Here is a 116,864-nt window from a genome sequence, read left to right on the forward strand (position 1 = left end):
ACATTCCCCTGTGTGATGTCCCCACAGAGCCAGGGCAGGTCCCCACGGAGCCGTGCTCTTCCTGCTCCGTGATGCCAGGAGCTCCAGGACACATTCAGGACGTCGGGAGAGAAGGCAGCAGCTCCCAGGGCACAGGAGAGCCTGGGCCAGCGTGTGTTGGTCCTCCAAACCAGGAGCTGGCATTGTCCCCTCTCCTGGTTTCCTTGGGAAGCCCCGGCTGGCGGCTCCCCCTGAGGCTGCCGAGTCCATTAAGGCACAACTCGAGGATCTGTAAACACTGGTGCCCAGCCCGGGCACGGCCCGAGGCTCCGGCCGGCGATTCAAGTAAGGGTGGCAGCGAGACCATGGCTCCCCAGCGCTGCCACCCGCCAGCGGTGCCGCTCCTCGCAGCACCCTTGGTCACCTCCTGCCCGGGGGCGGCTTCAGGGCCACCTTGGGCGGGGGACACCGCTGAAAGGGGCTCGGTGGGAGGGTCGGTACCGGCGGCCCCTCGCCCTGGCTCGGCGCTTTGCCCTTCAGCGCTGGCAGAGGTTTGCTGGGCGGCTTCGGCTTCGCCTGGCGGGAGGAGAGACCCGACTGCCTCACCTGGGCAGGGACCCGGAGGGGCAGGGGGCGAGGAAGGGTCCCCAATCGCCTCCAAGCCGCCGCACAGAGGGACTGGGGCCATCGGGAGGGGAGGGGAGGTGAGTTTACCTGCGGGGGCCATTCCGGGAGGCACCGAGGCGGCCCCGGTGGCCGCGGGGCCAGCACGGGGCTGTGAGCCCGGGTGACCCGCGGGGCCGCCGTGCTGCTCAGCAGGCTGGGCTGGCCGATGTCCCCGCGGCTCAGCTGGCGGCGACCCGGCCGCGCCCGGCCGCCCTCCAGGAACAGCGGGTTGGCCAGGCCGGAGGGAGTCCCGCTGGAGCTCCTGCGGGGCACGGGCACCATGAGGGGCTGCTCGGGACACCCCTGGAGCTCAGCCCCGAGCACCGGGACGGGAATGAATTACCCTTTGTGCGAGCGCCGCGCCGCCCTGGCCCTCAGGAGCACCGCGCCGCCCGCCAGCCCGACCCCGGCCAGGGCCAGCACGGCCAGCCCGGCCGCCAGCACCGCTCCGCCGCTGCCTGCGGGGACCAAACCGGGCGCTGGTGAAGGAGCAGAACCCGGCAGCGGTACCAGCCCCCTCCCCAGGCCCCTCCTCGGCACCCACCTGCGGCTATGCCCGAAATCTCCTGCTCGCAGTAGGGCGCTGCCCAGCCCGGGTCGCAGTGACACTCGCGCCGGTGGTTGCACACCTGGGGAGGGGACAGAGCGGGTCAGCGCGGTGGCAGCACCACAGCGGCACCTCCGGGAGGGGCCATCCCAGCGCCTACCCCGTGGTTGTTGCACTTGGCCGAGCAGTTCTTGTCGCCGTAGACCAGCAGGTTCTGGCAGCGGCCGGCGTAGCAGACCTGGGGACAGGCAGGGGGGCTCTGAGGAGGCCGTCCCGGGGCCGGTGCTCACCCTGCCCGGCCCGGCACGGCCCCGCTCGGCTCTCACCATCTCCTCGCCGCACTTGGCGCCGGTGGGCACCAGCCGCAGCTCGGCCGCCTCGCCGGCGTCGCTGCCCGCGATCACCGCCTTGCACTTGAAGCGGCCGAAGTAGTAGCCGAAGGAGTAGTAGCCGGTGCCCAGGATGGGCTGGGTCTTGTCGCTCAGGCACAGCAGCGTGCCGCACTTGACATCCCTGCGGGGACACGGCCGTGAGCGCGGCCCGGCCGGGCTGGGGCTCCCCCGCACCCCCGTCTGGGGCATCCCCGCACCCCCGTCCTTACTTGGGGCTGCAGGGCTGCTTGCCGTACTCGGTCAGGCAGTGCAGGTGAACGTGCTGCTCGCTGTTGTGCTTGAAGCAGACGTCGGGAGCCACCTGCGCCTCTGCGGGACACACGGAAAATGTCATCCCGCTTTGGGATCCTGGGATGCAAGAAGGGACGGCAGCCGGGCGATGCGCTGGCCCGGGGGGATGCGGGCACAACCCGCAGCCGGTGGGGCAGGAGGATGGGCAGGGAAGGGAAGGGAGGGGGCCCTACCTGCGCCCCACAGAGCCCGGCACTGCTCGCCGTGCGAAGGACAGGCCCCGTTGTAGCAGTAGCCGCTGCCGTGCTGGCAGGAGATGCCGTTCTCCTGGAACACATCCTCGGGGCACTCGGCGCTCAGGCCGCTGCAGTGCTCGGCCAGGTCGCAGTCGTTCTTGCTGGCCCGGCAGAGCGTCCCTGCAGCCTTCACCTGCGCGGGGAGCAGCGGTGTCAGCGCTGCCTGGGTGCTCTCGCTTCTCCAGGCACCGCCCTGGGAAACGCTTCCCAGCACGTCCTGGATGCTGGCACTGCTACCGACTGATCCGCTCCTCCAGGGCTCGGACCGGCTCTGCCCCGCGTTAGGAGCCTGCGGAGCTGCTCCCTGTGCCCGCAGTACCTTGCAGTCCTGGCAGCATTCCCCGCGGGCACACTCGGCTCCCTCTCTCAGCTGGCACGTGGTGGCATTGCAGCAGCGGTCCGAGCACTCCTGCGGGACAGGGATGGGATGGAATTAAACCCTCCTGGAGGCCCCTGAAGGACCCTCTCCTTCCTTCCTTCCTTTGCCAGGGGACCAGGCTGCCGAGTCACCAGATGCCCATAGCAGGGTTAAACCATGGGCTAAAACCACAGCAACATCCCAGGTGGGGACGGACATTCCTGCTGCCTCTTTATCCCCTTTACCAACACCAAACCAAAGGGCCAGAAAGGACTTTTTCAAAAGATGGAGCCTGAGCTGGTTCCCTTTGCACAAGGAGAAAAAGTGAGGATTTCTGTGCTCCCTGGGGCAGGGAACATTCAGGGATTGATCCCAGAGGCATTGCCTGTCTGTCTGTCTTAATTCCAACGTGCTGGTAGGGGTGAGGAACAGCTGAGCACAACTCTTGAAAGTACGTCCCGATGTCCTCTCCTGGAGGGGGGACACCTTTGGAGGACATGGAGGGATGTCCATCTTTCCTAGGCTAAAATCACAGCCAGCCACACGAATCGGGGGCGCACACACGAACATCCTCTGCCGGTTATTTTTTGGCAGGAGCATCAGGAGCCGGACAGCTCTAAGGTCCCTGCTGGCCACCTCGGGAGGGCGTCCCCACCTGGGGCGTGCCGCAGTCGCACTGCTCTCCCCGCTCCACGAACTGGTTCCCGCACACCGGGCCCCCATAGAGCTCGTCGGCGCGGGGCGCGTTCAGCAGGCAGCTGGTGCGGGGGTCCCCCAGGAACTGCCACATGTCCTGCTCGCTGCAGCGGCTGAAGAGCTTGGGGTACACCAGCCTGCGGGGGCACAGAACGGGACACGGTCAGCAGAGAGCCCCGGGGGCAGCGGGAGGGACATCCATCCACTCAGAAGCACCTGTGGTTATGGGAATCGGAAAAATAGGAACTTCCACAGGCACTGAAGGGTTTGATCTGCAGCCTTGGGAGAGGCTTGGATTGATGTAAAAATAAAATATACAGATATTAAGCAGAAAAACCATAAACTTGTGTTTCTATAGTTGTAAGAAAGAATATGCCTTAAGTGAGTGAGAAACTGCACTGATAAGATGGTGAAGGGTTTATAATATAGAAAACTGCATTGATAAGATGGTGAAGGGTTTATAATATAGAAAACTGCATTGATGAGATGGTAAAGGATTTATAATCTACAAAACAGTATTGATAAGATGGTGTAGGGTTTATAATATAGAAAACTGCATTGGTAAGATGGTGAAAGGTTTATAATATAGAAAACTGCATTGATAAGATGGTGAAAGGTTTATAATGTAGGGGTGTGGTTGTATAGAGTGAGCTGAGAGTTTAGAAGTTATAATAGAAGCATATAAGTGTGGCAGAAGCCCATTGGGCAAAAGTACCCACAGTGAAGTAAAGGTGATGGGTTAGAAAAGCAAAATGAACCTTGTGGCATCTATTAATTGGGTTAGAAAGTTCTACATTGCCTTGTAACAAGGAACTTGTGACTACTCTGAGCCATGGCTGAGTGCTTGCTCCTCTAAAATCTCACAGCCTCTGAGACTGATGTTTATCTGAGCAATAAATGATTCTTAGCCTGAAAAGAGTCCCATCCCTTCATTACAAAGCAGTGACAAGGATATGCAGTGAGGTGAGGTGGGGTGGAGTGTCCACCCAGACCTGACCATCTCACTGGTTCCACCCCCTCAGGACACCCTGTCATTGGGTGTTTTTGCTGCCCAGAGATGTCCCCCTGTCCCCTTCACTCACCCCACGCTCCCTGCCATGACGCAGCCCCCATCAGCTTTGGGCACAGGGCAGCGGCAGCCGGCGACGTCCTCGTCGTGGGACATGCCCAGGTTGTGCCCCATCTCGTGGGCCATGGTGGAGGCAGCTCCGATGGGGTTCGTGCTGTGGTCCTGTGGGACAAGGAGCCCAGCCTGGGTTAGGGGCCCTTCTGGCTTCTCCATGTGTCTCCTCACACTGCCACGCTCAGGCAAAGGAAGACACAAGTTGGACATGGTCCCTCAAGAGGCCCAGGTTGGTCTCTCAGGGTTGTCAGTGAGCTTAGACAAAGTGGCTGCTCCAAAAATGATGCTTTGTGGTGGCTCTGGGAGGTCACAGGTCCCAGAGGAGGAGCACAGCCAGTGCCAGCCACCTGATAGCCTCCTAAAATCCCAGCTCCTGTGTCCGTGGAGCTTCTCTGGGAGGCTTCCCAAGTGCACCAAAGGTACCACAGGTACCCAGCTGGGTGTCCACAGCCCCAGCACCTCTCTGGGCCTCAGTCACTTAGGGGACAGAGATGCCAGGGACCAAATCCAGCCTTGAGGCTGCAGAGGGGGACAGCTGGGGACCAGCGGAGGAGGGGGTGGCCCTGGTGGCAGTGCAGGGAGGGCAGGGCACGGCACCCACCTGGTTGACGCCGCCGGAGTCCCTGGTGCACATCACCAGCTTCTTGGCCAGCCCCACGGTGTTGCCATGGAAGTCAACGCCCCTGTGGGATGGAGATGATGGAGATGCCACCGTGGCCACCTGCCCTGGGAGGGTGACAGGGGGGTGTCCCCGTGTCCTTACGTGATCAGCTGGGCGTTGTCGTGGGGCTTCTTCCTCAGCAGCTCCGACTCCCGCCAGTGCAGGAAGTTGTCCAGGGTCACCTCGGGGTTGGGGCTGACGGTGATTTTGTCCCTGTGGTTCCACACCTCCAGGCCAATGAGGGCCACCCTCAGGCGGAGGGGCTGGTACAGCTGGGGTGGGACACAGCCAGAGGGAGCCTGGGTTGGGGCTGCAGCAGAGCAGGGAGGTCCCACCTGCCCCAGGAGCTGCAGCCCAGCCCAGGACGCTCCTCACTGAGCAGTGTCACCTCTGTCACCTCAGTAAATGACACCAGCTGGGGTGACCATGGACACAGGATTGCCCCCCAAACCTCTGGGCTCTCTCTTGGCTGGTGGAGACTGGGATGTGGCTCCCACACTGCTAACCAACAACTGGGGCTGGAGCAAAGCCACCAGGAAAGTCAGCATGGCCCAGTGCATCCCTCCCTTTGTTAGCAGCCTGAGAGTGGCCACGGGACGGGCTCCCAGGGGTTACAGGACAAAACTTCCCTTGTGGACAGAGCTGAGCCCCTCATCCTGTCCGTGCTGCACATGTGGTTGGGATGGGTCACACATGGAGGGATGTGGTCACCCTGTGGGCCTGAGGTTGGCTCCAGCTCCACCACCCCACCCGTGCCAGGCTCTGTGCCACCTCCCCTGTGCCCACAGCGGAGCTGGGAGGGGATCCAGAGCCCTGGGCTCACCTTGTCCACGTGGTTCACGATCTCCTTCATGCGGTTCTGCACCGTGCGCAGGTCCTTGTGCTTCCTGAACTGTGGGGAGGACACAGAGAGGCTCCCAGGTGAGCTCCCCACTGCAGGTGTGACAGCAAACCCCCAGCACCAATCTGCCCACTTTACCTCCTGGTTGTCTGCCACCAGCACCAGCTCCACGAACCGGGGACCTTTTTGGACCGGACCTGATTTCTGAGAGGGAACAGGAAAGGGGGGCTCAGCTTGCAGCTGCCCCACATCCCATGGGGTGTGCCAGATCCTGGAGGTCAGCAGGTCTCCTAGCTCAGCTCTGGGATGGTGTTTTGCTGGGTTTCAGACCTCTTCCAGCCCACGGATGCTGGGATGCTGCAGCCCCACATTTCTCCTCACAGAGAAAAGCAAGGCACAATTCTTCCCAAGAATATTTCTTGGATTTGCGTTCTCTGAACCCCAGAGAAAGGAAGAACAATTCTTAGCATTTGCTGTGCCTGTGTTTGTGCAGAAGTAGAATGCAATATGGAGATTATTTATCCAAAGTGATGGGGTTTTGTTACTAGGCCTATTAGGGCCAAGAGTGTGTGTCAGGACTGTGGGTTGACAGTCATGAGGTTCTGTGCATTGTGTGCAGAATGGAGTGCTTGGCAGGTTCAGTTTTTAGATGTATAGAATAATATAGTATAATGAAGCAATTAATTAGCCTTCTGATAAGATGTTAATTCTGATAAGATGATAATTCTGATAGGAAGATAAGCATCACTGTCTCACACCTCATTGGGGTTGCCAGCAAATGCCATAGGATACCCCACCAGGCTCTGCAGGATCATAGATGCTCCTGCTCATGGCACAAGATCCAGGGGTCTCTTCCCACCACACCCCCTGTGCTGGGGCACTGACACCACCCCATGGGACAGGGGCATGGCCGAGATGCTCGGAACCCCCTCCTCCCTCCCAGGACCGGCTCAGGAAGGAGCAGCGGCGCCGTCCCATCCCTACCCATCGGTAGAGCTTCATGGCCGCGGGGATTTGCGGCTCTCGGTCGTACTGCAGGCTGGCGCCGGGCTCCCGGCAGGTGCCGCGCTTGCCGCGCAGGTGAGCGGCTCGGTACACGGCGTGCCGGCCGGCCACGGCCCCGTCCAGCGGCTCCAGCACGAACGTGGTCCCGTTCACCCGGAAAAACCCGCTGGGGACGGACAGACAGACAGACAGACAGACAGAGGGCAGGCGTCAGGCTGGGGGACAGGCAGCACACGGACAGACCTACAGGAGTGCCCGTGGTCGGTGCTCCATCCCTGGGATTGTTCAGGTCTAGTGAAGGTGTCCCTGCCCATGGCTTTAAGGTCCCTTCCATCCCCAACCATTCTGGGATTCCCAATAAACGCAACTGACAAAGCGGCTGCAGGGCTGGGAGGGGACAGGCAGCACAAGGGTCAGTCACTGGGAGCGCTCCAGGCAGCAGGAATGTCCTGGGCTTCGGCAGCTGATCCTTTAATGACGGATGGATCCAGCCGGGGCAGTGCTGCCCGGAGCTCCGGGGGGCTCAGGGCTCCACTCTCACCCCAAAGAGCCGGGAGCCTTTCCTGCCGGGGGCAGCAGCTCCAGCAGGAACAGGGATGTCACTGTCCCTTCCACAGGGAAAGCTGAGCTGGGGCTCTGTCACTCTGGGTCACCGGGGCTCTGTCACCGGGGCTCTGCCACACTGGGGCTCACCAGGGCTCTGTCAGTGGATCACCATGGCTCTGTCACCGGCTCACCATGGCTCTGTCACCCTTGGTCACCAGGGCTCTGTCACTCTGCTCACCGAAGCTCTGTCACCCTGTGTCACCAGGACTCTGAAACTCTGGGTCACCAGGGCTCTGTCACCGGGGCTCTGTCACACTGAGGCTCACCAGGGCTCTGTCACTCTGTCACACTGGGGCTCTGTCACTCTGGTCACCAGGGCTCTGTCACACCAGGGCTCTGTCAGTGGATCACCATGGCTCTGTCACCCTTGGTCACCGGGGTTCTGTCACTCTGCTCACCAGGGCTCTGTCACACCGGCTCACAGGGGCTCTGTCACACTGGGTCACCAGGGCTCTGAAACTCTGGCTCACCAGGGCTCTGTCACCGGGGCTCTGTCACTCTGGTCACTGGGGCTCTGTGACCAGGGCTCTGTCACTCTGGTCCTCGGGGCTCTGTCCCCCCGTGTCACCGTGCCCTGTGCCCAGGCTGGCAGCTGTCTCCAGCTGTCCCCAGCTGTCCCCAGCCCCGAGCAGGGCTCCACTCACCTGAGCCCGCTGCAGGTGCTGATGCTCGCTGCCGAGTCGGGCTGTCCCCGCACGTGGCCCTGGTAGAAGCAGTGATCCTGCAGGGACAGGGGGCACAGCTGTGGGGCTGCCCTGGCACCCCAGGGGTGGGAGAGCTGCTCCCCCCAGCCAGCTGTACCTGTGTGTCCCCAGCTGTACCTGTGTGTCCCCAGCCCATACCTGTGTGTCCCCCAGCTGTACCTGTGTGTCTCCCAGCCCATACCTGTGTGTCCCCAGGCCATACCTGTGTGTTCCCAGCTGTACCTGTGTGTCCCCAGCCCATACCTGTGTGTCCCCAGCTGTACCTGTGTGTCCCCCAGCTGTACCTGTGTGTCCCCCAGCCCATACCTGTGTGTCCCCCAGCTGTATCTGTGTGTCCCCAGCCCATACCTGTGTGTCCGGCTGCTCCGTGATCTCCGAGCCGTTTGCAGAGTAGTGAGTCTCGGTGTAGTGCTGCCCCATCAGGGCCCTGCGGGGTGGGGAGGGGACATCAGCAGTGACCCCGCTTTGAGAGCAGCATTTGGGGGCTGTGACACCCCCGGGTGGGCTTTGCAATGGGGGGATAAAGTGCTCTGGGCTGAGCTCAGTGACACCAGGAGAAGGGTGTCACACCCTGAGACCACCCCACCCTGCCCTCACCTGTTCCTCTCCAGCCACAGGAGGTGCTCCCTGCCCTCTGCGCGGATGCCGTAGAGGACATGGCTTGGGTAGGTGCTCTGCAGGAGAGAGAGGAGCCATCAGAGCCTCAGCAGCAGCCAGAGCTGCTCCAGAGGGGCCCCCTCCTGCCCAGAAAGGGGCCAGGGGCTGTGCGCGCCCTGCTGAGGGAGCTGCTCAGCCTGGGGGCACGTGGCAAAGACACAGGAAATCAGAAGAGAAGGAAGAGAGCCTGTGGGCAATCAGGCAAATCCCCACACATCCTGAGCAGAGGAACAGGTCACCCGCAAGGAGACGAGTCAGCAGAGCCCGGTTTCCCGTGTCTGACACACGGCTGCAGATGGCCCTGCCAGGGACTGAGCTTTCCTCCTCACCAGGCACAGAGCTCCTTTTTTGGGGTCTGAGTTCAGCTCTTACTCACCAGCTGAACCACAAAGATCCCCATGGCTCTTATCAGCAGAAACTTCTTCCTGCCTGCCCGATCTGACACGCCACAGCACGTTTGGGGAACTGCCTCCCCTCGGCCTCTCGGAGCACATTTTGGCACCACTGTGAGCCCAATCCCAGTGGGAGCGAGCCAGGGTGGCTCTGCCAGCTGAGCCCTGAACCCCCAGGATGGAGATGCTCCTACAGGAAAAGTGTTTCCCTCTGGGTTATCCTGAGATCTCCACCTGCAGAGGCTCCATCCTGCTGGAATCACTGGGAAAGAGCCACGGTCCTGTGCCAGGCTGTGCCCTTGCCAGAGGGACCCGAGACCTCTCCTGAGGGCACATCCTGATGGCACATCCACTCTCCTGAGGGCACATCCACTCTCCTGAGGGCACATCCACCTCTCCCAAGGGCACATCCAGCTCTCCTGATGGCACATCCACCTCTCCTGAGGGCACATCCTCATCCCTTGCCAATCCAGGTGTGGAGAGAGCCCAGCCAAAGGCAAAGCCAGCCTTTCCCATGGGGCCAGCATTCCTCAGGGATGAGGTGTGCTGCCTCTCCCCGGGGAGGGTGGCAGCGCTGGCTGTCATGCCATGGCTCAGCATTCCCGAGGGGATGATCTGCACCCTGGAGGCAGCCAGGCCGAGTGGAGAGCCCTGCTGACTCCGTGCCAGCAGCAGGGCCAGGTGAGAGGCTCTGCCTGGCACTCAGCTGCCCCCGCTCTCCCTGGTTTGCAGCTCCAGGTCCCTGGAAAATTCCTCTCTCATGAACAGCGTCTGTCCAGACCCCTGTCCGCCAACAAAGCCATCCTTTGTTATTGTTGGCAGCCCCAAGGCCTGAAGAGCTCTGAAGGAATGGCAGGAAAGCTCTTGGAAGGGGCCGCTGGGTCAGGGAGACGACCGCAGGGCAAGTTTCAAATAAAACGTCCTGAGAAGCTGCTCTGAATCAGCCTTGCCTCATCAGCACGGGCTGGGCAAGGGCTCCAGATGGGAAAGCTTCGGGAGCAGCCCTGAGAGCGCCCTGGCCGTGCTGAGCCAGAGCACAGGAACAGCAGGGAATTCTTCCAGCTGCTCCCAGTGAGAGATCCAGAGAGCTTGGGATGGGATGGGATGAGGATGGGATTGGGATAGGGATGGGGATGGGATGGGGATGGGATGGGGATGGGATGAGGATGGGATGGGGATGGGATGGGGATGGGATGGGGATGGGGATGGGGTGGGGATGGGATGGGGATGGGATGGGGATGGGATAGGGATGGGGTGGGGATGGGATAGGGATGGGATGGGGATGGGGTGGGGATGGGATGGGGATGGGGATGGGATGGGGATGGGATGGGGATGGGATGGGATGAGGATGGGATGGGGTTGGGATGGGATGGGAATGGGATGGGATGGGGATGGGATGGGGATGGGGTGGGGATGGGATTGGGATGGGATGGGGATGGGGATGGGGATGGGGATGGGGATGGGGATGGGGATGGGATGGGGATGGGATGGGATGGGATGGGATGGGATGGGGATGGGGATGGGGATGGGGATGGGGATGGGGATGGGGATGGGATGGGGATGGGATGGGATGGGGATGGGGATGGGGATGGGATGGGGATGGGATGGGGATGGGATGGGGATGGAGATGGGGATGGGGATGGGATGGGGATGGGATGGGAATGGGGTTGGGATGTCCCATCCCCCCAAACTCAGCTGGGAAGAGCCAAGAGGCCTTGCACACTTTTCCAGAGCCCTTTCCATGAAGATCCCGGCTGTGCCACTCTCCCTGCTGGGCTGGTGGGGAGGGTGGCACCAGGAGAGTCCAGGGCTCCACCCTGCCCTCAGAGATGAACTTTGGGGTTGCTGATCTGCTTCAACCTCTACCTGCTGGACCAATCCCATGTGTCCCAGCCACTCCAGCCCCAGCACCAGCTCCTGGTGGCCTGTGCCCATCCTGGCTACAGGAGGTGCCAGTGTGGAGCACACCCATCTCTGTCTCACAGGGGCTTGGTGGTGGCCAAACCTGACTGAGAGCTTCTTCCCCACCCAGATGCCCAGGAGAGCAAACTTAACCTCTTTCCAAGGTCTTGGAAAGCAGGAGAGTCCCTACCCATAACAAGGCAGGTTTGGGATGCCCAAGAACCACCCAAACCAAGACCAAACCCAGGTGCCAGCCATCAGACAGTCCCCGTGGCAGTGCCCAGGCATGGAGCTCATGGCAGATGTCCTCTCCAGAGGGATCCCTCGGGGTGGGTGAGCTCCCCTTGCCGAGGGTTCGGTGCCGGCGCACGCCCGGCACAGATGGCGTCTCTAAATAGCCCGGGGAATGTTTATCTCGTGGACAAGTTTAGGTTTCTGGAGCAGGGAAAACAGATGCTTTGGGGAGTGTTTTTGAAGCTAGCTTATCAGGAAGGGTTTGAATCACAGAGGAACGTGCTGTAAGGCACTGGGGGATGCGTGTGCCCTGTCCCTCCGTGCCTCCAGGCGCTAAAATCGGCGCTTTCTGGGGCTAGAAAAGGAATTTAAAACAAAAAAATTGGCTGAATTTCACTGTGAGGCAATGAGGAAAGTGACTTTGAGGTCAAGCACTCCAAACTCCTGACTCAAACCCCATTCCTTCCCCCAAATTGCCAGGTTTCCCAAGAAAAACAGTGCTGGTTTGCTTTCATGTGGATTTCTGCAACTTTCTGATTCTTATTTCTCCGTCCCAGAGGACCAAAAACAAAGCCCCAACTTCAGCAAACACAGCAAGAAAAGTGCTTACAGCTCCACGAGGCTCTGCAAACCCCTCCTTAAGGAAAGACCAGATGTCACAAGATCACGGCAGGGCTGCAAGAGGTGGCACCACTGGGTCACGTCTCCAAAAAAAGCACTGGAGAAAGCAGCCCCGCTCTGCAGGTCCTAATTAAACCCCAAACTGCCCAGGAAAGCTGGTCTGATCCACTGCTCCAGCATCTCCAAGGCAAGGAAAGGGGCAGCATGTCGGTCTTTGGGTGCAGGGCTGAGCGGGTCTGGCCAAAATGTTGGTCCAGGGTCCTGCACTGAGGCCGGTGGTGGGACAAGGTCCCTGCTGGTCGCATCCCCTCGGGCGCATCCCCTGGGACTCACCGGAGGCGCGGAGAGCTCTCTCTTGGCCCGGGGCACCGGCAGCTCCCGCGGCAGCACCGTCTCGTAGCGCTCCACGTGGGGCAGCTCCTCCGGCCCGGCCCTGGAGCCTGGAAAAGCCCAAGGGCTTTGAGACAGAGGCCCGGGAACCACCGAGGCACGGGATATCACCCCGAGTCACACACGGATCACTGACCCAGCTCCTGACCCCCAACAATCCCACCCTGGGCATCCCTAGAGTGGCGTCCAAACCCTCCTGGAGCTCTTGCAGCTTCAGGACCGGGACCATTCCCTGGGGGAAGAACCTTTCCCTAAAATCCACCCTAAAGCCCCCCTCCCTGTCCAACACGCCGCTCCCTCGGGTGTCAGTCTAGGGGAGAACAAGAGCAGCCAACGTGAAGGGGCAGGGATGAGCCCCAAGAGCAAATCCTGAAATATCAGCTGGGAATGCAACTCAGAGAGCTCAGCATCACCCGAGAGCGAGCGAGTCCCTCTGGGGCTGGAAACCCCAAAAAGGGATCTGGATTTCTCAGCATCACCTGAGAGCCAACAAGTCCCTTTGGGGCTGGAAACCCGAAGGGATTTAGGTTTCTCAGCATCACTTGAGAGCAAGCGAGTCCCTTTGGGGCTGGAAACCCCAAAAAGGGATTTTGGTTTCCAGATCGCCGGTGCGGCGATACAGGGAGAGGTTTTCCAGCTCCCCATGGTGATGGCACCGCGTGTGACTCGGCGTCTGGCGGCTGTGGGGGCTGCCGGGGAGCGCGGCTGGTGCCTGGCTGGCTCAGCCCCCTCCCAGCCTTGCCTGGATGCCGGAGCGGAGAATTCCTGCCACAAACGCTCTGCTTTTCCCGGGAGCCCCGAACGCCGCGGTCGGACGGAGCTGGATGATCGGTGAGGGGGTGCCCGGAGCCAGATGAGTCCCGGGACACCGCGTTTAAGTGGTGGCCGGGGGGACCTCCCTGTCACCCTCCTGCCGCCTTCCCGAGGCGCCCGCACGGCCCGGGAGGCACCGGGAGCATCCCGGTGGGAGCGAGCCCCGCTCGGGCGTCCCTTCCCCATCATCCTCCCCCTCGAGCGGAGCAACCCCGTGCCCGCATCCCGGTGCCTCTATGGGGGAAAGCATCCCCGTGCCCGCATCCCGGTGTCTCCATCGCCCCCCACAGTGCCCGCCCGCCCTCCCGGACCCCGGCTCACCGCGGGCCGGCAGCGGCAGCAGCAGCAGCGGCAGCAGCGGCAGCAGCAGCGGCCGGGCCATGGCTCGGAGGTCCCGCCGTGCCCCCGCTCGCCGCGCCGCCGGCAGCCCCCGCCCGCCGTGACTCACCCACGGCCCGGACGGGACGGGGCGGGGCGGGCGGGACGGGCCGCCCACGGCGGGGAACGGCGGGGACACCGGGGGATGGGGGCACCGGGAACCGGGAGATGGGGGCACCGGGGGATGGGGGCACCGGGAGATGGGGGGCATGGGGAGATGGGGGCACGGGGAGATGGGGGCACAGGGAGATGGGGGGCACAGGGAGATGGGGGCACCCGGGGATGGGGGGCACGGGGAACCGGGGAGGGCATTGGGGGCTGATCTGCTGCTCCCGCTGGGAATGGGGAGGGAGCCCCGGTACCGGGGACATCGCGGGAGGATCCGTGGGGAGCTGAGGAGAGCCCACGGGGCACCGGGGGCAGCCGGTGGGGATCGAGGACGATTCTCGGGCACCGGGGGTGTCCGTAGGGAAATGCGGGGTGCCCACGGGGAATTTGAGGGAGGGTGGTGTGGGCATCAGGGGCGCTGGGGACCATCCCCGGGCAGTCACGGGGGTCCGTGGGGAATCGAGAAGGGCACACAGAGGGTCCCTCGGGCATTGGGGACTATCCAAGGGGCACTGGGAGGGTCCATGGGGCAGTGGGAAGGGTCACAGGGCATCAGGACGGTCCCTGGGGTGCACAGGATGACAGGGAAGGTTTGCAGGACACCAGAGGGGACGCTGGGGACTGTCCATGAGCATCCAGGAGCGCTCTGTGGGGAATCATGGCTGGCTGTGAGGCTCTGGGGACAGTCCCTGGGGCACGGGGGGCTGGGTCAGCGGGGTGGAGGAGGATGCCCACAGGACATTGGGGTGGGAGGATGGCCCGGGTGGCACTGGGGACTGCGTGTATGGCCTTGGGGGCATGAAGGTGTCCCCCGGCCTGGTGGGACATGTCCTGTGGCTCTGCAGGGGCACTCAGGGCACTGGGGTGGCTGGACTGTCACAGGAAGCACTGGAGCTGGGAGATCAGGGCAGATAAGCTGGGCACGTTTGTATTTCTGGGTGTTTCTGGCCAGGGACAACCAGGAAATGGAAATGGACAGAGGCACGTGGGTGTGAGCGGATTTGGGATTAGTCATAAATTCACTGTTGATTCAATGAACTCTCCATGACTTCCAGTGGGACTCAGTGCTGGCTGCTGGTCCCCACCCTCTGCTGGGCTCTCTCTCCCTCAGGCAAGCAGGATGAGCAGCTGTAGGCCATGGAGCACACAGAACCCGGCTCTCCCTCCTGTGAGCTCTGGAGGTCCCTGCACAGGAGCAGTGAGGGAGAGGAAGGACAGGAGCACTCAGCCCTGTGCCCACAGCCCTCACACACTTCCCCAGGTCCCCACTCCTGCCCCCAAGGCCTCTGTGCCCCTGGCCCTGGTTACCCCTTGTTCCTGGGAGACATTTGAGTTTCATGTCCTTCCTTCCCTCTATGCACCTGCTCTCAAACTGCCTCAGGCAATATTCAGATTCCCTGGAATTCCTCTGCTGCAGGCTTGGGGTTGGAAAGGAACTTAATCATCCCATGGCATGGGCAGGGACACCTTCCACTATCCCAGCTTGCTCCAAGCCCTGTCCAGCCTGTCCTTGGGCACTCCCAGGGATGGAGTACCCACAATAATTTGTGTTCTGTTAACAGACAAAACAACCCTGATTTTTTGTTGTTATTGTTATTTAATTTATTTTACAACACACAAACACATCATTGTACAACATAGTAAAAAAAAAAAAAAAAAAAAGAGCAAAAAAAGCCTGAAACATTACAAACAGGTCAGGAGAGTGAGGGCTGGCAGGGTTTGTGGCAGGGTGGGCTGGGCTCACTGGGCAGGCACGGCCAGGCGGGGCAGCAGCGGCGGCGCCTTGCGGCTGCGCTCGGCCGACATGTGCTCCAGGCGCTCCGTGTAGAAGCCATTGAAGTCCAACCTGAGGGACACAACACACCTGGGCAGGGCTGGTGGCAGCAGGAACCCCCCCAGGACACCCACAGGGTGCTCTGGTCACCAACTGTTGTCACCAATTGCTGTGGTGTTGGAACAACTGCTGTCACCAATTGTTGCGGCGTTGTTGTGAGGGTCCCCAGGACAAGGTGAGAGACGAGAACTGACTCCCAAGTTCTCAACAACCTTCTCAAGTGGAAGGCTGATTTATTATTTTATGATATTCTATTATATTAAAATAAAATTATCTACTAAATCTACGCTAAAGAAAGAGAAAGGATGCATCAGAAGGTTAGAAAAGAATGAATAATAAAAACCCGTCACTGACCAGAGAGTCCGACACAGCTGGCTGTGATTGGTCATTAATTAAAAACAATTCCCATGGAACCAATCAAACATTCACCTGTTGGTGAACAACCTCCAAACCACATCCCAAGCAATCAGATAATTGTTGTTTAAATCTCTTTTCTGAGGCTTCTCAGGAGATTTTTCAGAAAATACCACGGTGACACCAGGGAGCCCTGTCCCTGCACGGGATGTGTGCTGTGCCATGGGTGTGGTGACACTGGCTCTGTGCCAAGCCTTTGACAGGGAAATGCATCAGGAATCTGTCCCAAACACATTGGGAAGGACCAAATGCTCACAGCTCCTCTGCAGGCCACACAGAGGTGTCCTGAGTGGACAAGGGTTGCTCAGGGTCTGCACCTTCCCAGCCCTCCCCAGCACTGCTGAAACCCCAGAACTCAGCCCTAACTCCCACAGGAAATCCACCCAGCACCAGGAAATGCTGAGATTCCCATCCCCACCATCCCCTGGCTAACATCAGGATGCTCCCCATGAATCCACAACTCACCAACACCAGCACATGGCCAGAAGATGCTCAGCCACAGGTGACACTTGGAAAAGCCTCTCCAAAGCACTCACCATCAGGGGTACCACCACAACCCCACCTCCCTGATAACCCAGAGTGATGCCACCCAGCCCCAAGCCTGCTGTGACCTTCCCTTGGCACATCCCAGAGCACCCCCAGCCTGTGCAGCTCGTGTGCCCTGGATCACTGAGCAGGCAGGCAGTGACAGCCCATGAATCACACCAAAGTTACTCTCTCCCTTTCTCAAATTAGGCTGCTCCAGTACCAACTGAATGGGCACAATATTTGAGTTTCATGTTGCTTAACAACCTCACACAAACGGCAACAAATTGTTCCTTGACATTTTTTGGTGCCTGCAGAAAACAGAGCCTCGACAGATGGAATTTATCTGTTGCTCTCTCCTGGCTGAAAAGCTTTACATTGCCTTCATCCCCGAGGAGTCGAACCAGGGAAACCTGACACCGAGGTGAGAGCTCTGGGCAAGTTTTGCTTCAAACACAAGGCCAGGACTTGCTGCTTTGAGCACCTGCTCCATTTCTAAAGCTGCTTCATGCCCAGCTCAGTGACTGGCAGATTTTGCTTGGCTTCCCTTTCAGCTGTTTTTAGTTTCAAGTGATCCCTGATAACCATTTCTTCAGCATCTCTGTGGTGCTCCCTCAGCATGTGCTTACATGCCAGTTTCTTGTTTTGTGGTGAGGTTTGCACCACTCCACGTCCTGGTGACCTACTCTGAGCTTCCTCCACACTGGGAAGGGAAGGAAGGATGCTGGTAACCACACTGATGTATGAGATTTCTAAGAATGAGGACTTAACTAATCCTGCTGATAGAGCCCTCTCCACTGTAGTTCTACTCCTTTTCACTCCTGGGATGTGTTGGAGTGGCTGGAGAGTTCCTGCACTCCCAAGGGAAAGGCAGGAGATGGGCCAGGGGAGGTTTAGGTTGGATTTTAGGGAAAAGTTCTTCCCTCAGAGGGTGCTGGGCACTGCCCAGGCTGCCCAGGGAATGGGCACAGCCCTGAGGCTGCCAGAGCTCCAGGAGAGCTTGGACACTGCTCCAGGGTGGGATTGTTGGGGTGTCTGCAAGATCCTTGTTGGGTCCCTTCCACCTCAGGAGATTTTCTGATTCTATTCTATGACACACTGAGCAGGGCTTGGGCACAGCAGAGATCTGTCACCTGTGAGCTCTGGAGGAAACCCTCTGCATCTCCATCTCCTGTTGTTTGATGCCACAAATAAAATGTCTCAGTTACTCAGTACCACAAAATGAATAAGTGTTAACCAGGATCAAGTAAATGATGAGCAAGTACCAGAACTGTGAATTTTGTTATTTATCTGACATGTTGATGATCCCTGTTGGAAAGCAGTCCCATAAAAAGGTTATAAATTAGAAGAAAAGTGTGGTGTGTCTTACAAACTCTTCCTTATAAACTCTCTCAAGTATGTTATTTCAGATGGCAACTGTCTCCACTCTGCTTCTCAGGTTCCTGTTGCCATAGAGCCCAGGCCTGGAGCCAGCAATCCCTCCAACCTGAATGGGAGCTAAATGTCACCTCTGGGTGACATTCACTGTGGGGCTCCCACCCTTTCACCAGACCTGAGCAGGGACTGGAAAGGTCCCTTGGGCTGTTCACACCCAGGATTTCTGCTGAGGAATTGGGGATATCTGACAGGAAAGGTTTCATGGGCTGTTCACACCAGGATTTCTGCTGAGGAATTGGGGACACCTGGGTTGACAAGAAAGTTTCCATTGGCTGCTCACATCCAGGATTTCTGGGTTGACAGGACAGGTCCAGCAGCTCCAATGTCTTGGTGAAGACTCAAGTAGTCCCAGAGAGCCCAGACTAGGGGGGGACTTGACAGTGGTGACAGTCCTGGTGGCATAAGGACAGGGACATGGGAACAAAGGGAGGGCAAAGCAGCCAGACCCTCCTCTGAGCCTCTGGGTGCAGCTGGGTCACTGTCCACAGCACAAACCACAGACAGCAGCACTGCATCATCTGCACCATCACTTCTCCTTTCCCCTGAAGCAGGAAGTGCTGCTTGCACAACCCAACCTCTCTGTGCTTGGCAGCAGCAGCTGCAGAGGTTTCACAGCTCAGGAGTCACCTGCTGCCCCCAGCTGCCCCCCAAGTGGGGCTGTGACACTGATGGAGCAGCTCCTGGTGTGGCACCCTGGGCAGGACACACAGCCAGGCTGTCCCACTGTCCTGGCACGTGTGTGACATTCCCACCATGGCAGAGTTGGTAATTTGGTCCTCAGCAGTGTGCTGGCCATGTCCCCTGTGCCCTGAGATCATGGGGTGAGCTGCCATCAAGATCTCCTGGATGGGGAAGTCATGAACATGAACACGAACATGAACATTCCCCTCTGTTAAAACTTGTACTGGAGATGGGAAAAATGCTTATAAAAAAAGGATAAAGGAGAAGAGCTGGAGCACTGAGGAGCACTGAATGCTCCTGCCTGGGTGACTCAGCTGCCTGTAGTCCCAATCCCTGAATCTAGCCCCAATCTGGATGCTCCTGTGACACCCAGCAGTGATGGAGCCAGGGAACAGGCAGAGCTGAATCCTGCCAGCCTCTCCTACAGATGGAACCTCAACAGCCTGATGATGATGATGATGAGCTGGGATCTCCAGGCACATGAAGGGTGACATGAAATGTTGAGAAGCCACAGCAGCCTCTCCCAAAAGGTCCTGCAGAGATTTGGGGGCCCTGGTTAGTCCTGAAAGGAATAACACCACAGCCACACAGTTTTTTGGAGGAATTCCAAGATGAGGAGAAGACTCTGGCCACTTCAGAGTTGGAGCCAACCTGAGTTCTTAGGGCTGTGGAGAAGGGCTCCTCACCCACATTCCCACTTCATGGGCTCAGCAGCACCCACAGGGGCAGCTCTGGGGGCTGGGAATGCTCCCCTGACAGGGGATGGAAGCAGGAGGGCTCAGAACACCAAACAGCCCCAGGGCACTGCCAGGGGCTGTGCCAACCTGGACAAGTGGCTGGACAAGAAGCTCCCAGAGGAAAAGGACAAGTGGAAGCACAATCTCCTGTGGGAATACTTCACCTAACAAGGGTTTGCAAAGTACCAGCAATCCTGACAGCCCTGACAGATGCTGTCAGAAGCAGCATCAGGAGGGGACAACAATCTCCTTAAAAAACATTTGTGAGACATTTCTTCTCTCTCTGCTCTCAGGTGTAGCAGAGCTGTGGGGGTATCAGCCGGCCATAAAAGATATCAGTGCAGGTGGACAGGGAACAGAAAAAAAAAACCCAAAAACCTCCAGGGAGGTTTTTTCTTGAAACAGCAACACCCAGCAGCAAAACTTCCATCTGCTTTCTCTCCCCTCCCATCCTGTGTACCTGACTTTTCTGTATTTCTGAAGGAATTTTCATTTCCAAGAAGCTGCTTATTGAAATAAATGCAATATGGGAACTTAAAATAGACACTTGATGATCAAACCTTTGTGTGAATTTCTCATCTTGGAATGCTAACCCTGTAGTTCGAAATTGGTTTATTCACTGTCTCCACAGTGAGACAACCCCCAGGAAAACTAACACAACATTTAAAATATTAATGGCCAAATTTCACACAATTCAAAGGAATGTTTTGGGGTTTTCCTAAAGCCTAGGGTTGAAATGCAAAGCAGAATGGTCTGAGTTGAAAGGGACGTCAAAGCCCATCTGATTCCAACCCCTTGCCATGGGCAGGGACACCTTCCTCTAGCCCAGGCTGCTCAGAGCTCCTAAATAAACAGATTTCTCAGCTATAATGAGCATTTCCTGAGCTGAACCTGGGACCTGGGGAGGGGAATTCACAGACAGGGAAGGCCTGGCTCACCTGTAGATGATGTTGAGCATGCTGTGCTCACAGTCATTGGTGCTGTACACGCTCAGCTTGTCCAGCAGGTCCAGCAGATGTGTGGAGAAATTGCTGTCAAACTTGTTGATGGTGGCTTCAAAGCCAGATGTGAGGTGCAGGCTGTCAGCATGCTCTGCTAAAAGCTGCCAAGACAAAGGCAGAGTGGCCCCATGTGGGTGCTGATCTGCACACAGGTGATTCCCTCCCTTCCCTAACCCACCCAAAAGCACTGCCAGCAAACTTCACTCTGAAATAAACCTTTCCAAGTCCTTGGTAGCTAACAGCCCTGCTGTGCCCAGCCTGGGAGAAGCCCAGAGCAGATCCCAGCTGAGTTATCCACAGATAAATGCTGCCATTGCTCATTTTCAAGCAGGAGGAAAAGCCAGCAGGCAGAAAATGTGTGTTGCCTATGACAGGCTGTGACCTCTGGAGCTCTGTGACTGCATGGTGATACAGTGTGTGCCAGAGGGACAGCAGGATCTGCCAGCCACAGAGCGAATCCCTGTGCATCCAGACAGAGAAATATGGACAAGCCACATCCCCCAGGTGTGAAAGCCATGGACTGCAAAGAGCCCTGCTCACACTTCACATGGTGAAGTGCTGGCATTTCAGAAAGCCTGGATGTGGCTCTGCACAGCTGAAAACACAAGTGAAAACTCAAACACCAGTGCAGGGACTGCAGTGGGAGATCAGGTCTTCAAAGCAGGCTTTGAGAACTCCAGCAGAGCTCCACACTGCCCACAATTCCACAAAGGTTGTGGTTTTGGGGCCAGAGGTGGTCTAGAAACCAGGAAGGGCTACCTGCAAGTGGCCACCCTGGCCAGAGTGTCCCACCTTGTTGGTCAGCTTCTTCTTGGCAGCCTCCTCAGCACGCTCCTCCTCGGTGGGAGGGCCCAGCATGGTGCCGTGCTCCAGGGTGAGCCTCTCCATCTCATTGTCCAGCTTCATGCTCTGGGTGAACCTCTGGCCAGGGGACAGCGTTGGGGACATGGTTACAGCTCATTTCTTCCTTTGTGGCACAGCACAAGGCTCAGCTGTGCCCACCCCAACTCCCTGGAGAGCTAACTGTGAGTCTGAATTCAGTATGCTGGTCTGAGGCTGGAAATGGGGGTGTGGATTCTGTACCCATCTGTCAGAGGTGGGGCAGTTCTCTTCTGTTCATGGGGCAGTTTTTTTATCTCTTCCACAACCAACCCTCCCTCCAGGAGATCTCTGCTGTTCATGGGCCATTAATTATTAATTATCTTCTGTTCATGGGCCATTAATTATTAATTATCTCCTGTCCATGGCCAGTGAGTGTCCCTGCATGGCTGATCCAATCCCACCATCCCATGGGGAGATGCTCCGCCCAGGGGAGGAGCCAAGCATTCCTACCTGGATCCAGTCTGAGCTTTGGGACCCCACAGCAGCCTTTGCCCCCTGCATTGCCAGAGGAGCAGCTTTCTGCTGCCCTGCATGGCCAGAGGGAGCCCAGGCCCATCTGCAGCAGCCCTGGAGCTGCAGAGGAAAACTCCCCCCTTGTGCAGGATCCCTGCTGCAGCAGAGCCACAGCTGGCACTGCAGGAGGGCTGAGCCCCCATGGGATGGGGCTGGGACACCCCCCTGACACACAGGGGACAGGGCATGCTCTGGCTCTGTTTATCTTTTTGTACTATTGCATCTGTATTTTATTTTCCTATTAAAGAACTGTTATCCCTACTCTCATATCTTTGCCAGAGAGCCCCTTAATTTCAAAATTACAATAATTCAGAGGGAAGAGGTTTCCATTTTCCATTTCAAGGAAGCTCCTGCCTTCCTTAGCAGACACCTGTCTTTTCAATGCTGGTACACAGATCTCTCACAACCCACTGGAAAGTGAATTTTAGAAAAGCTGTGTGGGCTCCCTGATGCTGGAATGCACCCCTCACCTCACCCTCAAGAGAGATCTCTACAGAGCACTACAACTTACACCTCAACAGAGGGAATTTGGTCCATATGAACCTGATCTCAGCATGGAAAAAGGAGAATTTTGTGCAGTAAGAAGCCACAGAAACCATTTAGGAGAGGTGTGAGCTGTCAAGCCCTAAAGCTGCAGACAGAGGGAACAGAGACAAGTCCACGTGGGGCTGGCAGTGGCACAGGGGGGCTGTACACACCTGCATGCAGTTGGTGAACATGACACACACAGACATCAGCTTGGAGAAGATCTTGAGCAGCTCTGGGTTGGTGAGCATGCAGTCCTTCAGGCAGTTGTCCAGGAAGCTGGTGTGGTGGCTCAGGACATCGTCAATGTTGGATGCCTGTGACAGGACAGCCCAAAAATGACAAACCAAACCATGCTCTGCCCCAAAGCTGCAGCCCAGCACCCTGCCTCTGCCAGGGACCCCTCAGAGTGAGCAACTCCTGGTGCAGCTCCCAGAAACACCCAGAGATGGAGACTGCATCTGCATTGCTGCCTTCAACAGCCCTCACAGGCTTTAAACCTCTGATCTGTCACATCACTGCCCACAGATCATGCTGGCTTTGATCACCCAAGCTCTCCCCTGGAAAGGATGGAGTTATCTGCTTTATGAACTTGCATTTCCTTTGTTTTTAAATCTGCTTGTCATGGCCACTCCCACCTTCACAACCTCAGTAAAGTCAGCGAAAACAAGAGCAAAAGGGAAAAACAAATCTTAATGTCAATAAATCTTAAATGTCAATAAAGTTATCATTAAAACATACAGGCTACTCAGAAATTTGCTTTAGGAGCCAATAAGGAACCGGGACATGCAGTGTTGGGAGGATTCTGTAAGATTTTTGTTCATCTCTACTACTCCAACAGGCTGTTTCAGTCTTGAGTTTTAAATGAGAGATTAAAACTCCCTCTCACTCTGCACAGTGCTGAAGCTCAGAACACAAATCAAGCTTAGGAAAGAACCACGGGACTAAAATTGCCACAGCATCCACACTGCTCCAGCAGGACCAGTGCAGGAAACCCCTCCCACACTATGGGGATTTTGGAAGGAATTTTGAATGAGTTAGAGATGGGATTTCTGAGTTTTCAGATGCTGTGGTTTATATTTATTATTTTCTAGATAGGTAGGAAGGGTGAGTTTGGCTCACATCTTTATTGTATGGTTTAGAAAGTTACAAGACCCCTAGTTACAAGATCTTTTAAGGATTTATTGACCAATAAAACACTGCTAACAAGGACATTTATGTTTTTGACACACTCCTTAAATATTCTGTCTTATGGACTCATGCTACAGCTTTCTTAGGCAATCATGTTATGACACACAAACCTACAGCACTGCATTTTAAACTTTTTGTTTACCCTTGTAACTACTTTTAATTTTTCTACATCTTAAACTCTAAAACTCTAAACTTTTCTCTACTTAGCTTAACATGTCTCTGCTTTAAACTCTAAATCCACATTCTCACTTCTAGCACCTAAGTTTGGAGGCCTTTTCCAAGGTCACAGACCAAATCCTGTGTTTAATTCTAAGCTTTGGGTTACAAGCCCAAAGTTCTGAGAACTCCCAGCATTTTGGATTCCAACACCACATCCCTTTAAGCTACTGCAGAACAGGGACAAGTGCAGCTTTCTAATGCAATGAAGATGATGATGAAGTTGTGTTGATGAAGACAGTGATGTTGTGAAGATGAAGATCCCAGCCACAATTTCAGGAAGAGAGCATCTCACTTTAAGGAAGAGAGAAGTGTGACAAATAAAATGCACTACATGAGACCAGTGAGGATCATCCTTTTCCCCCCTAAAATACAAATTAAAGGAGAAAACAGGGACAGGATAACTTCAACAACAGCTTCCATGCAAGTACAGTAAACTGAATGATATATTTTGCAAACCTAAACTTGCAACAAAATTAAGAAATAAGTACAATTCCCAGATTATCCAGGAGCTTGACATATGAACCCTTCTCATTCAGAAGTTCTTGCCAAGAATGTGCAGAGACACTCACAATCCTAGACCTGCTCCCTCCTGTGATTTCTCCAGGAAAAAAACATGACAGGGCATCAAAATGTTGGCTAGCTGACCCCAAAAACCGCCTTGGGGCACAGGAAAAACTAAAGCAGGATCAGCTGATGCTGAAGATCCACAAGGGCTGCCAAGAGAGCTGATTGCAGGGGTGTTGGGTGGTTTGGTACCTCAGAGGAGTGTTTTGTGTTTTTCAGGGTGTAAGAGGAAAAAGATGCACAACCCAGAAGTCTGATCACAGGGTGACTACCAATAATAATAATAATAGTAATTATAATAATGGCCTTTTTTAAACCAAGCATTCTCTGCATGCCAGTCCTTGGCAGTTTCATGGAAGGGAAAGCACAGGCTCTACTTTAGGAGCACTGTAACCCAGCCAAGGAATCAGCTGGAGATGCCTGGACTGGTTTATGACCTTTGCATCCACCTTCCTTTTGCACAGCTCTCTCTCTCCTGTGGATGGGAATATTGAGCAGAACCTGCCTTTACATAACAGGGAGCAGAGTGAGACAGGAGGATGCAGCACAGGAAAGGGATGTATGACTAATCAAGCAGAAAGGTGGTGCAGAACAGCAGCACTCTGCAATGTGGCAGGAACAGCAGCTCCCAGATATTTTAATGCCTCCAACAAAACCAACAGACAGCTGCAGTTACTGAAATTAGGCCTTACATTTGTTAAGCCTTCCATTCCAACTTCACTCACCAGCTTCAGGTTCTTCTCCAGGATGTGCCATGTTGGCTCCATCACTTCAAACATCATGTAATACTGGATATTCTGCACAAAATTCAGCATCCGCTGCCGCAGTGTGAAAGCACCAGCAAACCTAGGGGAGAAATCACACCCACACAGCTCAGAGCTAGCAAATGCCACGGAGAACTAGCACCAGCCTTGCACAGCCAAGCACAGAGCTAAATATTTCTGTCCTAGCAAATGCCTTGCTGCAGTGTGAGAGGGATTATAGTCACTGCAAACCAGCTCTGAGTATTTTTCAATTAGTAGAGTCAGAGTTTTGAACCTGGCATAGGCTTTGAATATTTGCTCATATAAAACTAACATTTTGATATTAAATATTAAAGTAACTTTACAAACAGCTATTGAGTGAAAGCTAAAATGTTACAAATTGATGTCTCTGAGCCTGCAAGACATTTGTAAGAATCTTTTTCAGCTCAGTATTGTCTGAGCTATGTCATGAGGTATCTAATTAGCAAGAAGGAGACCCAAAACTGAAAAAAAACCAAATAAAAAGCTGTACCACTTAGCTGAATGCAGGGAGAATTGCTTGGCTGTCTTATTGCTGATCCAAACATTGCACAGCTGCCTTTCCACGTGCTTGCAGTAGAACATGTGTCTGAAAAGCATCTGGTACCTTGTCAGTGCTTTCCTGGAAAGAAAGGAGAAGCCCATGCAGATTTTGAAGTCCTGCTCTGATTGACAGACCAAGCTGTGAAGGCTGAGGCTGCTCAGAGGTAAAGAGACTTTACACAATATGTTCCTCACGCCTTCAGACACACACAGATCTGCACTGAACCGAAGCAAGAGAGCCACATTTGCAACCCCCCCCAAAGAATTCCTCTCCAAGGAGACCCTCCTCCATATTTCCTGCCAGTGGGTTCATCACCAGCCTCCTCAATTCCCTCCAGTTCCAGGCAGGGGTCACTCACATGGGCTGGGAGGGAAGGTTCAGACACTGTGGTCACCATGCTAAGGCTGAGATGGTCACCCAAGAATTCACCAGGATTTTAGAATTTAGCCAGATTTTCCCAAAAAGGGGAGGAAAAGCTGTAACCAAGCTCCAGGCAGCATTACCCCAGCAGCAATGCACTGTCACAAGCAGATGGGGCTGCTTATTTATAGCTCTGGGACTGGATTCAGGTCTGTGCTCAGACACTTGGGCGTAGGTGTCTGCAGAGCTCCAGTCGATACAGTTCAGGAAACCTTACCAAATCCTATTTTCACTTCCATAGCTACCACCAGAGCTAACACACTGTGTTGGGAAGGAAGAGACAAAATCCCAAAAGCGTCGCGTCGTTGGGAAAGTCTCACCGATTCAATGGAATTTTTAGAGGGGAAATTAAGGGAGGAGTTCATTGCTGGCATTCAGCAATTTGGAATCTGCCACTCTGCTCACTCAGTGTTGCTTGTCCCATTTGCTTGTGGCTCACAGCAGTGTTTTTCCAGGGAAACAAGAAGCAAATTCCGGCAGAATTCCATTTGGACCCTCATAGCTCAGTTAAACGCAAAATAGCCTGTTAGAGTAGCAACAGCCTGAATTCTTTGAGTCTGCAACCAGAGACTGCTCTCCAGCTTTGAGGAATGTTTGATTCCTGCATGAAAGGCCTCTTGGGAGAGCACCAGTCTGTTTTTCCCTCAGTGGAATGATGCCTTACCTGTTTATGATGAGGGACAGAGGCCACTTCACAATGTAGTCGAAGGAAAAGGCCTCCAGGCCGCTGAGGGTGAGCTCTGTGGGCTCTGCACTGATGATGGCTTTCTCCTGCTTTGTCTCTATGGCCAACACCCTCAGCAGCTGTGTGATGAGGTCATGGGGCATCAAGTCAATCTGTAAGGGAAGAGCAGGGAAAAAATGAAGCCACAGGACACCCAGAGATGCTGTGGAACAACAGCAAGGTGCCCAAGGTCAGAGTCACTGTTGTCACACCAACTTAGGAAGCAGCAGGTTCTCACAGGCACAAAGATCTCCCAGACCTTCTAATCAAAGTCAATTTATCTTCTGCTTCCAGCCATTCTCACCTTTAAATCATCCTTGAAGGGATCAGTGTTGGCTGTGCTCATTCTCAGGGCTAATTCCAGCAGAGCCTCCAGCCTTGTTGTTATGATGTCATCCACAGGCTTCTTCAGCTCCTCCTCTGTCAGATCCATGAAGTGAACAAAAAAGTCCCCTTGATCCATCAGGAAATAGTGTTTTATAGACCTGCTCAAGAAAATGAAAAGATAATTGATGACTTTTCTTAAAGTTAAGCCATATCAAACCTAAAGGAACAAATGCAATCAATTCAATGAGCCTGGGGGGTTTGAGCACAAAATGTTTCTGTTTCTGGAGAGCACACACAGCCATAAATAACCAGTTTGGAGATTAGTCTTTTATGGATGTCTCCTCCTCCCTACCTCCTCAGTCAGGACACTTCTGTGCAGTCAGATCAGGGCTGCTGCTGTTGTTTTTTGTCTAGAAAAATGAAAAAAACCCAAAACTCCTGGGTGTGTTGGGTGCAGGCTCCTACTGCTGTCCTGAACAACTCCCAGATCTGCTCCAGCCAAGGGGCAGCTGCCAGTTCTGAGCAGAATCCTGCACTCCTCTCAATGAACAAATACCTGTGCTGCTTTTTAAAATCCAGCAGACTTTTGCTGTAACAGGACACATGAACTTTGATGTTCACCTGGCACCAGGGAGTGTTCCCAGTGGTGGGCACAGAGCTTGGAAGCAGTTCTGAGGTGAGCCTGAGGATTAACCAAGTGTCTGGCCAGAGATCACACATGATAACTGCAGGCTTTGGAGCAAAAACAGGAGCACAGCCATAACACAGGGTGGCTCCACACTCCTGATCTGGGCTAGACAAAGCCCTGACCTAGTTTTGGCAACAGCCCTCTAAGGAAGTTGGACCAGAGATCCCCAACATCTTTCCCACTCAACATTTCTATCATTTTAGACTTTTTTTTTTCCTCCTCTCCAGGAAAAAAACCCCAAATCTTATTTTTTAGGTCAACCTTTCTAAATGGAAATAGAACACCTTGGTAATATCCCAAGAGAACAGAGCTAACTTCAAAAATTTATGTCCCTTAGCAGAACCAATCTATTTATCATGCATTTAGTAAAATAAATCCAACCTTAGGTGAGCCACCAGCTCTTTCTCCTCCATCAGGAAGTCCAGAAGAACTTTGCTGGCATAGTTATATGCTTTTTCTATTTGTTCCACATAGGCTCTCTCCTTTAAAGTGTAGATGACCTCTTTGGCCACGGGGCAGGTGACATCTCGCCCACATTCCCTCACAACATTTAAATATTTCCCTGAAATGAAAAAGAAAGAATGTCCCATATTCATACCTGCTGCACAGCCAGGAGGGAAACTTCCACACCACTCCCTTCAAGAGGAAGATGTGCTGAGAAATGTTTATACTGTGTTGTGCTGAAAGTTGGAAACTATTTAGGCACTTTTCAAAAGATGATACAGACCTTTAAAAGAGGCAGCTGGTATTTAAGGAGATTTAGAAATGGCTTGGTTTCCCAGTGGTGACAAAACATCTCTGCAGGTGGCCTGAAACTCTTTTTTTGAAGTCACTTTTGGAGGGCTTTGTACAAGGGTAAGAGGTTGAATGTTTAAATTAACACTCAGTCAAACCTCAGCTCCATCCAGCCAGAAAACCTGCTCACAAAACAGCAGTGAGACAGACAGCTCCCCTTGCTGTTGGGCTCCTGTGCTGTTTCATTTACAGGGTTTGGGGTTCCTTTTAAATCTGACTCTTCTACTGCTCTCAATTCAGCTGGACAACCCCATAAAGTGGCAAGGCATGGTGACATTTCCTTTCTCTTCACACAAGACCAGCTCAAGGTTCCTGTCACAGCAGAAGCACCTACCTGTGCTTAGGATTTTGTCAGCCATTTTCTGCAGGAAGGAGGGGATCTGCTGCTGGACAACAGTGTATCTCTGATCCCAGTACTTGTCATTATAGTCCTCCTGAATCTTCTCCTTCTGCAGCTCGTGCTCCTCCACCATGAACTCACTGAACAGTTAAAGCAGATGTTTAGGGGCAGGAAGTGGCACAATGAGGATTACTGGTTTTGACCTGCAAACTGGCAATGGGATCTATCAGAAATAAGGTCTCATGAGGACACATCCAATCAAGAAGTGAAATTTGTCTGTCTGTGAAGCAAGAGGAAAAGCACTATGCAGTGTCTCTGATGATCTGCAATGAGAAACAGGATTTTACAGGGTTCATAAGCCAAGGCTAAACATTATCTGTTTGTCAGTGCAGGGGTGAGGAAACACCTTTGTCACCAGCACAAAGGCATTAATTTCAGATATTTTATCTTCAGCTTTGCCCCCACCTTAGGATTCTGGAAATGTGGGAAAAAGAAATGCTGCATAAACTATCAAATACAGGAAAATGCTTCAAGTGACTCTACAAAAGCCACAAAACTTCCAAGAGGGTTGTTTCAGGCCCCCAGGCAACACAGACTCAACAAAGCAGATCAGAATTTCTGAAGTTTTGCATTTAATTTCATTTTGTACTGTTCTTTACCTGTATGGATCATTAATGATGCCTCTATAGATCCACTTTTCCAGGATTTCAAAGTAAGGCACGCTGGCTGCCTTGGTTAAATACAGGCACAGCTCCTGGGCCTGGCTGTCCCCTGTGTAATTGAAAGTCTTGTCATGGAGCAAGCTCAGGGTTGATCCTCCCATACATTCACCCTTATCCACAGAAGTAGCTGGAATTAAAAACAAAAACAAAACAACAATATAAGACACAATCTGAAAAGTCCTGAAATAAAATCCCCACATTGGACATGGCCCCCTGAGCTGCCTCTGTAGCTGTAAGCAAGGGGCCGGACTAGGAACTTCCAGGGATTATAACCACACAGAGCTGGAGAGGAGTCTGGAAAGGAGCTGAGGAGAGGGAGCAGTGGTGGATCCAGCTGATGGGAAGGGCAAGGGCTGTGAAGGCAAAAGGCCCTGAGGTGCCTCCTGACAGCTCCAAAGGCTCATTCACCCCTAGAAGCTGAGTGCTCTCCTCCACAAGAAGTGCTGTGCCCTCACAAGTACAATTCCCCTGGGCTTTCTTCTTTAATAAAGCAGGAAATCCAAATGGGACATGTCCTGCCTGCTTGGCTACCCTGCAGCTCTCACAACCTGTAGATTTTGGAAATTTACCCAGTGAAGCCAGAATCTCCAGGGTCCTCATTGTGGGCTGGATGTAAAACCACAGCTTCTGCAGTGACAGAAGGCCCTGCCTCTGAAGGTGCTCCAGCTGGGTAATTAATATCATGTATTCCTTGATTAGAGTCCTCATGGCTGCAGCCAGAGCATGATTTACCTGTCCATACTCAAAGGAGGACTTCTCCTCTATAAACCTGTAAAAAGCAAAATGAAAACTCTGTCAGGCAATGCAATTGGTGTGATTTTCAGGAAGTTCTGCCTTCAGGACACTGTGCAGTCACACCAGTAGATCCCATGCTGGGAAGCACACCAGTCCCTCTCCCTTATTTCCCATCCCACATTTCCTAGAAGGGAAAGCTGTGGGAAGATGCTTCCTCTCCAGCCACAAGGGATTTGTATAAGGGAATTAGAACCATTTGTTTGTTGTAAAAGCACTGTGTAGAAAGTGGAACCCGCACACAAAGATTCTCTCAGTCCTGGATGCCCAGAGAGGAGCAAAAAGCAGGAAATATAGAGAACTTCATAGCAGAGTGGGAAGAGAAGCCAGAATAGGCAGACACACCATACCTGCATTTTATTTGAAATCACCAAGGCTAAGACTGGAAAGAACAAAGCTGTGGAAATGAAAAAGTGAACTGACAGCACAGAGAAAAAACCCAGCAAAGCTAAAACTGACCCAAATAAATTGTCACTCATTTTATACCCCTGTAGCTGAATTTAAGCATGGAATTCAACACCTGCACAATGGGAGACTCTCTATTCTCACAGGAGATCCCTTGACAAAACCCAGCTCAGTACCTGGTGACAGCAGAGTAACTGGCAGCCACAGGAAGAATCCTGGTCACCAACTCCTTGATGGACAAGTCCAGGTTTGGATCAAGTGAGAAGGCTCTGTTCTGCCTGCCCACCAGGGCCTGTGCTGTGATGTACCTGCCATCCACTCCAATCAGCACGTACAGCAAGTCCTCCACAATCATGGATTCCTGGGAGGCCAGTGGCAAAGTGCCTGTTCCCAAAGAGGAGACAAAAAAAAAAAAGACAAAAAAAGGACAAAATGTGCCACCTGTTTCAGCCTTGCACTTTGATTTCCTGGAGAATAGAATCCTTTGCTCATTCCTACCCAAATCCAGCAGGCAGAAGAGAACACCAGCCACAGCTCCTGCTGCTGATCCTCCCATCCAAAAGTATCCAGTTATTCCCACACCAACAACTTCCCCAACCTCCCTGCCACCAAAATATTCAAATACCCAGAAAACAGCCCAAAGAAAAGTAGTGCCAAAAGCCAAGTTTTGCTGAGTGTGAACATCTGGACAGCATTTCTGTTTCTGACAAAACACCACAAATGAATGCAATTTCCCCTGTGTTTCACATACCTATTGGTACTGTTGTGTCAGTGCTTAGGCTGGTGCCAATTAAGAAATCCCCAATGAGTGCAGGTCTCTCATACACCCAGGATGGAAATACTGGAATGGGCTGCCCAGAATTCTTCTTGTTCTGCTTATCCCGGAGGATTTTTCGGGTAAGCTCGAGAGGCTGTTGGAGAAAGAGAGAGGGGAAGAAAGGAAAAAACCAGGAGACTTTCAGAAGTCCAAGAAATATTTAATTTCAAGAAGAAATTGACTGCAGACCAATTGAAGGACTTGAGAAGAGAAAGGAGAGTGGCTGGTATTTCAGTAGCATGGTGTAGGGTTTAATTTCTCAGTGCCACCTAGTCTATTTGCCCCACAAAAATGCATATTTTTAATAGATTTGACCTTTTTATGTGGGGGTACATCAAATAATGCCTTTCTGCATCTGTCCCCACTGGCTTGGGTGCTGGGGCACACCCAGGGAAGCAGAATGGGGACATGCACAAGGAGCAGGCTGGTTGCTGGTTTGGAGAGAGCACCAAACTCCTTCCAGAGGCACCAGCATCCTGTTCCAGGGGCACTGAGCACCTCTGAACTCAATGCCAAATGCAACCCAGACAAACCCACCCCCAGAGAGCTGGAAAATGATGGAGTTTTTTGCCTAGAGTGGGAGTTGGCGAAGGAAGTGAGCTCTTGAAGACTGAAAGACTCTCCACCCCCAGCTCTGACACTAAAATAAATGGAGTGCAGGATCAATCACCAGCTGGGGAAGCTTGTGAGATGCACAACCCACGTGAACATTTGGAGCCCCGAGTGCACAAAGCCAGGGCTGGTGAAGGCCATTGCAGAAACTCCACAGATGTGAGTGTGTGTGTGAGAAAAGGGACATGCACAGGCTCATTTGACTTTCTCATTTACATCATGTGTGGGTGATCTGCTGAAAGGACCTTGATTTCCTCTGCTCCCCTCACAGAACTGGGACTTGGATGTGGAGAAATAGGAAGCATCAAGCAAGGTGCCAGCAATTCAAAGGATGGCTAAACCCCACATGAAACTGCAAACCTCACTTGGTTGTATCAACATGTTCTGCTTAGGAGAAGGGCAGCCACCAGTGGGTCTTCCCAAATGGCAGGCAGGAAAAATTTCTTCTCTGAGAGAGGGGTTAATCACTGGAACAAGCTCTCCAGGGAAATGGTGGTGTGACCACCTCTGGAAGTGTCCAAAACATGGGCAGAAATGGCAGCTGGGGACATGGTTTAGTGGGCATGGTGATATTCAGTCCAGGGCTGGATTTGATGACTCTCTGATTTTATTTTATAACAAGAGGCACTATATTTATTCTATATGTTTATTCTCTAACAAGGGCTCTTCTGTTGCAGTTCAAGCATCTCTAGTGTGACTTTGTTAACTGGCAGAGGTCAAAAAAATCAACATTTTGGCTATAAAGGACACCTCCACCTGAAAGGGAACACTCAACTTTGCCCACCTCCATGAATCCTGGACCAAAAGTGGTCCAAGCAGTAACTCCAGTCCCTGCACGATCATCTGTCAGTGCCAAGCAATCCCAGGGCAGATGGCACAGCACTTGTGGCACTGGTGACAAAGCACAAGCCTCAGGGGCATGAATCACCTTCTCTCTGCAACTCAAAATTCAGGTCACTGTCACTACAGGCTTCAACAACAGCCTGGAGAAAGCTCCCAGGGCTGAGAACCAGCCCTCAGGTGGCACCCAACCCCCCTGGCACAGGGTGGGAACCTGCAGCTGACATCTTGAGCAAGGGCAGTGCCAACATCCACGGAGGGGGATGAAGGGCTGGTCTCTGAGCTCCATAAACACCTCCAGCTCCATCTGTGACCCTCACAGACAGAACATCTGGGTCACAGGCTGAGCAGAACCAACACTTCCAAGGAATGTCCTCCTGTCCCAGCCCTTACTGACCCAACAGGCCTGAGCATCAGGGCCATTTAACACAGCTGCAGCTCTTTAAGGCTGAAGAGACTGCAAATGGAGCAGCAGGGAACACAGATCTTGGCTTGTGATGGCGTTTCAATCCCTCTGGCTGTGAACTGCACATCCCAGGGAACGGCACTTCCAGGTTTGTCCTCTTTTAGCAAGTTCACACATAAATCCTGGTAAGAAGATCAGTTATGTCACTGGAAATTCATCTTCCCCTCATGATCTAAATCACCCACTTGACTCAGACAGTCTGTGAAGGATCAGGATGAGTCAGGCCCAGTGTCTGTGCAGTATTTCAGGGGATGTGGGACAAGGCTGGTCTCACCACAGCTGACAGGGTGAGGGGTTGGACCCTTTGTTTAGGATTTGAGTTCTCCTCCACCATCACATTCATGTAGAGCCCTTCAAGCCCAGACACCCAAAGCATGAAAGGTCCATCTCTCTTGCCATTGAGGGCTTGAAGTGATCTGAGGCTTGTCCCCTGTTAGATTTTGCTGACCAGACATGAGAAGGCACTACAGACCTCTGAGCATCTTTTCTTCTTTCCCCTCTGTCCAAAAAACACTCCACACACTTTTGCCACTCTGCCTTCTGCAGCCAAAATATCCTTATCTTGACCCATCAATTTTTCACCATATTTTTTCCCTCCCTGTCTTGTCTGGCAGGTCAAGTGCAGTTTTTTATAATGACAGGAAACAGAATTTGGGATTTAAGTAATAAACAGCCCTTTTGCACTCTGACCTCACAACCTCCTGCTAATGAAATGTTTAACTGTTTGCTAAGCCTGGTTTTCCTCTTCCTTTGTGTCTTTTCCATGATGCCAGGTTGCTCCAAACCCTGGCCTTGGGATGAAACACCCACAGCTGCTCTGGGTGGCCTGTTCCAGATACCTCACAGAGAAGAATTTAACTGTGAATTTTACCTTAGAATAACCTCAAGGAATGTAACCTCAACTGTCTGGATTAGAAAAAAGCCACTTTTACAAGGAACAGCACCAAGTTTTAATACCGTCTGACTGCCAGAAGGGCAGATTTTGTGCCCAGAGCTTGGGAAGGAAGGGCTTTGTACCTGCTGTGCACTGGAGCTGGCTGTGACGCTGCCCAGCTGCTTGCGCAGCTCCTCCAGCTCCTGCAGAGACATCTTGGAAGTGGAGCAGGGGATGGAGAAATTCGTGCTGCTGCTGCTGCTGGTGCCTGCATTTGCTGCCAGTTCTGCCCTTTCTTTTGCATTTTGCTGCAGGTAGTGGAGAGTCTGTACATAGAGAAACAAAGAAAAGGTTTTGTGAATGCAGGGCAGCACAACTGAAACAAGAAACACATGACCATGTGTGAATCTAACCACAAACTCTGTCCCAGTTTTCCACGTCCTGGTGGATTCTATCAAGAGGAGCATAACCCTCAGCAGGGCTTTAATAACTCAGTGAAAGCTAGAACTGCTCATTTGTTGCTTTTACAGATTTCACTGAGCTTTACCATAAATCAAACATTGCATTGCTGCTTCTCCTCAACACCCAGTTCTAAAGGAGGAACCAACCTCTTTGTCTTCGGTGAGTTTGGACAGCAGATAAACTAAAGAGTCCAGATGTCTTGTGTTTTTAGACTTCAGCTCATCATACTTCTTTAAAAAATCTTCAGGAGTTCGAGAAAACTCTGCTATTTTCACCTGTAAAACAGCAGGTTAATATTAAATGGAGTTATAATTAAAATGAAATGGAATTAGAGCAAACAAGCAGCTCAGCTCAGCAAGATGTCAAGTTTCAGACAGAGCTGGAGACTTTCTAGCACCTGAGCTTGATTGGTGGATTGCTTTTAAAAATGAAAACAAAAAGCAGTCTTATAGCCACAAAAGCTATATGATTTATATAGCTATAAAAGTATATGAGTCTGGTCATGAGTGCCAGGCTTTAACCTCTAATATTTGGGAGATATTCAGAAGAAAAAAGTAATGTTTTAGTCATATAATTGCATTTTATACAATTTTCATTTCATCATGTACAGTAGAAGAGCAACCCCAGTGTAGGGAATAATGTGCTCTGACTCCATGATTTCAGAAGGCTGAACAATTGCTTTATTTAGTTTTACTATATTACATTAATACTGTACTAAATTACATTCTGAAGAGACACTACACTAAAGAATACTGTACTAAAAGAGATACTATAGAAAAACCTGTGACTGTCTGAGACAGCCAGGACACAGCTTTGACCCAACTGGCCAAGGAATCAAAACAATCTTCACTGTGTCTAATTAACAAACCACTCTGGGTAAACAATCTCCATAACACATTCCACATGTGCAACAACAGGAGCAGTGGATAGAAATAAGAATTGTTTTCTCTTCTTCTCTGAGCTTCTCCCAGGAAAAATCCTGGGAGAGAGAATGAATTCTGAACAGAATCTCTGTTCAGAGAATGTGAATGCCACAATCATGGAATCAAGGAAAGGTTTGAGTGGGAAGGGAACTTCAAGGTGATCTTGTTCCACAGGCAGGGACACCTTCCACTATCCCAGGTGGGTCCAAGCCCTGTGGGAAGGGAAGGGGAAGGGGAAGGGGAAGGGGAAGGGGAAGGGGAAGGGGAAGGGGAAGGAAGGGGAGGGGAGGGGAAGGGGAGGGGAAGGGGAGGGGAGGGGAGGTTCCGGGAAGGTTCCGGGAAGGGAAGGTTCCGGGAAGGTTCCGGGAAGGTTCCGGGAAGGTTCCGGGAAGGGAAGGGAAGGGAAGGGAAGGGAAGGGAAGGGAAGGGAAGTTCAAGGTGATCTTGTTCCATTGGCAGGGACACTTTCCACCATCCCAGGTGGCTCCAAGCCCTGTCCAACCTCACCTTGGACACTTCCAAGGATCCAGGGCCAGCCACAGCTTCTCAGGGAACAACTCCCTCCCAATATCCCACAAAACCTCCTTCTTTGAACTTCCCCACACCCCAGTCCTAACATTCCTCCTCTCCCTCAACCACTCCACCTTTTCCCGCCACCCCGGACCCAACCAACCCCTCTTTTTCCCATTTTCCCTGGATGAACACCAAGAGGTCGAGCTGTTATTGCCATCAGAGGGTGGCAGCACCTTGGCACTGTGGGCAGAGACGTTGGTGGTGACGTAGGGCGTGCGGTTCTTCTGCAGCAGCTCGATGTAGACCTCGGCGCCCTCGCCGCCGTGCACGCGCAGCAGGCTCAGCAGCTCGTTCACGTCGTGGTGGATGCGGAACTCGCTCATGCTGCCAGCTCCTGCCACCAGCCCTGGGGACATGGAAACCACAGGGGTCATCACACTGCTGCAGGGGAAACAGCTCCACCAGGGAAAACAGATCCACCAGGGAAAACAGCCCCAGCAGGGAGATGCTTCTGGAGTGTGGAGATGTTTGGCTGGAGGAAGGAGGAGGAAAGCAAACCAAGCAGGGTTTGAGTATGGTTTGGGAGAGAGACTCAAAGCCCGTCTCATTCTGGTGCCTCAGGTTTTAGATTTTGTGTTTTTCAGAGTCTGTGCTGCTTTAGTTTGCATCTCTGAGCTTCACATTAGGGGATGGTGAGCTCTGTGCACAGAGTAGGGAGACAAAACAATTCCTGCTTAGCTGGGGACCAAGGACAAATGATCCAAATCTCAGCCCAAGAGCACAAACAATGGTGAATTGAAGAGAGAAAAACAAGCAGGATGGGACTGGATGGGCTAAAGCTGTAACTGGACAATGAACTCCAATATGCAAATGGAGCAGAACTTATAAAAGTGAGAGACCCCATGTCCATTTTGTGCCCATTTTGGTTCACCTTAGGTGCAGCCCTGGCTGGGCTCTTGTGCTGCCCAAGGTGGATCCATGGAGGAGATCCTTTTAATAAATCCCTGCTTTATTCTTTAGCTCTGTTCTAGGTCAGTGGTCTCAAAGCCTCTGTTCCACCCCCTGCCATGGCAGGGACAGCTCCCACTATCCCAGGGTGCTCCAAGCACCATCCAGCCCAGCCTTGGACAATTCCAGGGATCCAGGGGCAGCCACAGCTGCAGCTGGGACAGCTCCAGCCAGGAACTCTAAGTCTGGGGGAGAATCTTAAGCTGAGGTTGGCCAGCAGAGGTTTTTTCAGTCAGAAGGAATGCTGGAAGCACTGCTTGGTGTCCTGACAGGCTGACCCTGCTGCTGCTTCTGAAATCACCACAAAGCCGCTTTTCCCAACTTTAGCATCATCCTATTCCACTGCCCACTTCACTAACTTCACTCAAACGCTGCAGAGTACTTAAATAATAACTTTAATACTGACACAGAACCCTGAGATGAGCTCAGCAGGTCAGAGCCTGGTGCTAAAAACACCCAGGTTGTGGGGCCAGTCCTGGAATGGGCCATCCACTTCAGAGCTGGACTTGATGATCCTTGTGGGTGCCTTCCAGCTCAGAACATCCTGTGATTCTGTAAATCAGAAGCAAGACTCTGAGTCAGGAATCATGGAAATAAATAAGGAGATTCATGTGACACAGACTGTACCAAGCAGATACAATCCAGATCCATGTATCAAGCACAGGGACACACTTTTGTATTGCCAAGATCGTGGAATCACTTAGGCTGGAAGGGATCCCTGTGTGAAAAATGCCAATCCTTTGTTTTTAAAATTTTAAAAGTTTAATAGTAATAAAATGGTTATAAAAATAGTAATACAATTAGAGTAATGATAATTTGGACAATCTGAATTAGGACAATATGAGACAATAGAGACAAAGAGTTATGAATGTCCGGGTACCATTTCTGGGCAAAATAAGCCCCACAAAGGACCCACGTTAACAGAGGATTAACCCTTAAAAGCAACACCCATTGAATATTCATACACCTCATCCATGATGCATAAATTCCATTCAAATACAGGATTCTGTCTGGGCAGTGACAACTTCTTCCCCCAAATCCTAACAGCAACTCTGAGGCAGGAAGAAGTTAATTTCTTCTGATAAGAGGGAAATAAATTCTTTTTCTCTGAAAGATTCAGGTGTCCTGTGGCTGCTATCTCACTGCGAGTCCTTTCTTTAAAAAAAGTATCCTACATAGCACAGTTTCTATTTTAACATTTTGTTATAACCTAAAACTATATTTAACACACTACTTAAGAGAATTAATACAGCATAACTTTCTAACACAACACATATAGTATTCATTTTAATATTTGCGAAAAGCCAATCATAAATACATGCATTTTTCACACCTGCAAGCCTTGGTGCAACTCTCCACTCAAAAAACACATTAGAACAGGCTGGTGCAGTTTAAGCTTAAATCTCTTTAAAAGCCCAGCTTCCCCACCACCTGAGGCAGTGATCCTGCAGGGATTTCTGGATGAAGTGTCTGTGGGTCAGGGAATGAGGAGGAACTGCGGGAGCTGGGCTGGCTCGGCTGAGGGCCTGAGGGGGCACCGCACACGCAACAGCCAGCGAGGGGATCGCCATCGCCGGGATGACCCTACAGGCCCGGGCAGCACCTCATCCCACCCTCCATACCCTGCTCTACCCTATCATGCACTATCTATTAATTAAATTAAATTTAATTTAATTTCATCCCATCCCTACCTGCCCGCCCGGAAGTGCCGCCGCTGGCGCCGGGAAGCGCGTCCGGCGCATGCGCTCTGGGCGGCGCGGTAACCTTGGCAGCGCCCCCCCCCGCGCATGCGCCCAGCGCGCCTCCCCCCCTCCCCCCCTTCCCGCCATGCTGCCGCTGCCGCCGCGCCTCCGCCTGCTCCTCCGTGAGGGGCTCCCGCCGCTCCCTCAGGCTCCCCCATCCCCGCCTGCCCCTCGCCCAATGCCGCCTTTCACCTTCACCCCCCGCCGCCTCCAGCTCGGCCCGCAGCACCCGCTGCTGGAGGTGAGGCGGGGCCGTGAGGGGGCCGCTGTTATTGCGGGGCTGCAGGGTTCGCGCTGTGCCCCGAGCCCTGCCCGCCCCACAGATAGCGCCGCTCTCTGCTCCTCTCTAGGATGGGGACGTGCACAGGCACCTCTACCTGCAGGGCGTCCTCACCAGCCTCGAGGAGGTGGCCGAGAGGCCCAGGTAAGTGAGGCGGGCTCGGAGTCTGCCCGTCATGGCATCAAGGAATGGTTTGGGTTGGAAAATCATCTCATTTCTCCCCCCCTGCCATGGGCACGGACACCTTCATCTACCCCAGGCTGCTCCGAGCCCTGTCCAGCCCGGCCTTGGGCACTCCCAGGGATCCCCACAGCTTCTCTGGGTTCCTGCAGCTGGTCCAAGCGGGAAGGCCAGGCCTGGGGGAGAATCCTGGTCTTGCTCTCATGTTTAAAAGTCAGGACGTACTTTTGAGTGTTGTGTGAGGTTCACCTTTGGATGCCTCTTATCCTAGCAGGACTGTGCTGGATGACTGAGCTGTCATCCACAACTGCAACTTTTAGCCCAGACAGCTAATTTATTAATTAATGGCTTGTTTGTCCTTCAACAGGAGCACGATCTAGATGATCCTGGAGCCGTAATGGTTAATAAGTTTCCAATGGCAAATAAGTTTGCATCTGCCGGCGCCATCACGATCTTTGTTCGTTGCACCTGGCATTTAATATTAAATATTAGTCATAAAAAAAAAGCCACAAATGTTGTGGCTGCAGGTGTGGGCCTGGTGGAAGGTGTCCCTGCCCATGGCAAGGGGCTGGAGTCAGATGAGCTTTGTGGTCCAATCCAAGATAAAGTCATCTAGAGGGGATGTTTGCAGCTGAAAATAAGGCTCTAATTTAGCTTAAAGTCATTATTTCCCTGCAGGGCTCTGATTTAGCTTAAAGCCCTGATTTCCCTGCAGGGCTCTAATTTAACTCAAAGCCCTGATTTCTCTGCAGGGCTCTGATTTAACTCAAAGCCCTGATTTCCCTGCAGGGCTCTGATTTAACTCAAAGCCCTGATTTCCCTGCAGGGTGTCCGAGTTCAGCTGCCACATCTCTGGCTGCAGCCAGGTGTTTGACACGCTGGAGGGCTATGAGCACCACTACAACACCCTGCACAGGAATGTCTGCTCCTTCTGCAAGCGCTCCTTTCCCTCTGGGAACCTCCTGGACATCCACATCTTGGAGTGGCACGACTCCCTCTTCCAGATCATGGCTGAAAAGCAAAATATGGTGAGCTGCCATGCCCAGCCCTTGCCTGGTGGTTGGTGTGTGGTTGGTTTTTCCCAGTTATGTGGGTTTTTTTCCCTTTCTCCTCCCTGCCTTGCAGTACCAGTGTCTGGTGGAAGGCTGCACGGAGAAGTTCAGGAGCAGCAAGGACAGGAAGGATCACTTGGTGACTGTGCACCTGTATCCTGCTGACTTTCGGTTTGACAGGCCCAAGAAGGCGAAAAGGTAACTGCAGAACTTTCCTCTTGAGGGAATTGGGGTTGTCCAGCTCTGAGGTGACCCCACTGTGGCCTGAGGGAGCTATGGGAAACATGGAGAGACTCTTTACAAGGGATGGGGTGCCAGGAAAACAGGGAATGGCTTCCCATTCCCAGAGGGCAGGTAGAGATGGGATATTGGGAAGGAATCCATCCCAGATGGACTTGTTTCCTCGTGAACCACCTTTGATTTCCTTGGCTCTGGGCTCACTGGCAGCTCCTGAGCCAGGATGTAAAATTTTATCTCTGCAGTGGCTCCAAGCACACAAACTCTCCCGTGGAGCAGGGCAGCAGCATTCCCATGGATGTGAGTGTGGAGAGGGCAGAGCAATCCCAAGGGAATGCCATGGAAACAGGGCCTGAGGAGAGCATGGAGATCTCCCAGCCTGCAGCCAGCCCTGGCCCCTCACTGCCAGAGAAACGGCTCTACAAATCCAGGTCAGTACTCTGGCCTCAGGGCAAGGGGGCTGGGACCACTCCAGCTTCTCAGCCCTCTGCAGCATGGCTTGGGCTGCTCTGTGCTGAGGATAAACCAGGCAGGAATCCCAGGTGTGCTTCCAAGGGCATTTTTGAAAGGAGGAGGTGTAAGGAAGAGCAGGACATGGGTATGCTGTGGGAACTGTGTTTGCCCAGCTGATCTCTTCCCAAGCTATTGCAGGATGCTGTTTCTGCTCTCCTGTTCCTCATCCTCAACCACTGCAGGAATCCCACATGTGCTTCCAAAGCCATTTTTGAAAGAAGGTGTAAGGAAGAGCAGGCTGTGCTTGTTTGCCCAGCTGATCTCTTCCCAAGGTATTGCAGGTTGCTGCTTCTGCTCTCCTGCTCCTCATTCTTAACCACTGCAGGAATTCCAGGTGTGCTTCCAAAGGCATTTTTGAGAGAAGGAAGGAAGAGCAGGACATGGATATGCTGTGGGAGCTGTGTTTATCTGCCCTCTCTTCCCAAGGTATTGCAGGTTGCTGCTTCTGCTCTCCTGCTCCTTATTCTTAACCATTGCAGGAATCCCAAAAGTGCTTCCAAAGCCATTTTTGAAAGAAGGAAGGAAGAGCAGGACATGGGTATGCTGTGGGAGCTGTGTTTGCCCAGCTGATCTCTTCCCAAGCTATTGCAGGATGCTGTTTCTGCTCTCCTGCTCCTCATCCTCAACCACTGCAGGAATCCCACATGTGCTTCCAAAGCCATTTTTGAAAGAAGGAGGTGTAAGGAAGAGCAGGCTGTGGGAGCTGTTTGTCTGCCCAGCTGATCTCTTCCCAAGATATTGCAGGATGCTGCTTCTGCCCTCCTGCTCCTCATTCTTAACCACTGCAGGAATTCCAGGTGTGCTTCCAAAGCCATTTTTGAAAGAAGGAGGCATAAGGAAGAGCAGGATGTGGGTATGCTGTGGGAGCTGTGTTTGTCTGCCCAGCTGATCTCTTCCCAAAGTATTGCAGGTTTCTACCTCTGCTCTCCTGCTCCTCATCCTCAACCACTGCAGCTGCCCAGGTGTAACATTTGGCAACACACCTTGCTGCAAAGAGCCTCCAGGACAGGAATGTGCAGAGTACACCGGAAATCCAACCAGTATTTCACCCATTCTTTAAATTATTTACATGTCCTGCTCCTCCCATACCTTGCTTTTCTCACTCTGGGAGCTTAAAATGCCCCACAGAGCATTCAGCATCCCAGTGAGCCTGTGAGGGCTGGATCCTCACATGGATTAAAGGCTGTGTCCCTTTCCAGGATCCCATCCACAATTTGTTTTGGACAAGGTGCCACCCGAGGATTTAAAGGACCACGGAAAAAAGTCTGAAGGTCAGTGCAGCAGATTTGTACAACATGGAGCCAGTGCCACCAGGGATATTTCCAGTTCCCACTCTGGAATAAACCAGCCAAACCAGTTAAAGCTCTGCCAGCATTTGGGCACGTGTTCCTGATGTCAAACATCACCCATCTGAGTTAAGAATCCTCAATATTTGAGGAAGAAGAACCCAGAACATGTGGTAAGGTGTTAAGGAAACTGTCCTGCAGCTGAGGCTGCACAGGATTGGGTATTTTATTTTTTGCCTCTTGGGGGTAAAAAAATGGATTGAAGAAGTTACAAGATGACAAGGGGACTGTATGGAAGCTGGAATAACTGAGAAGAGAAAATGGGGGGAAAAACCCCATTGGTTCTCAGTTCTGACTTCCTCCATCTCACTGAAATCTCCTCTGCACCCCGGCACCTGCTCTGAAAGGTCTGTCTGGGCCAGAAGAAGCATTTTCACAGGGAGTTGAAATAAAGTGACTTCCAAGCAGGTGAATAAATAAAAGGAATTTTTACAAACTTGCTTCATAGTGAGTACAAGTGCTGTTTTGAAACCCAGACCTGTGGAATGGACCTCCCTCCCTTTGCTGCAAATGCTGCCAAAGTCAGGTTGGGATGGAGGTTGTTTTCCCTCTCACCTTTCCTTTTGTAATCTCATCCTCCTGGAAAAAACCTGGAAACTCACTGGTGAATCCTGACACTCAAAAATTGTGCATAAGGGAAAAAAAAAAAAAAAAAAAAGTTTCTGGAACAATGTTTATCCAAGAAGCTTAGGATCTATAATTGCAATTTTTTCCCTTCCCCCTCCCAGTGAGGAATAGAAGATCAAAGGGGCTTTGAAAAATCCTTGCAAATGGGAGCAGGGAATGATGTTTACGGAGATGTAGGAGATTTCCTAGTGAGTTTTAAAAAGCTTTGCTCTGTTTAGAACTCATCCAGCCCTAATCCCTGCTCCGTGGGCTCTGCAGAGGGCTGTCTCCAGCAGGCAAAGCCTGCAGCCACAGAACTGCCCAGGGACATCTCTCAGCAGGGACCAAAGATCACTTCCAACGCTAAAGCCCTGAAGGAGGCTCTTTCCCCACACTGGGATAGCTGGGAAGGGGAAGCAGGCCTTGGCATGTGATAGTGCAAAGGTCAGGCAGCAGCCCAGCCTCCTCTTCCTCACTGTGTTCAGGAGTTCTGACCTTGGAATTCCTTTTTCCCAGGCTCCCTGAAAGCCTGTCCTTGCTGCTGGGAGACAAATTGAAGTTTCTGATTGTCTCCTAGGCACCAGCTTTTCCCAGAGTCCAACAAATTATTTCCCAGCTGGCCAGTGGCTGTCAAAAATCCTTATTTCAAGCAAAACTTGAATTTCCCATCTCTCCAGAAATCGTGCACTGGCAGGAGGACACGGAGCTGCCTGGAGAGCCCAGAGGTGCACGGGGTGCCATGTCCCTGAGCAGCGGGACCTGGATCGAATCGGGGCCGGGAGGGACACGGGATGGGCGGGACGTGGATCCACCAGGGACAGGAGGGACTCGGGATGGGCGGCAGCGGGACCTGGATTCACCCAGGGAAAGGAGGGACACGGGACGGGCAGGAGCGGGATCTGGATTCACCAGGGACAGGAGGGACACGGGATGGGTGAGAGCGGTACCTGGATCCAGGCGGGGACAGGAGGGACACGGGATGGGCGAGAGCGGGACCTGGATACACCCAGGGACATGGGATGGGCAGGAGCAGCACCTGGATCCACCAGGGACAGGAGGGACACGGGATGGGCGGGATCGGAATCCACCCAGGGACAGGAGGGACACGGGATGGGCAGGAGCAGCCCCTGGAGCCACTCAGGGACAGGAGGGACACGGGATGGGCGGGAGCGGGATCGAGATCCACCCAGGGACAGGAGGGACACGGGATGGGCTGGAGCGGGACCTGGATCCACCCAGTGCCAGCAGGCTGCCACGGGGCGGGCAAAGTGCGAGGCAGGTGTGACAAAAGGCAGCCACGGACAGGTAGGTCTGTGCCAGCCCGGTGGGCACGGGGGGTGCTGGGGTCAGGGAGGAGCTGTGGCCACGGGAACAGGGTGTGTCACAGCTTGTGCCACCATCTCTGCCATCCCTCTCTTCTCCACCCGAGGACCATGGGGCTCCGCAGTGTGACCATCCTGCTGGGCACGGCCCTGCTCCTGCTGGCACCCGGCAGCACCCAGGTGAGCCCTGCCTCCCCTGCCCTCCCGCTGTCCCCTCTGCTGAGGGCACCCACGTGTGACCCCTGCCACCCCTCGGGATCCCCTTGTCTTTCTCCCCACAGGCTCTGAGCAGCTTCTGGTGGAAGCACCTGGCCACAGTGCAGGATTTGGCTGAGGAAAGGTAAGGGGTGCTCACGTCTGGCTTGCCAAAACCAATAATGGGAAAGTGTTTCAGGAGGGAATAAATTGTTGCTTTGTGCCCCCCTTGTTGCTTTGTGCCCCCCAAAATGAAGGGAATCCCAGCTCCATCTCCCTCCCCAAGTTATGCAAACTCTCTGACCATCCTGCTGGTTTCTCTATTCCTTTTGTGAAACAAATATTTAAGTTTGCACCCTGAGGTCCTAACTGGTGCTTCCTGGGCTGTGGGCAACCTCACCAGGGTCCCTGCACCCCACTGGGGTGGGACTCTCCTGGCACAGGGGGGTATTTGGCAACCTCTCCTTGATTTTGTTCTCTCTTCCAGCATCCTGGGTGTGGGAACACCAGAGGAGGGTGAACCAGGTATAAAGGTCTTCTCCAGCAGTGCCTGGGCTCAGAGGGGCCCACCCCAAGGCCAGGCAAGGCCAGAAGAGGATGGTGACCACCTGTACCAGCCCCAGGATGATGCCAGGGAGACCCGTGTGCCATTCTGGATGCCAGTCCCAGAGGTGCAGAATGGCCCGGAGGAGGATCGTGACCACCTGTACCACCCCCAGGACAATGCCAGGGAGGTCAATGCCCGTGTGCCATTCTGGATGCCAGCCCCAAAGGTGCAGAATGGCCCAGAGGAGGATCTTGACTACATCCACCATGGCTGAGTGCAGATGTGCCTGGGCTGTGAAATGAGGGGTGGGAGCTGCCCCTGGGGTTTCCTAGGGAAATTTGTCTCTCTACCCAGCCTTGAGCGTCACCAATAAATCCATCCCTTCTCCACAACCTGGTGGGCTCCTCATTGCTGCCAGAAACCTGCTGGGGCCCCCAAATGTGCAGGAACTCCCTCAGGGTTACCCCAAGGCGCCAGGCAGGGTGAGGATGATGCCCTAGGACAGAAGACTCAGCCCATCATCCCAGTTCAGGTGAGGCTGAGGCAAACTCAGCACATTGGTTGTGCCCCAGAAGGTGCCACAGGCTGGGGAGCACCCAGCCCTTTGCTCCACGAGGCTGCTCTTGCCCAGCCCATCATGGAGACCAGTGAGGGAGCGTGGGGGGGCTCAGTGAACCCCAACATTTCCCAGCCACGGCAGGACCTCGCAGCAAGGATGCCCCGTGTCCCAGCAGCACCTAGAAAACCCTTTAATAGCGAAGGCCGAGGCAGTCCCCACTGCTGGCTGTCACCCCGAGCATGGCTCGCCGACGGGTCCCGGTCCCCTGGGCGGGGTAAGGCAGGGGTGGACGGGCTGCAGGAGGCCGTGGGGACCTGCACCACCCCAGGGACCTGCAGCTGCTGGGCTCAGCTGTCGGTGAACTTGGCCTTGCGCTTCTCCACGAATGCCGTCATCCCCTCCTCGCGGTCACTCTGGGACAAGCAGAGAGGTGAGGTGACAGTGAGCCTCGGGGGGGGCTGCAGTGACCCTGTTGTCCCTCATGCCACGAGGGATGCCTGTTATCCCTCACCCCCCTACTCACGGTGGCAAAGGTGGCGTAGAAGAGGCGCTTCTCTGTCCTGTTCCCCTCTGTCAGCGTCGTTTCGAAGGCTGAAAGCAAGGGAGAAGTTGGGGAGACCCCTCTGCCTGGCCCTGCAGCCCCCCCAGGGGGTTCCCAGTCGGCCCCCAGCCCCTACCAGCATTGACTGACTCCTTTGCCATGGCAGCCACCAGCTTGGAGTTCCTGGCGATCTTCTCAGCGCAGGCAATGGCTGCGTCCAGCAGCTTGTCCACAGGGTAGACCTTGCTGACCAGACCTAGGACGGGCAGTGGGACGTGGGGGGATGGCTCTCTGCCAGATCCCTGCAGTGCCAGGGCTGTCCCACAGCCCTACCTGCCTCCTTGGCCTCCTGTGCTGAAATCTGGTCCCCGGTGAGCACCATCTCCATTGCCAGCGACTTCCCCACTGCCCTGGTCAGCCTCTGCGTGCCGCCAGCACCTGGGGCATCGAGGGGAGAGGTTCAGAGAGGGCTCCCACCCCAGCTGGGATGGAAGCCCCTGGCAGGTGCTGCTGCTCACCTGGGATGGTTCCCAGCAGGATTTCGGGTTGCCCGAACTGCGCCTTCTCCCCGGCATAGATGATGTCGCACATCATGGCCAGCTCGCAGCCGCCTCCCAGCTGGCATGGGGAGGCACAGATGGGTCAGGGGTGCCAGGGTGGGGACAGGGGGTGCAGGGAGGTGTGGGGGGCACTCACGGCGTAGCCATTGACGGCGGCAATGATGGGTTTGCGGACCGTGGCGACCTTGTCCCAGCCGGCCAGGAAGCCACCGCGGTAGCACTGCTGGAAGGTCTTTTTCTGCATCTCCTTGATGTCCGCACCAGCTGCAAAGGAAAGTGCAGTGGGACTCCAATCCCCTCCAAAACTCTGGGGTGAGCAGAGGCCACGGTCCTACCTGCGAAGGCTTTCTGGCTGCCGGTGAGGATGATGGCTCCCACGTTCGGGTCGCACTCCATGGTCTCCAGGGCCCGCCCCAGCTCCGCCATCAGTCCCTCGCAGAGCGCATTGAGCGCCTGCGGCCGGTTCAGCTGGATCAGCCCCACGTTCTTCATTGCCCCCGTCTTCTGCACCAGCAGGTACCGGAATGGAGCCCCTGCCCGCCACAGCAGCACTGCCCCGTTAGCCACCGGCAGCCGGGCACCGGGCGGGCCCCGGCCGCACCCCGCCAACCGTCACCCCAGGCTATTTAAGGGCGACCTTGGTGGCGGCGGTCACCGGCAGCCGGCGGGACGGGCTCGGAGGGGCTCCCAGTGCCACCCTAGCCCGCGAAGATGAAGCCCCGTGACCATCCTGTGCTGGGACCCAGTGCTGGGACGGGGTGCACGGTCCAGCGGCCCCGGTGCCCGGTGCCGGGCCGCAGTGCCGGTGCCCTGGTATGCAGCGCCGCTGCCCATACATGGCGCAGGGCCCCGGTGCCCGGTGATGGGCTCTGGAGCGCAGCTGCGGAAACACGTGCAACTCGCTAGGCACAGGCCCGGTGCCGGGACCGTACCTTGCGCTAGGTCCCGGTGCCCGGTGCTGTGGCCCCGGTGCACAACCCAGAGACTCGGTGCCCGGCGCTGGGACCGCACACGGAGTAGGGACGCGGTGTCCGGTGTCGTGGCCTAGTGCACAGCCCAAGGACCACGAGCAGGTCGATGGGCATTGCCCGGGGCTACGACCGTGCCCGGTGCAGGGACCCGGTGCCCTGCGCTGAGCACAGGGCTGGGCCAAGCCCACCCCCCCGCGGTGCCCCCCCGGTGTCCCGGTGCTCACCGTCGCTGCAGCCCCGAGCGCCGCAGGGGGCGCGGAGCGGCGGCGGGAGGCGCGCTCGAGGCAGCGCAGTGGCGGCGGCAGCAGCGGGCCGCAGGAACGCTCGCAGCGCGGCGGCCATGGCGGAGCGCGGAGCGAGCTCCGCCCCTCCCGCCGCCGCCCATTGGTGCAGCCGGCCCCGCCCCGCCAGGCGCCGTTTCCATTGGCCGAGGCAGGGCGAGGGGCGGGGCCGGGCCCCCCGGGCCGTGTGAGGGGGCGCGGGGGCCGCCCCGAGCGGGGGTCCCGCCGTGCTGCCCGCGGGGCTCGGCGGGCCGGGACGGCGGCGTGTGCGGAGCTTAGGGGCGGGGAACGGGGAGGGAAGGGGAAAGGGTGAGGAGGGGGGATTCCCCCGCCGCCCCCCGTGCGGGGAGTGGGGGGAGTGCGGGGGGCGCGGCGGGAGCGCGGCAGCGGGAGCGCGGCCAGGGAGGAGTGGAGAGGAGCGGAACGAGCCGGCGGCATCCCCGGGTCCGGTGAGCCCCGCGGCTGGGGAGGGAGGGGAGGGCGTGTGAGTGCGCCCTGCGGCGGGGTGTGTGCGAAGCCGGGGAAACGCGTGGGTGCGAGCGTGTGCGGGAGCGCCATCCCCACGCTGTGCGGAGCGTCACCCGCAGGGTTCTGCGGAGCGCAGAGCGTGTGCGAGTGTGTGCGGGAGCGAGCAGCACCCACAGGGGCGTGCGGGATCGTGCGTGTGCGGGAGCATCATCCCCAGGGGCGTGCGGGAGCGAGCGTGTGCAGGAGCATCATCCGCAGGGGTGGGGGGAGCGCGTTTATGCAACGCGGGGTGGTGCGTGTGCTGTGACACAGGCGTGCGCGGCCGCAGCACACGCCACAGGCGCAGCGGGACGCGGCGGTGCGCGGTCCCCGGCCCCAGCCGGGCGCGGCTGAGCGGCGGGGCTCTCCCTCCCTCCCTCCCTGCGGCAGGTGCGGGATGCGGCGGAGCGCGGCGGCGTGCTGGGCGCTGGTGCTGCTGGCCGCCACCTTCTGCGACACGGTGGCCGGCAAGGGTGGGCGCGGCGGTGCCCGCGGGGCGGCCCGCGGCGCGGCGCGGGGGGCGGCCCGCAGCCGGCCGAGGGCGGCCGTGCCCCGGTACGGCTCGGCCGGGGCGGCCCTGCGCGTGGCGGGGGCGGCGGCGGCGGGAGCGGCGGCCGGCGTGGCGGCGGGGGCGGCCCTGCGCCGGGCCCGGCTCTCCGGTGAGCTGCAAGCGGGAGACGGCGTCGAGTACCGCGACGGCAACTGGACGGCGGCCGCCAGCGCCTGGACCTCCGCCGCGCCGGCCGCCGGGGGCCCGCCGAGCCGGGCGCTGCCCTGGCTCTGCCCGCTGGCCGCCCTCCTCCGCCGCTGATGGATTTCGGGGGACCTGACTGTGCCCGGTGCACCCAAGACGCCGCGAGGACCGGCCACCCCCCACGGGGCTGAGCCCCACGCCCCGGGCGAGCAGCGGCTCCCGGGGATACGGCCACCCACCGCCGGCGGGGCAGGACCCCCGCGGAAGACTCTTCACGACCACCACCCCTGCACACCGAGCCGAACCCCGCCGGCTCGGGCACCCCTCCGCACCGCGCCCCTGTCCGTGGCCTCGCCGTGTCCGGAGGCCGAGGAGGCGGCAATAAAATTGGGCGAAAGCAAATGTGGCTGGATGCGGGGCGAGGGGCGGGACCCTGGGATGGCCAGAGATCGGCCCCTGCCCACACAGGGTTTATTTCGGGATGGAGGCTCCAGAGCAGGCCAAACCCAGAGAGGAAACAGCTCCCTGGTGAGGAAGCAGCTCCCTGGTGAGGGAACAGCTCCCTGGCGGCTTCCAGGTGCCAGCCGGAGGCACCAGCCGTGCCTCAGGCTCTCCATGGGAGCATCACAACAGCGACACCACAGGACATCCCGTCCCCGCGGCTTCTTGCCCCAAACCGGGGACAGCCCTGGCAGAGCCGCCTCAATCACATCCCATGGCTCCCTGCTGAGGTGTCCCCAGCTCCAAGGGGCACCAGGGTGTCCCCAGTCCCCACGGCTGCCGGCAATGCCTGTCCATGATGGGTCTCAGTCCAGTGTCACCCTGCCCAGGCGTCCTGCTCGGAAGTCCCGCAGGAACTCGTAGGCAGCAGCTGGGTAGTTGAGCATCATCATGTTGACATTCCCTGGAGGTGGCAGCAGATACAGGAGTGTCAGTGCAGCCTGGCACTGCCCTGGAATCCCCAAAACTCCCAAGCACCCCGGATCACCCACCTGTGCCTGTGAGCACCTTCACCTTCTGCGTGCGGCCCTGGCTGAGGGCCACGTGCTTGAGCAGGGGCTCGATGTGGTCGCAGGGCTGGCCCAGCCCGTAGCGCTGCACGTACCTGCCAGAGGACATGGCTCACACCCCCAAACTCCCTGGGCAGGGCATCTCCATCACCCATGGCATCTCCATCACCATCTCCATGACCCTCTTGGCACCCTTCCCTGCTGGCTCACCTGAACTGCTGCTGCTTGTTCAGGGTGTACAGCAGGTAGTCGGCCATGACGTCCTCCCCCACCAGGTGGTCACGGATGGCTCCTGGAAAAGAGGGTCAGGCCCCAGCTTCCCTCAGCCCTGCCTAGCCCTGGCCAACCCTCCTTCCAGCCCTCACACACGGGGTGTGAGCAGCAGTGTGGCCCCAGCCTCACCACACAGTGCCAGCTTCATGCCCGTCTCCACATCCCCCAGCCGGGGGGGCAACACGCCGGGGGTGTCCACCAGGTACATCAGGGGCTTCTCACACACCTGGCATGGGCAGGCAGGCCTGCTAATTAGCACCACAGGGCTAACGAGCGAGGCACTGAGCTTCAGTTAAGTTCTTGCTGAAAAGGGGGCCTGAGCAACCCCTCAGTGAGCCTGGAGCTTTCCTGGATGCAGGGACGGTACCTGGATCCTGGACAGCACTGCCTTGGTGATCCCTGGCTCTCCCCCCACCGCAGTGGCTTTGCCTGGGGGCACAGACAGAGTCAGGGACATGGTGGCACTGTGCCCTGCTGCCCCCCGAGCCCTGGCACCGTGCAGGAATACCCTTCTTGAGGTGCAGCCTCCGCAGGGAGTTGATGAGCGAGGACTTGCCCACGTTGGGCACGCCGATCACCAGGATGTTGTGCTCGGAGCTCTGCCAGCCAGGGAGACACGGGCAAGGAGCAGCTGGTTACCAACCACCCCCTGCAGCAGCAGGGAAATGTCCCAGGGTTTGCCCTTCCAGGCTTTTCTGGCACATGTGGGAGCAGCCTCATCCCTTGGCTGGAGAGGGGGTGACCCTCCCTCTGCTCTGCACTGGGGCAGCCTCACCTCCTGCCTTGGGGGCACCACAATATAAAAGAGATGTAAAGCTGTCAGGGAGTGTCCAAAGGAGCAGAGCACACTGAGGTCAGACCTCCCCAGGGGCTGCAGCTCCTCCCCAGGGCAGCTCCCATCTCTGCTCTCTGGGACAGGGACAGGACCAGGGAATGGCTGGAGCTGTGCCAGGATCGAGATCAGGGCAAGGTTCTTCCCCTAGAGGGTGCTGGGCACTGCCCAGGCTCTCATGGCCCTGAGGCTGCCAGAGCTCCAGGAGAGCTTGGACACTGCTCCAGGGATGCCCAGGGTGGGGTTGTTGGGGTGTCTGTGTGGGGCCAGGAGCTGGACTGGGTGATCTTTGTGGGTCCCTTCCAACCCAGGATGTTCTGTGCCCCGGTGCATGTGCCTCACCTCGGCCCTGTGGTAGCGTGGGCCATCGGCCACCAGCCTGGCAACCATGGGGACAACCTGCAGAGGGACAGGGCTGTCACTCTGTGCCCTGGCTGGCAGCAGCCACTCGCTTGGTGACACTGTAACAGCGGGATGTGCACAATGGTGGCTGAGCAGAGGACTCAAGGAAAGGGAAGGGGGAAAGGGAGCAGCCAGCTGGAGCACCGAGGGCTCCCCCTGGGGCTCACCAGGGAGCAGGGCTGGGCTGCTGCCCCATTACCTTCTTGACATTGACATCACGCTGGCAGTCAGTGAACACTACATGCGAGCATCCCTGCTGCCTGAGCTGCTCCAAAACCTCCTTCAGGGGACGGGAGGAAGCACTGCTGTCACCTGCCTGTGACACTGCCACTGTCGCCCGCCCTGCCCTGCCCCGGCGCTCACCGGCTGCCGGCGGGGATCCGCCAGATCCACCTTGTTCAGCACCAGGACGTGAGGGCGGATGCCCAGCGCCTCCTGCAGCGCGGGGTTCCGGCCCGACAGCGGAATGTGCCTGCGCTAAGGACAGTGACCGCAAGAGCGTAGCGGGAGGGGATGGAGAGGAGGCGGAGAGGGACAGGGGTGGTGTGGAGGGACAAGGGGCAGGGTTGTCCGGCAGCTGTGCAGGATATCCGAGCGTCGTGCACCTCCACCAGGCAGTCGGCGCGGCGCAGCGCCAGCCGCATCTGCCGCAGGCCTGCAGCGCACAGCACAGCGCGGGGTGAGCGCTCGGCGGGGAGGCCGAGGAGCCCGACCCGCCGCGCTGCCGCCGCTCACCTTTGGCCATGTGCCGCGGGAACCACGAGGCCACATCGCGGCCGCCGAACTCGAAGCGCTCCCGGAACGCTCCCGGCGCCGTCCCCGCCGCCCTCAGCGCTGCCCACACCCGCATGGCTGCGGCGCGTCACTTCCGCCGCGACCGGAAGCCGCCTCAGTGACAGCTATGGCGGAGCCGCCGCCGCCGCCGCCGCCGCCACCGGGGCCTCAGGGAGGTCCGGCCGCGCCCCCCGGCGGCACGGGGAGTGCCGGGACCCGCGGGGGGCACGGCGTACCCCCTGCAGGCCCCGGAGCGCCCCCCGGCACTCCCTGTGCCGCCGTGCCTGAGCCTCAGCCCCCTCGCCCATCCGCCCCGGAGGTTCTCCCGCGGCCGGGCCCGACGCAGGACCCGCTGGACGATCCCCGCTACACCATCTCCAGCACCAACTGGTATTGAACCGGCAGCGCCCCGCGGAGCCAGCCCCGCCGCACCCGCCCCGCCACCGAGAGGAAGAAGCCGCCGGCGCGGAGGTTTCTCAATAAAGGAGAGCGAAGGGCAAAGCACCGCGGTTTATTTCGCCGCCTCAGGACTGAGGCGCGGGGACGGGCGCCTGGAAGAGCTGGTTGAGCCGCTCGGCCTCTCGCCACCCCGAGAGCAGCGCGCCGTGGGTGGTGGAGTAGAAGGTGCGGTGCGTGGCCTCGCCGGCGAAGAGGAGCTGCAGGGGCTGCGAGAGGCGGGCGGTGAGCGCAGGGGCCGCGGGCTGCGCTGGAACAGCCTCACCCCCGCGCTCCGGCACCCCGCGGGGGCACCACCGCTTTAACAACCCCCTAAGGACACTTCCCCTTCCTTACGAGCCGCCTGCCCACGACTATTGTTGGAATGCCCCCTCCCTCCCCCGTGGAGCCCAGCGGGTGACCCGAGCACTGGTGACCCCCGCAGAGGGTCAGCAGTGCCACCTCCCTGTGCTGTCCCCACTGCCGTGTGTCTGTGTGTCTGTCTGTCCCCGCCGCACCCCCTGGGGCAGCAGTCCTCACCCGGGGGTCCCGGGGGTCCTCGGGCAGCGGCTGTGCGAGCACATCGATGTCGTCCCCCGAGCTGCCCACGGCCACGTAGCTGTAGGAGCCGCGCGTGTAGGGAGCGCTGTGCCAGCGGGAGCGGAGCACGCTCCTGGGCGCGGGCAGGTCCGGATTCCCTGCGGACGGAGCTCAGGGATAGGATCGGGAGATCCCCCCGGGGCAGCGGGCGGGGCGGGGAGGGGCGGGCACCTGTCATGGTGCGCAGGACGCGGGTCATGGCGCTGAGCACCTCGGCGTCGCTCAGCGTCTCCATGTGCTCCGACTCCTTCCCCGCGATGAAGCCGCACAGGACGTGCCCGTGCCTGGGGCGGCAAGGCGGGGCTGAAAGCTGCTGCCCCCTCCCCGTGCCCACCCGGCAGCGGCCCCGATGCCCCAAATCCCCCGTCACCTACTGCTCTGGCGGCTGCAGCACCACGAATCCGATGAGCTTCTTGAACCAGTTGGCCTCCAAGTCAGCGTCGGGCTCCTCCAGGGGCGACTCGTCCTCCCACACCACCTCCAGGAGCTGCTGCTCGGGCTCCCAGAAAGGCTGCTCGAACTCCAGGAAGATCTTGTTGTTGGTGCCGAAGCCCAGGTTGCGAATGGCCTGTGCTTTCCGCTCGGGAAGGGGGGGCTGGAAGAATTCCTGGTGCCGTTCCTTGAGGAAACCTGCAGCCACAGGTTCGGGCAGGCAACGGGGCAGCTCTCAATGGTGTCTGAGGTGCTCTGAGCTCCCCAAACCCCTTTCCAACCTCTTCCCAGCGGGACAGGGGAGGCTGGGAAGGGGTTTAGGCAATCCCTGCCCTCCGCTCGCCCAGCTGGCCGGAGGGCAAGGGCGGGGCAAGGGAAGGTGTTGGTGTCCTCACCCAGCGGGACAGTGACGATGACGTGGTCAGCAAGGAAGACATCTCCATCCTCGCACTCCACCCGCACGGGGAAAACCCTGCCGCCATCGTCGCCTTCCTCTCGGAAGGAGCCTTGCCAGTGGATGGTCCTCACGGCCTTGTTGAGCAGCACGGTGCCCTCGGGCATATCCGAGAGCAGGCGCTCGGCCAAGCTGCTGTAGCCGCTGTGGGAGGAGTCAGCGCTGGGCACGGGGCGGCCCCGGGTCGCTCCTCGCGTCCCGCCGCGGAGCCCCGCGCTTACCCTGGGAAGGTGCAGTCCAGGCCGGGCAGCGACACGTACTCGCCGAAGGGCTCCAGCCCCACCAGGTCCATGCTGTGCGTCCCGCTGATGCAGCACTCCAGCTTGAGGCAGGCGGCCAGCACGGCCAGCTGCAGCCGCCGCGCATCCTCCTGGCCCCCCGCCATGGTGGGCACCGTCCGGGCGATCTCCGCCCGCACGTACTGCCCCACGCTGGGCCACGGCGGCTGCTTGGAGCCCTGGAAAGCGCGGGTGGAGGCCAGCAGGGCGTAGAAGAGGTCGCGGGCTTCGCGCACTGCCTGGGCATTCAGCACCTTGCCCGAGCTGCCGTAGGTGACGGACGGCAGCGGGGGGTGGCCGCCCCCCTCCACCTGCTGGTTCTCCTCCCGAGCGGTCTCCGGGCCCAGCAGGCCGTACTGGGAGGCCAGGCGGAACACGGGATTTCCCGGCGAGGGGCCGTGGATCCAGTGTGCCCCCATCTCCGCCAGCCCCGACGCTGCCGGGAGGGAGGGACAGAGGGAGAGCGGGTCATGCCGAGCCGTGCCCGGGCAGGAGCGCTCGGGGCGCAGCGGGACCCGGGTGCCCCGGAACGGCCCCCGCTGCCCCCCGTGAGCGGCTTCCGTTCGGTGCCCGCGTGCTCACGGGACCGGCCACCCCCGCCACGTGTCCGGCCCACTCCGGACCGGCCCCACGGGCCGGGGCTCAGGTGCGGCAGCTCCCACATCCCGGTACCGCCGCCCCCCGCCCCGGCCCGGGCCCGCCCCCCGGTGCCGCCCACCCCCGGTTCCCGCAGCCTGCCCCGGCCTCGCCGCCCGTACCGAAGGGGCGGGTGCAGACGCGGCCGCCAACGCGGGCCACCGCCTCCAGCAGGCGGAGGGAGCCGTGTCCGCGGAGCCGCTGGGCCGCCCCCAGCCCCGCCAGCCCCGCGCCCACCGCCACCACCCGGGGCCCGCTGCCCTCCATGGCCGCCCGCGCCGGCCGGTACCGCCCTCCGCCGCCGCCGGCACCGCCCGCCGCCAACGGCACCGCCCCTGGAGCGGCCCGAGCCCCGGCACGGAGGGAAGAAGGAAGGAAGGGATGGAGGGAGGCATGGATGGGGTCCCGGTGCAGCGATGAACCGGCTGCCCGCACCCATGCAGGGCAGGGCTGGGAGAGGGGACCCCCCTGGAGCAGGGGCAGCCCTGGGACCACCTTCGCACCCTCCTCCTCTCCCCATTCTGCTCCCGCTCATCCACCTCATACGGTGGCGGCCAGCCTGGCGAGGTGGAGGAGCAGTGGGTGTCCATCGCCCCGCGGTCCCGCCGCTCACATCCCAGCAGAGCTGCCCCAGGGCCAGTCCCAGCGCTCCCGCCCACCCGTGATGCCCAAACCTTCATGGATATAATAAAACTCTCCACTCCCAAGGCTGTCTGGTGGAGTTTTTTTTCCTGCCCCCTGCCCAGGGGTGGGATAGGGTGCTGGATGTACTGGGATACTCCCAGGTGGGACCCTCGGAGAACCCACGGTGGCACCCAGCTCTATCAGCTGGCCCTGTGTCCCTGCTGCCAGAAAATATTCACATGCAAGGAAGAGCCGGGGGTGTCAAAGCACAGGCTCCTGAAACCCCCTTTGAGTATTTATTTAGGAGAGATTTTCCCCACCTCCGGGTTTGCAGAAAGCAGCAGGGTGGGACAGGCTGGGGACGTCAGCCTGGAGCAGCTTCCTGGGGGGATGCCAGCCCTGCACCCCAGCCCAGGGCATCTGGGGTCAGCAGCTCCCAGGGATGAGGGATGATCATTCCCAGTGCCTTGGTGCTGAGCCAAGCAGCCACTCCTGGGGACCTTTGGCCACTGAGTCCCTGCCCAAATAACACAGGCAGCTGCCTGGCTTGGCCCAGATGGAGACCTTCCACTTCCTGAGGACTTGTCTTGGGGAAAAAGGATTCTCCAAATCCAACCTGAACCCCCTGGGCTGCAATCTGGGGCCAGAGCCCTGTGGTTGCTGCTGCCAAGAAGGGTTTGGCCTCATGCATCCCCTGCATTCCTTTGTGTGCATGGCTGGGGGCTGCTCTCAGCCTGTCTCCCCACAGGCCCAGCTCCTCACAGGCTGGCTGCTGTAATCCACAACCCACCGTGGTGTCATGGCAGGGTCCCCATGTGTGTCCCTGGCTCAGCGCCATCATGTTGGTGCTGGTGGCTCCTGCCTGCTCCGGTGCCTCGGCTGACCCCGGTGCTGCCGGTGTTTGAGGAGCTCCCAAGCAAGGAGGAGAGACCCAACAACCAAAGCACCATCACCACAAACGTGTCAGGCCAGCAGGAAGGAGGGGACAGCAGGGATTGTCCCAGCCCCTCCTGGGGCTGTCTCAGCTGAGGGACAGGGGCCGGGCCACCGGGAGCCGCCGCTCTACCGGGAGGCCTCCATCAGGCTCAGCATGCTGCTGTAGAGGCGCCCGGGGGCGTCCAGGCCCCACACAAAGTCCCAGTGGTTCCAGTCGGGGATGTGGGTGTAGGTGACGAGGTGGCTGATGCGGGGCAGCAGCTGCAGCACATCCCTCCAGTCTGCTGCCCAGTCCTGCCCTCCGGACCAGACTGCCGTGGGCACCGGCATCTCCTCCAGGGGGTACAGGGGCGGGGTGTCCTGGGGGACACGGGGGGCTCTCAGGGCTCAGGGAAGCCACTGTGTCCCTGCAGCACCCTGGAGAGGCCCCCAGCACCTCCAGCTGCCAGCACGGCCATGGCAGCTCCTACCTGGTGGTACCGAGCGCGGTTCTCGCTGCCATAGTCAAAGGCTTTGAATTCTCCGGATTTTATCACCTGGGGAGAGAGGGGGGATCTGCTGTGGGAGGATGGAGCTGCTGTGGGAGGATGGATCTGCTGGGAGAGGATGGATCTGTGAGAGGATGGATTTGCTGGGGGAGGATGGATCTGCTGGGAGTGAGAGGATGGATCTGCTGGGAGAGGATGGATCTGCTGTGAGGGAGAGGATGGATCTGCTGTGGGAGGAGGGATCTGCTGTGGGAGGATGGATATGTTATGAGAGGATGGATCTGCTGGGAGAGGATGTATGTTCTGTGGGAAGATGTATGTTCTGTGGGAGGATGGATCTGCTGTGTGGGGTTGGATCTGCCGGGAGAGGATGGATCTGCTGTAGGAGGATGGATCTGTGGGAGGAATGATCTGCTGTGAGAGGATGGATCTGCTGTGAATGAGAGGATGGATCTGTGAGAGGATGGATCTGCTGTGGGAGGATGGATCTCCTGGGAGAGGATGGATCTGCTGTGAGGGAGAGGATGGATCTGCTGTGACGATGGATCTGCTGTGAGGGAGAGGATGGATCTGCTGTAGGAGGATGGATCTGCTGTGAGAGGATGGATCTGCTGGGAGTGAGAGGATGGATCTGTGAGAGGATGGATCTGCTGTGAGGGAGAGGATGGATCTGTGAGAGGATGGATTTGCTGTGAGTGAGAGGATGGATCTGCTGGGAGAGGATGGATCTGCTGTGGGAGGTTGGACATGCTGTGACACAATGGATCTGCTGGGAGAGGATGGATCTGTTCCTGCGTGGGTATCACATCTCCTGGCCCCCTCAAGGCATCCATCATGAGAGGGTGCTCAGAAAGTGTCTGTGGAAGCCCCTGCCCTCCCTGTGCCCATCTCCAGCCATGCCAGCTGGCTGGGGACAGGCAGGACAAGGAGAGGGGTTGGTGTCCTCACCCATGGGACATTGCAGGAGGAGATGGCATTCCACCTTTTTTAACAGGGTGGCTTTGTGACCCCTGGCTCCATGCCTGTCCCCAGCCATGGGCTGACAAACCAAGGGGCTCCACGTGATTCCTAGGCTGCCCTGGTGCTCTTCCCTCTGGAATCCTGCTCACCACCAGCTGTGTGTGCAGGGTGCTGCTGCAGCTCCTCCAGCACCCTGATTGTCCTTTTCCAGCCTCCATTGCCAATAATTGGCTCTGCAGGGAGGCACATGGGTGGGGCTCTCCATTTCCAGCAGGGCCTGAACTCTGCTGAAGCTGCAGAGTCCATTTCCAGGGTGTCCAGGCCCCCTTTGGACAGGGGGAGATGTTGTTAGCTCCCCATTTTCCTCCTCATCCAGTTCCCCCAGCCTCTCCTTGGGCTTTATGGTATCCCCAAGTTCTGCTTTGGGGACCCCTGAGGGGTCCAACATCCATCTGTGGCCTCCCCGTGCTCTCCCTTGTCCTGCCTGGCCCAGCACAGGACACACAGTGTCCGGCAGTGTCCCCTGGTCCCCAGAGGCACCAGGGCAGCTCATCCTGCACCCAGCACCTCTTCTGACTTCTTGCCTTTCCTTTCCCAGTGTCTGGGACCCCTGAGCTCTCGTGCCTGCCCTGGCCCTCAGTGAGGGGCCCATCCCAGGGGTGTGTGTGTGTGTCAGGGGTCCTACCTGGGCCCAGTGGATGATGTTTTTGACAGAGGTGCCATCTGGATAGTGGGATGTGTACACATCCAGCCGTGTCTGCAAGGAAACAAATCCCAGCTGAGGGTGCTTTCCAGAGGACGGGAGGGGAGTGGCAGCTGCCAGGTGTTTCCCAGAGCAACCACTGCTGAGTCACGCTGCCTGAAGAGCTGGATATAATTTTCATTAAAAACCAATTGCTGTGAGGCAGCATGGGGAGGAGAGTGATGGGCTCTGTGAAACACCTTCCCTGGGCTCAGGGGCTGTGCCCAAGGCCTCAGTGTCTGCCTGAGCTCACCCAGAGGCTGCTTCAGCAGGGGCTGCACCCCGGGCTGGTCACAGTGATTCAGAGGTGCTGGCAAGGGCCACCTGGCTGTAGCCATGATCTTTTCTGAAAAATACCTTTGCCAGGATTTTTCCTCCTGAGAAGCTGAGAAGCCTCAGAGGAAATGAAAAACATTGATTATCTGCTGCTGTGGAATGCAACAGGTGCATCTGTGATTGGCCCATGTTGGTTGTTTCTAATTAATGGCCAATTACAGTCAACTGGCTCAGACTCTGTGTGAGTCACAAGCTTTCCTTTTCCTTTCCTTTTCCCTTTTGCCATTTCCTCCCTTTCCTTTTCCTTCACCCTTTCCTTTCCCCTTTCCTTTCCTTTCTTTTCCCTTCCTTTCCTTTTTCTTTCTTCCATTTCCCCCCTTCCCTTTTCTATTCCCCTTTCCTTTCTTTTCCCTTCGTTTTCCTTTTTCCTTTTCCTTTCCTTTTCCCTTTTGCCATTTCCTCCCTTTCCTTTTCCTTCACCCTTTCCTTTCCTTTCCTTTCCTTTCCTTTCCTTTCCTTTCCTTTCCTTTCCTTTCCTTTCCTTTCCTTTCCTTTCTTCCCCTTCCCTTCTCCTTTCCAGCCTTCTGATAAAATCCTTTCTTCTATTCTATTAGTATAAACATAATATATACATACCATAAAATAATAAATCAGCCTTCTTGAAGCACAGAGCCAAGATTCTCATCCCTTCCCACGTCGGGACTGCCTGCAAACCTCCCCCCTGCCCACTGACCATGACCCTTGTCCCCGCTGGGATGGCACACGCACCATGTTGAGGTTCTTCTCGTTGTAGCCCCCCAGGAGGAAGAGGAGGCTGGCACAGGGCCTGTGCAGCACCGTGTGCCTGCAGAGCTCGGGCAGGAAGCGCCACAGCCTCCTGATGCGCAGCGATGCGTCCGTCCTGCCCAGCAGCAGCTGCGGAGCAGAGGGACACACTGAGGGTGTTCCTGCCTGCCCTCCCTGCTGCCCAGCCCCACCAGACAGGGAATACCCAGGAATCGAGCCCCTGCCCCATGGAGATGTGCACAGCTCGTTGGTGCTGACCGAACACACGCCAACGAAATCAATGTTCACAGCTCTCCTCTTTCCCCCCACCTCCCCCAAGAATAGGATCTGTTTTCCATGGAATCAACACAGCAAAGCTGCTCTTCTTCAGGTGTTGGTCTAGGGCTCTTACAAGTGCCCCTGTTGCAGCAAGGTAGAAAAATTATAAAGAAAAGCCTTGTAAAATCAAGCCTGCTCTGGCTGGCCTGTCATTTCTTGTAAGGGAAGCTAGCACTGTGCAAGTTCCCATGTGAAGCAATCCTGGAGTGAGCCGTTCATTAGCATAGCAATCTATCACTGGGTAAAAAAACAATCAGCACCTGTATAAACTGTTTTTGCACCATTAGACAGAAAAATTAAAATTGCCTCTTCACAAACAACTTTTCCTGCACATACACACCGGGGGTTTGAGTGACAGAATTCAATATTCAATACAGAAGAACAACTTGTTTATTACCAATAAAAGTAATTGGGAAGAAAGCTCCTGACCAACTGGAGTCACACACAGGGTCTGTAAAACTGTACAAAAAGAAGTTATGTGACTAAAGAAGAGGCTTTTCCCACCACGAAGAAAATGGAATCCTCTGTGACTTATTCCCATGTGCCCCCATATAAAAACCACGTGTATCCTACAGATGGGAAGAATAAATGCACTCAACAATCCATCCAGGACTGTGTGTGTGCCTGAATTGTGTCTGTGCTAATAAACCAGCAGGAATTAACTGTTTTCTGCTGCACCAGGGAGCCCCAGGGGCTGTGGCTGGGCATTACTCCTTCTCTAGAACCAGTCAGTTTTGGGACAGAAGGATGTGGAGTCAATCCCTTACCGGAATCATCTGGAGCTTGTTGTCCACAAGGAGATGCATCTTCATGAATGGACTTCTGCTGTGCTTTAGTGACACTGCTGGAGCCAGGGCAAAAAACATTTTGACTTTCTGAGCCAGTTCGGGGATGGATGAAAACGCAATAAACGCTGAGAAAACAGAAAAAACAACCTCAGGCTTGCTCCATCTTTCCTCAGGTGCTTTATCTGAAGGCTCACTTGGACCCAGCTCTGTTTAATTGATTATCTCCACTTGGAATCTGAGATCTGTTGCCACCTTCTCCTGCTAAATGTTGGTGCAAGAGATGCCCAAAGGGAGGCACCACCTTTATTCCCTTGGCTGATGGGGCACGCCAGTGGTTTTTAAGCCCACAAGGAGGGGAGCCCTCTGCTTTCTGCTGACAAAAACACCAAAATGGACTTTTTTGAGTCAAGGTGGTGGGTGACCCTTTGGAACTCACCAATTGAGCAGCCCTGGGAGTATCCAACGTAGTGGAGCTGCTTCTGCCCCGTTTTCTGCAGCACAAAGTTGATGGCAGCCGGCAGGTCGAACATTGCCATCTCATGGAAGCTGCAACACAGGAGAGGGATGCTGCTTGTGGGGCAGCAGCTTCCCCTGAGCTGCCTTGCATTGCCCAGCTCCACATCTGGGGCTGATTTTCCAGGGGGAAATTCCTGGCATGGATCCCTCCTGCCGTGGCATCATCCTGCCCTGAAAGGGCTTAGCCCTCCCACGGCTGTGGTGAGCAGTAAACAGACTGTGCAGAGCCTGGCCAGCATTCCTGTGCCATACCCAGCTCCCACCAGGATTACAGCACCTGCTCTGCTCCCTGGGATGCTCTTTCCCCCAGGGGAATGCAGCACTGGCTCCTATTGTGTTGGTGGGAGGTGGTGAAAGGCACGCCTGCTGTGTGAGGTTTTTCTAAAAGCCTCTTCATGAGCTTGGGGGTTCTGCTCTGGAGAGGCAGCAGCAGCTTCGAAAGGGGCAACAACAAGGTCTAGGAGCAGGGGAGGTGGCAATGACACTTGTGGCCAGCTCAGTGAGGTCTCTGCGATGTCTCTGTGTGTCCCCACACAGGTGGCAGTGCCCGTGCTCTCAGCACTGCAGGGAGGAGCTGGCACCGTGTCAGCAGGCAGGTCTGCTCAGGTGCCCCATCCTCCCCAGTGCCAGGGCTGAGCTGCCCTGACTTGCCTGCTCAGAGGCCCCCACCTGTGCCTGGAGCTCAGGTGACAGGCTGAGAGCCTCTGCCAGGCTTTTGTAACATCTCCAGCCCACCTGAAATCCCAGAATTCCACCTGGTCGGCTGAAAGGTGCTGGTGTCTCCGGGACCAGCTGGTCCCTCGGCTGTTTGCCAGCCACACATCGTAGCCAGAGTCTGCTAGGATGAAGCCAAGGCTGTTGTTGGCCAGGTTTTCCACCCAGTGGCTGCCTTCTCCAAATATCCCGTGCTGGAGAAACACCACTGGCTTGGCCCCTGAGTGCAAAGGAAACAGAATATTTCATTGGAGCACATGCTCTCTGTTCACTCACCCCAAATCAAGGCCAGTAAAGCCTCTGCCTTGCACTGCCCAAGCAAAATGTGCATTTTGGCCATGTCTTCACCCACAGCTTTGAGTATAAATTGGAGAAATCCCACAGATTCAGTATTTTTGCTTTAACAATGGCTATTCCCCCAGCCTGTCCAGGTTCATCCATTCCCCTGCTGACATTCAGAGCTTTTATTTTCGGCTGTCTCTGACTGAAATCGAGCTGTACCTCTGTTCTTAGGCTTTTCTCTTCCATGAGGAATCCTGTTCAGGTGGATGTAGTAGCCATCATCAGTCAGCACTTCATACTCCTCACTGGGGTACCCTCTGTGGCAGATGATTTGGCTCTGGGGGAAGAAAAATGTTTCCCAGGTGGGAAACATTCCATAGTGAAGGTGCTTATCCGACTTGAGGAGATAAGCTTTGACTTTTACCACCTGATATGGTAAAAATGAAGTTGTGGGATGTGGTAAAACCGAAGTTGTGGGACACGGCTTTGCCCAGGCTGTCTCTGGATGAGCTGAGGACTTTTTGTGGCTCTGTCCAAACCCTGCCCCAGCGACCTGCCCAGGGGAAGGGGAGATGCTCAGCCGTGGGAGGGAGGGGAGCTGGAGGCTGCAGGGCTTTGAAAACATTGAAACCAAAAGGATTCACTGAAATCATTGAAACCAAAAGGATTCACTGAAACCATTGAAACCAGAAGGATTTCCTGACGCCTCACCCCGCCTTACAGACGGCTGGCACCGATTTCCTGCCACACATGTCACATCAGGCTCCGGGTGATGAGCCGGGCTGATAAGGTGCTGGGGCAGAGGGATGAACCTGCCGAGCTGGGCTGACTGGAAGGGCACTGGGATAAACCCCACAGGAGCCATGCAGGGCTCCCAAGGCTCTGCCTGAGCTTTATTCATGCTGGAAACTCCACAGACTGGGAAAATCCAGCTGTGGTCCTGCCCACGGGTTGCTTGGTTATGAAGGTTGGCAGGAAAGATTTAAATGCAGTTTAAAGATTTAAATGCAGCAATTTTATCTTATAACACAGGTTCGGAGCCTCTCAGGGCTCACCTGGACATGGCCCTGAGTGACTTGCTGTTATTGAAGGAGAGCAGCCATGCACAAATTTCTACCCTCTGGGGAGATATCTGATCAAATCCAGTCTGGGATTATCCCCATCTCTAACTGCCCTGCTGGTAATTGTGCTTAATTCTGCTGGGGGGAGGAGCTGGTTAATGATGTTAATGATGCAGCCCAACAACAGCAGCCCTCTCCCAGCCTCTCTGTCCTCCAGCTGAACGTGCCCAAGCCTTCAGACAGGGAATTCAGAGTTCTCCTGGCTTACAACGTTCATGAGAGCCTCGGGGTTCAGAGCCTTCTTCTGCTTGGTGGCGCCTTCGGAGCTGCTGGGCGCTTGTAGGAGGAGCAGGACTGCCATGAGCAGCCACATCTCGTGCCTGTGTGAATAATAACAGCGACAACAACAGCAAAAAATAATGATAATGATAGTAATAATAGCAACAGGAGCAGCAGCAGGAGTGACAACAGCAAATCCGGCAACATGGATGCTGTTGCTGTTGTTGTTGGTTGTTGTTGTTGCTGGAATTGATGTGAGTGTTTGTTTCTGCTTGGTTGGGATGTGTTAGGTTCCTCACATATCTGGAGATCACATACCATTTTCTGGGCTGGGAAAGTGGAGGGAATTCCCAAATTTTTAGAATTTTTTATACTGTACAGACAGGATCTAGTACTAGGCTGGAGCCTTTTTAATATTTTTAATGGCAAGAAGAAGAGATCCAGCTATGCAAAACAATAACTAAACCAATGGATAATCCCAGACTGGGTCAGTTGTCTCACAGAAGGAATTAACCTAAAGGGGGAGTTTATGCTATGGAGGGAACATGTTTAGTGTGGCTGGGATATGACTCTGTCTCTACTTTTCGTGTTTATTCCTTAACTTTCCTACCCAAACCCCACTGTAAACAGATTCTATTTTTCAGATCCTATGAGTGAAACTGGTAGAGCCTCATAGGAAGGCTATTGGTTAAATCAGTGTAGCCTGAAAAAAAAACGAGAAACCTTTTTGATCACCTTAGCTGAGCAGAAGCCTATTTTTAATGCACACAATTAACATTACAAATGATTCCTGATGTTTTGCCAGGCTCTCAAAAGTTAGATCCTAACCTCAGCCCAGCAGCATGAACTGTGAATTTCTCTCTGCCTCCCTCCTTCTGCTCCCACACCACAAAGACTTTCCTACCCTCTGAAATACTCCCAGCAAACCTACCTGTGGTGTCACCAAGCTGTGAGATAAGACCAAAAATTAAAAAAAAAAAAATCAAGTGATGCTTTTCCCTCGCTGGGGACAGCTCCAAGAGGACACAAATCTGAAGGACAAGGAGGGAAACAAGTTACCAGGCAGCTCCAAGAGGACACAGATCTGAAGGACAAGGAGGGAAATTGGTTACCAGGCAGAGCCCTGGCACGTCTGGCCAGGCCGCTGGTGGCAGTGCCAGTGGCTCTGTCATCACCAGAGTTAAAAGGACCGGGCTGTGTCAGAGCCCAGCCACGCTGGCACTTGCTGTTCACGTGCCCTCCAATTAACAGATGGGTGCTGATCACTCCTGGGGCACCTCCCTTCATGGGAAGCTTCTCATGGTGGCTTTGATTGCGGTTCTGCACAGGCAGCCGGGTTGGTGTGCTGAGGAATTCCAGCTATGGAGTTGCAGCTTAAGCTCTTGATGGCCAGGGTGGGAAAGAAAAAAGCCAACAAGCCAAGAGAGAACAAACAAACAAAATAAAAGCCAACAGGTTTTCTTGGTAAAGGGTCATTTCCTAACTCTCAGGGTAGTTTCCTGTCTCCCAGGGTTATTTGGGAGAGTTCCTGGGGCAACAAAAAGCTTGGTCTGAACTGATGCCCTGAGAAAGCTGGCCTAGAACAGAGCTAAAGAATAAAGCAGGGATTTATCAAAAGGATCTCCTCCATGGATCCACCTTGGGCAGCACAAGAGCCCAGGCAGGGCTGCACCCAAGGTGAACCAAAACGGGCACAAAATGGACACCTGGTCACAGGGTCTGTCACTTTGGTCAGTTCTGCTCCATTTGCATATTGGAGTTAATTGTGCAATTACAGCTTTATGTTATGGAGTCTCATCCTGCTTGTTTTTCTCTCTTCAACCCTCATTGTTTGTGCTCTTGGGCCTGAGATTTGGATCATTTGTCCTTGGTCCTGAGCTAGAGCAGGAATTGTTTTTGTCTCCCTGCTCTGTGCAGAGAGCTCAGCATCCCTTAATGCGAAGCTCAGAGCTACACACTAAAGCAGCACAGAATCTGAAAAATATAAAAACTTAAACCTAAGGCACCATTCTGAAGGCTTCACTCCCACCTTTCCAAAGCCTCAGCAGCATGCTGAGCTCCCCAAGGACACCCAAGGACACCTCAGGCCTCCCTGCCTGCCTGGATGGGAGACACTTGCATATCCCACCCCTCATGAGAAGTGACAGTAAGGTCCAGGAGTGTCATGTTAGCAAAGGGCAATTCACCAAAGCTCTGTAGAACTCTCCGGAAAAGCACCAGGCTGGAGGTCCCAGCAGCAGCCAGAGGTACAAGGCAGAGCTGGAGCAAATGACCAGCTTTATATGAAGAATTACAAGTCAGGAGAGTTTAAGCAGAATAATTGGTAGTTTGTCACAGGGTGAAAAGGTAGAATTTTAAGGTTTTTAGAATGGAGGTTCAGGGTCCCAAGATGGAGGAATTTGGGTGTGCCCTGCCCTTCCTCTTTCTCCCTCTTAGCCTCCATCTTCTGGGTGATGCTGGCACTTTGGGATTGGTTTAGAGCAGAGACAGACTGTCTAACATGCAGGCTGGTCACTCAGCCTCTTATCCAATCTTCTCCCAGGTGTGTTCATGCAGAGGGTGTCACATGAGGCTGTGAGGGCTCATGGCTGTGTCACATTCCTCCCAGGGCACACCAGTGTCACCCTGCTGCCTGATCCATCATTTCCCACCCTCACACAGGGCACAGGAGTGGTGGAGAGGAGCACAGGGCCAGCACAGGCTGTGCCCACAGCTCAGAGCTGTGTCACATCCCTCCCAGGGCACAGCAGTGTCACCCTGCTGCCTGATCCATCATTTCCCACCCTCACACAGGGCAGCAGCACACACAGGAGTCGTGGAGAGGAGCACAGGGAGAGGTGTCTGCTCTGCCTGCTCTGGGCTTTTGGAAATATCTTTCTTCCTCTGTGGGCAGGAAAATCCCACTGCAAAGAGTCAGAGAATTGTGGAAGGGAACTTATATAGGTTGGGAGGACCTTAAAGCTCACCTCATCCCACCACTGCCATGGGCAGGGACACCTTCCACTATCCCAGGCTGCTCCAGCCTGGCCTTGGCACTGCCAGGGATCCAGGGGCAGCCCCAGCTGCTCTGGGCACCCTGTGCCAGGGCCTGCCCACCCTGCCAGGGAACAATTCCTAATTCCCAATATCCCATCCAGCCCTACCCTCTGGCAGTCTGAACCCATTCCCTGTGTCCTATCACTCCAGGGACAAATCTGCATCTTTCCCAATGCAGGGTCCCTCTCCAGCTCCCCTGTGTCCCTTCAGGCCCTGGAAGGAGCTGTGAGGTCTCCACACACCCTTCCCTTCTCCAGACTGAGCATTCCCAGCTCTCCCAGCCTGGATCCACAGGGGAGCTGCTCCAGACCCCCTCAGCAGCTGCATGGCCCTGCTCCAATAGTTCCATGTCCTTCTCATGCTGGGAGCACCAGGGCTGTGCACAGGTGAGGTCTCACTTGAGTGGGGCAGAGGGACAGAACCCCCCCCTGCCCTGCTGCCTTCTCACCCCACTACTCATTCTCTAGTGCAGTTACTAACTAGTAGTAACAGTAGTGATAAATTAATAGTAGTAGATGTTGGAAAGGCAGCAGAGACTTCTCTGGCATCCCCAGGCTGTGGAACGAGGCCATTGGAGCAGTGTGTCAGTGCTGAGTGTGTGATTCAGCACCCGCGGTTGTTCCTCCTCTGGTGGAAGGACGGAAGGTGCCAAAATAAAACACCAGCTGGATTTTTACTGAGGAACTCTTGTGTGGCTTAGTCAAAGGGAGGAATGAAAGTCCTCAAACCTTTGAGGACTTGAAGGAGGTTGGGTTTAGATGGGATATTGGGAATAAGGAATTGCTCCCTGGGAGGGTGGGCAGGCCCTGGAATGGATTTCCCAGAGCAGCTGTGCCTGCCCCTGGAAAAGGGAAGCACAGGGAGGGAAGGAAAGGAAAATCAGAGCTGAAAAAACACCTGCATGGGGTTGGGATGTTGTTGGGTAAAAGGTGTTGTGCAGGGAGTTGGGATATGTGAATAGAGGGATGGGACACAGGGAATGGTTTCCCAGTGCCAGAGGGCAGGGCTGGATGGGATAGTGGGAATTAGGAATTCTTCCCTGGCAGGGTGGGCAGGCCCTGGCACAGGGTGCCCAGAGCAGCTGTGGCTGCCCCTGGATCCCTGGCAGTGCCCAAGGCCAGGCTGGACTTTGGGGCTTGGAGCAGCCTGGGACAGTGGAAGGTGTCCCTGCTCATGGCAGGGGTGGAATGAGATGGGATTTAAGGTCCCTTCCAACGCAAACCACTCTGAGATCCCACATTCTCAGAGGGATGTGTGTCCAGATGGGACATGGAAGGCCAAAGTTTCCATCCAACGAGTCCTGGGCTCTGCCTGAGTCCCAAACCCTGTATTATTCTTGGCCTCTGAGGCCCTTAAGAATCAAAATTTACACCTTCTGCTGAGGTGTGTTGCTTGTTAGCCTCACCCTTCTCAGCCATCAGGCAGCATTGCTGCAGGATGCCTCTCATGCTCTCATTTGAGGCATCACAGGACTGCAACCCCACCTGCTGCTGGCACAACAGGAAGGGAAGCAGCCCGTGGGATCAGCTGTGTCCCCAGTGCTGTCCCTCAGGTGTAGGTCTGCTGCTGCTGAGTCACCTCCTCTGAGGCACACGGGTGCAATCAGCACCTCCTCAGCACTGGGACTGGGGTTAATCCTGCCCTGGGCTGTCCATGCCCACCTTCCCTCAGCTGGGGCCCTGCTGCTGCTGCTCCTGCTGCTGTTTTCCACCAGGACCCCCTCAGCCCTGGGATTGGGGTTAATCCTGCTGTCCATGCCCACCTTCCCTCCAGTTGGTGCCTTCTGTTCCTCCTGCTGCTGCCCCTTTCCACCAGGACCTCCTCAGCCCTGGGATTGGGGTTAATCCTGCTGTCCATGCCCACCTTCCCTCCAGTTGGTGCCTTCTGTTCCTGCTGCTGCTGTTTTCCACCAGGACCCCCTCAGCCCTGGGATTGGAGTTAATCCTGCTGTCCATGCCCACCTTCCTTCCAGCTGGGGCCCTGCTGCTGCTGTTCCTGCTGCTGTTTTCCACCAGGACCCCCTCAGCCCTGGGATTTGGGTTAATCCTGCTGTCCATGCCCACCTTCCCTCCAGATGGTGCCCTCTGCTCCTCCTGCTGCCCCTTTCCTGTGCCCAGGTGCCTTTTGCCAAGGGTGAAGCAGCCACAAACCACCTGGCCCTGGCATCCTGAGCTGGGAAAGGGAGCAGCACCCTGCTGTTGGCAATAAGGGAATGCCAGCTCTTGTGCAATCCCTGCCAGATAAACACAAAACTGCCTTGCAGTAACCTTGGAGAACACTCAGGTTAAAGAACCTGGTAAGTCCTTATCTGCTCGTGCTTTTCCTGGTTTAAAGTCCCTTTGGCTAGGCTGGGCTGTCTCTGGTTTGCACATTTATAGGGGTTTTGCCCGTGCTGGAGTTGCACAGTGGAGCTTGAGGAAAGAGCTGCTCTTTTCACAACACCTTGTTTGGGTTGCTCGTGAAATCATTCCATTCTCTCTAATGAAATGGAATAAACAAAAGCATAAATGTGGGTTGGGAAATAATGGAGATGTGGTCACTGGTGTTTCTTCAGTAATTCCTCCCCTGTTCCTGTGCTCACAAGAGCCCAGAACAACCCTGAACTCGTTGTACTTCTTCTCTGATCTCTCTTCATTGGCTTTAAAGTGTATTTTACAGCTGAAAGAGTTTGGTTTGTGCCTGAACAGACCTGGGACAACGTGAGCAAAATTTCTCAGTAAAGAAACACCAACAGTTTTCAGATTTGGTGCCGTGGTGCTCCTGAGATTATTTCCCAGCATACTGAAGACAAGCTGATCTGGCTGAGCTTTCAACACTTGTTTGTGAAGTATTGGAGAAAATAACATCTGATCTTGATTTCAGCTAACTTTCTATGTCCTTATATTCCCACCTGCTTGAAGTCCCATCCCAAGAAAATGCAAATCTTAAAACCAGAGTCTCTCTCTCTCAGAGGTTCATCTAACAAACTCAAAATAAAATTTGAAAATTACATGGGAAATTGCTGTGAGTTCCTGAAATAAGAAAGCACAGTGTTTTCAACCAAATGAAAAGCCTGAATCTACTCAGCAATGCCTCTGGAAATCGTTGTCAGGCTGTAAAGGATCAAAAAGACGTGAAAAGGCAGCACGCCATCTGTCATAACTCCACGAAACCTTGTCCTAGATTGACTCTGGGACAAATCAGTTTCCAAATAACCCCACGGGCCAGCACGTTGCTTAAAGCAGACACCAGAGCAATCCTTGTGCTGCTTGCAAAAGCACCTCCTCTCTTCAAGCCTGTGCATGTGGGAAGGAGGCTGAGCTGGCCCTGTGCTCCTCTCCACGACTCCTGTGTGTGCTGCTGCCCTGTGTGAGGTGGGAAATGATGGATCAGGCAGCAGGGTGACACTGCTGTGCCCTGGGGGGGATGTGACACAGCTGTGAGCCCTCACAGCCTCATGTGACACCCTCTGCATGAGCACACCTGGGAGAAGACTGAATGAGAGGCTGAGTGACCAACATCCTCCCCACGTGTGGCTGAGGCTGCTTTGCCCACACAGGGAGGAGAAAAGGGTGGTGGAGGCTTTGTGGGTGAATGGAACACCATGGACTGAGATATGTGGGACACTGATCTGTTGGAGCAGGTCCAGGGGAGGCACCAGGATGGGCAGAGGGATGGAACAGCTCTGCTGGGAGAGATGGAGGTGTTCACCTGGACAGGAGAAGCTCTGGGGTGACCAAACTGTGGCCTGAAGGAGATACAAGAGTCATGAAGAGACTGTTTAAAAGGGATGGAGGGACAGGACACAGGGAATGGCTTCCGCTGCCAGAGGGCAGGGCTGGATGGGATATTGGGAATTAGGAATTGTTCCCTGGCAGGGTGGGCAGGCCCTGGCACAGGGTGCCCAGAGCAGCTGTGGCTGCCCCTGGATCCCTGGCAGTGCCCAAGGCCAGGCTGGACAGGGCTTGGAGCCACCAAGGCGTCCTTGGGGTGGGATGAGATGGGAGTTGAGGTCCCTTCCAACCCAAACCACCCATGATTCCATGATTCTGTGGTACCCTGTGCCATCACCACAGATCTGCCTGGTGGTGTTGGACTTGCCTGACAGAGCTGAGACACGCCGGGCCTCCACTCCTGCCATGGCCATCCCAGGAGATGGGATTTCACAATATTTATTCTGCAGGCATAAATCAATTTGCTTCCAAAACAAACCTCTTCATTTGTTATTGATCCTTTGGCAGCAGAGGGGAAGCAAGTGCCAGAATCTGATCAAACCAGAACTTCACCAGAGTGCTCTGTCAGGGCAGAATGAAGATAATGTATTGCCAACACTGAGCCAGATAATTGCAGGAGTGGCAGAAACTTCATAACCTGAACAGAAAGAGACTAAACCCTGCACTTTTAATGAGTTTTCAGAAGTTAAATGTTAGCGCTTTTAAACTGAATTTGAATAAATGGCAGGTGTGGGGCGTGGTTTAGTGGTGAGCATGGTTGGCTTTGATGATCTTGGGGGTCTCTTAAGGATTCTGTGATTCTGATTTCCTGCCAGCTTTTCAGAAGTTTGCAGGGGGAGCATCCTGGCAGTCTCTCAGTGTGTTTATTTTCCATTTGCCCTGCTATCCATGGCATGAGCACAGCGCAGCCCTGTAAGGTGCTGCTCCAGGGCACGGCCCTGCCTCGAGCAGCTGATCACAGAGAAAAAGATGTCATTACAAATGTCCTAAGTGAGGCAGCTAATCACTGGCAATCCAGGCAGATCCTATCTGACCTATAGCCTCATTCCTGCACCCTGCCATGGCCTCACCCTGCCCTGTTTTCTGCTGTGGTCAGTTCCAGCTCTAAGGGCAGAAAGTGAAACACTTTACAGGTGCTAACCTGAGCAGTGCCAGCCCTGTGCCACCATCTCCAGACTCCTGGATGAAGCTCAGCTGCTAAAGCCCCTCAGTTTGGCTCTGCAGAGCAGCTGTGCTGGGCTCCACGCCCTCCTCACCACCCACCTCTTCCCTGCAGGGACATGCTGGTGGCATCAGGATCATCTGGGAATGATCCCTGAGCACGAGGAGCATTGCACCTGCACCTGGTGAGAGGTCTGTGCTGAAAACCTTCACACCCACAGAATTCTGGAATGGTTTGGGTTGGAAGAGACCTCAAATCCTGCCTCATTCCAAACCTTCCACTATCCCAGGTGGATCCCAGCCCCATCCAACCTGGCCTTGGGCACTTCCAGAGATCCAGGGGCAGCCACAGCTGCTCTGGGCACCCTGTGCCAGGGCTTGTGCCAATTTCTCCAGAGTTTTAGCCTTTAGTTAACAGTACAACCACACAACGTCCAGTTGACCCTATCCACTTTATTATTATTATTATTATCATTATCATTATCATTATCATTATTATTATTATTACATATTTGTAAAAAGAGAACCTTATCCTTTGCCCTGCTTGCTCCCAGGCATATTTTAAGATGGTAGTTACACAAACTGGCAAATTCACGATTCCTCCTCTGATCAAGGTATCATTAACAATTTAATCCAGAAGCTGAAAATAGATTTAGGCTTGTTGCTGCTGTCCACCACACTCTTCTTCTGTCTCCCTGAGAGGCAGCAAAAGGTGGCCTTTGCAGCTGGGTTTGTGCCTTAGCTTGAAGTGGTGCAAAATGGTGTTTCCTGCTAGAACTTACTGAAACTCCTTTTTGTACAAGTGAGATAATCCAAATCAGCATGAATCTGAGAAAGATGTCCCCTTTGTTAGCAAGGTGGGGGGTTCTCATTGATAAAAACCCATGGCCACTCTTCATTGTCACCAGGCAGGACGTTCATAGCTCCTTCCAGCTGTGAAGGAAGGCAGTGAGTGCCAGGATGTTGGGATTCCTGATGTGGAAGCGCTGCCAGAAGGTGAACAAAGCAGGACCCATCCACCACGTGGCTTCATCCCATCCCTGTGGGACACCAGCATCCAGGAGGGCACGGGGCTCCTGGCCAGCTGTTTGCAGCTGGGAACCCAAGCTCAAGGAGCCCAGAGTCCACAATGGCCACCAGGAGCCAAGTTCCACCAAAGTGGTGGTGAGGGAGGCACGTGGGAGACTCAGGGTGTGAGGGCTCTGCTCAACTTCAGCCTACTGAACCTCAGTCCAGAGTGCTTCCCCAGTCATTGCATTGCCTGGTTGTCCTCACTGGCCAGAGCAATATCAATCCAGACCAAGTGGAGCAGTTTATTGAGCTTTTCCCCCCAGTTTTTCTTCTTTTTTAAAATCATTCCCCCCCCAAGATGAAATAAGCCCCAGAAGTCATGGAGAAGCCATTGCTCCAGCTCTAGGCACCCTTCTCCATCAGATCAAGCATTTCTTTGTATACCTGCTCGTAGACCTGCTTGCCCCAGAGGAAGTCAAAGTGGACAAATTCAGGGATGTACTTTTTGTAGGCCACGTTGGAGATGCGGGGCAGGGTGATGTTCACGTCCTCGGGGGCTGAGATCCAGTCCTTGCCCCCATACCAGGCAGCCAGCGGGGTTTTCATGTTCTCCAGCTCATAGAAGGGAGGAGTGCTCTGCAAGACAGGAGGGAGGCAAAGGGCAGGCCAAAAATTCAAAGTGTGTCCTGGTGGCTGCTTGGAATTTCTCCATTATCCCAAGGGATAGAAGAGGAGCTATCACCAGGGAGCCTCACTGTGCCTTGGGCTCCTGTTCTTTCCACCAGAGGGTCAAAAAGTCATCACTGAGTGACTGAGTTACTTACTTTTATTAGAAAGTTATGAACCTGCATCTCCATACAAAGCAAATCCCATAAATATAATGTAATTAATGGAATCACAGCATGGTTTGAGTTGGGATGGACCTCAAACATCATCTTGTCCCAGCTCCCCTGCCATGGGCAGGGGCACCTTCCACTATTCCAGGCTGCTCAATTGTCCAGATGCAGTCTCAGCCACTGCAATATTTTCACTGGAATATTTATTTTATTTTTTCTTTGAGCATGGCTCTCTCTTACCTGGTTGTAGTGAAGCACGTTGTCACTGCCATAATCATAATGCTTGAATTCTCCAGTCTGGTAGAGCTGGAAAAGGAGAATTATGTTCATTATCCACACATTGGAGGGGACTCTAAGACAGATAAAAGAAGTGACAGGGGATTGCAGTGCTCCCTCCTGCCACCAAGGCTCAGGGATGCCATTTTTACATTTGGATTTTGGGAGGAGAGCCCAGCCCCAGGAAACCCACAGTGAAGAACCTGGTGTGCAGCCAAGAGCCTCAAAGGACACACGAATCAGACAACTTTGGGCAAGATTTTTGTGTGTTGTGGTCAATGCCATCAGCAGAGGGACATGAGCAGAACATTTTCAACAATTAGTTGTACCATTAGTGGTCTTTCTGACCCTCAGCTTTCCCTCTGGCATCTCCTGTCCTGGTTTATCACCAGGTTCCACCTCCTCCTCCTACAAGCCCCAGTTCTTTTGTTGGGATAAATGACTTTATTTGCAGCAGTGTTTCAGCTTTCCTCTCCCTCCCTCACACAGCTCTGCAGGGGGAGCAGGTGGGGATTGTTCCCAGTTTTATTCCCAGATCATTCCCTGAGCAGAGGGAGGAGAACAGGAGGTGTTACCTGGCGCCAGTGCAACATGTTTTTTAGGGATGTGGAGTCAGGGTAGCGGGCCAGGTACACATCCATGCGGCTCTGCAAGACCACCAGAGAGGTTTGTTTTTTGCTCCCTCCCCAAAAAATCCATATCAGAAATAAAACCAAACCTGTTCAGGAGCCACACCAGCCTCACCCACAGCTCCCTGCAGCAAGCTGAGCAAGTCCCATGGTAGGAGCCTGCCTGGTTCCCAAGGCAAAGTTAGGCTCCATACCTCATGCTCAGGATCCTTTTGCAAACCTCAGCTCTGTGTGTTGCCCCTAATACATTTCCTTCTTGGAATATTAAGGAATTTCACCAATGATTCACTTGAGAAACCCCCACCCTGGTGCCTCCAGGCTGATTTTTTCTACCAGCCAAAGATGTGGAAGGCCATGGAGGCAGCAGAAGGACAGCTCAGGCTGGGACAGTGAGGAACGGGATGTCTGGAGAGGGAAGCTGCAGTGTACATACCACGTTCAAGCTGTTGGTGAACCCACCAGGCAGGTAAAACACCAAAGAGCACACGATCTTCAGCATGGGGTAGGTGCACATGGTGGAAATCACTTGCTTCAACACCTCACCCTTATCAAAGACCACTGTCTTGCCTAAAATGATCTGTGGAAGTCAGAGGGGTGGATCAGTGGGGTGCATCATGCTCTGTTTTGCCTCCAGGTGCTCCCCACCTCTTTGCTCACCCCTGAAAGTTGCCGACAACTTTGCTGTGCTTCATCATTTTGGCTTTTCAGAAAAGGCTACAGCCCTGGAAGAGCCCTGCCCTTCCTAGGAGAGGTTTCTCCCAAGAGAAGGGACCCAAAACCAATCCCTGTCAATAGTTCTGCGATGAAGGCTGGACAGGAGGATGATCTGCCTGCCCTCCAGGCTCACAGCACACACACAAACACCCAGAGCGGGGAGATGCAGGTGATGGAGGAGCCCTGCCTGTCTCAGGGGACCCTCCCAGTCCCTCCTCCCCCTCACACCCCACCTGTGCTGAGGACACACCTTGATCAGCGCCTCGGGGAGGTCAAACACCCTCACCAGGGGGGACTTCATGTGGGAGTTGGCGGTGATGGGAGCCAAGGCGAAGAACATCTTGATTTTGCGATCCAGCTCAGGAATGGAGGAGAAGGCAATGAAACCTGCATGGGGGAGAGGGAAGCAGACCCTGCCCTGCTGTTCCTGAGGCAGATGTTGGCTTCCAGGTGTGTGTGCCCACCTTAAAGCCCCTCAGAGGTGGCTCCAGCAGGTCAGGCTCTGGCAGCAATGAGATGAACCCAGTTTGAGGCTGCCAGCGCTCAAAACTCTTCTGTTAAAACAATTACCTGCTCTTTTCCTTTTTGTTATTTGGAAATACCTGGACATTTCCCTTCCTTTTTTAGGAACACTCCCTGACCAAGGTTTTAGGAGCACTCCCAGGCTGGGGGTGCACAGCTGGTGTGACCCTGCCAGGCCTGCTCTCCTCCTCAGTACCTGTGGTGGTGCCTTGGGAGTAAGCCACGTAGTACAACTGCTCCTGCCCCGTTCTCTGCAGGATGTAGTTGATGGATGCTGGAAGGTCGTACATGGCCATCTCATGGAAGCTGCAGGGGAGACAGGCATGTGACAAAATCACCTTTTCTGACCTTGCCATGGTTGCTTGGGTGCAGGCAAGCGCTTTGGCAGGAGCTGACAACCCAATTTCTGCCCAATGGCAGAGGGTGTGACTGCCAGGAGCACCTCTCCTCCAGCCTGGAGACACTGCTGAGGGTACCAGGGACCTGCTAAGCCTCCAGTTTCATGGAAAATACCTGTAAGCTGAGTATTCCTGCTGGTGGAACTCAAACTCCTGGTGTTTCCGTGACCAGCTGTTGCCCCGGCTGTTCCCGATCCAGACGTCGTAGCCAGCGTCGGCCAGGATGAAACCCAGGCTGGTGTTGGGCAAGTTGGTGACCCAGTTGCTTCCCTCCAACACCAGGCCATGCTGCAGGAGGACCACAGCCTTTGGAGCTGGAGGAAGGAAGAGAAGGAATCATTTTCTGTGACCATGAGCAAAATCGAACATTCACATGATTGATTTACATTCACATTCATGCTCTGGCAGCAGCCCTGGGAACTCACACCAGGGCAGGGACACTGTCCTCTGTCCTCTGTCCTCTGTCCTCAGCCTCTCTGGGGAGGTGTTTTTGAAGAAGGCCAGGGCAGACACTGGAAATCTGGTTTTTTTCTCACTTATTTGCCATGTACACGACAAGAATTGGGCATCACCCCACCACTGCTCTGAAGCTGGGGTTTCAGTGCAGAACAGGGAGATCCCCAAATCTTCCTTCCTGGACGCAGGAAAGATGCAAAACACTGAGATGGCACTGGGTTGGCTGCCTGGTTTGTTTTCCTTTCCTCACTAATGGCTTTTTGCTGCTCCACTTCTGTTTTTTAAAACCTGGGGTGAGATTTCTCTGCCCCATTCATCCTCCTTCCTTTTTGGGGCAAATCCTCTCAGAACAAGGTCAGCATGGTTGGCACCTGCATTTCCTCTGCTCCTGAGGCTATTTGCCTGTTTTCTCCTACAGGGAGAGCTTCCTCCTGGAGCACTGTCCTGGGCTGACTACATGATGCTTTTATCCCCAACCATCTGTTCTGTTTATGCTGAATAATAAGTTTTGTACCTTTAAGACTTATTTCAAATAATAAAGAAGAAAAAAACTCAAACCATGCAGTTTATTTTCAAACACTACACTCACTCCTCCATATTCCTTCTCCTAAACTGTGCTGTCTGCAAATGAACAAACAACAAGACAAAGCTCTCCTTTATTTTAGTTAGTTTTAGCTAGCTGAAGCAAAATATTTCCCCAAATTGTATTTTTTCCTTTTCTTTAAACCTGTTCAAACCTACTCTAAACTGAACACCCCAAAAAAACACCAACAGCTCACACCTGTAACCCACCAGACCGAACCTGAGCTGCAGCATTTCCAGCACCAAAAAGACTATTAATAAGAGACTAAGTAAACTAAACTGCAACCCAGAAAAGAGACTTTCTGAGTTTGTCATCTCTTTTAAAACAGCAAAAAAAAAGGTATTGTTTAATAAACAAGTTTTTTCCACTTTTCTAAAAAAAATTTTTTTCTCTCAGACCAATTAAAAAAAACCCAACCCAATTAAATCTGCTTTTCAAAAAAAGCTCCTTTAAAAGTTCTCTCCCAAATTTGCCCACAACCAAAACAAATACAAGCACCCATCCCACAGTGAAGTTGCCTTGGCCGTGGGTTATTCCAGCCCAGCCAAACCCCCAGGGTGGCAGGGCCAGGCAAAGTTTCCTGTGGCACTTACGGGGACAGAACATGTTGGATGGCGGTGCCCCTGCCTTGTGGGAGAGGCTGAAGCTCCCTGGGCTGCCTCTGCCGTGGGGGATCCTCTGCAGGGTGAGGAAATATCCATCCTCTGTCAGCACCTCGTGCTCCTCGTAGGGGTACCCGTGGTACCGCACAATTTCGCCCTGTGGGAAGGGAAGGAGAGCAAGGGACAGTCCCTAAGGAGAGTCTCTGTCCTCAGGGGTGGCAGGGCTTGGCTGGGCAGAGCCATCAGTGCTGGTGGTGGCTCCAGGGGGAAGCTGGGCTCAGTCCCTCCCAATGTCCCCATGGTGATGTCATGACTCCAGCCAGAATTTCTGGCAGGTCTGGTGAAGAACTGTCATTTTTTGTGTTGCAGTCAAGAGCAGGGCAGCACAGACAGCCCACCTCAGCCTGAGAGGGCTGTGAGGGCTGTCCTGACCAAACCTGCTGACTTGGAACAAAGCCTTCCCCCTGTGATGGTGTTCACAGAGGTCCCAGGATGAGGGAACAGATGAGAATGTGACTCCATGTTCCAGAAGGCTTGATTTATTATTTTATTTTATATATATATATTATTATTATTATTAAAACTATACTAAAAGAATAGAAGAAAAGATTTCATCAGAAGGCTAGCTAAGAATAGAAAAAGAATGATACCAAAAGCTTGTGACTGACCGAGACAGTCCAGACAGCCGGACTGTGATTGGCCATTAATTAGAAACAACCACATGAGACCAATCACAGATCCACCTGTTGCATTCCACAGCAGCAGAAAATAATTGTTTATATTTTGTTCCTGAGGCCTCCCAGCTTCTCAGGAGGGATTTTTCATAAAACATGTCTGTGACATCCCCCCATAAATTCCTGTCATAAATCTCTGTGTATGTAAGAGCAGGGAGACAAATATCTCGTAAAATCGTGGTGTCAACCCTCGGTGAAGACACACAGAGCCCGTGGGTCTTGCACAGATCATGTGGGTAACTTGCTCAACCAAGCAGCAAAAGAAGGGACTTACAACATCCATGGACACCTCGGGGTTCTCCTCTGACTTTGCAGCGATGAGCACGAAACAAGAGATGGTGAGGAGCAGCCACATCATGGTGCTCTGCAAAACACTGCCAGAACTTTGAGAGACTTTGCTGGCACTGGCACTAGCACAGAAACAAGAAATGGTGAGAAACAGCCATGTCATGGTGCTCTGCAAAATGTCGTCAAAACCTTGAGAGACTTTGCTGGCACTGGCACAGAAGCTGTGGGGAGTTCTCTTGATCTGCCCTGCACTTCCACCAGGATACCAACCTCACCCCTCCATGGGTTAAATTATTCTAAACCAGAAGTCCTCCAATTCTGAAAATGGCTCGTTTTGCTAATCTTGAACAAAGCCAGAGTCCAAATTCCATCCCATTTTAATCCCACATTCTCCATATTCAGAAACATGCAGAGGTACAGGTACATCTGTACGTGCCTGGGCAAACCTGGATTTCGAGGAGGTGATTATAAATCATCCATTTAAAACAATTTCTTGGATAGTTGGAAGAATACGTTGTTTTTTTCCACTGACAGCTGACCTAATGAGGAGTAAACCATCCAGTTTTAAGTTTCAGGGCCACGTTCTTAAGAAGAAACCAAACAATGTGGTTTGCTTGGGTTCTCCTTATGGCTGGGAGAAACTCCGGGATACCCTGGGCTTGTTTTTGCAGACCTGAGTGGGATGCCATCTCAGGACACCCCTGTTCTTCCTGGGAAGGATTTTAGTGTCTGCTTCAGCTTGTTCCTACCACAAAACATCTCACTGTGCTGTTTTATCCGACAGAAACAGAATCACAGAATGCTCTGGCTGGAAAGGGACCTTAAAGATCATTTTGTTCCAATCCCTCTGCTGTGGGCAGATCTCTGCCACATAGGAACGGGTAAATTTATTGGAGGTGACAAATCTGCAGCAGTATTTCTGCTACTTAGAGAAGTTCCCTCAGCTACTTAGAGGAGTTCAATTCTGTGGAGGAACTTAGCAGGGATTCCCAAATTCCCACTGAATGCCAGCGCCAGGTGTGTTGCACCCACCCAGGCGAAATTGAGGAGATCTGGGAGCAGATTTCTGTCCCTTCCCGGCTCTCCCCGATCCTGCCGCGGGCTGCCCGTGCTGCGGGAGGTGACAGAAGCCACCCGGTCCCTCCCGGAGCGGTGGCAGCGGAGGACGGGCGCACCTGCAGCGCTCACCTGGGCACAGCCCTGCGGCTCCTCCCGCTCTCAGATCCGCCAAGGGGCGGCCGTGCCCGGCCCCAGGGACCCCATCTCCCACCCCACCATTCCCCGGAGCCCGCCAGGTGCGATCTGGGGACACTGTCGCCTGTCGCTGGGCTCCACCAGGCTCTGGAGTTGGTATTTTTAGGGCGAGCCTTCAGCAAAGCCAGCAGGGCACATTTTTGTGACGTAGCGTCAGGAGAAGGGCATGCAAATTCCAGGGCAGAGCCTTGCTTGGGATGGATGGCCCTTTCCTCCCAGCAGCCAGCTTGGGAAAACTCCCAAAATTTCCCTTTGCGACATGCCCCTCATCCCAGCACACCTGGGGACATCCCAGAGGCGCAGCAGGGTAAACAGGAACAGCAGCACGGTCCTGACCCCTCTCCAAACACTCCCACCCCTTCCCTGAGCAGGACATTCCTTTGGAGGATATTCCCTGGGGCTGTCCAGGTGCCCTGTCCCGCTGTCCCCAGGGTGGCACCGAGCACAGGGATTACCCGTGGCCGTCCCCAGGGGTGGCACCGAGCAGGATGGATTACCCGTGGTGTCCAGAAGAGCCCTTGTCCCCGCTGTGCCCCGAGCAGAAGGTGCTGCCGGCCGCTCACGCCGCTCCCATGGGGCTGGAGCTGCCTCTGCTCCCGATTCGGGAGATTTGGGAGCCGCCACTCCCTCTGGTCCCTCCTCCTCCTGCCGAGCTGGAATTCACCCCAGGGCTGCTGGGCTGCCTTGGCAATGATTCCTTGGCGCTGAGAAGGGCTCATAGCTGTGACAAACGGGTTGGTTCCAGCTGGTGGAGTCACCTGGCGTGGCTGTGACCCCTGTGAACCCCAGGGTGGGCACTGAGGGTCCTGCACCTGCACCGGGGCTGGTTTGGTGCGAGGGCATGAGTGGGACCAGCTCATCCCACCAAACTCCACTGGGGAAGCTCCTTTTGGCTCTTCCTGCTGCTTCCTGGCATGGAATGAGCCTGGAAATGCCGAACATCCCAGTCCCAGCGGTTCTCAGGATTTCCGCTGGTCACAGTGACCCTGGGATGCGTTAGAAAATCTCTTTTCCCATCCTGGCTGTCAAAGAAGGAGTCAGAACTCTTCAGTTCTCAGTCTCAAGGTTGTTTATTGTCTCTTATCTATAAAATTCTTTCTCCTGCCCTGCCGAGGTCCATACAGCAGGTCAGACAGAGGCACACTGACCGCCCCCAGTGTTATCTTTTTATACTAAAAACTACATGTACAATACTTACCATAACTTCCCAATACCTATAACCTATGTTAGACAGTGAGTTTCTACTCTAAACCAATCCAACAGTGCCAACATCACAGCAGAAGATGGAGGCCAAGAAGAAGAAAGAGAAAGGCTGGACACACCCAGATTCCTCCATCTTGCCCCCTGAACCCCCATTCTAAAACCTCCCCAAAAATATATTTTTCCACCCTGTGATAAATTCACTGTCATTCTACTTAAATTTTCATGGCTTGTAATTCTTCATATAAAGTTGGTGATTGTTCTTTCCAAGGGCTAAATCAAAGGCACAGGGGTCTTGGGCTCTGTGCCAAGGCCTCTGAGCCCCCTGGGCAGGGACTTGAGCCATCCAGGGCAGCCAGAGGAATTTCTTGGGTTCTGACAAACAGTGACTTCAGAGGGTGCTCTAATAAATAAATTAAAAAAAAAAAATACATTCCTGCTGAGGGAAGGAGCTGTGGATGGGGATTTCACATCTTGCCAGGCTTCCCCTCTTGCCAGCTGGTGATGCCTTTGGCCAGGAGCTGCCTGAGGAGGTGCTTGCAGGGATGGTGACAGGTCACAGGAGCTCTGGGTTGTGACGGTGTTCACAGGGGTTCTTGGATGAGGGAAGAGATGAAGGATCTGACTCCATGTTTCAGAAGGCTTGATTTATTATTTTATTATATATATGACATTAAAACTATACTAAAAGAATAGAAGAAAGGATTTAATCAGAAGGCCAGCTAAGAATAAAATAGGAAGGAATGATAACAAAGGCTTGTGGCTCGGGCTCTCTGTCCGAGCCAGCAGACTGTGATTGGCCATTAATTACAAGCATCCAACATGGGCCAGTCACAGATGCACCTGTTGCATTCCACAGCAGCAGAAAATCAATGTTTACATTTTGTTCTTGAAGCCTCTCGGCTTCTCAGGAGGAAAAATCCTAAGGAAAGGATTTTTCATAAAAGATGTCTGCGACTCTGGGTGTCATTTTTGTCACCTCTGCCTTGGTGGCCACCTCTCCACTCCTTGCTACAGGGCCCTGGTGCTGAGTGTGGGATCCTGCATCCCTCCTGGAGCCAGCACCTCCAGGTCTGGCCCAGCCACGCTTGCTCAAATGCAGACAGGCTTTGGAAATCCTCGATGGCTCCACCTCTAGCTGGAGTTCCAATGGCTGCTCTTCACCAAGGACTAGCTGCAGGCAGTGCCAGGAGCTCTCCCAGCTGCCTCACCCTCAAATAAGCACTGGCTCAGAGAAGAATCTGATTTTTCCCCTGCAGGGAGAGGAGGAAAGGTGGAAGAACAGGATCGGGTATGCCCAGATGAGAAAAAAGCCACTCCCTCTTCCTCCCAGCACCGACAGAGTTTGCCTTTCTTTTGGGGACAGGACATCAGAAAGGTTCCTATGGATGCTCCTGGTCCTGGCATCAAGTTCAGGGCCACATCTGTGGGCAGTCCCCCAGGGTGAATCACTGCACAGCCTGCTAAGGCATGAGAAAATCAGAAAAAATTAAAATCGGGATAAAAATTAAGAGTCCTGAGCCAAGCTCATTCCATAGGTTTGAACAGTTATTTTATTTCCCTTCATTGGAGGGAAGGGGATTACTGCAAAGCAGCCAGAAGGTGAACACTGGGCTGCTTCCCACCAGTGCTGCTGCCAGGACAGGACTGGTGAGACCATGGTGGGAGCCTTGGGAAAGAGCATCCCCCACGCACGGGCAGAGAGGCACCTGAGACCCCCTGCCCTGTGCTGGGGAAAAAATGAGGTTTTTCCTAAATTTCCCTGCTCTTCAGCTTGCTGCTGGCTGGCCATGGGGGCACTGAGGTCTTGTGTTGGAGAGACAATTGTGTTGGTTGCTGAGAATTTTGGACTTTCTGTGCTGCCAGGCACTGACTCCAAGAGAACACTGCATTGACCTGAGGCCATGGAAAATCTTCCAAAATGGAATAATAGAATTCAGTTCTATCTGAATTAATGGTAGAATTCAAGTCTTGCCATAATCTGGGATTGTGGGTGTGGAGTTTGAATAGAAATGTGTAACATCACAGGGTGGGAAACTCAGAGTTTAAGGGTTTAGACAAACCCTGACCCCCAAGAGAACGTTGCATTTGACTTGAGGCCATGGAGAAGCTTCCAAAATGGAATGGTAGAACTGGGATTGTGGGTGTGGAGTTTGAACAGAAATGTGTGATATCACAGGGTAGGAAACTAAGAGTTAAAGCGTTTAGAATACAGCAATATATATAAACAAGATGGAGGTTTTAGGGCAGAGGCTGGTCCTTCTTCTTTACTTTCTTCTTTACCTTCTTCTTCACCTTCTTCTCCATGGGTTTGGGTGGTTTTGTGTAACTGGATAAAAAAAGTCCACATTGCATGCCATGGGTGGTTGGTTATTGGGTTAAAAGTAAAAATAATTCAGGTGTCATTTCTTAATTGGGCAGTTTATCCTTAAAAGGCCTTGTAGAGAGAGAGAGATGGAGCTCCATTTTTAGTTTGTTAGAGTGAAGTGCTGTAGAACTCAGGGTTTGTGAGACTGTAACATGGATAAGAACTAATAAACATCTGAGTCCCAACAAGAAACACCAACTCACACATTTAATCCTGACCTTGGCAGATAAGAAGTTGAGAGTCGGCAGTGTTGGAGCTCTCCCTGTCCATGGGATGGTGCACTCCAAAGGAAACAGGACAGCCTGGGCAGCAGAGGGTGCTGTGAAAGTGCTGGTGAGGGAAAGGAGCTCCTGCCCAGCCCCTCAGGAAAAGTGGGGAGGTTTGGTGTATGGAGAAACCCCAAACCCAACAAACCATGGTTATCCCCCTCTCCTTTAGCATGGGGTGGTTGAGTGGCCTGACCATGGCCGCCCGGGGCTCTGTGGGGATGGAGCTCTCTCCTGGGAGAGGATGGGAATCACTTTGAGCTATTTTAAAGGTTTTTGGTGCTCCTTCTGTCACAGAGCAGGTGGGATGTTCCTTTCTGTGTGTGCAATCAGTGCTGCTGAGTTTAATTTAGAAAAAAAAAATTGGCTTAGGTTTCCCTGCTTTGTCAGTAACAGAATGTAAAATCAGCTGGTGAAAAAATCCCACCCAACCCCAAAGCCCCAGGCCACCCCTGCCTCTGGTTTGCTTTTGGTGCCTTGAAAAGGCTGACCTGGAGCAGATGCTGGACAGAGCTAAAGAATAAAGCAAGGATTTATTAAAAGGCCTCAATGGATCCACCTTGGGCAGCACAAGAGCCCAGCCAGGGCTACACCAAAAATGGTCACAAAATGCATGACTGGTCATGGGGTCTCACTTTTATCAGTTCTGCTCCATTTGCATATTGGAGTTAATTGTCCAGCTCCAGCTTTAGCCCGTGCAGTCCCATCCTGCTTGTTTTTCTCTCTTCAGCCCACGTTGTTTGTGCTCTTGAGCCTGAGACTTGGATCATTTGTCTTTGGTCCCCAGCTGGAGCAGGAATTGTTTTGTCTCCCTGCTCTGTGCACAGAGCTCACCATCCCTTAATGTGAAGCTCAGACCCACACACTAAAGCAGCACAGAATCCGAAAAATATAAAAGCTAAACCTGAGGCATCACTTTCCTCCTTTGTCACCAGAGGGCCAAGCAGGACTCTGTGCTGAGCTCCCTCCCTGCCTGATCTTTTTACTCCTCCTGTCCCTGAACCCCTCCCCACCCTTCCTCTGGAGCTATTGCGCAAACCACCCCAGCTCAGGGCTGGTAACACCTCGTGGGCTTCAAGGAGAGGCAAATTCTCCCTTGGCTGTTGGGCTAAGGGTGGCAGAGCAGGGAGGGGTGGCCGTGCCATTGCTGCTCCCACGCCTGGACATGGATCTGCCCAGGCTCCCTGTGTCCCCTCAGTGCCCCTCAGCTCCTTTTAGTGAGGAAAAGCCTGTCCTGGCTCCAGCTGTGGCTGTCCTGGCTGCTGGTGAGGAGCTCACAAGTGGGATTTGTGCTCAGAGGGATTTGTGCCAACGAAATCTGAGCTGCCCTGGCTGAGGGGAAAAGCCGAGGTCTTGATGTTTTCTGGAGGTTTTCTGGATCTATGAGGAGCTCACAAGAGGGATTTGTGCTCAGAAGGATTTGTGCCAACAAAATCTGTGCTGCCCTGGCAGCAGAGGCCTTGATGTTTTCTGGAGGTTTTCTGCACCTGCCAGTGGACATCTGGAGCTCAGGGATCCCAGCCTGGCTGCCCTGCTCACATTTTCAGGCTGTTTCCTTGAGGACAGCCAGGCTTTCTGTGCTGCTCTGTGCCTCTGGGGCTCACTCTGTTCTTCTGGGCCTGTCACTGTGCCTCTGTGCCTCTCTCTGTGTCTCTGGGGCTCTCTCTATGCCTCTCTCTGTGCCTCTGGGGCTCTCCCTGTGCCTCTGGGGTTCCCTCTGTGCCTCTGGGGCTCTCTGTGTTCCTCTGGGTTCTCTCTGGGCCTTTGAGGCTCTTTCTGTGCCTCTGGGGCTCTCTCTGGGCCTCTGGGGCTCTCTCTGTTCCTCTGTGCCTCTCTCTGTGCCTCTGGGGCTCTCTCTGTGCCTCTGGGAGCCCCTTGGGCAGGGGGAATCAGCCACTGGCTCTGGTTGAGACAGCCTAGCCTCTCCTTGCACCTTGGCCTTGGCCTCCACCCACCACCTCTGGGCTCACCCCGATGTGGGGGTGTCCCAGTAGCTCCTGGAAACCCAAATCTGGGTTCTGCATGGGGCTGCAGCCTCCCCAGTGCTAAGCAGAGGGGATTATCCCATGTGGGGGTGTCCTAGTAGTCCCTGGGAGCCCAGGGTTCTGCATAGGGATACAGCCTCCCCAGTGCCAAGCAGAGGGGATTATCCCCTCTCCCAGCCCTTGCATGTGCAACACATCTCCTGTGTCCTGAGTGCAGCCCGAGGGCCAGGTGTGGAGTCACTCTTCCCAAAAGTGGCCCAGCCTGCCCAGGAGGAGAGGAGGGGTTCAGGAGGTGGGGCAGGGGCTGGGGAAATAAGGGGAGAAGAACCCACAGCTTGTCCAGAGAGGCTCGAAGGGGAACGGGCATTCTGGGAGAGGAAGGACCTCTGAAGGACCAGGAAAGGCTCTTCAGGCTTCCTGCAAGCCCAGGAGGGAGATGAAGGTGAGCCTGGAGGCCAGAAGCTGCTTGTGAGGATTTGGGGACCCCAGACCTGGCCTAGCCCCTGTTTCCTGTGGGCATTCCTGCCCACACCCTGGTGGGGTCTGGCTTTGGGGCATTCTGGGGACAAGGAGAAGCTCTGTGCACCTCACAGCCTGTCCCTGCTCTGGTGGCAGCAGGGGACACTGGGGGCAGGGTGAGCACTGCAGGGAACCACGGCCTGAAGGTCCTGAGCTGGGCTAGGGAGGGGTTTTGGGGAGATCCCCCCATCATCATCCTTCAGGGTGGTGGGAAGGAGCAGGTGACCTCAGAGAGTCACTGAAATATTCCATAACACTATTCCAGGACCCTCAGAGGGTCACTGGAATAATGTTAAATGCCCAGGCTGTAGTAGCAGGGAAGCTAAGGGAGAAAATTCTCATTTCTGCTCATCTCTTTCATAATTTCTGCTGGGTCCTCATTTTCTTCCTAGGTCAGCTTGAAGATTAAGCCCACTTTGCTCTCTGGCACTTCTCAGCAGGGTTTTTGTTCTCTTTTCTCAAAGGAATGCCCAACTTTGCCTGGCCTGGTGCTGCCTGAAGGGTCAGCCAGGGCAGGGAACTCCTCACCCAGCATTTTGCCACCTCTCTGTAGCTGTCACCAGACCCCCTCCTTCCTCCAGGACTTTGGCTGGCTGTGGGGAACAGCACCCAAAGGCCTCATGATTAAATAGAGCTCTTGCAAAGTGCCTCATGCTGTTCTTTATTGCCAGCATTTAAACCCAGGAAAAATCCCAAAGAATGATTCTGCTGGTGAAAACAACAACAGATGTGTGTCTGTTTTCAACTGACAGAGGAAATATTTTGCTTAAACCACCCCAGACCAGGGTGAGCAGGAGGCTGGGGTGGAGATGGAGACCCCAAAGGTCCCTTCTCACCACCACTGCTCTCCTGGCAGGAGGAGAGTGGAGGGGCTGGAAAATCTGCTTAAAGGGGCTCATGAACTCCTGGGGGGCTGATTGTTCCCCTGCCATGGGAGATTTGCTGTGCACCCTTTGGATTTCCCCTCTTGGGATGTCCACACTGACAAAATCCAGCCAGTGTCACATGCAAGTGGCATTTCTTCCTCCTTTCCTGAGATTTGTCCCTTTCTTTTCAACCCAGCCCTGGTGCTGACATGCAGAGCTGACCCTTTACCTACACCTGGAAATCCAGGATGAGCAGCCTGCCTGGCACCCCCAGAGCAGAGACAAAGCAGCTGGAACCCCTCTGCCAAGGAATGCCAAAAATGCTGTCCCAGCTGGAGAGGACACCACAGGACCTGTGTGTTCCCAGCGGTGGGGACACGTCCCAAACTTTGGGATGTGGCTTTTGGGGTGCAGTGTCTGAACCCCTGGGCTGTGTGGCTGGGCAGGGACAGGCAGGTGTTGATGGACAAGTCCCAGCCTCTCTGGGTGTCTTTATCAGCCAAGGACTGGTTCCCTCAGTGCCACCAACCCCACTGACTGCACGGAGAGCCTGAAGCAGAGGGTCAGGTTGGTGTTCTCCTGTTCTCCTGCTCTCCTGCTCTCCTGCTCTCCTGTTCTCCTGTTCTCCTGTTCTCCTATTCTCCTGTTCTCCTATTCTCCTGTTCTTTTCTCCTATTCTTCTGCTCTCCTGTTCTCCTGTTCTTCTATTCTCCTGTTCATCTGTTCTCCTGTTCTCCTATTCTCATATTCTTCTATTCTCCTGTTCTCCTATTTTTCTGTTCTTCTATTCTCTTATTCTCCTGTTCTCCTGTTTTCCTATTCTCCTATTCTCCTGTTCTGTTCTCCTGTTCTCCCATTCTCCTATTCTCTTGTTCTCCTGCTCTCCTGTTCTCCTGCTCTCCTGTTCTCCTTCTAGCCCAGGCTATTGCTGAAAAAAAGGTGTTATTGCCACTCCAGCTGAGCATTTGATGCATGGAGAACTTGGTGGTTAGACATTTTCCTGGGTCTTTATCCTTTTTGGCTCTGTGAAAGGGATAGGGAAGGGGCTGGGTTGCTTTACCCAGGGGAGCAGCAGCTTTGAGGATGAGCTCTGCTCTCCTCCATCCTGGCTCCCCATCCCAGGGATTCATCCTTCCCTCTCTGCCATGTCTTGGGATACCAGGAGGAGTTGCTTCTGTCACTGTATTTCCATTTTAAGATATTGATGAAATCAATACCTTACCTTTGAAAGCTGCTTCTACCTCTCAGCAGAATAAAGCTGCTAAATAATAAAGAGTGTGTAACATTTATATTGCAGTTATAAGACAGAATGCTTGAGGTTTTTTGCCCAGATGGATTTTCATCCTTCCCACCTCACTTAGAAAGTCCTTTCTTTTTCCTGTAGAGCTGACTGGATGTGTAGATATCTCATTTTCCAGACTGTACATCAGTAAAAATGTGTGAGGGCTCTGCTGGCCATGGAGCTGTGGAGGGTCCCCTTTTAGGTGGTAAAGGGCAGATCTAAGGAAGATGGACCAATGTGGGGGTCCCAGTTTTTGGTTTCTCTGGGTCTGGAAGGAAGGCACTTGAGACACTAATTCTTGTTTGCACTTAGGTGTTTATAATTTCTTATCAGTAAAGCAGTCTAACTACTGTGAGTTCAGCAGCTTTTCATTAGAAGGCACAAAATGGCCAACAATCTCTTGTTCCAAGCACTTTTAAGACTAAACCATCCAATTAAGAGCTGACACCTGAATTATTTCCCCTTGTAACCCAATAATCGATCCCACAGAGCTGCAATGGGGACTTGCCTGCCCAATTACAAAATGCCACCCAAACTCATGGAGAAGGAGGAAGAAGAAGCATGAAGAAGAAACCCAGGGTGACACCCTGTGCCCTCCATCTTGCTTCCATCCACAACACACTAAAAATCCCAAAACTTAAATTTCTTACCAATTCTTCAATTTCCTATTTCTTACTCTCTGTAATCTATTTCATACTTTTGTGGATTCCAGTCTATCTTGAAGTCTATGAAACTTTCTCCATGAATGAGGGTCAGAGTCAGTGCTCCCCTGGGGATCAGGGCACCCCAGAGCAGATAGAGAAATATTCCCAGTGCTCTGGGTTTCCACAGACAGAATGGGGACAGAATCTGGCAGGGATTTGCCACCTCTCTGGACAGCCCCAAGGGAAAGAAGCTCTTTCCTAAGTGACCAGCTCAGCCAGGGGATGAAATTGGTGTGAAACTCCTGTGGGTTGAGCAAGAAGCAAACAGCACTGAGGATCACATTGTTCTACCTGGCATCTCCTGAGCAGGCCTGGCTTCTCCATCCCCTATAAGCCTCAGTGCTCATGCTCACTGAAGTGGTGATTTCAGCAATTGGCCAGGCTCTGATATCTTGGGGCAACTAAGCTGGGTGAGGAGCTGGCCGCTGCAGTTCCTGCCTTCCTGCTGTCCTTTCCATCTTCATTTCACACACAGGTTGAGGGGCGACAAGACTAATATCACCTAAAAGAGGTGATTCGCACTGAGTCCAGCCTGCATTTGTGGTGTTGGGCAGCTGGGCAGGACAAAGGGAGATCAGGTTTAGCAATGTGGTTTGCCTGGGGGATCAAAGAGCAATCCAACCTCTCCTTCCCTCAGCCATCTCAGCAATTTAAACCCAGGACATCCCTTCTCACTTGCATGTGGAGATGGAGGCACTGAGGTGCTGCTGGTGGGCTTGAGTTGGCACTTTGTGTTTGAGTGAGAGGGAGTTTTTGCTGTGGCCTGTGATGGTGTTTACAGGGGTTTTTGGATGAGGGAAGAGATGGAGATCTGACTCCATGTTTCAGAAGGCTTGATTTATTATTTTATGATGTATATTACATTAAAACTATACTAAAAGAGTAGAAGAAAAGGTTTCATCTCAGAAGACTAGCTAAGCTAAGAATAGAAAAGAATGATAAGAAAGGCAGCTGTCTCAGATTCTCTCTCTCTGAGCCAGCTGGGCTGTGATTGGCCATTAATTATAAACATCCAAGATGTGCCAATCACAGATGCACCTGTTGCATTCCACAGCAGCAGATAATCAATGTTTACATTTTGTTCCTGAGGCTTCTCAGCTTCTCAGGGGGAAAAATCCTAAAGAAAGGATTTTTCATAAAAGATGTCTGCACAGTGGCCCACACAGAGCTCTGCTGTTTTCCTGAGCAGCCCAGGAAAGCTTTCCATGCAGTAAGGCTGCTGGGAAAACACACTCTGGGAGGCAGGGAGCCACCTTTAGCTCCTGCAGCAGGATCAGCAGGGAACTGGGCTTTGCTGGATGCGCCCTTGAGTCTGGAATTCCTTGGGCTGGGCACTCCAGGAGCACCTGGCAAGGGGCTGTAAAGCATCCCAGGCAGGGATGGAGCTCTGGCATGACCCCTCCTGTTTAGGGGAGCATTCTTCCCCTGAAATGCTTTTCCTGAAAGCTCAAGGATTTCCCTGATGCTTTTCCAAGGCAGGAGGTGGTGGGAGGCTGCTTGTCCCACACTTACAGCTGCACTAGATGACAATGGCCAGCAAGAGGGGCTTGTGGTGGGCTCCAAACTGCACAAGGAGTTGCAGACACCTGCTCCCTGTGGCAGGATCAGGCTTTGGCTGTCCCAAAGGGTTCCTCATGGCCCTGGAGCACTCACAGCCTTGTTATCCCCCAGGTGCTGCAGATGGGTGAGATGTGGCTGCTGCTCGTGGCCCTGTGCCTGGCCCAGGAGCTGGAAGATGCCATCCCAGATGATGAATTCTTCCACAACCCAGAGAGGTTCATGAACATTGTAAGTGCTGGGGGAGCACATCACTTCTCCATGGGCATGCCCAAAGTCCTTCCTGAGGCACCAGCTGGGCTCACCCCTTCCCTGCATCTGCACCTGGCCTCTCTGGGGGGTTTGGGGCATCAAAAATCTCCCATATTTGCATTGCTGGCACTCACTCCATGCCCTCAGCTTGAGCTTGGCCTCTCCCTGCTCTCCCTGTGATTCCTTTGGGTTCAGGTGACAACGGGGGACACCACGTGGGTGGCAGCAGTGGGTGAAGCTGAGGCAGGCCCAGAGCTCTGGGTCACCCTCTGCCCTCACACCCCTGTCCCTGCAGAGCGAGAAGATCCTTTTCCACGGCTATCCCAGCGAGGAGTACGAGGTGATGACAGAGGATGGCTACTTCCTGAGCCTCAACAGGATTCCCCATGGCAAGGGGGGCACCAGGCTCTCAGGTGGGCTCAGCCTCCCCCAGGGGGCACCAGCTGTGATCCTGGCCCTCCTGACAACAAGAGGAATGCCTGTGCCTCCAGGCATGGCTTGAGCAGCTGGGAGAGGGATGAGGAGCTTCTTCTGGGCTGCCTTCAGGAGCTCAGCATTGTGTTGTGACCCAGCAAAGCCCCCAAAGTGGCTCTTTCCCTGCAGCAAAACCCTGCTCCAAGATCCAGGCTCAGGGCCTGGGGTAGCAAAAGCCCCCCCCAAAAAATCACCAGTATAACCTGGGAAATAAGGGAAGAAGGGAATTTTTAATGTGCATCTTGCATGAAACAGTACCAAGGTGTTACAGTGGTGTTTTATTTCCGTATGGGAAAGGTGTCTTTGAAATAGGAGTCTCCTCAAGCCAGGTCTCAGAAGCTCTTGGAGATCTATTTCACACCCAAGATAGCTCAGCTACCTCAGAAGGCATAAAATCAGCAGGATGGCTTCTGTGGTAGTGTTGGAAACAAAAAAGTTTTAATAAAAGGCAAAATAACAAAACTCTTTACAGAGAAACACCGAGACAGGTGCCAGAGGTTCTTGCCCCTGGTAAAACACCTCTCAAAAGTGATTTGTTTCTTTGTTTTCTTCTTTTTCTAGTGAATTGTTTAGGTGGGAGTTTTTGGCTCCTGTCCAATTAGCTATCCTTAAGTTTGAGGTGAAGCCCCCCAGATCCTATGAGGTGTTTTTTCACCTAATTGAGGAGAGAAACTTCTGGCCTTGTTTCCTTTTTGAGGGGACAAAGGATGATTTTGTCACTCCATCAACAAGGAGCACATTCCTTCTTCTGCCAGCTACCTCCCATCTCCTCCTTCAGGAGCCAGGACCCCCGTGCTGATAGTGCATGGGTTTTGCCTGGATGGTGGTGACTGGGTGGACAATTTACCCGAGAACAGCCTGGCCTTCATCCTGGCGGACGCGGGATATGACGTCTGGATCGGGAACAACCGCGGCAGCAGCTGGTCCCGCCGGCACCGCAGCCTCTCCACGGCCTCCGAGGAGTTCTGGGACTTCAGGTCAGGGCCACCAAGGGCAGCTGGGCTGCAGGGCTGCCAGCACTGAGACCCTGGTGGGGTGGGTGGATGGGAGGTGGGAATCTCCTCCAGGCTCTCCCTTTGCCGCGCAGCTTCCACGAGATGGCCGTGTATGACCTGCCGACCATGGTGGGCTTCATCCTGATGCAAACAGAGCAGAAGCAGCTGTTCTACGTTGGCCATGCTCAGGGCAGCTCCCTGGGTGAGTGATACCAATGTCCATCTGTCTTGCTTTGGAAAGACAGGAGTCTGCTAAGGAAGGCAGGAGCCTCCCCTGAAATGGAGAATGTAAACCCTCCCCACACCTCGGAACTGCTATAAATTTTAAATTAAGGAGCTCCCAGGCAAAAATATGGGAGCAGGAAATAACAGTTCTTTAATAGGGAAAGGGAAAAATAAAAGGATAAAATAAACAATGCAGTACACTAGAACAACACTGACAGACTCAGAACCCAAGCTGACACCCTGTGGGTCAGGGTGTTGGTGGAAGTGCAATTGGAAATGTGGCTGCAGCCCTCCTGGAGTGTCAGGGGTGGTTCGGTTGGAGCTAGGGGGATCTGTAGAGAAGGATGTATTCTTCCTCTGAAAATCCAGTGGAAGGAGAGGCAGCTGCTGTTCCTCTGGGGAATCCCGTGGAGAAAGCCTTGCTGGTTCTCATAAACCTCTGGATTATATCTGGGTAGCAATGCTTGGCTCCTCCCTCTGGGCGGAGCATCTCACAATGGGCTGTTACAGTTCTTATCAGCCATGCAGTGACATTCAATAGTCTGTTATCAGCAGATGTCCCCTCCTGAGGGAGGTGTGAATGTGGTCACTCAAAGAGAAAGATAAGGCAAACTGCCCCCTTGACAAAGGTAATCTGCCATACAGATGGTAATTGAAAACATCTTGCATTGCAACCTTCAACACCATTCCAAACTGGATGCTGCTGGGAGCTGCTGTCCCCTCCTGCCTTCCCAGCCTTCTGCATGGGAGGGGTTTGCCACGTCCTGCCCATCCATCTCAGGCTGTGCTGGCATCCTGGAGTGTTTTTTGTTCAAAAAACCCCCTCAAACACAGGCTCTGGGGTGAGTTGGGGTTTGTGTTGTGCTCTCATGCTGCTTTTCAGGTTTCATAGCGTTTTCCAGCTTGCCACATCTGGCCAAGAAAATCAAACTCTTTTTTGCCCTGGCTCCCGTGTACACCTTCCACCATGTCCGGGGCCCTGTGTTAAAGCTGGCCTTCCTACCAGACCTGCTTCTCAAGGTACAGGAGGTGTTTCTGGGTGGTTACTGCCAAAATCCAGGGATTTCTGGCAATTCCTGCCCTGTGTTAAAGCTAGCCTTCCTATCAGGCCTGCTGCTCAAGGTACAGGAGGTGTTTCTGGGTGGTTACTGCCAAAATCCAGGGATTTCTGGCAATTCCTGTCCCCTGCATTACCGCTGTGTGCTGCTCCTGCACCTACGATGGACATTGGAGCTCCTAGCACCATTCCTGACATTCCCTCATGTTCCTGCAGGAGATATTTGGAACCAGAGAGCTGGTTCTGGTGCCAAGGAAGGAGAAGCTGTTCTTGGCTAACAAGTGCACCAAGCCACTGGAAGCTGAAGTGTGTGCCGACAGCATCTTCCTGGTCGGAGGGTTCGACAGGAACAACTTGAACATGGTGGGTGTGCCAGGCTCTCCGTCCAGGTCACAGCCCTCTCTGGTTTTCCTATACACCTGGAGATATCTAATGAGGCAAAACAATGAGTATAAACCTCCAAAATAAGGTGTGAGAGGCAGTGGTTGTTTGGAGATTCCCTGCAGTGGTGTGGGGGTGTTAAACCCAATGGAGTCTTCGGTAAGAGAAAATCATTTGTGGTCTCATCTCTTAGGAAAGGAAACTCCTGCCTCATTTTTGGCTGGCACACAACAAGTTTACAGAAGAAAGTAACCAAAGAATGACTGGACCAGTTGCATTTCCATTTTAAGTGTATTTCCATTGATTAAGTGGCTTACCTTTGGAAGCTGCTTCTAGCACTGAGCAGAATAAAGCTGCTGAAGAATAAAGAGTGTATAACAATTATATTGCAGTTATAAGACAGAATGCTTGAGGTTTTTTGCCTAGATGGATTTTCATCCTTCCCAACTGACTTAGTAAATACTTTCTTTTTCCTGTAGAGCCGACTGGACGTGTACCTATCTCATTTTCCAGACTATACATCAGTAAAAAATCTCGTGCACTGGGGACAGGTAGAGATTCTGATTTTGTAACTATTTTAACTTTCTTTTAATCTATGAATGTGATATTTTCAAATGCTGCTGGAAACAGGTAAAGGAGGTGGAATCAAAGAGATAAAAGGGATTTTTAAGCTGCTGCACCAAGCTGTCCCAAAAGGTGTGTCTGTCTGGGGGGGCTGATCCAGGATATTACCTGGATTAACCCTTTGCCTCTGCCTTCCAGACTGCAAAAACCGCTGAGTTCAAGCAGTTTGACTACAGGCTGAGAAACATAGAGAAGTACAACCAGGTGAAGGGGCTGGCTGGGATGGGGGTGGGGGAGCACACCCCACCCACCAGAGCCCCAGGTAACAGGAGTGCTTTCCCCCTGCCAGCTGAGGCCTCCCTTTTACGAGATTGAGGCCATGCGGGTGCCGGTGGCCGTGTGGAGCGGGGGGCATGACTGGGTGACCCCCCATAAGGAGACCGAGCGCTTGCTGTCCCGCCTCACCCACCTTGTGCACCACGAGCACTTCCCCGACTGGAACCACTTCGACCACCACTGGGGCCTGAACGCCCCCCAGCGCATGTACCAGCAGATGGTGGCCATGATGGAGGAGAATCCATGAACCCATCCATGAATCCATCTATCAATCAATCCATCCATGAACCCATCTATCAATCCATTGATGAAGCCATCCATGAATCCATCCCTGGATCCATCTATCCATCCATCCATCCATCCATCCATCCATCCATCCATCCATCCGTCAATCCATCCACAGATCCATCTATCAATCCATCCACGGATCCATCCACAAATCCATCCATCAATCCATTGATGGCCCTATCTATAAATCCATCCATTAACCCATCCATTAATCAATCCATCAATCCATCCATTAATCCATCAATGAACCCATCCATCGATGAATCCACCCATAAATCCCTCCATGAATTCATCCATGAATCCCTCCATGAATTCATCCATGGATCCATCCATGAATCTGTCAATGAACCCACGCAACCATGAATCCATCAATGAACCCACCCAGCCACAAATCCATCCATGAATCCACCAATAAATCCCTCCATGAATCCATCCATGAACCCACCCAGCCATGAATCTATCCATGAATCCATCCATGAATCCCTCCATGAATTCATCCATTAATCCATCTATCAATCCCTCCATCCACGAATCCATGAATTCATTAATCCATCCATCCATGAATCCATCCATGAATCCATGAATCCATGAATCCATGAATCCATCCATCCATCCATCCATCCATCCATCCATCCATCCATCCATCCCTCCATCCATCCCTGTGCTGACCCAGGATGGAGGAGCTGCCTGTTCCCATGTGCCTTGGGGCACGGGGTTTGTGTGAGGGATGCTCTGCTTAAAAATGTCCCCGTGTCCCCCTGTCCCCCAGTTCCACACTGATTTAAGGCTTTTAAATGCACTGCTGTGATTTCTGCCCATCCTCTGTGCCTGTAGAGATTATTGTAATAAAGTCTTGCATCAGAGCCAAGCTCCAGCGCTTGGCTTGCAGGAGATCTCCTGTGTTGGGGTTTTCTTTCCAGCTTTTCTTTCCAGCTCAGAGCAATCCAGGAGTGAAATTTTACTCCAGAAATCGAGCACGTGCTATGGTTTGTGGGTTCAGGCACAGGAGGGGAGGGAAGTGACCTTGTGACAGCCACTGGTGGAGAGAGGGCACATCTGGCCCAGGGGGCTCTGAGCTGGGCACAGGAGCAGGAGATTCTCCTCACCAGATCCTCCTCACTGTGCAGAGCGGAGTTGAAACCTGCTGATTTGCTGGTGATGAAATGTGCAAGGAAAGGCTGAGCTCTTTCTCACCTCCCAAATCCACCCATCTGTCCCTCTCCAATCACACGGCTTCTTGCCAAGCTTTTCTTGCTTGTCCTGTTTAGCTCCTTACTGTTGAAATTAAAAAGAAAGTCATGACTAGAGGAGTAAATTTCAGCCACTCTATTTACCCTGGCGAGGTTGACTCGTTACTGACTCCCTGGAATCAAAGCTACAATCTTTTTTCCCTACACTTGTGCTGCATTAAACAGAGCAGGAATTGGTAGTGCCATGACTGAGTTTCAGGTTCTGGGGACATCTGGCAAAGCTGAGCATCTCACTTTCTGGGTTCCGCCTTATCAGCAGGGCTACTCAGATAAAACTCTGCAACCCCCAAAGCCATTCACCTGCCAGCTTGTAGGAGCAGAGCAGCCCAGCACGAGGATGGATGAGCCCTCTGCAGGTGCCTCTCACCTTGCCAGGGATGGGAATGGCAGAGTATTGCCAGAGGCTGGCACCAGAAATTTCATCTGCATCAACAGGGCATCCTTGGTGTGGCCCAGTGACCATGACTGAGCTATTTCTACCTTGCCAGCAGCTCCAGGACTCTGGAGAAAAACCTCAGTGTGAAAACCTGACCAGGTGGATACTGAGAAACAGCAACTCAAGGTTTTCGAGGGAGCAGGCACCAGCATCTCCCCACCTCCCTGGTGACTGCCCAGCCAGCAGAGCCACCCATCAGCTGTGGTGGGCATGTGTAGGAATGTGGTTTTTGTTGATGCAGTGACAAAACTGTCTTTTGTCTCTTCAAAAAGGAAAGAAGCTTAGAAGTTTCTCTTTTTGATTAGGTGAAAAAGCTGCTTCACAGGCTCAGGGGACTTCACCTCAAACTTAAGGATAGCTAATTGGACAGAAGGTAAAAAGTTTTGTTTGGGCAATTTCCTAGAAAAAGAAGTGAATAAAGAAGCTAATTGGTTTAGTGAGGTGTTTTATGAGGAGCAAGAACCTCTGGTACCTGCCTCGGTTTTTCTCTGCTTGTTATTTTGCCTTTAATTAAACCTTTTTGTTCCCAACACTACCACAGAAGCCATCCTGCTGATTTTTATGCCTCCAAAGGTAGCTGAGCTATCTTAGGTTATAGACCTCCAAGAGTCTATGAGACCTGGCTCAAAGAGGCTACTCTAACAGACATGCTCATTATAGCAGCCCCGTCTATTTATTACATGGGATTCACCTATTCTGTTTATTGCAAATTATTTATGACAGAGTCACCTCTGTGTTGCATGTGCTGGCCAGCAGCTGTGTGTGGGGTTGTGCAGCATTCTGCCTGCAAGTCCCTGCACATGGCAGAAGACACCCACAGCAGAAGGTTTTAGGACCTCCAATCCAAAGAAAATAAAAATGCTGACGGTCCGGACGGATTAAACCTCAGCGGGATTAATTTGCAACCTCTGCATCCCCCGCCTTTTAATAGAGAGATAAATATGTTCAAAGGATAAAGCACTGCTCTCTAACCCAAACTGACGTCAGCTGAGCAGCTTGTGGGGCTGCAAAGCTGGGCTCAGGGCACCCATCCTCCTAAGGAGGCATCTGGTTGTGCCACCAGCACCAGCACCAGCCTCACCGAGGTCTCTGCACAGCACCAAGCCCGCCAGGGCTCTGCAGAGATATTCCAACCCCTGACCTGCATCTGGAGAGGGAAAGGAGAAGGATTGAAGCCAATCTGTCAGTGGATTGCCTAATAACAGGTTGGCAGAGGTGAGGAGTTGGCACAGGGGCTGGAGGCTGCTGCCAGCGATTTGCAACACAGTGCTGGGGCTGATGAGGGTGGGTCACACCCCCATCGGGGCTGCGCCTTCAGACAACGCCTCCAGCACCTGCTCCAGGTGAAATAACGCCAGGCTCCTGTTATTCCACCCACAAAACTCTGAGGACCTGGAGTCCTGGCCACTGTTTTAAATTTCTTTCACAAAAGAATCAGAGGAGCTCAGCAGCCCAAGGGCCAGCCGGCCTGGCTGTCACTTGTGCCGTATCAAACCTGGCTCAGTGTCCCAGGAGCCCACGAACTTGGTGGCTAAAGGCTCTTTGTTTGTTTATTTATTAAGCTTTTAATTTGGGGACGTGTTTGCCTGCCAGCCAAGGGACAAACGTGCTGGCTCAGCAGGCTGCGGAGTCTGGCATGGCGCAGCCTTTCCCACCCGGACAGCAGGGAATGACAGGGGACATGGAATGACAGGGGGGTAGTGGAATGACAGGGGACATGGAATGCCCTCATGGGATGACAGGGGACATGGAATGACAGGGGACATGGGATGTCCTCATGAGATGGCAGGGGACATGGAATGACAGGGGGACAGTGGAATGTCCTCATGGGATGACAGGGGACATGGAATGACAGGGAGACAATGGAATGTCCTCATGGAATGACAGGGGACAATGGAATGACAGAGGGCAATGGAATGTCCTCATGGAATGATAGGGGACAACGGAATGTCAGGGGACAATGGAATGTCCTCTCCCTGTGCAGGGTGGCGATGGCCTCAGGGCAGTGCCAATGTCCCCTGAGGTCCCTGGTGCCTTCCCAGTGCTCCCAGCAAGGGACAACGGGCCAGACTGGGCAGCTGGGCAGGAGCAGGGTGGCAGCCCGTGGTGGCAGTGGCATGGGACCTGTCCCAGGAGCAGTGGTGGGGACAGGTCCTGGTCCCCTCCAGCTGGGATGGGACCATCGGGGTGCCAGGCACTGCTGGAAAACAGCACACAGGAAAGCCCTGCTTGGGAATTTGGGAATTTTGGTGTGTGCCAGCTGGGAGCAGGGGCAGGGAATGCTGTGTCACCCCTCTGAACCCTCCTGACCCCAGGGCACAATTTGGGTGTTCTTGACTCGTTTATTTCTGCACCTTCTGGGTGCTGCCATGTGCCACGAGTCTCATCTGCAAATGTCTCCCGCTGCTGGCAGCTGGTTTATTTTCATTTCAGCCAGGATTTGGGTCACAGCTTTGTTTCAGGGTTTTGAAAGGGAAAGAAAATATTTAGGCACAGGGAAAAGAAACAAAGCAATCAAGGAAAAGCCCTTTTGTCCCCATGGCAAAATACCAAGTGAAGCCACATTTTAAATATTTTTTTTTTTGGCTTTAGGCAAATTGTTTCTGCAGAACTGGCAAGAGGCTTAAAAAAAAAAGAAAAAAGATGTGTTTAAACAGGATTAACTTAAGCAAGAATTTGCACTACAGAAAGATGCTTAGAGAATCTCCTAAAGGCAGAAAAGCAAACAATATCCAAATCCAATAATCTGATCACCCGATAAAATTCACGAGCAATTTTCTTAGCAGAGAGAAGAGTATTTACTGGAAATGGATGGACTTGAGCAAACTGAATAAACAGATTAGGTGAAGAGCATTACCTAAAAAGACCATTTTACAGAAAGCTTCTTGGAATGAGGCAGAAACTACAGACATAGGAAAAAAAGGGGTGAAAAAAGAACTAAAGAATGAATTATTTACTGAAACCAACGTGGCTGCGTGATACTCCAGGAAGCTGTAAAGAATGGAAGCTTCTTTTCATAAGTAAATGCCATTAGATTTTCATTTTGCTTGCTGGCTTTGCCCTTCAGAGGAGAAAGGCTTAGACAGGACAATGAGGGAAGCAGCAGGGGCACAAACATGTCAGGGCTCAGTCAGCCTGGGAAGGTTCTCCCAAAGCCACTGCAGGGGACAGCAAGGACAGCACAGGGACACCCAGCAGCAAGGAGGGAGCTCTGTCCTGCACTTATGCCAAATTTTAGCCAGGAATTATTTTATATAGTAATACACCAACAATAGAAATATTATATTATATTATATTATATTATATTATATTATATTATATTATTTCCAATATATATTGCATATTATATATTATATATTATATATTATATATTATATATTATATATTACATATTATATATTATATATTATACATTATATGTTGTGTATTATGTGATTGATTATAGTTTATTGTATTATATAATATATGACAATATAATATATATAATCAGGATGTATATAATATACTATATATAATATGATAATATATAATATATTAATATATTTAATCTTAATATATATTATATATTAATATGCATTAGTTATATACATTATATAATATAGTACATATATATCAATATATGTACTATATATTATAAGATATTATATCTTAACTATATTAAATTATATATTATATTAAACTATTATATAATAATATATATATTATACAATATATTATATTCAAAATATGATATGATATTATATGATATAATATAATAATATATTATAATATAATTTAATGTATTTTATATAATATATAATACAATATTAGAATATAATAGATATTAATATAATGTACATAATATGATATATATAATATGATCATATATTATATAATAATATATTATCTTAATATATTATATACATTCTGTATAATATACATAAATATAATGCTACATATATAATTATATAATATATATTAATATATGTAGTATATATTATAATAGATACTATTATAAAATATATTACTATAATATATTATTATAATAAATTATTATATATTATTTTATTATATGATAGTATATATAATCTATAATGCAATGTATTATAATATTTTATATATAATATAATATAATATAATATAATATAATATAATATAAATATACCCACAGCAACACTTGGAATGGCTGCTCTCCCCCAAATTTATTTCCTGGCCTCCCACAAGCCTCTGACTGATCTACTCTGTCTTTCAGGGTGATGTATATCGTCCAGGGAATTTTAAAGAAAACTTGACAGACTGAAAATTTGACTGTGCTCCAGTGCATGATTTTGAGCAGTTCCTCTGCAAAATATTGCTTTGCCTCACAGCTGCATTCTCCCTCCCTGAAAGAAGCTGATTCTTCTGGTGCTTGCAACATTGACATATTTATTGAGATTTTCTGATGGGCCTCAGGATTTTGGCTGACAGAAACAGCCAAATTTTTTATTGCTGTAAAATCACTGCCCTTCCTTCAGGCTGAAGAAAATAACCATCAACGCATCACAGCACCTCTGAGATCACTGCTCAGTCTTATGGCCCAAACCTCTCAGATAAACCCTAAGATAAGCACTTTGTGAATGCCCTAAGCCCCTTTTTATTTGGATTTTACACATTCTCCACCAGAATCACACACTGGGCTGTCTGACTGGAAATTTCTCTTCAGGATTTATTCATTTCTCACCCCTCAGTCACGGAAAGGAAAAAAAATAATGCCCAAACCCAGCAACATTAAAAATGTGATTAATTACAATTTTATTGAATTCAAAACCACTAGGACTGCTTTTTTCTAGGGACATGTCCTTCCAGTACCTGAAGGGAGAAAGATGGAAAGAAACTATTTACAAGGGATGGAGGGACAGGACACAGGGAATGGCTTCCCAGTGCCAGAGGGCAGGGCTGGATGGGATAGTGGGAATTAGGAATTCTTCCCTGGCAGGGTGGGCAGGCCCTGGCACAGGGTGCCCAGAGCAGCTGTGGCTGCCCCTGGATCCCTGGCAGCGCCCAAGGCCAGGCTGGACTTTGGGGCTTGGAGCAGCCTGGGATGGTGGAAGCTGGATGGGCTTTAAGGTCCCTTCCCACCCAAAACATTCTGGGATCCTAATTCTGGTGTTTTTCACCACAGATCTGTTGGATCTCTCTCTGATCCACCTTGATGGTTTTAGGCGTAGCAGTGTCAGACCTGAGACAGCAACAATGAGCTTTGTGTCACTGCTGAAGGCACCAAAAAACCCCCAAAAACTAAAAAACCCAAAACAAAACAAAACCAAACAAAAAAACCCCACCAAAACCAAACCAAACAAAAAAAAAAAAAAAAAAAAGAAAGAAAAAGAAGGGGAAAAAAGTAGGGAAAAGAAGAAGGAAAAAGAAGGAAAATGAAGGAAAGGCAATGCAGTGCCAGCCAGGAATGGCATGAAGGCTTCTCTCCCCAACCTGTCACTGCTCCAGTTAAAAGCTGAACATTTTAATGAACTATATTCAGGTGGTCCAAACACAGATTAAAAAAAATTTTCAAAAGGTTGAAAAAGATTCAAAAAATTCAAAAGATTGAAAAGAAATTTTAAAATCCTGCAGAGACAACACTAAGAATAAAAATTATATCAGGTAGAACCGGCATCTTTAGGGGTGCTTCTTCATGATGTCCAGGATTTCGCGGTACAGAACCTCGTTGGCGTCGAGGCCCAGCACGAAGTCCATGTGGTTCCAGTGGGGGATGAGCTTGTGGTGCACCAGGTTCCTGACCTGGGGCAGCAGCAGCGCCGTGTCCCGAGGGTCGGCCAGGCAGTCCTGGCCCGCGTTCCAGATGGCCGTGGGCACCTCCATGTCCTGCACATCGTAGAACGGGGCCCCAGTCTGGGAGCACAGGGAAAAGGGGATTCGCAAAGAGGAGATGGAAAAGGGGATTCACAAAATGGAGAGGGAAAAGGGGCTTCACAAGGAGGAGATGGAAGAGGGGCTTCAAAAGGAGGAGATGGAAGAGGGGCTTCACGAAATGGGGATGAAAAAGGGGCTTCACAAAGTGGAGGTGGAAAAGGGGCTTCAAAAAGAGCAGAGGGAACAGTGGATTCAAAAAGAGGAGATGGAAAAGGGGCTTCACAAAGAGGAGATGGAAAAGGAGTTTCACAAAGAGGAGAAGGAAAAATGGCCTCATGAGGAGCAGATAGATGGAAAAGGGACTTGACAATGAGAAGATCAATGGAAAAGTGGCTTCACAAAGGAGAGGGAAAAGGGGCTTCACAAGGAGCAGATGGAAAAGGGGCTTGACAAGGAGGAGATGAAAGAGGGATTTCAGAAGGAGGAGATGGAAAAGGGGCTTGACAAGGAGGAGAGGGAAAAGAGGCTTCGCAAAGAGGAGATGGAAAAGGGGCTTCAGAAGGAGGGGATGGATGGAAAAGTGGCTTGACAAGGAGAAGATAGGTGGAAGATGGACAAGTGGCTTCACAAGGAGAAGATGGAGAAGGGGCTTCAGAAGGAGGAGAAGAAAAAGGGGCTTCACATAGTGGAGAGGGAAAAGGGGCTTCACAAAGAGCATAGGGAAAAGTGGTGTCACAAGGAGCAGATGGAAAAGTGGCTTCACAAGGAGGAAATGGATGGAAAAATGGCTTCACAAGGAGGAGAGAGATGGAAAAGTGGCTTCACAAGGAGGAGATGGAAAAGCAGTGTCGTAAGGAGGAGATGGAAAAGGGGCTTCACAAAATGGAGAGGGAAAAGTGGCCTCACAAGGAGGAGAGGGAAAAGGGGCTTCACAAAATGGAGAGGGAAAAGGGGCTGAAAAAGGAGGGGAGGGAAAAGGGGTTTCAGAAGGAGGAGATGGAAAAAGGGCTTGACAAGGAGGAGAGAGAAAAGGGGCTTCACAAGGAGCAGATGGAGACGGGGCTTCACAAAGGAGATGGAAAAGGAGCTTCACAAAGAGGAGAGGGAAAAGGGGCATCACAAAGAGGAGATAAATGTAAAAGTGGCTTCACAAGGAGAAGATAGATGGAAGATGGACAAGTGGCTTCACAAGGAGAAGATGGAGAAGGGGCTTCACAAATAGGAGATGGAAAAGGGGCTTCACAAAATGGAGATAGATGAAAAAGTGGCTTGACAAGGAGGAGAGAGAAAAGGGGCTTCACAAGGAGCAGATGGAAAAGGGGTGCTATAAGGAGGAGAGGGAAAAGGGGCTTCACAAAGGAGCGGGAAAAGGGGCTTCACAAAGAGGAGATGGATGGAAAAATGGCTTCACAAGGAGAAGAGAGATGGAAAAGTGGCCTCACAAGGAGGAGATGGAAAAGCAGTGTCATAAGGAGGAGATGGAAAAGGGGCTTCACAAAATGGAGAGGGAAAAGGGGCTGCAAAAGGAGGAGAGGGAAAAGGGGATTCACAAAGTGGAGATAGAAAGGAGCTTCACAAGGGGATGGAAAAGGGGCTTCACAAAATGGAGAGGGAAAAGGGGCTTCACAAGGAGAAGATGGAGAAGGGGCTTCATAAGAGGAGATGAAAAAGGGGCTTCATAAGAGGAGATGGATGGAAAAGGGGCTCCACAAGGAGCAGAGGGTAAAAGGGCTTAAAAAAGAGGAGATGGAGAAGTGGCTTCAAAAGGACCAGATGGAAAAGGGCTTGACAAGGAGGAGAGGGAAAAGGGGCTTCAAAAAGAGTTGTTAGATGGAAAAGTGGCTTCACAAGGAGAAGACAGATGGAAACGGGGCTTCACAAAGTGGAGATGAAAAAAGGGCTTCATAAAGAGGAGAGGGAAAAGGGGCTTCACAAGAGGAGAGTGAAGAGGGGCTTCCCGAAGAGGAGATGTTGCTGGAGTGCAACAAACTGTGCACCGTTGCTACTCTTTGGGAATAGGGGGAAATGAAAACTGGAACTCCTTTCTTCTAGAAAGGAGAGGAACTTCAGTAGAGATGCAGCATAGCCTTACGTGCTATGATTTAGCGAGGCAATTTAATTAAAATTAATTAGTGAATTTGTTCTTCCGGGCTAGAAATTCTAGTTCTGACTCTACAGATGGTTTGGATAAGAAGGCAGAACTTTGGCTGCCCTGGTTTAGTGCTCTTGGATCATCCTGACCTCCACAGGTCCCTCCCAGCCAAAGTTCTTTGTGGTGACACTTCCCCAGCACTTCCTTCAATGACACCAGGGAGGTGTTTGGAAGCAAGTTTTTTGAAATTAAAACATTTCTGGAGGGTTTGTTTCAGCTCCACACCCTGAGGATTTGCCATGCAGTGATTTGCCAGCAGCATCTCTCGTTACCTGCAGTGTAATTAATCCAGTTAAGAAGCACACTGCTTTCTGAATGATTCATTTTGTTTAAGGAATAAAAAAAGCTTTTTATTTTTCTTTTTTTTTTTTTTTCTGTTCCAAGGCTTAACCACTATTTCAGAGAAGAAATTTTTCCTAATATTCAGCCCAGTATAACTTGAGACCATTTCCCGTTATCCTATGGAAAGTGGAAAGTCTAATTTAAAGTGTTTTATTCCATCTAAAATATATTTGCAAAATAGAGTTGAGAATGGAAAATGCTGCTGTTCCAAGCAGAGATCCTGACTTCCAGTTTGTGAAGGGAGCAATACATTAAGGGGAGACACAGCAGGCATGGATGGGAAGAGAACAGGGAAAGGGAAGGCCACAGGAAGCACCTCACCTGTCTGTAGTGAAGGCTGTTGTACATGTGCCCCCCATCAAAAGCTCTCAGTGCCCCACCGTGGACTCCCTGCAGCAAATTCAGACGTGCAGTGCTCTGAGTGAAGTCACAGCTCTCTGTGGGTGCAGTCAGCCCTCAAAAGCCAACCCTCAAAAGTTAGCTTTCATCACTGAACTGGCAGTGTCTCCCAGGCCTGGCCCTAGGCCCAGCACAAGTAATTATTGTCATGAAGTTGGACAAACGGGCAGAGATTATGTTTCTAATGCTTGTGGATAACACCAGGATGGGAAGAAATGAAAATGGTCTGGAAAATGGGTTTAAAACTCCAACTATTCCTTGTGGGCTGGAGAGTGGGCCTGAAATGGCCCAGTCAGAGATGGAAGGAGCCTCTGAGCATCTCTTGTCTAACTGGAACAGGACCAGCAGCAATGCAAGGTCAAGGTGGCCTCATCCCTCCACTGGGCAGCAGCACTTCAGAAAATGGGGTGTGTGCTCTTGCTGCAAACCCCCCAAAGTCCTTTTGGGGTCCCTGAGCAGGAATTCCACACAGGGAAGAAGCTGTGCCCTGAGCACAGCCCGTGGCACACACCTCAGAGAAGGCAAATAGACAATCTACCAAAAATGTGCACATTTTTAGCTTGGGGAAGAGAAAAGGAGTGCAGCACAGCACAACTGCAGTGTCAAAGGGCTCTGGTGGTGACTGTTCTCATGCTCACAAGGGGAAGAAGGAGAAATAATCAGCTTTATCAGTAATGAGCTTAATTGGCTGCTGTCCAGATGCACCCCTGCCACTAGTCTGACCACTAATGGCACTTGGGCTGCAGGGCTGGGGCTGGTTTGAAGCAAGAGCCCTGGAATGTTCCTGCTGTGGCTGCAGGGCCCCCAGCTCCATGACAGATCCACCCCTCTGGCTCCAAAACCTGCCGAGTATTTTATGGAGGGGTGGAAACAAGACCCACCAAAGACCTGGCTAAGGTGCGCCTTGCAGCCAGCAGCACAGCAGGCTGCCCACAAGGGACCAGGAACACTCTGTGGGGCATGGAGGGAGGCTGGGGAGGTTTACCTGCAGCCAGTGGATGATGTTCTGCACAGAGGAGCCCGCCGGGTTGTGCCCCATGTACACATCGAACCGGCTCTGCAAGGACACCAGCACATCCCACATTTCACCTGGCCCTGCAGAACAGGGCATGGCCAAGGCTTTGGCCCTCAGGAGGACCCTCTGCAGGTCCATTCCCACGTACCATGTTTGTGTTCTTCCAGTTAAACCCGAAAACTGAAGCCAGGATGTGCTTGCAGACCTTGGAGCAGGAGCAGAACCTGGAGAGGACCACCTCCCCCAGGGCAGTGTGGGGCAGGAACTCCCTGGTGCCAAACAGCTCCTGTAAAATCCCAAATCTGCTCATCAAATAGGAAGTCTGGTCATGCTTTTCCCCAAAGCACTACTTTACAACTTCTATTTTATCCCCCCATTAAGGTTGCTCATAGTGAAGCCTCCCTTGCACCCCGTTAAATGCTTCTGCTCCTTGTTTCTTATGGGCATGATCTCCTACATTCATTAATGCTCTTGTGTTAAATGCTAGGGTTCAATTCACAGCCTCTGCATCAGTTTTAGTCACCAACATTTTGATCTAATTCTGCCAGAACATTTCAGGGAGTGAATTCAGGACAGCACTGAAAGGTTCTGCAGTGAGATGTGTTTTTCTTCATAACAAAACAGAGCGCAGAGCTCCCCTCTCTGTAAATGACTTGAAACAGCCCATAGATAATCTCACAATCCCCATAAAAAAACATTTTGGCTGTGCAGAACATAGTGCAGACCAACCTTAAGCCCAGAGTCGGAAAAGACTGAGAGTTTCCTAAATGGGCTCTGAGAAAATATCACCGTGGTCACAGGTGAAAGAGCAATGAACACCTTGATTTTCTGAGCCAGCTCAGGCATAGTGGAAAAAGCTATAAAACCTGGTAGGGGAGGAAAAAATAGAAAAAAAAAAAAGGTTTAGACTTTTGTGGTCTTTCAAGGCACTCATGCACATAGTTTAATTTCAGTGAGTAATTTTACAAATCTGAGAGGGGATGTTGACTTCTCGTGCTGCCATCAGCAGGACCCACTCACCTATGGTGGTGCCTTGGGAATGACCAATGTAATAGAGCTGTTTCTGTCCTGTTTTCTGCTCAATAAAGCTGATCATGGCTGGGAGATCATATTTAGCCATTTCATCGAAGCTGCAGAAGGAAGAGGAGATGTCCTGATGAGAGGGGCAGCATCAGCAAACCACAAAACCAGCAGGAGGGCAGGGCCGCCCCACAAAACTCCTCATCCTACTGAGTTTTCGCTCAGAATAAGTTGGATGAGCTTCACTCCAGCCTGGTTCACTCATCCCTCAGCTGGGGCAGCGTGACCCTGACAGAATTCAGCTGTTTCTGAGACCCCCAAACCCCCCCCCCCCCCCATTTACCTGAAAGCCCAGAACTCATCCTGTGTGGTGGTCAGCACCTGGTGCCTCCTGGACCAGGTGTTCCCTCTGCTGTTTCCTATCCAGACATCGTAGCCAGCATCTGCCAGGATGAAGCCCAGGCTGTTGTTGGCCAAGTTGGTGAGCCAGATGCTGCCTTCTGCAAGGAGACCATGCTGCAGGAGTGCCACGGGCCTCACACCTGCAAGACAGGCAGCATGATGATTCTCTTTATATTTAATGCTGTTTTTTGCCTTTTGAAACAGTTTATGAAGTGTTATCCCCATGGCAGCCAAAATCCGTGGAGGTTTGTGTGGGTGTTCCTCTAGATTTAAAAATTCACCAGTATCTTGGGTTTTATCCCCAGAATCTCTGGCAGAACTTGGGCTGCCCAGGGAGCTCTGTGGGCAAACGTGGAGGAGCCTGGGGATGTGACAGGAAAAATGCAATTTTCATTTAGATAGAATGATCTAAATAGGATCTATTATTAGATCCTATTTAGATAGAATGATCTAAATAGGATCTAACTCCCCACAAGGAGGACAAGAGGATCCCCAGGGAGAGCCAAACCAGTCTGCTGATCCATCAAATGGCAGCAGGAGCACATTTTGGGAGCCAGGCTCTGGAGAGAGCCCCAGGTGTGCCACCAGGGATTGCAGACTGATATTCAATGCTCAGGGGTTCATAAAGGGGTGAGGAAACATCTCTGGCAAGGCATCAACTTTCCTGGCAAATTCTGATCCATCAAAACTGATGCCAAGCCACAGGGAGCCCTGAAAACCCTCTTGCACAAGCCCTGCTATCCCAGTGAGTGCTCAAGGTGTGTGTGTGTGTGTGTCCTGTGTGGCATCACTTATACCTTGACACCCAGAATTTCCCCTGCCATGAGGAATTCTGTTCAGCTGAAGGATGTAGCCATCTTCTGTCACCACGTCATACTCCTCGCTGGGGTAACCCCAGAAGGAGATCATTTCACTCTGCAACAAGAAGAAAGCCAATAATTGCCAGAACCCAGGACATCCCTCTGGCTGTCCTGAGCAGCCAAGACCCCTCCCAGGGGGCTCAGAGACCCTGGAACAGAGCCCAAAATGCCTGTGTGGTTTTGATTATCACCCATGGAGCAAGTTACCGACCTTAGATGAAGATCTGCAAGCCAAGACAGTTTAAGTAGAATGATAGTGAATTTATCACGGGGTGAAAAAGTAGATTTTGGGGTTTCTAGAATGGAGGTTCAGGGGGCAAGATGGAGGGATCTGGGTGTGTCCAGCCTTTCTCCTTCTTCTTCTTGGCCTCCATCTTCTGCTGTGATGGTGGCACTTTTAGATTGGTTTAGAGTGGAAGCTCACAGTCTAACATAGGTGATGGGTATTGGGAAGTAATTGTAAACATTGTACATGTAGTTTTTAGTATAAAAAGATAACACCACCCCGGGGGCAGGCAGAGTGCCTCTGTCTGTCTTGCTGAATGGACCTCAGCCGGACAGCAGAAAATATTTTATAGATAAGATACAATAAACAACCTTTGGACTGAGAACTGAAGAGTTCTGATTCCTTCTTCAAGTGCCAGGCTGGGAAAAGAGACTTTCTAACACATCTCAGGGTCACTGTGACCAGCAAGAGGCCCCGAGAAGTAATTGTTGCAGTAATGTAGAAAAATCATAGAGAAAGGCTCCATGAAATCAAGCCTGCTCTCCTTGTGGCTGGCCTGGTCAAAGCCAGCATTGTGCAAGTGCCCGTGGGAAAGCAATCCTGGTGTGAGCAGTTAATGAACATAACAAGCTATTCTTACGTAAAAAACAAATTCCACCCGTAAAAACTGTTTTTACACTGCTAGATAGAAAAATTAAAACTATCACTCACAAACTTCCCTGCACTTACACCCTGAGAGTTTAAGTGAGCAATCAATACAGAGTAACAGCTTGTTAATTACCAATAAAGTAATTGGCAAGAAAGCTCCTGACCAATTGGAGTCCCACACAAGGTCTGTAAAACTGTATAAAAAGGAATTATATCCACAAAGAATAGCCTTTTTCCCACCATGAAGAAAATGGAGTCACTATGATTTATTCCTATAGATAATAACATTTTCGAGGCTCCAGCGAGGAAATCCCTGAATGTGATATTTCACTGTAATTATTTAAATGGTGGCTGTTTCCTGGACGCTTCCCACCTCCTCTCCGATGCCATCATACTCACAATGTTCATCCTTGCCTCCGGATTCTTGGGATATGGGGAATTCAAGAAGCATTCCCCGGCTGCCATCCCGTGGAGCACGGAGAGCAGAGCCAGAGCCAGCCACATCCTCACTGTGCCTGGAACAACACAGCCACACACTCAGTGCCAGGGAGAGCAGGGCAGGGAGGGAAACAGCCCAGGTGGGACCCAGCCTCAGCCTGGTGCCCTGGGTGACCATCAAAAGCATTAATGCACATGGGGTGGCTCAGGGAGCACATCTCAGCAGGGATAATTCCAGGGAGGTGGGGAGGACTTTCAGGAATTCCTGTAAGAGGTGAGGCAGCAACCCTTGTGGTGCTGTACACACCACTGGGAACTGCAAAGGGTTAAAATCACAGAATCACGGAATGGTTTGGGCTCATTCCAGCCCCCTGAGGTTGCTCAAACCTCAATAAAATTGAGCCATTCCAATACACAGAGGATGTCGGGTGTTGATTGTCCTGTCAGTGACCATGCAGTGCCACTGCCCCAGTCTCTCTTCCAGCAAAGGGACAGCTCTGTCCCATCACCCTGCTGTCTGCATCACCTGTGACACCCCAAACTTCCCCAGGAGGGAGAGGGAGGATGAATAAATTCCAGCACTGCCTTCCCTCCTTAAATAGAAATAAAATCATGAGAAGGAAATCTCTAACTGCTTGCCCCTCTCCTTGAGCATGGTGTAAAAGACAAGAATTGGTTACATTTCATTCAGAGAAGGACATTTTGGAGTGCAAATCTATATGCAAAATGGGGAGAGATGTATCTTCCAGCAGATCTAGACATCCCTTAGTGATACTGGGTTTAACACAGCTTAAAAAACCCCTCATTCAATGTGCTGGAGAGTGCAGCTGCCACAGGAGCAGGCTTTGCACACAGTTATGGGCAGGAGGCATCACAGACAGGCACTGGAAGCTCTGGCCAGGATTGCTCCCTCCAACAACCACAACATTGAACACCACAAGAAAAATTGGGCTGGAGCAGCCTCTAGAACCGAGCCAGCAAATGAGATTTAGGTGCCCTGTTCTGAGGGCTGGAAGTGCCATGAGTGGTAAGTGCTGTTCACAGGCACTTTTGGAATGCTTTTCCCAGCCCAGGGGACCTGTCCACTGTCCCTTTGCCTGTCCACTCACCTGTCCAGGGGACCTGTCCACTGTCCTTTCCCCTGTCCAGGCTCTAGCCATGCTTTCCCCACACTCACCTGTCCAGAAGTGAAGGCAGCCAGCCCAGCTGAGAGGTGGCACAGCTCCTGCAGGAGGTGACAGGGACGTGTCAGCCCCTGGAGAGGACGGGCAGAGCAGGAAGAGATGCCCAGCTTGGAGGAGATGGAGATGTGGCAGTGCCACAGGATGGGTTCTGTCCCCTGGCTGGGGCACAGAGACAGCCCTATTTGAACTGGCTGCAGGGTGGGGTGGCAAGTGTAAACACCCTGGGATGCAGGGCATATTCATCATTAGGTAACAGCACAGTTTAGAAAGTGCAATTCCCCAGAATTTGTTTGTGGAGGCCGGTTAAATATTGTTTAGGCAGAGTTTGGAGGTGATTTCCATTGAGTGGCTTAATTGGTGTTGCTGAAGAAAGTTTCCAGCATCCCATTTCAATGGTGGTTTTATTTATTTGTTACAAGAGACATAATTAGGTTATTGATTTCCCGTAGCTGTGGTGTAGAAATGAAATGATGATGCTTCTTGTTATACAAAGGTGCCACATGCGAGATGGAGATTAAATCCCAGGCAACAGACTGAAAACATCTGTTCTGGGTCAGGCTGGCATGGAGTTCCTTTTGCTCAGGGATGGGCCCCAGCCCAGCTGCCATAGCAACACTCCATACCTTGTCTATCCCGACCCAGTTTTCCACTTCTGCTCTCCCAGTTCCCTCCAGCTGCCCCACTTTGGGCTGGGGGATGGAGCTGTGCCAGCCCACCACAACATCCCTGCTCCTCACACCCTTGTAGGAAGGTATGAGGAGCACCTGAGTGCCCGGTCCTGCCAACAGGGAGAGTTCTCCCTCTCCATGCCCTGTGCCAGGGCTGGGGCTGCCTCCTGCCCTTCTTTCCTAGATTGTTTTGCTCTGGGAATCGCGGTGAAAGGTCAGTAGGGGAAGGTGTCTCCTGTCTGTCAGCCTGGAACGGGCCTGAGAGGTGTCCAACTAGGTTTGTCAGTTTGTCCCACTTCCATAAACACACACTGGAGCAGGGGTTTGTCATTTAGAGGTTTGGAGGTGAAGGGTTGTCACAAACATCTTTTATGAAAAATCCTTTCCTTAGGATTTTTCCTCCTGAGAAGCTGAGAGGCCTCAGGAACAAAATGTAAACATTGATTATCTGCTGCTGTGGAATGCAACAGGTGCATCTGTGATTGGTCTCATGTTGGTTATTTCTAATTAATGGCCAATCACAGTCAGCTGGCTTGGACAGAGAGTCCGAACCACAAACCTTTGTTATCATTCCTTCCTATTCTATTCTTAGCCAGCCTTCTGATGAAATCCTTTCTTCTATTCTTTTAGTATAGTTTTAATGTCATATATCTCATAAAATAATAAATCAAACCTTCTGGAACATGGAGTCAGATCCTCATCTCTTCCCTCATCCTGAGACCCCTGTGAACACCGTCACAAAGGGTGACTTTGGTTTTGGGGTACTGAAGCTGAGTAAGACATCTCTGGCTTTCACCTCCTGAGGAAACAGAACTTGGAAATCTGCACTCCAGGGAAAGGGCAGAGCAGCTCTGGCCACACTCATCTGGAGGCACTGGAAGGGGCAACACAAAGGCTGCACCCCAGAGTCCTGCAGCACTTGGGGAGCAGGACATTGCCACGGGTTTTATAAGATGCTCCAGCCTCTTGAGAGTCATGTGCAGCTCCTGCTGAAGCACCACCACTGCAGAGGCTGGATGGGATTGATGCCTCAGGTTTAGCTTGTATAGTTTTTAAATTCTGTGCTGCTTTAGAGAGTAAGTCCAGGCTTCACATTAGGGGATGGTGAGCTCTCTTCACAGAGCAGGGAGAAAAAACAATTCCTGCTCTGAGGACCAAGGACAAATGATCCAAATCTCAGGCCCAAGAGCACAAACAACAGTGGAATAAAGAGAGAAAAACAAGCAGGATGGGACTGCGTAATGTAAAGTTATAACTGGACAATTAACTCCAAGATGCAAATGGAGCAGAACTGATCAAAGTGACAGACTCTGTGACCAGGTGTCCATTTTGTGCCCATTTTGGTTCACCTTGGGTGCAGCCCTGGCTGAGCTCTTGTGCTGCCCAAGGTGCATCCATGGAGGAGATCCTTTTAATAAATCCCTGCTTTATTCTTTAACTCTGTCTGGCCTCTGTTCTAGGGCAGCCTTCACAAGATATAAGGATCCAGAAGAGCCCCTTGAACTTCACTGCATGGCCAGACCCAGCAAACTCATCTCCATCCACCTCCTGCTGCAGGTCACCGACAGCTCCTCAGCCTCTGTGGAGGTCACCATCCTCACATCCCTCTCACCAGGCATTCCACAATGGACACAGCATCCAGATGTCACCTCCCCTCTCAGGGCTGACACCAGCCTGGTGGCCCCTTGCCCTCTCCTGTGGCCCAGGCTGGGGTTCTCCATCCTTGCAGGGGGAGCACCCTGCTGGCTCGTGCCCAGGGTGGTGCCTGCCACCCTGCCCAGCTCTTTTCCAGTAAGGCTGTTGTGCCACAGCTCCTAATCTGTGTCCTCATCCAGGGCCACCTGCCACCAGCACATACTTGAGGTGGGTGTTTGGCCCGAGAGCAGGAACATGTCACACATCCAGGGGTTCTCACCCAGCTCCTGCAGCCCTCTCTTGCACCACCCCTGCTTTCCTTGCTGCCAGTCCCCACCTGCTCATCAGGTGAGCACTGAGCTTTTTCCATTGCAGTGGAAACTTCAGCACTACCCATCGTGCTCAAGTTTAAATCATGGAGCTCTTCGTAAAATTACTGCCAGGGATTCTCTCTGAATTCTTGGTGTTCCTCTTTTAAGTGTAATAATGTCTTAATACTGTTCTGAGTCTAACAGGTGTTAGAAAGGATTTAAAGGAGATGATGGTGAAGGGTTTGGAGGGTCACACGGGGGCTGGCTGAGGTAATTTGGTTTGTTCAGCTGGAGCAGAGCACATTGAGATCAGACCTCACCAAGGGCTGCAGCTTCTTCTCTCTGGGACAGTGACAGAACCAGGGAAAGGCTGGAGCTGGGCCAGGGGAGATTTAGGTTGGATTTCAGGGCAAGTTTCTTCCCCTAGAGGTGCTGGGCGCTGCCCAGGCTCCCCAGGGAACGGGCACAGCCCCGAGGCTGCCAGAGCTCCAGGAGGGTGGCATTGTTGGGGTGACCAGGAGCTGGACTGCTGAGCCCTGTGGGTCCCTTCCAGCTCGGGATATTCCATGGTTCTGTGCCTCTTGTGCCTGCTTTCCTGCCTGCTTCCACACCTGAGAGACTCTGCCGAGCTGGCAGTGACAATCCAGGTGACCCCTCAGAGCCACCAACCATTCCCAAGCACGTCTCCCACACAGAACCATCCCGTGACCAGTGGGCCAAAGGTTTATGAGGTTTGAGAAATCTCCTTTTCACAAAGACGCCAGCAATGGTGGTGACAAATGGTGGTGGCAATCCTCAGCCCAGCCAGGCAGAAGTGCAACCCCACAGGTCTTCTGGGGAGAAACAGCATTCTGAATGATATGTACATTTAATTAAGATGTAGACATTAGCAAACAAACAAAAAAATATATAATTAAAAATATCTTTAAATTACTAAATCCGCTCCTGCTTTCACCTTTTTTGCTTCCACATCAAAAAGTCAGGCTTCAGTTATAAAGTGTATTTCAGTGAGAGAACCTCTTTAAAGAAAACAATCCATAATGATGAAAGACGTAACCAAATTTCAAGCAATAAAACAGCCCTTCCTGGGACTGCAAGCAGAGATATTGTAGTTCATTTAGTAAAGGAGGCATTAGTGAACAAGCTCTTGTATTGAAGTGACATGTCTCACATTTATTAAAGAAGAAATTGAAACTAAACTGAGAATCTGGAGGGAGGGAACAGGAAAAGGTGCCAACCCTGCAGGAGGTGCTGAGCAGGGGACACAAATCCTGAGGCTTCTTTTGGGGGCAATGGTGTGGAGAAGAGAAAACCTCCCATAAATGGGGATCCACACCTGTAAACTCTCACATGTTGGATGCTCAGTTACACAGTCAGTCTTTTATTTATTTTTTTTTTTTTAAGTGCCAGACTGAGCACATGTTCTCCTCCATGAAGGCCCCACAACACATGGGGAGGGGAGACAGGGGCTCCCACCTCTCTCCAGGAAAAGCCTATTAAACAACACTGTCACCCTGATTTTTAAAGATTTTCTAAGCCTTCTGATGTTTACATTTTTGTAACAAACTTTCTTACACACTTTATGTAAATAACTTATTATTTTGCATTATTTTATGGAAGAGAAAAAATTTAATAAACTGTTAGTTTGTCCAGTGTCATTGGAGAGGTGGCAACTTTCACCCTCCATTCCACTGTCACTTTTAGAAATCTGTAAATGTTAGAGTCAGAAATTAAAAAGTCTCTTTCACTTTTGTGAAAAATGTGTATTTTATGATTGGCTTTTGCAAATATTAAAATGAATATTATTTGTGTTGTGTTAGAAAGTAATGCTGTATTAATTTTCTTAAGCAGTGTGGTAAATATAGTTTTAGGTTGTAACAAAATGTTAAAATAGAAACTATCCTATGTAAGATACTTTTTTAAAGAGAGGACTCGAAGGGAGATAGCAGCCACAGGACACCTGAATCTTTCAGAGAAAGGGAATTTATTGCTCCATTATCTGAAGAAACGAACTTCATCCTGCCTCAAAGGTGCTGTTAGGATTAGAAGGAAGAAGGTGACACTGCCCAGACAGAATCCTGTGTTAGAATGGAATTTATGCATCATGGATGAGGTGTATGAATATGCAACAGGCTGCTGCTTTTAAGGGTTAATCCTCTGTTAACGTGGGTCCTTTGTGGGGCTTATTTTGCCCAGAAATAAGTACCCGGACTGTCCCTAACTTTCTGTTTCTATTGTCTCATATTGTCCTAATCCAAACTGTCCAAATTATTATTACTCTAATTATATTCCTAATTTTACAACCATTTTA

General features: G+C 52.9%; 12 protein-coding genes across 14 annotated transcripts; 4 read left to right on the plus strand and 8 right to left on the minus strand.

The window, feature by feature from the left end:
• Positions 1–301: 301 nt before the first annotated feature.
• Positions 302–13,499, minus strand: ADAM8 (ADAM metallopeptidase domain 8). Its single transcript, XM_054288320.1, has 21 exons — positions 13,436–13,499; positions 12,245–12,351; positions 8,703–8,779; positions 8,454–8,532; positions 8,046–8,122; positions 6,775–6,961; positions 5,929–5,994; positions 5,773–5,841; positions 5,052–5,221; positions 4,890–4,971; positions 4,248–4,396; positions 3,125–3,302; positions 2,431–2,520; positions 2,049–2,244; positions 1,794–1,893; positions 1,519–1,705; positions 1,353–1,430; positions 1,190–1,274; positions 989–1,103; positions 694–907; positions 302–555 (listed from the first exon to the last, which is right to left on the minus strand). Exons 1-21 carry the CDS (start codon positions 13,494–13,496, stop codon positions 400–402), a joined length of 2,523 nt encoding a protein of 840 aa, XP_054144295.1. The 5' UTR covers positions 13,497–13,499; the 3' UTR covers positions 302–399.
• A 1,757-nt stretch (positions 13,500–15,256) lies between these two features.
• Positions 15,257–38,908, minus strand: TUBGCP2 (tubulin gamma complex associated protein 2). 2 transcript variants are annotated; one of them, XM_054288318.1, is made up of 19 exons: positions 38,869–38,908; positions 37,584–37,729; positions 36,403–36,575; positions 34,880–35,008; positions 34,415–34,597; positions 31,414–31,573; positions 30,839–31,046; positions 30,035–30,234; positions 29,403–29,592; positions 28,738–28,883; positions 27,990–28,170; positions 26,898–27,078; positions 26,534–26,706; positions 25,399–25,527; positions 24,849–24,969; positions 22,323–22,466; positions 21,022–21,150; positions 20,167–20,330; positions 15,257–15,446 (listed from the first exon to the last, which is right to left on the minus strand). In XM_054288318.1, exons 3-19 carry the CDS (start codon positions 36,550–36,552, stop codon positions 15,341–15,343), a joined length of 2,694 nt encoding a protein of 897 aa, XP_054144293.1. In that variant the 5' UTR covers positions 36,553–36,575; positions 37,584–37,729; positions 38,869–38,908; the 3' UTR covers positions 15,257–15,340. The 2 variants fall into 2 exon arrangements, with proteins under 2 accessions (XP_054144293.1, XP_054144294.1); XM_054288319.1 differs by lacking the exon at positions 37,584–37,729 and having other exon boundaries at positions 38,869–38,891.
• Positions 38,909–38,999: 91 nt separating this feature from the next.
• Positions 39,000–43,968, plus strand: ZNF511 (zinc finger protein 511). Of its 2 annotated transcripts, none has more exons than XR_008483840.1 (7): positions 39,000–39,160; positions 39,270–39,343; positions 40,206–40,407; positions 40,505–40,629; positions 40,914–41,099; positions 42,381–42,935; positions 43,811–43,968. XR_008483840.1 is itself a non-coding variant. In XM_054288410.1 (7 exons), the coding sequence occupies exons 1-6, from the start codon at positions 39,005–39,007 to the stop codon at positions 42,448–42,450; spliced, it is 813 nt and encodes a 270-aa protein (XP_054144385.1). In that variant the 5' UTR covers positions 39,000–39,004; the 3' UTR covers positions 42,451–42,452; positions 43,811–43,968. The 2 variants fall into 2 exon arrangements, 1 of the variants encoding a protein (XP_054144385.1); XM_054288410.1 differs by having other exon boundaries at positions 42,381–42,452.
• A 358-nt stretch (positions 43,969–44,326) lies between these two features.
• Positions 44,327–45,537, plus strand: PRAP1 (proline rich acidic protein 1). Its single transcript, XM_054288456.1, has 3 exons — positions 44,327–44,635; positions 44,737–44,795; positions 45,138–45,537. Exons 1-3 carry the CDS (start codon positions 44,342–44,344, stop codon positions 45,469–45,471), a joined length of 687 nt encoding a protein of 228 aa, XP_054144431.1. The 5' UTR covers positions 44,327–44,341; the 3' UTR covers positions 45,472–45,537.
• A 387-nt stretch (positions 45,538–45,924) lies between these two features.
• ECHS1 (enoyl-CoA hydratase, short chain 1) lies at positions 45,925–48,170 on the minus strand. The gene is made up of 8 exons (XM_054288428.1): positions 48,053–48,170; positions 47,193–47,390; positions 46,994–47,121; positions 46,816–46,915; positions 46,631–46,735; positions 46,434–46,553; positions 46,280–46,347; positions 45,925–46,169 (listed from the first exon to the last, which is right to left on the minus strand). Exons 1-8 carry the CDS (start codon positions 48,168–48,170, stop codon positions 46,104–46,106), a joined length of 903 nt encoding a protein of 300 aa, XP_054144403.1. The 3' UTR covers positions 45,925–46,103.
• Positions 48,171–48,476: 306 nt separating this feature from the next.
• On the plus strand, positions 48,477–49,712 carry SPRN (shadow of prion protein). Its single transcript, XM_054288409.1, has 2 exons — positions 48,477–48,558; positions 49,007–49,712. Exon 2 carries the CDS (start codon positions 49,014–49,016, stop codon positions 49,425–49,427), a length of 414 nt encoding a protein of 137 aa, XP_054144384.1. The 5' UTR covers positions 48,477–48,558; positions 49,007–49,013; the 3' UTR covers positions 49,428–49,712.
• Positions 49,713–49,740: 28 nt separating this feature from the next.
• On the minus strand, positions 49,741–52,685 carry MTG1 (mitochondrial ribosome associated GTPase 1). Its single transcript, XM_054288408.1, has 11 exons — positions 52,563–52,685; positions 52,416–52,482; positions 52,191–52,293; positions 52,027–52,107; positions 51,768–51,824; positions 51,102–51,192; positions 50,961–51,022; positions 50,723–50,819; positions 50,531–50,612; positions 50,303–50,415; positions 49,741–50,214 (listed from the first exon to the last, which is right to left on the minus strand). The coding sequence occupies exons 1-11, from the start codon at positions 52,675–52,677 to the stop codon at positions 50,117–50,119; spliced, it is 966 nt and encodes a 321-aa protein (XP_054144383.1). The 5' UTR covers positions 52,678–52,685; the 3' UTR covers positions 49,741–50,116.
• Positions 52,686–53,096: 411 nt separating this feature from the next.
• Positions 53,097–55,703, minus strand: PAOX (polyamine oxidase). Its single transcript, XM_054288402.1, has 7 exons — positions 55,559–55,703; positions 54,744–55,236; positions 54,464–54,666; positions 54,011–54,266; positions 53,808–53,920; positions 53,577–53,734; positions 53,097–53,266 (listed from the first exon to the last, which is right to left on the minus strand). Exons 1-7 carry the CDS (start codon positions 55,701–55,703, stop codon positions 53,126–53,128), a joined length of 1,509 nt encoding a protein of 502 aa, XP_054144377.1. The 3' UTR covers positions 53,097–53,125.
• A 1,419-nt stretch (positions 55,704–57,122) lies between these two features.
• Positions 57,123–65,276, minus strand: LOC128944906 (lipase member M-like). Its single transcript, XM_054288388.1, has 10 exons — positions 65,266–65,276; positions 64,196–64,307; positions 63,086–63,203; positions 62,606–62,804; positions 61,791–61,900; positions 61,334–61,479; positions 60,231–60,377; positions 59,130–59,201; positions 57,467–57,532; positions 57,123–57,356 (listed from the first exon to the last, which is right to left on the minus strand). The coding sequence occupies exons 2-10, from the start codon at positions 64,298–64,300 to the stop codon at positions 57,123–57,125; spliced, it is 1,197 nt and encodes a 398-aa protein (XP_054144363.1). The 5' UTR covers positions 64,301–64,307; positions 65,266–65,276.
• Positions 65,277–73,529: 8,253 nt separating this feature from the next.
• On the minus strand, positions 73,530–87,292 carry LOC128944884 (lysosomal acid lipase/cholesteryl ester hydrolase-like). Its single transcript, XM_054288346.1, has 11 exons — positions 87,286–87,292; positions 86,833–86,843; positions 79,152–79,241; positions 78,135–78,300; positions 76,618–76,816; positions 76,301–76,410; positions 75,833–75,969; positions 75,302–75,445; positions 74,815–74,886; positions 74,204–74,269; positions 73,530–73,763 (listed from the first exon to the last, which is right to left on the minus strand). Exons 1-11 carry the CDS (start codon positions 87,290–87,292, stop codon positions 73,530–73,532), a joined length of 1,236 nt encoding a protein of 411 aa, XP_054144321.1.
• Positions 87,293–91,298: 4,006 nt separating this feature from the next.
• On the plus strand, positions 91,299–95,697 carry LOC128944917 (putative lysosomal acid lipase/cholesteryl ester hydrolase). The gene is made up of 9 exons (XM_054288403.1): positions 91,299–91,397; positions 91,714–91,831; positions 92,671–92,869; positions 92,980–93,089; positions 93,996–94,132; positions 94,386–94,532; positions 95,030–95,101; positions 95,313–95,378; positions 95,464–95,697. The coding sequence occupies exons 1-9, from the start codon at positions 91,299–91,301 to the stop codon at positions 95,695–95,697; spliced, it is 1,182 nt and encodes a 393-aa protein (XP_054144378.1).
• A 7,361-nt stretch (positions 95,698–103,058) lies between these two features.
• Positions 103,059–110,821, minus strand: LOC128944915 (lipase member K-like). Its single transcript, XM_054288401.1, has 9 exons — positions 110,717–110,821; positions 109,381–109,498; positions 108,525–108,723; positions 108,182–108,291; positions 107,891–108,027; positions 107,310–107,447; positions 107,132–107,203; positions 106,069–106,137; positions 103,059–103,292 (listed from the first exon to the last, which is right to left on the minus strand). The coding sequence occupies exons 1-9, from the start codon at positions 110,819–110,821 to the stop codon at positions 103,059–103,061; spliced, it is 1,182 nt and encodes a 393-aa protein (XP_054144376.1).
• Positions 110,822–116,864: the final 6,043 nt, after the last annotated feature.

This window comes from Melozone crissalis, unplaced genomic scaffold (assembly GCF_028551555.1).
Source record: "Melozone crissalis strain CALT ecotype California unplaced genomic scaffold, PUWL_Pcris_2 ptg000062l_1, whole genome shotgun sequence".
Lineage (NCBI taxonomy): Eukaryota > Metazoa > Chordata > Aves > Passeriformes > Passerellidae > Melozone > Melozone crissalis.

Coding starts and splice junctions, on each gene's coding strand:
- ADAM8 (XM_054288320.1), bottom strand. CDS start 13,496: ATGGCCCGGCCGCTGCTGCTGCCGCTGCTGCCGCTGCTGCTGCTGCCG. Junction 12,352..13,435: donor GCTGCCGCTGCCGGCCCGCG/GTGAGCCGGGGT, acceptor GGGCTTTTCCAG/GCTCCAGGGCCGGGCCGGAG. Junction 5,222..5,772: donor TCGTGAACCACGTGGACAAG/GTGAGCCCAGGG, acceptor GTCCCACCCCAG/CTGTACCAGCCCCTCCGCCT.
- TUBGCP2 (XM_054288318.1), bottom strand. CDS start 36,552: ATGAGCGAGTTCCGCATCCACCACGACGTGAACGAGCTGCTGAGCCTG. Junction 35,009..36,402: donor TCTCTGCCCACAGTGCCAAG/GTGCTGCCACCC, acceptor GCTGTTTTACAG/GTGAAAATAGCAGAGTTTTC. Junction 25,528..26,533: donor CTGTCCCTCATCATAAACAG/GTAAGGCATCAT, acceptor CTTTCTTTCCAG/GAAAGCACTGACAAGGTACC.
- ZNF511 (XM_054288410.1), top strand. CDS start 39,005: ATGCTGCCGCTGCCGCCGCGCCTCCGCCTGCTCCTCCGTGAGGGGCTC. Junction 39,161..39,269: donor CGCAGCACCCGCTGCTGGAG/GTGAGGCGGGGC, acceptor GCTCCTCTCTAG/GATGGGGACGTGCACAGGCA. Junction 39,344..40,205: donor GAGGTGGCCGAGAGGCCCAG/GTAAGTGAGGCG, acceptor ATTTCCCTGCAG/GGTGTCCGAGTTCAGCTGCC.
- PRAP1 (XM_054288456.1), top strand. CDS start 44,342: ATGGGCTGGAGCGGGACCTGGATCCACCCAGTGCCAGCAGGCTGCCAC. Junction 44,636..44,736: donor TGGCACCCGGCAGCACCCAG/GTGAGCCCTGCC, acceptor TTCTCCCCACAG/GCTCTGAGCAGCTTCTGGTG. Junction 44,796..45,137: donor CAGGATTTGGCTGAGGAAAG/GTAAGGGGTGCT, acceptor TCTCTCTTCCAG/CATCCTGGGTGTGGGAACAC.
- ECHS1 (XM_054288428.1), bottom strand. CDS start 48,170: ATGGCCGCCGCGCTGCGAGCGTTCCTGCGGCCCGCTGCTGCCGCCGCC. Junction 47,391..48,052: donor CGCTCGGGGCTGCAGCGACG/GTGAGCACCGGG, acceptor TGTGGCGGGCAG/GGGCTCCATTCCGGTACCTG. Junction 46,170..46,279: donor TCTACGCCACCTTTGCCACC/GTGAGTAGGGGG, acceptor TGCTTGTCCCAG/AGTGACCGCGAGGAGGGGAT.
- SPRN (XM_054288409.1), top strand. CDS start 49,014: ATGCGGCGGAGCGCGGCGGCGTGCTGGGCGCTGGTGCTGCTGGCCGCC.
- MTG1 (XM_054288408.1), bottom strand. CDS start 52,677: ATGCGGGTGTGGGCAGCGCTGAGGGCGGCGGGGACGGCGCCGGGAGCG. Junction 52,483..52,562: donor CCCGCGGCACATGGCCAAAG/GTGAGCGGCGGC, acceptor TGTGCGCTGCAG/GCCTGCGGCAGATGCGGCTG. Junction 52,108..52,190: donor CGGATCCCCGCCGGCAGCCG/GTGAGCGCCGGG, acceptor CGTCCCCTGAAG/GAGGTTTTGGAGCAGCTCAG.
- PAOX (XM_054288402.1), bottom strand. CDS start 55,703: ATGGAGGGCAGCGGGCCCCGGGTGGTGGCGGTGGGCGCGGGGCTGGCG. Junction 54,667..54,743: donor CTGGACTGCACCTTCCCAGG/GTAAGCGCGGGG, acceptor CTCCTCCCACAG/CGGCTACAGCAGCTTGGCCG. Junction 53,735..53,807: donor CGTCCTGCGCACCATGACAG/GTGCCCGCCCCT, acceptor CTCCGTCCGCAG/GGAATCCGGACCTGCCCGCG.
- LOC128944906 (XM_054288388.1), bottom strand. CDS start 64,300: ATGTGGCTGCTCATGGCAGTCCTGCTCCTCCTACAAGCGCCCAGCAGC. Junction 61,901..62,605: donor GTGGAATTCTGGGATTTCAG/GTGGGCTGGAGA, acceptor CCTGTGTTGCAG/CTTCCATGAGATGGCAATGT. Junction 57,533..59,129: donor ACATCATCCACTGGGCCCAG/GTAGGACCCCTG, acceptor CTCTCTCCCCAG/GTGATAAAATCCGGAGAATT.
- LOC128944884 (XM_054288346.1), bottom strand. Junction 75,970..76,300: donor CTCCCAAGGCACCACCACAG/GTACTGAGGAGG, acceptor TCCCCCATGCAG/GTTTCATTGCCTTCTCCTCC. Junction 74,887..75,301: donor TCACCAACAGCTTGAACGTG/GTATGTACACTG, acceptor GTGGTCTTGCAG/AGCCGCATGGATGTGTACCT.
- LOC128944917 (XM_054288403.1), top strand. CDS start 91,299: ATGTGGCTGCTGCTCGTGGCCCTGTGCCTGGCCCAGGAGCTGGAAGAT. Junction 95,102..95,312: donor ATCTCGTGCACTGGGGACAG/GTAGAGATTCTG, acceptor TCTGCCTTCCAG/ACTGCAAAAACCGCTGAGTT. Junction 95,379..95,463: donor ACATAGAGAAGTACAACCAG/GTGAAGGGGCTG, acceptor TCCCCCTGCCAG/CTGAGGCCTCCCTTTTACGA.
- LOC128944915 (XM_054288401.1), bottom strand. CDS start 110,821: ATGTGGCTGGCTCTGGCTCTGCTCTCCGTGCTCCACGGGATGGCAGCC. Junction 107,448..107,890: donor TTTCCGACTCTGGGCTTAAG/GTTGGTCTGCAC, acceptor GGGATTTTACAG/GAGCTGTTTGGCACCAGGGA. Junction 107,204..107,309: donor ACTGGAAGAACACAAACATG/GTACGTGGGAAT, acceptor GTGTCCTTGCAG/AGCCGGTTCGATGTGTACAT.